The sequence below is a fragment of the Dreissena polymorpha genome, chromosome 3, assembly GCF_020536995.1.
Source record: "Dreissena polymorpha isolate Duluth1 chromosome 3, UMN_Dpol_1.0, whole genome shotgun sequence".
In the NCBI taxonomy this organism is placed as follows: domain Eukaryota; kingdom Metazoa; phylum Mollusca; class Bivalvia; order Myida; family Dreissenidae; genus Dreissena; species Dreissena polymorpha.
Window position 1 is genome coordinate 140,370,546 of NC_068357.1, and position 144,179 is coordinate 140,514,724.

Here is a 144,179-nt window from a genome sequence, read left to right on the forward strand (position 1 = left end):
ATCTAGTTTAAGCGAAAAGTGTCGTTTATTTTGCCTGTGCGGACTGCACAGGCTAATCTGGGATGACACTTTACGCACATGCATTATGCCCAGTTTTCTCACAACACGGCTCATATAATGACTTACTTGATTTAAATTAAGGATGATGTTTGTAAACAAATTGTTTGATATTATATATTTTTAAATTATATATAGATACTATTTATGAGCATTCAGAAGATTAGTGTGCGTTCTATTTCGGTATTTCGGACAATAAACAGCATAGTCATTCATCGAGCACGTAGAACAAAGTTTTATTTATTCTTTGTCTAAGGAGCCGTGGAATACGTCACGTTTGATACTCCGGATACTTCTCGTTTCGTTTCTTCGGAACCGTCCGAGGACTTCCGATAATAACCGAGCAATGCCGAGAGCCACGCTAATATCCACGAGACAATCGCCAGCACAAATCCGGATCCACACTCCTTACCCGAACGGTAAAGTGACTTTGATGTTGTCCTTGTACACGGCAAATGCAATCATGCAACATAAGCCTGAAATCAGATCAACATATATTTATACAATATCCCAACATGCCAATTACGTTCCTAATAGGATATTTTGGAAAAAAAATACGAAGTAAAAATCGGTTTAGTTTTTATTAAACAGGAAAGAAAGCCATATAAAATGCCTCTTCAACGCCATCTTTAATGCAAAAAATAATAACTTAATCCATAACAATTCAAAATAATAAATATCAACGTAGCTAATTTTCATGAATGGTTCAAACACGTTCGTACCTGCAATGAAAGGACCCATCGTCCCCACTTGGGTCAGCACGGCACTTGAACTTACGACCCGCCCAGCTACTACCTGAACCACCACACTGAGAGTCAAATCAAGAACCCCAAGAAGCATGAAGACGCGAACCACCAAAAGAAACTCTGAGGAACAAATATAAAATGAACAATTATTTAAAACTACTTCGGCTCCTTCTACTATTATTACTACAACTACTTATATTTCTACTACGACTACTATTGCTACAACAACTACTACTACCACTACTACTACTACTCTTACTTCTACTACTACTACTACAACTACTACTACTTATACTTACACTAATACTACTGCTGATACTACTACTTCTACGAGTTCTACTACTACTACTACTACTATTACTACTACTACTACTACTACTACTACTACTACTACTACTACTACTACTACTACTACTACTACTACTACTACTACTACTACTACTACTACTACTACTACTACTACTACTACTACTACTACTACTACTACTACTACTACCACTACTACTACTACTACTACTACTACCACTACTACTACTACTACTACTACTACTACTACTACCACTACTACTACTACTACTACTACTACTACTACTACTACTACTACTACTACTACAACAACTACTACTACTACTGATACTTATACTAATACTACTGTTGATACAACTACTACTGCATGAGTTCTACTACTACTACTACTACAACTACTACTACTACTACTACTACTACTACTACTATACTACTACTACTACTACTACTTCTACTACTACTACTACTACTACTACTACTACTACTATTACTACTACTACTACTACTAACACTACAACCACTACTACTACTACTACTAACACTACAACTACTACTTCCACTACTACTACTACTACTACTACTACTACTACTACTACTAACGAATCTACTAACTACTACTACTAACTACTACGACCTACTACTACTACTGTCGACTACTACTACTACTACTACTACTAATACTACTACGACTACGACTACTACTACTACCGGTACTGACTACTACTACTACTACTGACTACCTACTACGAACTACTACCTACTTACTACCCTACTTACACTACCTACAACAACTACCTACTACTACTTACTACTACTACTACACGACTACGACTTCTACTACTACTACTACTACTTACTTACTAATATTACTTCTACTACTACGTAGCTACGACTTCTACTACTACTACTATACTACTACGACTAACTACGACTACTACTACTACTACTACTACTACTACTACTACTACTAAATACTACTACTACGACTACTACTAGCTGCTACTACTACTACTACGACTACTACTACTACTACTACGACTACTACTACTACTACTACTACTACTACTACTACGACAACTACTACTACTACTACTACTACTACTACTACTACTACCACCACTACCACTACTACTACTACAACCACTACCACTACTACTACTACAACTACTACTACTTCTGCTACTACTACTACTACTACTACTACTTCTACCTACTTGCTACTTATACTTTATGTTACTTCTTAAAATACTAATATTACCTAAAGACAACCTTATAAGTGATACTACTGACTTGTGTCTGGCAGTCGGTCACAGATCTCGTTCTCGCATGCCCGCCACAAGCCCCGTCGGAAGTTCCCGGATTAAGGGATAGTGTTTGTGATTTTCCACGTATCTATTGACACCGACACAATGCTGGTCAACATCGCTGAAGCCGCGAAGTAAAGGGCCGAGGAGCTTAACTGTGCGGCGTTCACCATTGTGTACTGTCAACAAACAAATGACATTACATTTAAACTTCTACCATACGAGTGTGGTCGCAATATCAGTTAAAGGCGCACGTATGCAAGGTGTTGTAACATAACAATGTGGATGTCTTATGATTGAATGCGGGCGCGGTCTGTCACATATACAAGTATTTCACTTTGTGTAAATTTTAATTAATGTTGATTGAAAGTAATTATCACAAGAGTTTTCGTCATTTTTATGATCAAAACAACTATTTTCAGCGGTGTGTTCCTCTTCGGTAAAATTTCCCTCAGAGGATCAACATCATCGTTAAAGGTGTAATCACCATCAACACCGTCATAATATCCATCGTTGTCGTCGTTTTGTTTATCCTTAACATTGTAATAATTAACGTCATAATCAACGACAACAACAAACATATTCTTATCGTCGTAATGTGCATACTAATTATCCATTATATGTTTGCTCATAGTAACTATTACATTATATCATCAAATTATAGATAATTAGAAGAAAAGAACAAAAATGTCTAACTGAATTGTATATGAGGGCAGTAATATAACTTTCAATTTTCTCACAAGTGGCGGCCTGCCAGGTAATGGTAGTGCGTTGTTGTCGGCTTATTGTTCAATGAGCTTGACCACGTTTACTTGTTCATTAAATTGTATATTGTTATGTCGTAGTTTTGTTTTGTCAATCGAACAAGTCCTTCCTTGTCCAGTAAAGAAGCATTTGCTTGCAATTTGTTTTTACTTATTACATATGGGAAACAAAATGAAGCGTTACACAATTGCTTTTCTTCAAACTGAGTAGTTTTGACTGGGTCTGTGTCGTTGTTTACATGTAATAAGAAGAACAAATCGAATTGTCAGTGTTGCCATGTCAGTATGTCTGATTGTACAACCAAATATAAATGTTGATTGAATAATGTAAAAAATAAGATTTTTTAAATATTAGTAACGTTAACAGCTTCACTGCAAGGATTTTAATATAAATGCTGACAGCCTTTTCAAAAAATTCTTCAAGTTTTTTTGTTATTGGTGAATTGAGAAGGACATCCAATGGAAGATGTGGCAAAATGTTTAAGTTAATCTGAGGACTTAATCATGACAAGAGTAATCCGAATCATCGCCTTTATTTTCTCCCAACATTTTCACTACCATCTGAATATCCATGAATGCTACGATTTGATACTCGGCATTGTAAGGCAGGATATTGACTGTCATGCACGCGAAAGGGATTCAACCTCATAAAAAACATCATACAATTAATATGATATTGAATGCTTTGATAAGTTATTGTTGTGCGTTGATTTTTTATGACATATTTTTTGTAAACTTATTTGAATTAACTACCAGTTTTACGATGCTGCTATTGATTTTTACACAAAGACATTTTGCAAAACCGACACAATATTGTGAGGTCCTGTGTCGATATCGCAGTCATAAAATATGTAATTTAATACCTTGTGTAACATTAGTTCTCTGTTTACATAGGAACTGGAGCTTTAAAAAATGTGTTATCGGCCCTAACCTAATGGACATTTAAAAATTGCGTTTTTCTCAACAACGTCATTTGAGCAACAACCCCCAAAATCGCTGCGAACGTCACAATTATTATCCTCCTCCTCCTCACCCTCCTCCTCCTTCCCCTCCTCCTTCTCATTATTATCATCAGCATAATCAGCATCAGCATCATCAGCAGCAGCATCGCCATTCAAAAAATGCTTTTATTTTCAATATCATTAAATCATTTAAAGGCATATTATGTAACAATATAACTCATCCCCCTTTAACAAGTTGTATATATATCCGCAGATGGACTACAATACATTAAGCGTTAAGTACATCTAGATGGCGAAATGTGAATATATCGGATATACCACTTGTGATCTGATGGGCAATTCAGATAAGCGGAAGTCTTCTAAATTTGAATTCGGTTTTCATACACACGTCCATGTTATTATGTATTCTTCTTTAAAATATATGTCATGTTTTAATTTAAAGAAAAATCGTTAGCTTTTTTTCATTGTTTTCAGAGATAATGATTGGCAAAGGATAATATGTTTCCATTCTAACAAAAAGGATGTTCCGTTCGCACTTTTAAAATTACAGCCTAACGGCGAACGGAGCTTCAAAGATGCATTTTAGCATAACAGCTTACAAACATGGATTGTAAAAAAGTCACATATTCAACCTATTTTGACCTATATAGAAATTCAAGCAAAAACCTAAGATATGTAAGAAAGAACTCGACGCGAATCAATATTCACAGTTGTATGGCCATCTTTTTACCCAATCTCTTGCACGACGGTTACATTACATTCACCTCGGTGATGGGCTCAGAACGGACTATTTTCATGAAAGCGTCTCATTCATGTTATGATCATTCCAAGCGTTCATCGTGGAGGTTACAGTATACTAAACCATCTCTTGCACGACGGTTACATTACATTCACTGCATTAAAGAAAACCATCTCATACCATAATGTCTTATTTAAGTCTTAATTCATTATTATACAATGGATATGTTTTTTTTATGTTAACAAACCTATATACATACATACGTCGAAGCAATGCCTAACGTCACTCAATAAAAATTATGTTCAATTGTTTACATCTGTGAAGTGCGTGGAATGATTCCATCTGCGTAAATGGGCAATAAAATAGTTCCAAAGAGTTGCATTAAAACTCGCAAGTTTTTGCACGATGTATCGTTAATTTAAAATTCCTGTTTCATTATTTTACGCCTCTGATCCTAAAAAATCCAAATCAAATATACTTTGAATGCGTTTGTTCGGTTTTGCCCAGTTTCTGGGCAATATGGCATGCTGAGCCTTTCGCAGAGGTGTATTTGAGAGCAAGGAACGACAACTCTGCGTGGAGATTGCTTTTTACCGGCTCCTCCCAAGTTGAAGGTAAACCGCCAACTGTCAATGTCTTCTCATGAATTCTCAAACATTCAAGCGAAAAAGTGATGTGTAGTACAAATCAATGCTATTCCAACAACAAGTACAGATTAATATAAAAAAATGTCTTAAAATCGATTGTTTTGATTTGTTAAGAGAGTATAGCATTGCAAACCTGAAATATTCATTATATGGAAATCTTTGGGCTAAAAAGTAATATATAAACTATGGCTGTCGTTAAACAGCATGCGTGATATTTTAATAAACCTTTAATTGTTTTAAATTTCAGTGTCATCATACAAATGATTAAGCAATTTGGCGTTCGGCTATTTTTTATTTCTTCTTCAAATTCAGTTTTTGAAGACAAAGACAAATTGTATTCAGACTTATAATAATTTATTGCGAATGTTTAAATGCGTTTTAAATGTGATCGAAAGTATTACATGCGTCATTGCTGTTATCATTAACCCATTTATGCCAAGCGTCTAGAAAAAAGGCATTGGCAAACAGCGTAGACACAGATGAGACGCCGCATGATGCGTCTCATCAGGGTCTATGCTGTTTGCTTCAAGGAATTTCTGTAACAAATATTCTAAAAATTGAAATAAATATACCAGACATCCCTAATTTGGAGAATGAATTGATCAAATTTAGAAGGATGGGAGAGTCCATTTGGCATAAATGGGTTAATAGTACACGATTTAGAACAGTTCATTTTCAGAAAACTTCATTATTCACATCATACGCTTGTACAGAAAGTTTACTAAGAATTCATTATTTTTGCTTTTGCAAAGAATAAGAACACGCGGAAATGAAACTGATAACGTTTCCGAAAGCACGTGTGTTTGTTTTCCTTCACTTACACGTTAAATTTTAAGGGCTATGTACACGGTACAATGATTCAATTAATAAGCATGGATGTTAAGAATAATTAGTTTTAAGACTTAACGACTTTAAAGGCGTAAACATGTTTTTATATGCATATAAAGAAATTTAAACAACCGCTTTAAGTTGTCATTATAAGACACGTTTCGGGATTACGGGAAAAGTACTACTAGTTTGTCGATATGCACATGCATTTTATGCGACTTATTGTTGAAAATTGATAATATACTTTGTACCGGACGAACATTCAAAATACCGTGTACATTTATGTATGCATTTTTTTGATTGTTTTTGTTAAAGCAAAGCACACCATGATCCCTTAATTACTGATGCCCCTTTTATTTAAGGACCATCAGATCTAGATCTTCAAATGTGAACATTTGCTTTGTTTAAAATGTATGCGAAATGTGCGGATATTTTTCATCGTTAAAATTTATCTTTGTATATGGTTGTGCACCGATGTCACGTAATTGCACCATAACTCTTAATTCTACTTTAAGTGCCGATCACCGTCGGATATCTCCATAGTATATCCAATGTAATCGGGTTTTAAGGGTTTCATTAACAAATGTTTGTGTCTTTGTAAAAACCATGTTTAGATTCATCGAAAATAAAAACATAGTCAAGAAAAATTACCGCGTGATCAACACGACCAATTAGCATTTTTAACTATAAAGAGTATTTCTTTTATCACTAACAAGTGATAGACGTATTTTCCGCAGTGTCAATGGAAGAGTTCCAAATGATTAATTATTGTGTCCATTTCGATTGGTGTTTCTCTATATAAAGCGAAACGATGTATCAGCCATACTTTACAAACGCCAGCTTGATTTCAATTAGCTGAGATTTTTCATGTAATACATACCTTTTTTTGCAAAGCTTTGTTTATGTTTTATTTGTTTTTGTTATCAGAGGTTCCAAGTAGTCAATCTCATTTTTGGTCAAATTAATGAATATAATTTAATGCATACACGATCAAATATTTTAAGATGAAAGATTGTTTAAAAAAGGCATCATGCGGCGTGAATGAAAGGCGCGTGTGTGAATGGCAATGCTTCTTTAAAGAAAGCGATAACAATCGGTACGAAGAGCGTATCACTTGATAGGAAGTAATTGTTTTATAGGATTATATTCTTAGTAACTTTGCCAGCTGTGTCTTAAATGGACACAAAATTCCATGCCACAGTATTAGTCTAACTCAACAGACCACGTGATAAAGAACGGTGTTAAATTACTCAAAATCTTCTCATAGATTCATTTTACATTGAAAAAGTACACATGGCTTTATCAAAATGGCGGAGTATCCTTGTTTTGTCGCTGACGTTATTTACGTTATTGCTGGTAATTTTGGCAATGGCCATGAACCAATGGCAACACATGAGGGACGGAACAAACAACGGTAGCGTAGGCATATGGAGACTTTGCGCGGGAAACTCGTGTTATTATCTTCCTTATTCAGGTAAATTGATAATGCATTTAAATTACACTATCACCATAACTATACTATTTTGTGAAACATGGTTAAGAAATATAATTGTAGTTCATAGTTTGTTGACGAATAACCCACAGTCGGATATTTAGATGCGTATCGATAAAAGCACGAGTGCATAGCACGAGTTATTTGATAACACATTCCGCATGGCTGTCAGATTTCTATGGTACCAAACAATTGCATCAAGGCAAATTCAGCCGCCTCCTGCAATAATCGATATCATGCCATATACAACCTGCGTAGCTACAGACCAGATTGTGCATACGCGAAGTCTGTGCAGAAGCTCACCTGTTCGCTATTATGAACACGGTACCTTTATTTGAATTTATAGCGGACATGAGATCCCCTGACCAGACTGGGGTTGTGCACTGGCTGGTAGGAAGCTACCATGGACGCATATGACATAAGATCCTTTTCGCTCCTTTATTGTCTTTCTACAGACGACCTCGGTGCGGTTCGAGCAATGATGTTTCTGGGAATGTTTTCCATGCTGTCCACAATTGGCTTCCACGTATTGTCCACGTACGTTTACAAGGACTTGGTGCTGTTTTACATCGCGGCGGTGGTATCACCATTCATGGGAGGTAATTTAATTACTCTACACAATATTTTTCAAACTCCTTTCGGTAGTTGTCTCCCATTTCATTTAACCGATGGCATGTTTTTTCCTGCTTCGATGTCCACACAGCTCATATTATTGAGGAAAGAAAAACTTAAGACGCATTGTCAGATTCAAAGTCTAAAACGACAATGGTTGTCATCCGTTTTAATATTAAATGCCTATATTTACCCGTTCACAACTTTTATCCGATGCCATTATATAATTTAGCGTCGTAGCCACGCTGAGGCACACCGAGGCAGTTGCCTCGGCTAAAATTTGCAGAGCAATTTTTAGATTACAAGGAAAAAAGGAAAAATTATGTCAAAAAATAAAATCTTTACTCGAAATTGAGGCAATTTAATGAATTTTAGGCACTATGATCAAATATTATCATTGAGTACAATTGGTTCATGTTGAGGCAGATAATTATTTCAATTTAATAACTTCAGTTGAACAATTCAACAATGAGGCCAACTATGGTGCAGACCACACATATACAATATATAAAACAATTTTGCGAAGAAAAAAAAACATGACTCCAACCATACTTTTCCAAACCATCCTTACTTCAACTGATATGCCATAGTCTTTAAACACCTGCAAATATCACTGAGCATATAAGAGTGGAAGGAGAAGACAACATTATATGACAATTGATGGTCACAATCCTCCATGCAATGGCGTAGCAGATTTTTTGTTAACTTTATTGATACTAAACGGTCATATGTAGCGTCCACGATTCCGATAATTAAGGTATAAAATGTGGTTTAAATGGCTTTTAAAACGCACCAGAGACGTTCTAGGTATAAAAAAAATCCAGGGGGCATGCCTTGGAACCCCCTAGAAAGACCTAAGATACTGCCTCGGCTAAAATTTGGGTGTGGCTACGCCACTGTAATTACATAGTCTTCACACAACTAAGCACAAAACACAACACGTTTTGCATTGGGCAAGGCTTGCGATCAGTTTATTGACAACACACATCCACGAATATTACATATTCGTATCATATAGCAATCAAGTACAATCGTAGTACAACCTTAACAGGACAATTTTCGATCTATAAATTATATAACAAATTATAACTATAATGTGTATACATCACTTCTAGTATTGTGTCCTTAATTGGTGCTTTCAAGGCCAGGGTAAAAACCAGAGATAAAAATTCATCAGAAGCCCAATGTAAAATAACTCTGGAAAACTGTACCTGAAAACAACCAATATTAACATGTAACTTAACATTATGTCAAACAAACATAACATGTCATTTGAGCCAATTTACTACTAATGCGGTTCGAATTTTAAAAAAGTAAAAGTTTACTGATCGAAGTCTAGCGTAGAACTGACCAAACAATGAACACCCCGTGCAAATTCCCGCCTATGTCCACCTGAGTGACCATCACTCACGTGACAACCACACGCATGAACGAACCGCACATATACCTGTTTTGTGCGGTGCGTTATGTTTAGACATACGTTCTGTGCTATACTCCGTAACGCACAGAACTGAAAAATAAATAATGCAGAGCATAGTCTTAATTGAAAACAAATAATTGAAAAAAGAACAAAACTTTACCTAAATACAGCTCAACAAGAGTTATTGTTTTCTATCACATTTTGCCAATATTTATGTCAATACATTTCTTACACGTCCGCTATAATAATTTCTATCATGTTTGTAATTGTAGGCCTGTTTCTGATGATAGCGTTTGCAGTTTACGCAGACGACATTAAATTAACCGTTAATACAGCGTACGGCTCGAGTTTCGCATTGACTGTTATTTCGTGGCTGCTTGCCTGGATCATCACCGGTTTGACGGCGTATGAGCACATAAGGAACTACTTTTCTGCCCCGACCTACTCAGAGGAAAGACGCGGACTACTTCCGGAGCGTCAGGATCCCCAAACTCAGCCGTGACGTGCTATTAACACAATTTACTTATCTGGTGCGTATGTGCCTAACAATAAAAACTTGTACTTAAAAATGATTTTTATTTTTTTGTGATATTGTTGCTAGTCGGTCTTCGAGTATCAAATTATGCATAAGTGCAAATCATTGATGTTGCTCGATTGCATCGAATAATGATTGTAAATAATTTTAAAGAAAAAAAAAGGAATACTGTTCGAGGGAAATCTGAAAACACTTTAAAAGGAGTCGGAGCTGGCACCACAACTCGGGGTAGACACCATATCCAGAACACTACCTTTTATTACAGACCTTTACAGCTTACTTATTCAGAACGTACTGTATGGAACATACAAATAAACTACTGAATGAGACACGATGGTTCAACTTTGATATCTCTGTTTTCAAATATCTTTCTTTTCAAATAAAAGAAGATAAAGATTTTTTGGTTCAAAAGCACGTTGGAGAGAAAAGGAACATAGCGACTCAAACATAAACTATAAAGCTATGTCCAAAGTATACAGAGGGGGGAAATCACGTGACAAACAAGATGGCTACTTCCATGTTACCGTTTTATACCCTTTATTACTTTCATGTTAAGTCCCGCTGAATTTTCTTAAGTCTATATCTCCACCTATCTCGCTAAAAAAATGCTGGGCGGAATCACAAAATTACCGCTCCTGCTAAGAAAATTCGTAGCGAGTAAAGTCGAGATATAGAGCGAATATTAATACGAACTAAACGCTAATCTCTTTCTTGCTGATATGGCTGGAATGTTAGCGGTATTTAAACAAAAAATTTAAGTAATAAACGCTACACAACGGTGAATAATACTTATCTCGGCTTGGACGTCGCCATCTTGTTTGACACTTGATTTTTCCCCTCTGGTATACGATCGTTTTATATTAGCTTTTATATGTGGCTAATAATATAAGATTTTTATGTAAGATGAACCACATGAGTGAATCCCGTATATATATATATATATATATATATATATATATATATATATATATATATATATATATAATTAATCATCACATCAACGCTTAAGTCGGAAATCTGTTTGAAGTGTGAACATACATTTGCCGTATATATGTGTGTTTGTGTATAGTGTTGCTGCTCTTTTATTTTTTTCTTTAATATTATGTTTTTTATTGTATTCTATTTCGTGATGGGGGTGCTCAAAGTAAACCGAACAACTGATCATTTTATTGTGTCGTGTGAATGATGTGATTGGATCAATAATTAGTTCGCATATGGGAGTGGTGTGCTATCGCCATTTCCTGACTTTATAAACTCGTTTATAAAATCTAGAGTGTCCTAACTTCAGTGTAATTGCGGTCAAATCGTGATTTCTACTCATGCAATGATTGACACAAACTATATCGTATGTGAAGATACATAGTAGGCGTAAGTGCAGAAAAAAAACCGTTGTATATTTCAATGATGCTTTATTACACTCAGGTCTTTTTTACACTTGGGGATGCAGCTGTCAGCACGATTTGGTGTGGGAAAAAAATATTGTGAATGTATCCTTTTAGGGGAATAGGGGTTTAATAAAGATAATTTATGTAAGAAACAGTGTATGATTAAAGGATTGAAGACTGTTTCTCTCAATTAGGTGTATGAAAAGGTTTTATGCCATCGCTACTGATCATGGTTTGTTTTAAGTCTCGCTTAAGTAACGGAGAGAAAATAGAAATTCTGATTAAGACCCTCTATTCTTGTATTTAGGGCAACGTGCATATAACACAAACATTCAACATATGGCAATCATCAACACTGCCATCGAACGTTCAATGCAAAGCATTTAGGGCTTTAACCTGTTACAACGCTAAGATGTAATTGCAAATTGTAGGGATACAACATAGCACTACATTATATATTAATTTACACATTATTAATAGTTTATAACAACTATGAATTGGGCTTAATGTTTCGGTATCAATTTGCTGTCAGTACGCCTACACGTGTACAATGAGGCGTGTGAGCAGGCATTTATTATTAAAGGGATTTGTTCACAGTTTAGCAAATTAACAATAACAATTTGATAGACTAAAACAGAATGTATACATATCTTGAAATAAAAACAAAAAACTTGGAACGAAGAAAACAATATTTAAAAGAGCGGTTGATTGTTGGACTATAATTACTTAAAATCGGTAAAATAATAAGCCTCATGTGAAGGTTTTCATATAGAACATTTAAAATACACGCATTTTTCAGATTGTTCAAAGTAGCCTACGCAGGGCAGTGGACGTGCGTACGATTTTTCCTCTTATGGTCCCGGGTTCGAGTCTCGCGGTATGCAAACTTGTTTATAAATAATTTTGTGTTGTAAGCATGAACATTGACAACTATAGCAAATGGTATAGATGCATTTTTTAAAAGGAAATACTAGTTATGACATTTTTTATTAAAAAAATCTGTGAAATATTCCCATTAAGTATCTGGATATAATTGGGATAATGTTTTAAAGGGACTTGTTCGCATATTGTTTCTCTCTTTGTTTTAAATGTACTTGAAAGAAAGGTAACTAAAACAAAATATAAAGACATAACTGGTGTGTTCGCTGTGTCACATAAACATGTATTCGGTCGCTCCATATTTAACGATATCTAATCAAATGTTCGTTTCTTAGGATTTTATTCGATAAGTATCTCAACGTGATGAGGGCACATCAAAATAAATGTAAACTTAATTTGCCAACTTTAATGGTACATAATGTAGTTACAAAGGAATATAAACGATGATTGGAATAATGCAACTCTGGAAACATTTCTGAGCGAGAGTCTTGCTAATATCCGCTTGTATTTTAATTAAAACTGGTGGCCTGTTTCCGATACAAAAAGTAAAAATCACATACAAATATTAAGCATAAAAATGATTTAAGCTCTGGTCTTCGCCTTCGAGCCTGCATTGGTTTGGAGTTAGTTATTATGAGATCAACAACAATACGTACTTTGTCGATAATTTTGAGGGATAATTGTGTCTGCCACATAACTTAACTTACTATCTGAAAACAAAGCAAGCTATTCAGTAACCATATGTGAATATGCATTTGGTAGTAGTTGGTGTAGCCGCATATTTTCATGTAAAGATAACTAATGGGCAATCATGAAAGGTTTCTATTTGCCATATAATAACTGAATATGTGAGATTATTTCCGAAAATCTGAAGGGTTATGTGCTTGGAAAAAAGGTCACCAAACGAAGGATGACATCGAGCCCTAATACATTAACATTGTGTTATTTACGTCTGACGTCAACGCTAAACGCATTGGTCAACCAATACGTCGTGTAGTCAGTTTAAAGCGTGGGAGTCCTCTATATGTTGTGCACTGATAGACATTTAACTTTTGAGATTGCGTAATGGTTTATAATTTTCATCTCATATATCTGCAATATGGCGTAACTATTTAAGGCCAAACACTTTTTAAACAATAGTTTTTGTATAGAATGCACGTATCTTTCCATTGTAGTATTACGACTGGAGATCGTTTAAGACTAATATCGATTTCCAGTATGGAAAATGATTTAGTATACATATTTAGATTTAACAACAAAACTATGTTATAAGACGCTAAACGCAACTCTTTTTACTAATTCTTCTTGTGACACCTTTATTATTTGTATTTCTTTCTGGATTACTCGTGCGAAGTGGTTGGCCTTTAAACCGGTTTAAACCCCTATTGCTTTGTATTGACTGTTCCAAGTCGGTAACACCGTGCATACTAAGTTTTATGTCCAGAGTTCCGCTGTATGTAAAACACTTTCATAAACCAAAGACTGTTGGACGACATTTAAAATTTAAATTTCCAAATAATTGTGAACTTTTTCCTTATATAAGTAGTATTATCCGTTTATATGTATATAAGTATTTTATCATGTTCAAACCACGTACCTCGAAAATATAAACCAGTGAAATTCATAATAAAATGTGACCTTTATTGTCATTGATTAATGTTTAAAATGAAGACAATGACAAAATTACACATTTAGTGTTACATAAAAATAGATAAAAAAATTAGCCAACTAAAATGAAATTCTATTGGCCTTAGTTAGTTGTCACAGAAATCTCGACCTCTAGATATAAATATATAGGGTACGACACGATTTATTTTAGTATTCATTTCGGAGCAAGAGAAGGGATAGGATGCAAATAATCGCCTTTATAGCTGTTCTTCTGGGGGCAGTTTCTGCCCATCCGTACTATCGGGATTCCTTCCCTAATGGGTGAGTCTTTGTCCAACGATTTGTTTTTATTTGAAGGGGTGAACGTTGCGATAAATTATTTTTAAAAAATTGGTAATTTATCAATGCGCGCTGTGAGTTTTCTATGTTGTTATGTTATATAAACTTTAAAAATTACAGTTTGACTCGTCTTATAAACTAACTTCTTGTCTGCATATAAAACCTTGTTAAATATTTACTTGGATACTTGATAATACATATAATTATAACATTAAGTAATAAAAAGTATTCTATTTATAATAGAATATAAAATGTGTATTGACCATAAAAATATCATTAAAAATACTCTGTCTAAGCCTACACAACCGCTGTTGAAAGCGATGCACCCTGATTTCGGGTCATTTTAATTTCAATACCTTGTTATATATATAATATCATAGCCACAAGCTAACCACCTGTAAAAAAGGGTCTTTTGATTAAGAATATCGTATCTACATATGCTAGCAGCGGCATTTCTTTCATGTGCGAGCGACGTGTTGAATAAAGGCCATATGTGAATGCGAGTTTTAGAATCTACAATATAGTCATTATGAAAGTCCAAAAACATTATCAGAAGAGAAATTCTTATTTACATCGGAACGTCTTTCATTAAAAGCAAGTGACCTAAAAAGATCTCTAATACTCCTGTATCGGTCATTTAAAGACTGCACAACAATGTATGGGAATATCATATTTGATGACATATGTAATCTGACGATTCGAATACAATGTTGTGTGTTTCTGCTCACTAGGTACTCTGTGCCGAACCCCTGTGGAGGCGGTATATGGGAGGCTGTAGGTCACTATGACCCTCATCATCACACCATAAACAAGAACAGATTCGGACAGGTACGTACTGCTATGAATGCATTTTTGTATAATTGACGACGCGTTGTGCGAAATGCAGTATGCCTAATATGAAAAGTCTAGTGAACGTGTGAATATTTGAGGAATAAAACAACGTCAGTCTATTATAGTTTTTGACTCGCAAAAGAGTATGTGTACCTCTGAAGTTTGACTTCGCCAATTTAGGTTTGGGTCTGATTTATACAGAGTTCATGCTCTCCCGTTGACCTGTTAACCAAGTAATTAAAAAGTAACATTCCAGTTAAGCTATGTGTATATCTTTTACATTTTCTCTCAAACGTGACTTTGGCCTTTGGCCTATATATCTGATTAATAAGTAACACACCAGTTGACTTAAGTAAGAATTGTATGTGAGTTACTGCAATCAACATGTGTGATAACTGTATTGACATTGTTTTAATCGCTGCCATGTTTTAATCGCTGCCTCAATTGATGTTATTGACCGACATAAAGCAATTTGTGTTAATGTTTATGTAGTTGTCGAGCTAACAGTTAACATCAGTGTCTGGCATTTGTACCGGTTTGGATAAATTAAGACGTCCCGGTATGCGCATCTTTAAATAAAAGCGATCATGCGGAAGGTCGCTAGACTGTAGGTTCGTAAGTTCAATTCCCTGCCTGGCGATTGGTCATGAAAATTCGGTTAAGACACTTCACACCATACTTCTGATTGAAACAGGCAAGACAATGGTATTTATATGTGCCATATGTACTGCTATAGTGTCAGAAGGTTAAATGACCGCCTCAATGTGACTGAAGTACATACACTGTTATAGGTCGGAATTAAAAAAGCAAATAACCTCCATGCATAAAGTAATGTTGTTTAAAGGCATTCTCCGCCGCCGGTCACACTTGGACCAAGGCCCTGTGCATGGCGGACAGTGACGGCGACGGCAAAACTAACGGAGCTGAACTCGGGGACCCGACATGCGCCTGGGTGCAGGGTGGAGTGCCCGCCGGCCGTGCTACCGGACATCCGGGTAACTGTCTATACCGTTACGTTTTGTTCATTGAAACCAATAATTTGTCGACCATACAAGGGTGGTGATATCTCACATGCCGTACTTGTCCGTTATTGATATTTTTTGGGGGAAAAGCAATTTTATTATGTACCTACTTTCTTATATTATGAAAGCGTTTTCAACGATCAAAGCGGGAGCCCTCCATTTCCAAAACGTGCATAGTACATAGAATGACCTACAGGAACCAATTGAGTGTATGTTGTAAATATTATGCCGTACCAGATGGGTTAAAAGTAATAAGGTTTACCAACGGGTACAACGTACGTTAACAGACACAATGTTGTGCCTACACGCATAGTTTACAGGCACATCTACAAATGCACATGTGTACCTACAACTAACGCATGTCGTAGCAAATTCATACCTTCGCGTACATTATGATTAAATTGGTAAGAATTTGTTTTTATTTGTATCGTTTTAATTAATTATATTATTAAATACCTTTTTTATATGAGCTTATATATGACTACATGTACTTGCTAAAAAGACAGCGATCTCGTTTTTGACTTTGGGTTAAAAATAATTTTTCTAATCTATGCTGACATGCATCAATGTATGCCAATATTTAAAAAAGTATCCATATGATATGTAATATATATGGATTGCATTAATTAAATATATGTGATATTTGTCATTGTGTATGTATTCTTTCTAGTTTCTTGTCAGTTTCTTTGATAATAATTGGGTAAATACAATTGCATTAGAATATGCATGTACTTGTTTACTGGATATGCGTTTGTTTCTACCGTGATAACACGTTATATCACCCATCGAAAGGTAGACAAATCATTATGTCATGGACTTTTATTCGAATAAGAAAACATTATTGGGAAAATTGTCTCTTTTGACCATTGTGATATACGTTACAATTAATATAATTTAGCATCCGATGCAAGCTGTCTTTTCATAGTAAAATATATTCTTTTAATGTATTCCGAAGGTCTTCTGGTGAGCAATCCTGTCATCAAACATGTGTAACATAAAAATAAATTACAGATCTGTGTTATAACATTCTTTTAATAAACCAAGCACTTTTACTTTGCGAAAAAAGTGCTGACAAAACGTTTTCCGGCGTAAAAGAAAAAAGTTGTTTGTTTTCGTTAGCCCGAACCTCAACTATTTTATGGTCAGATTCTTAACTCTTTTTGTACAAATGTATTACAGCTTATGGTTGCGATCAATTTTCTACATTTCATAAGTATTCATTTTACTGCCAACATTAAATTTATAATACAAGAAAAGGTATGTTGCAAAGCGAGGGTGAAGATTTTTGCAATGTAACATCCTTAATACGGTGGCACATGTCTCGAGTATATTAAAGAAAGTTAAAGAGCGAATAAATTTGCCGACCTACGCTTTTTGGCTATGTCAATTATGTTTCAACCTTGCTGACATGGACATTTTACTTTGATAACTTAATTTATTCAACATTTCATGTTTAGTTCTGTCATTTAAATAACGGGAATCGAATTTAAACAATCGAATTGTTATTTCAAACATGTTTAATTAACAAACGAGAATATTCGATTTTTTTTTGTATTACGCGTGAAATAAGGAACAGCGTGCGATAAAATGCTGGTTTTTGTTTATTTTGCGATGTTTCGTGCAATAAGCATTACTATTTCCTGTTTATTAAATGGTTCACGTATATTTCTCCAGGAATCTGCGAGCCAGTGGGGTCTTGCGGAGATGGGTTCACTTGCAACTGCCATGGCGCCAATTGTGTTGGAAAATAAGCGTCCGCATAAAAAACTGCCTTGCCTGTTATGGAATTTTTGGATACATCTGTGATAAATGTGCTATAAACACTTTTAAAAACAGATGACATTCATTGGAAATGACTTCCCTTTACATCAAATACGGTATTCCACTATTAATAAGTGCATTTGCAACTCTTGCGGATTTTTTTCTCAGACATTCCTTTAAACATGTGTCTATTGATCGCGTAAATAAAGTTGAATTCAATTTGTAATAGCATAACCTCTTATTTAAGATTTTACATAATTTGACATGTGCTATAAGATGAACATATTTTGACTTGTGCTATAAAATGAAAATAAAAAAATACGTGTGATTGTTTACATGGCTTCGAAAAAATACATACAAAGGAAGTTACCTTGCAAGTCTCGTAACGGTCCTTTTTTAAAACATGTCGCTTTTTCACACAAAATTCATGATTTTTTTAGTTTATTGTCTTACCAAATCCGATGTTAAAAACCACAGGGTCTGTCAACATGCGTTTAGCAATACCGCTAATCTGTTTAATTGGAGCATAATTATTGATTATTATTCAATGTCTTTATGACTTGTTATGCTTCTGTGATAATGCGAGAATTTTTTAATTTAAAAAAATCTGCTTTGTTGTTCATACTACAATAAATTGCTCCGCGTCTAAGAACGTTATGAATAAGCCCAAGTGAAAGTTAGGATGTTAAGATATGCTTGCAGATGAATTATTTTTTTTATATAAGTAAACATAGAGATAATTAAATCATATTCCCAGATGTGTCCATTTATCTGCTCGAGGTTAAATACAAAATACCCACATTCTGTGTAAAAAACATATGAATTGTTTTGTTCAAAACTGGTTGATATATTCACAAGGAATAAGAGTGCACTTACATGCATTCATTTATAGTTTCATATACACACCTTGCATACTATTTTGGAGTATATGGGACTTAATTACTCTATAACATGAATGTGCATTATTGTTTTGTTTTGTTTTATATTTTGAAAAAAGATCGGTTGACAGATATTGTCGATAGGGGCCATGCTTTTTTTAAACTCCTGGATTTAATTTTGCAAAACGTTTGAGCTCTTAAACCGCTTGACATAGTGTGAATTTGGCGCGACGTCGTTCGACAGCGCCGCGAACAGAGTCACGTTCAGTAGACGTCATCATTACTGTTACTGTTGTTATTATGATTCATATATTTGAACGTAATTAAAAAATGTAAGGTTGACTATGGATTGTGCTTCTTTTCTTATTTACAGGCAAATTAAAGGGACGATTGAACTTTACCGGTACGCAACACTTAACATCAAACAGCGTACCCTAACCCTAACCCTAATCCTTAACACCTAACACATAACAACTAACGCAACACCTTATAATCCTTTTATCCTATATATTTCCTTAGTATCGGGGGCTACCGCCCCCAAACCCCCGCTTTGTCGATAGTGGTAAACAACTGCGTACCGGTAAAGTTCAATCTAGCCAAATTAAATATACAATATGAACGCCGATACACATACATGAATTTAAAACAACCACTGAAATATTTAATACAAATTTGGTTCATGGAGCAACACGATTGCTAGAGGGAAAATATTTTCGCTCACCTGAGCGACCTTTGTACGTTGTCGATTGGTTTGCAGTGTCCGATGAGTGCGTTGTCAACATTTAGGTCGTTACCATTTGAGAGGTAACATTTTCATCTAATGTTGATTAACACTATTTATTGTACAAGTGACTGGTAATCAATAATCATTAGGGCTTCTTTGCTCAATTATTGAATTACATCAACCAGTTGTCTTTTAGTCATGCTTAGGCCTTCTAGTTGTGTCTTATAGTCACACTGTAATTTTAACCTTCAAGTTGTGTCTTGTAGTCACACTTAGTCAGTCAATTTGTGACTTGTAGTCACGATAGTTCAAATAAGGTTTAAACCCAAAAGAAGTGTCCTTAAGTATGACAGGTGACCGGTAGCTGTGGGATCCGACAGCCAGAGTGCAGAAATATCCTTTAACGTATCCTTTTAGTTAATGAAAAACAGTGTCTTTATGTTGCCAAATATTTGCTCATATTACCATTATAATTATTGTCTTAACTCTAGTTATATCCATTTATTACATAATATTTTACTTTTACTGTGTTTTAATAGTGTAGCCGGTATTGTTTTATTGCTTAGGTTCCTTACAGCATTATTATTTACATCACAAATTTTTAGATCATTAATCCTTTAATTAATGCTGCATAATATTATCAATACCTCTTATTTTTTATCAATTTTATGTACATATATATGTTTTGTACAACGCCATTGAATATAATTATATAAATAGGCGTTTCATCAAATTAGCAAGTTTCAAGTTTACTGGTCGAAATGATAATCTTGAAAATAACTAGACCGAGTTCGAATAATTGTTAGACAAGTGACCGGGAGGTAACTTGTTCGATCCTTACTTTACAGCGTTCTTTTGATCTCTCCGAAAGACAACATGTACTGGTTCTACCCTGGAGACGGACACGAGGGTGTTTCAATAAGCCTTCGACCTTCGATGTAATCTAGCTTAAATAAATTGTTTAAAAAAACTCGTTATTATTTAAATGAAACTATTGTTGGTTGATAAAAAGGATACGTGCTGTTTTCACCTAAGGTGTAAATGGGCTTTTCCACTGTTGTAGAGTGACAGATAACAACTATTAAACAATAGTTAATGCACATTCTGTATGAAAAAGCAAAGGTCTTGTCGGCATTTTGCTCATTATAGGAATTGTTTCTACATTTTCTAACTCAATTTTCCACACTAATAAACATTATGTATAGACATAACACAAATTTACAACATCGCCCATGGAAGCTTAACAAATAATTTGACTTTTATAGACTTGTTCCTTAACGAGGCAATACTGCCAACAACGCCTTTCAACATCTCTTGTGAGATGGGGCTGTAGTACATTTTTCACTGTAAATATTTCTACAGTGGAACATATAATAACACACATCATCACATGTCATCCCAATTCCAAACCACATTTTGCAGGAGTTTAGTGAAAATAATCCAGGATGTAAGGTTTTTTTAAACCAGTAATTAGTAATAAGTAAAAAAAAATCCATTTTTACTACATATTTGCCGGTGTGCTACAAAAATATATTCTCGGTCCCCTGACAACAAATGCAATAAAAGCAGACGATAACCTATAAACATTTAGGCTTTACATTTGCTTGTTTATTGTAATCTAGACAATTATATAGATAAAAACACTTATCTATCAACCTTTCTCTGGTAATGCAAACTATATACGTTACTGTATGGAAAATCCTGTATACAATATTACATCCATCGAGTGTTCTTGGCATGAAAAGATTAAACATTTGAAAGTGAAAGCAATGAATTGATAAAGTATTGCCAACTTAAATAAATGAGCCCCTTGGAACTAGTCTGTCAACAGGCTGCTAATTTTCTTTTCTTTTTTAATTTCACAATTACTTCTTTAGATGTATTACAATACAATATCAAAGCTCATTTCTCTTCTGGCTGAATTTTCATTTTAAGCAGATAACAAAAACGTAACTCTGTTTAGTATAAGTACAGTACAAGAAGTAGGAGAGAGTTATCTCTATAAAAATGATAATGCAGGGCTGTTAACATTATACCTTGGAACCTAAGCCTCCTAAATACACGATATATGGCAGTTGAAAGACCATAACATTAGCATTCAATTTCGTGTTGTCAGATTTGTTATAAGTAATCAATTATCGCTATTTTATTCTAATTTTTGGCAAAAATCCCAAGGTTGTTTACGACCTATCGTAAACAAAATACATTTAGGAATTGTATCTTTGGAGATCACATCTAGAAGTCAAAGCGAAAATGCAGTGTAGTTAAGTTCTACTTAGAGCTTTTTCGCATTTAGGCGGTTAATGTTGAGATAATTAGTTATTGAGGAATTTATTTGCAAATGATAATAATGTTTGTTTTCGGAAAACTTCGAGAACAGATAATATAATGTAACTGTTGAAAAATAAGAAAACACTATTTATACAAGTATTCACTTAGACCTTTATCGCACTGAACTTCGGGTTTTTTTTATTTTTCTTAAATTATTTTTTTGTATATCATATCTGAATGTTGGTTGAATTCGGAATGATTTTCAAAGAGATGTGATCCGCGTTTCTACCTCTACCTTACAGCTCTGAATGTAAAACCGTTTTATTTATTAAAAAAATAAGAAGAATAAAGTCATAAAAGTGTGTTGTGATAAGAATGTTTAGTTGTGTAATGATTACATGGCAGATACCATTATATTTTTACATTTTGCTTCCTCATTGAAAGTGCGTTCGGAATAACTTAGTACCTAGTTTTTTGTATATGTAGACAGTGAAACATAGTATTTCTCAATAAAAAAAATAGCTTCAAACATGACTGTAATTTAGTTGTTATTATGGTATTTACAAACACTTATATGTTACTTATGTGAGATGTGAATATGTTGGTCAATCTATGAATAACATTTATGGGAATATATGAATTCGTAGAAAACTTATAAAACTGCTGCTATGATGTGACTAAGAAGATTACCATGCTGGTGAAATTGTGGTTGACTGTGGTCATGGTTAAGCGCATGGCGGGCTCGAAAATCAGCAGTGCATAATTATAAAATATTGACAGAAGAAGTTGATTTTGGACGTTGTAGTTGGTGTTTAATAGTGTATAAACATTTTGGGCATTATTATATGTCAACTGTAGTTGGTAAGAGTATGTTGTGAGGAAGCAATTTAATAAGTTGATAAACCCGGTCGAGGCGGATAATCTGCTCGGGTTAACTCCGTTTGGGACTCCGGTTGGAGCATTTTTGTCATACGATTTCGCGGCTGATATATTTGGTGAGAAAACTATATTTTTGTTGTGAAAACGATGGCGGAGAGTACTGCAGCTGATTTAATTGATGCTAGAGACTATGTTGACTCTGTAATGGGGAGATGTGGAATAGCGGTAGAGTGTTTAACACCAGGATCGACAAGGAAAAGGCATCGCAGTCATGGTAGTCTGGACAGTGTTGATCTAACTGCGAAGAAAAGTAAGTGTGAGTCAAATACCAATGATAGATCATTTATACACACAAGACGCGAATTAGATAGTCAGTTGAAAGGCAATAAGAATACCACACAAAGACAGCAAAGTGAGTCAAAATCATGCGCTGAGTCAGCTTTGAATAAACAATTGAGTAGTGGTAACATTAACGTTAATAATACACAGCCAGAGAGTGATATGGAACGAATGTCAAAACTGATCATGCAACTCTCAGAAGATGTAATTATGTTAAATGGGTGTATTAATGAGCGGATGGACAAATTGGAGAATACTCTCGAATCACGCATTTCACATAAGATTGCAAACATAATTGATAAGAGAATAAATGCAGAGCTAGGCAACATCAAGAAGGATATGAACGCAAGACTTCAATCGTTCAAGGAGGAGACACAAGCTAGCATTGACACCAAAATGGACACTGTGAAGAAAAACATTCGTGAAGAGATAAAGTCTGATCTGGATCTTGTGCACTCTAAGATCGACTCACTGGCTTCCATCAATCCTGTGAATAATCCAGCCGGGAATACCTCTGAAAATGACAAGCATCTGAACATTGTCATTCGAGATCTACCCGAGTCGGGTATGGAGGATGTGAAATCTAAGGTTGATAAGCTATTTAAAGATGGTTTGAAAATTAGAGATGTAGTTTGTGAGAAGGCCGAGAGGAAAATGTCGAGAAGTGAGTCTAGACCAGGTGTTATTATTGCCAAAATGAAATCATTTGAAGACAAGCGTAGAGTTATGTTTGCGAAAAACTCACTGAAGGGCCACAGCATATATTCTAATGTGTTTATTCAACATGACCAGGCTCAGGCAGATAGAGTGTTGGCTAACAATTTCAGAGCTGTTCTTGGTGCGATTAAGTCGCATGGTCTTACTGTCAGAGGTTCACGTATTGTTCCACGGGGCTCTAGTGAACGCGCTGATTCCCCACGTGATCGTGCTTCCGGATATGGCAACCACCATTCGGGTTTGCGGAATCGTGATCGTGCTTCCGGAGATGGCAACCACCATTCGGGTTTGCGGAATCGTGATAACCGGTATGACAGCCGTCAGCCCGGATCTAGAGACGGTTCACAGAGGCGAGATCAGGGGGGTGATATAGATAGGCGCGATTCCAGATATGACGATCGAGACGACAGTTTTAGAACTGTTCATCATGGTCGAAACCGGGGTCGTGGTGCTGGGCGTGGAGCTGGAGGCAGGGGTCGCAACGGGCGTTACAACGACAACGGAAGAAACCACAATTATTAGCTTCATATCGGGTTTTGGAATGTGAAGGGGTGGAATTATGATAGAAACTCTGACAATTTTAATTTAAGATCTCAATGTGTTTTAGACAATGATTTTGACATTTTAGGTATAGCGGAATCACATCTTTTAAATAATGATATTTTACAATTGGACGGTTACACATGGTTTGGGTTTAACCGTAATAATATACATATAAGAGCTAAATCTGGATCGGTTGGAATTGGTTTTTTCATAAGAAACTCTGTTTTAAACATGTTTGATATTTCCATTGAAGATAATACTGTTGAAGGGATTTTCTGGTTAAGGATGTGTAACAAGCAAGATAAATCGTTAATATTTCCCTGTGTATGTTACCTTCCTCCGCAAAATTCGTCCAGATATTATGATGTTAACAATTTTTATGATACATTATTGTCTAATGTGTATTTATTACAATCAGTTGGAAAAATTTTCATATGCGGAGACTTTAATAGTCGAATAGGCGATTTAGATGATCATATAGCTGGTATCGATTGTCTTCCTGCTAGAGATGTCAAAGATTTTAATACCAATGCTTATGGTGAGCTTTTAATAGATTTTTTAATAAATACAAATATGTGTGTCTTAAACGGACGAAATATGGTAAACAATGATTTCACATCTGTTTCAACAAAAGGTGTATCAGTTGTTGATTATTGTATTATACCACATGATGCCATTGAAAATTTTGTAGATTTTTCGGTTACATTGGCATCAAATGTTATAAATAAATGTGGTAATATTGCTGAACTTGCACCAACATGTATACCTGATCACTCACTTTTGTCCTGGAAAATGCAATGTTATAGCTCTATACCTATATATGAACATGTTGACAATAATGTCTCAAGTTCTTATGTCAAGTTTGATAGAACTTATTTTGATGGCTCATTTTTGAGCAATACTGATATTTTATATGATGTTAATAGAACTATAGATAATTTAAAACAAGGTTTTAGAACCCAATATGATATTGATAAAGCATATGACAGTTGGTGTGATATTTTAAAAATTTCTATGTACTCTAATATACCGTATAAAACTATACAGATTAAGTCGGATTCTTGTTCAAGAAAATACAAGCCAGGTAAACCTTGGTGGAATGACCAGTTAACAACTATGTGGGATAACTTGTCACAAGCTGAAAAGCGCTGGCTACGCTGTAACAGTAAAAGTGATAAAGTTTATTTTAAAGCAGAATTTGTTAAACTTCGCAAAATATTTGATACAGAGGTACAGAAGTCTAAGAGGCGTCATTGGTATAATATCCAGAATGATTTACTTAACGAGTGCAATGTGGATCAATCCAGGTTTTGGAAGTCAATTGGCAGGATCGGTATTGGACAGTCTAATACAAAGAAGATTCCTAACGAGGTTATACTAGATGACGGCTCTTTGTCTTCTGATGTAGATGTAGTCATGTCCAAATGGAAATTAGAGTTTAGCTCTTTGTTCAATAACCCTAAGTCTGATTGTAATACAGATCATAGTTTTGTTAATGTAGATGAGTCCAATCTTAGTTACAATAATGATATATCTGTTTTAGAAGTTAAGAAGGCTATTGATTGTGCTAAGAAGGGTAAAGCAAATGGTATAGATGAAATTCCTACAGAAGCGTTGCAAAATGATACATCGGTTATGTTTTTACACTCTCTGTTTAATATTTGCTTTCGTAATAGCACTGTGCCGTCTGTATGGGGAAAATGCATAATTAACCCTATTAAAAAGTCATCTTCTTTAGACCCTAGAGACCCTTTATCATATAGAGGTATATCCTTGTCCTGTTCTGCTTATAAACTGTATTGTTCTATTTTAAATGAAAGATTAAGAAAGTGGGCCGAAGATAACAATATTATTATTGATGAGCAAAATGGGTTTCGAAGAAAAAGAAGTACTATTGACCATGTTTCTACATTAACAAGTATAATTGATACTAGAAAGAAGAAAAGGCAATCTACTTTTTGTAGTTTTATTGATTTTAAAAAGGCTTATGATTATATAAATCGTGATATGCTCCGGAAGAAAATGTTTAATATTGGTGTAAAAGGAAAAATATTAACTGCTGTACAGTCCTTATATACATCCATATCTTCATCTGTTAGAGTTAATATGTTAAATACTGAATGGTTTCCTGTTAAATCTGGTTTAAGGCAGGGATGTATATTATCTCCTCTGTTATTTAACATGTATATCAATGATCTTGCTTTATATTTGAAAGCTTTAGATATGGGTGTAGAGTATGGGAATGAAAAACTTTGCATTCTATTGTACGCGGATGATATTGTGTTGATAGCAGAGAATGAACATGATTTACAGCTCTTGTTAAATGCATTGAATGACTGGTGTAATATTAATGATATGTACCTAAATTGTAACAAAAGTAAAATTGTGCATTTTCGACCTAAATCTGTTTGTAAAACTATAATACAGTTTACATGTGGCAATGATATACTTATGACTGTTGATCGATATCTGTATCTAGGTTTAGTTCTTCATGAACATTTGGATTATAATATTATGGCAAAGGTTGTAGCTCAGAGTGCAAGCCGTGCACTTGGTCTGTTGATTGCAAAATGCAAATCAGTTGGTGGACTTCCATTTAATGTTTTTACACACCTATACGATAGTTGCGTTTGGCCTATTATTAGTTATGGAGCTGCCATTTGGGGCTACCATTCTTATTCGTGCATCAATGCTGTTCAATATCGAGCGATGAGGTTCTTTTTGGGCGTCGGAAGATATACTCCCAACATTGCAGTCTCGGGTGATATGGGGTGGGTGCCTCCGGAAATTAGGCAATGGAAGTCCATTTCTTTGTATTGGGCACGTCTATCAACAATGCATGATTTTAGAATGAATAAGCGTGTTGCACTCTGGGCTAAGTCTTCAGCTGGAAGGTCTTGTAGAAATTGGTATTATATTGTCACTGATATGTTTAATACAAATGGATTACAACAATACATAAATATCGAGTCAGCTTTACCGAAACATGCCTTATTGAATGGAATAATGAATGTTTTATTTGATAAATTTAAGATAGACTGGTATCAATCTCTAAATAGTGTCACGGGTCCTTCCGGTCGAGGCAGAAATAAGTTGCGTACATATCGCCTATTTAAGGACGGTTTTAATACGGAATCTTATTGTCAGCTTATAATGTCTCCGTATCATCGGGCTGCATTTAGTAAATTCCGTTGTGGTGTAGCACCTCTGCGAATAGAAACCGGGCGATACGAGCGGCTGGACGTACTAGACCGGAAGTGCCCCTTTTGCGATAATGTTGAGGATGAGAGCCATGTTATTCTTGATTGTTACTTGTATCATGACTTAAGACATATGTTATTTGACAAAGCTGTAAGTGTAAATCCTAACTTTCTATCTATGTCTAAAAACGATCAGTTAGTTTTTCTCTTCACAACCCCATTAATGATAAGAAGTTGTGCCAAAACCTGTTATGATATTTTAAAACGTCGTCTTTTATATGCTTGTAAATAATGTCTTTTCGCTGTTTTTAAGTAACAATAATGTATTTTAGAGGCTTCTAAGAAGTTGTTACTAATCAGGTCATCTACGATCTGATCGGGGTGATACATGTACTCGATTTTCTAAACAATTTCTTTATTGCGCAGCAGTGCTCGTATTTGAACACATTTTTTTTTTTTTTTTTTTTTTTTTTTTTTTTTAATTATTTTTACGATGTTTAGGATTAGCAACAGCCTCTTAGGTTTATCATGTAATATAGAACTGTTTTGTACAGAGTTGGAACGCTGGTGATTTTATACATGTATATATATGGTTTTATATGATTAGAATGCAAAAGTCTCTGATATTTCTTATTTAGAAAGGTTACATACAATTGTCTATTGTATATATATAAGTGAATGTATGTATTGTTGTATTGTATGTAATTGAGACTATAATAAAGAATAAATCTTGGTAACCATTCTAAGTGATATGTAATTTTGTTGGTAAATAAGCTGGTAAATTGTGGATTAGTAGTTAACCGTTCTGGTGTAATGTGATTTGGTTGGTAAATGTGTTGTTGAAATGTGAATCGGAAGGTAACCATTATGGTGTGATGTGATTTGGCTGGTAGCTGATCTAGTGAAATGTGAATCAGAGAATCCGTACTGCAGTAGATAACTATTCTGGTATTAAGTGATTTGATTTGTTACTGGGTTGCCATGTTTAAATGTTAATCGGTAGTTCAACATTCTGATGTGGTGTGTTTTGGTTGGTAGCTGATCTGGTAAATTGAGAATCAGTAATTAATCACTCTGGTGTGATGTGATTTGGTTGTTTACTGAACTGGTGAAATGTGAAATTAAGAATATATCTGTGCTCACAATGGAAACGACTGCATAATTATTGTGCTCCTAAGGATCTTACGGCTTAAGCAAGTAAATTAACCACATGTCAAGATCAAATTATATAAAGACGTTCAACATCTGAGTAAGCGGCCTATGGTAGACTTTGAGTGAAATAGCACGGTGCTGCGGCCTTCTCAATTTGCCCCCACCCCTTTCTAATGGCGCTCTAAATAGTCTAATAAACTAGGTGTTTAATGCAAATAAAGTGATACTTTTGATATTTGTTAATTTTGTATCACCAATAATGTAACGAGCATACTATTTGCAAATGGTACAAATTTGTTTTTCTAGCCCTCAAGGTTTGTCAATGCATACATTTCGAAAATATGTTTATAATTAGTAAATATTTGCAAATATTCAAAAAGAAGTAAATGGACTTTTACAATATTACCCAAATGATTGAGACTGCCAAATTAATAAAATATTTATAAAATGTCACTAGAAAGGTTCAATTTTTTACACTGCCCCTTTTAAAGCAGCACCATGAAATGTACCTATTACATTATGTGATCTTTGATATTCAAGTAAAAAATATCAAATTATATAAACGACACGATTCTGAATTAAACTAAACAAGAGCTGTCACCATAGGATGACATATGCCCCCTATAAACGCTTTGATCGAAGTAATGAGCATTTTTCGAAACCATAACGCAGATTTCGAAACCTAAACGCAAACCCTAAGTTCAAGGTCAAGGTCACCGGGATCAGAATTTGTGTGCGTATGGAAAGGACTTGTCCATATACACATGCATGCCGAATATGAAGGTTATATGTCAAGGGACATAGAAGTTATGAGCATTTTTCGAAACTAAATGCAGATTTCAAAACCTAAAGCGGAGCCTAAGTTCAAGGTCAAGGTCACAGGGGTCAACATTTTTGTGCGTATTAAAAGGCCTTGTCCATATACACATGCATACCAAATATAAAGGTTTAATCTGGAGGGACATAGAAGTTATGAGCATTTTTCGAAACCTAAATGCAGATTTCGAAACCTAAATGCAGACCCTAAGTTCAAGGTCAAGGTCACAGGGGTCAACATTTGTGTGCGTATAGAAAGGCCTTGTCCACATACACACGCATACCAAATATGAAGGTTATATCTCAAGGGACATAGAAACATACACACATGGTAGCTATGAGCATATGTGCGACGGTGCACTATTTGGAATTTAGATCTGACCCCCGGGTCAAAATTTATGGGTAAATAAATGGGTAAAATGGGTAAAAAAAACAAACTCATTTTACTAACAACATGCGGCGCACATGATAATAACTTTTGACCCAGGGGTCAGATCGAAATTCCAAATAGTGCACCGTCGCAAATATGCTCATAGCTACCATGTATGTAAGTTTCAAGGTTCTAGTGCTAAAAGTGTAGGAGGAGATAGTGGCCGACCACGCCCACCCAAAATCTTGTTTTAACATAACTTCTTTATTTACTCACCAATTTACTTAAAATTAATACTGACATCTCTTTTGACAATACGGTCTATCTCGACCATTCTTGTCCACATTACACACCCCGGGGCCCCACCAACATATGCCTTGCCCACCCAAAATTGCATTTTATTATAACATCTATGCGGCGTGGGGATACGCGTCGGCCTATGCCACGCCACTTCTAGTCCAACCCCTCTTAAGCAGCCAGTCAAGGGAAACGGCCAAATTGGCTGCTTAAGCGGGGTGGCCTTTTAAGAGGGGGTTGGGTCATAGGGAGTCTAGAGTTGATGGCCAACTGTTCAATTTTTGTATAAACAAAATGGTAAATATGTGTACATGAACTAAACAATGTATAGACTTAAAATAATTTTATTTCTTGTCAGCTATAAAACAACATTTTCATTCAAAAAAATATTCCATTCATCTTTCTAATCATCATCAATATCATCCTCATCAGAAGCAAGTCAATGATAAAGAATCATTCTCATGATTCGTTGTTTACAGAATGCGCGTTGTATGGCCCAAATGCACTTAAGATGGGAACAGTTGTGAATCAGTTATGCGTGAATAACTCCCGTGTCACTATTAATCGATAATTTAATTGGTTAATTGCAGTTTTATGTATTTGTAATACCTACCGCACGAATTGGTCCCGACAGTGATCTCCTCCACGATAAAATCGTGGCCAGTTACTTAAGAGACTGATAATAGCAACCAGGTAAAATCCTACTGTTAATCGTGCTTTTCATGCATAATGTTATAAAAACGAGACGTTTACAAATCCTAGCATCAAAAAAGTCCTCATGTATTTCCTTTGTCCGGACAAAAGCGCGCGAAAATTATGCACCAATGTACAATGTCACGTCATACCCATGCAAGAGTGTATTGATTTTTGGATAAAAACTTTGTAGCACAGAGAACATGTAGAGCAGTTGATTTCGGTTAAAAGTTGCGTTTTTCTTTTTAACTTTTAATTAGCCGATAATTGTCATAAATATGTGCTTGAAATAGTATGATTCAACAGCTACAAATAATCAATTATAAATTAAGAATCTCTTTTCAAGTACTAATAGATGATATTCGCATGTGCGGAAACAAAAAGATCAAACGGTCGAATATTGCTTTTAACCCGATAATCAGTCGCTAATTAATTGCAATTTTGCAAACTGGCTGTAAAATGTTTATCACACGTTGCGTCGGTGTAATTTTGCCAGTGTACATGACTGACTTGCTCGCGCGTAACCACTCGTATGGGGGGAATTTAACATTTGGGATGCAAAATTGCTGGCCGCTGGCCGGAGAAACGGGGTTACCGCTAAAGAGGGGTGCATTATATAGCGTTTATCGCGGCACAGACCGGCCGCCTACACGGGGCGACCGGCGATGAGGGGTGACCGGAAGTAGGGGTTGGACTGTACATATTTAACTTAAAGTGGCGTGGCATAGGCCGACGCGTATCCCCACGCTGCATAGATCTTATAATAAAATGCAATTTTGGGTGGGCAAGGCATATGTTGGTGGGGCCCCGGGGTGGGTAATGAGGACATGGATGATCGAGATAGACCGTATTGTCATAAGAGATGTCAGTATTAATTTTAAGTCAATTGGTGAGTAAATAAATAAGTTATGTTAAAAAAATTGCGTGGGCGTGGTCGGCCACTATCTCCTCCTACACTTTTAGCACTAGAACCTTGAAACTTACACACATGGTAGCTATGAGCATATTTGCGACGGTGCACTATTTGGAATTTCGATCTGACCCCTGGGTTATTATCATGTGCGTCGCATGTTGTTAGTAAAATGAGTTTACTGACTATAACGCTTTCCACACAACGAACGAAAAAGCACAACATTATTTTTACTAAATTAAAGAAACACACTTACTCCAATCATCATTTCTGTTGAAAATCTTGACACTTCGGATAAGGAATATCTGCTGGAGATTAACCCACCATGAGGCGTTGAACGACTTCGTGAGTGTGCACAATTCTCTCAAATGCTGTGACGTGTTTCCGTCAACGGCAAGGTCCGCAGTCCGTCCTAAATAATCATCCGTCTGGTAGGAAGGCTTACCAAGGGCAACGTTAGCAGCGGCTGTTTAATAAACACAAGTGGGTGAACATAAATGTCGCCATATTTACTTCATAGACATTGAAATATCGCCTAAATCCTACATGTGCACCATTTACATCCGCCTTCTTGAAAATAAGACAAAGGTGAACAAACAAGCCAGCGAACTTAACTCATATATTGCTAGTAGTGTTTTTTTAAATCGCACGCTTAACGTCGTCCGTCCGCGCCTGTGTGGGTGCGCGCATCAATCGTCTATCAGTTATTTTTTAAAGGACTCCAGTCCTCTATCGAAAGGTTGATACTGCATAAATTATCTGGTGACCTTCTGGCAAGCAAGTCACTGAGTTTTCTTAATATATTTGGTGATTAGGATTTGCTCTACAAGTAACGATCACATTGAGGCAAACAAACATACCCATATAACATATTGGTGTGCGTGCTTTTTTGTCAGAATCGTCACAATTTGTTTACTGTTATTACATCTCCGTATACGTGTTTATGTATACACTTTAACATTAAATCATAACCAACATGGGGCCCATAAAGAAGGCACAGACCATTTGAAATGTTCACTTTTCGGGACGATAAACTTAAGGTCAAGTTTGTTTATCGTGTCATACACATACATGTATACACATACATGTATATAACTATATTGTTTAAGTTAAACACAATGGTATATGTACATATAAGATAAGTTTGGACACATAATGCGTTAACATAGTATCGTTAATTGAAAGTCTTTATTACGGCTCAAGCAAATTTATAATTGTTCGCATAATTGGAAATACTTCCACTGAATAAAATATTTTATATTTTTTTAATTAATTTAGATTATAATTTTAATTAAGCATGGATACAAGAAACCTTTATCTTACCTGACGTCTGAAAATGAACGAATACTTGAACAATAGAAAACATAACTAAAGGCCAGCCTTCCATTTTACGTCCTTACCACAGCAGCACAAATTACTATTTGCTCATGGTTTGCATGGGCTTCAAAGTAATTGTGTCTGATACAGCGTTGACGACGCTTTAGGATCCAACCAATCGTACACATCGATAATCTTTGGACTCCTCCTTAAGATAAATCTCGGGTATATTCAACCGTGACACATCGATAATCTCCGGAATCCTCCGTAAGATAGATCTCGTTTCCATTGGGAGCCATCTTGCCTTGATACAACCAACTCGTGATCCGTTTCTTTTTATCAGACTGAATACGAAGCGCATTAAACTCGCGCCAATCTTTCTACCACAAGTTTGATGAAAATGACCGTGTAAACGTCCTTTTGCTGTGCACTTTGATCTAATATACCTTTTTCAATATTATTTTACGATATCATCTACCACTTTTGAAAATGAATTTACGATTTTTACAAAATTATCCAAAACAAAAGTGAAACTGGATTCATCACATTTTGCAAGGTGAAACAGAAGAGATGTTTTCAGTTTGAGCAAAATAATAAAACAAAGACAATTATTGAGTATTCATACAATACAGACTATCATTGCTGTAATGGCTAAAACGACCCGAGATGACAGGTAATATAGTTCGATATCGCGACGGCATTCGCAAGATATAGGGAAGTTTCTGCTGAAGTAAACGTAAAAAGGACAGTTGACTGAATGAAAATATAAAAGGCTATAAAAAGAAAAAGTGTTTTTTAGAATAAGGCCAGTCCAAATTGATTTGTTGGTCGTCGGATTTGCCGCACCTATTTTCTCAAAATGGAATTATTATTTTTTTACCGCTCGCACTCATTTTTGTGTCCTTCTGTAACCATAGCGCATGTGGGTTTTTTTAATTTGTGAACAAAAGAAAAAAAGCATTCTCGCAGAAACGATTTTGACGCTGAATATGAATGCCAAATATAGTGTTTCGTAACCTTTTTAATCGATAACTGTTGTCGCTCGAAATTTCGATAGAGACGACCAGAAAAATGGTTTCCTGCGTGACCGTTTTAACAAATTGCGGTGAAAAGTTGCTGCAGCCAACCCTTATAAATATAAACACATCTGCTTCGTTCTGTGACTCATTTGAATGTGTTAGTTCACGTTCGAACATGCAACTATCAGCAGATACCGTTGAAGCATGTTCAATTTAACAACATCGGAAAACATGACGTAAGTTTTGTATGCATTTTCTTCATTAAATGGGCATATGGACGGTATTTCCCTATATGTAGGCAAATTTTTCCTATAACACAATTTTAAGTGAACAAAAAATAAACATAAAATCATTAAAGGCTGGTTCTAAAAAAGTCACAGGGGCAATGTTTTAATTTTACATGGTTGACGGAACATGTTTTACAGCTAGGTCCGTGTATTTTAGAAACATCAAAAAAGTTCTTTGTAATGATACATTTATTTCAGAAAAATACAATACCGTACTAGCCATCGACGTGCCCCTTTTAAAATAAGGTATCGACAATGGATTATATGCATGGCCTTTGTCCGACTGTCTGTCATTATCATTTTGATGATTGTCCCTATTCAAGTGCTATTGCAACATGGTATACCTTTTCACAGCTTGCAACATGGTATACCTTTTCACAGCTTTCACTATTGAAAACTTCGAACAAATATAAGCAGCAGTAGGTAGACATGTGTCCCTCACTTCAATGATATGGTTATATTTCTTGGTCAAAGGTCATATGCAACTTACTCCTAAAAATATGAGGTCGATATACATCGACCTCATATCGTTTAACGTCAACTTGCTGTAGCATCGTTCCGACATGAAATCATATCGGAAGCTTTAACGGCTGCAAATTCATATAACAGCGCAGAATTAAAATAAAACATTATTTTACTAATTGCATTAGAAGAGGTTTAATTAAAACTTACATGTAATGCTTTTCCTGACATGAAAACAATAGCTTTAGACTTGTGTTCTACATTTTAAAGTTTAAGTGCTGAAACCTAATTTTAGTGCATTTTTATTTGAAAAGTATGTAACTCATAGATATTTTATTGCTTGTTTGTACAAAGATTCTTTTCTTTGTATAAGAATTGATTTGAATGTAAACTATAGCTGCTTAAACCTGTATCTCTTGTTAATGCAATATTTTTTTATCGAAATGTGATTTTTTTTTATTCTTCGATCTTCGCTCGCTCGAAAATTTCCTTTCGCTCGCCTCTTCAACTTTTTTTCAAAAAAAATCCGTAGACCAACTAATCAATTTGGAGTGGCCTAAATACACATACATGAAACACGAAGCGGTGAAATATTGCAAAACACCCAATATAAATCGGAAAGTCGGAAATATGTATCAAGGGAGCTTGATATTTTGCGAGCAAGTAAATGCCCGGATGTCAATGTTATTTCTGATTGGCTAGACGTTTATTTATGTTTTTGCTTGAATTAATGTTATCATTGCATCATTAGTATTTACGTGACTGAACGACCTTTTCATTCTGAAACTAAGGTCAAAATTAGATCTTTGTTTTTCTTTTTTTTTTTGTTACTATTCTTTATACTGTTACGATCGCTTCATTTTCATTCAAGCAGAAAGGAACAATTAGCTGTTGCTGTTGTGTTGTTTACCGACTTCGTTACATACGCAAAATATTACATGCACGCTATATTTTGGAGCACATGCTCTGAATTTTTAAATCCTTATTCAAAATAAAAATTTTTAAATGAAACAATATACTAAATAATTTGCAGATTCATATCAAAATACTGTTATTTGACCCCTTCTCTTACCACCCAAAATCGCAAAGTAAATATTTGCCGTCACAAAGTTTAACGATATTACAGCCCTGAAAAAAAACTCGACAGTCTTCTGCAAGTAACATGACAATAATTATCCGTTTAAAATATTTAAAGTAACATGCCCCATTAATAAATACATTGAACAAGTATATTATCTCCAAGTCAAATACGACGAGTTTCACGTTGTAAACAAACCCGTAACTGAGTATGCACAAAAATAGCAAACAAATGTTAGGATCATATTTATTAAAATTTATTGGAATGATGACATGTATGAAAAGGTGGAACTACGAAAATTTAATCAAAATTTCGTTCCCATCCACGTTTTAAGGGAATTGTTCACAGATTTTTGGATTTTTTTTCAAAAGTCATTAAATATGATTTCTTAAAAAATCGCTAATGTTTGTAATTGACGTAACTAATTGTTATACTAGGAAAGAAGAAACACACACAAAAACTGACGTCGCCTGTATTTGAGCGAGTGTCGCGTATGCGCTACAATTGCGCCACTCTAACTTTCATAACCTGTTGCGAAAGATATTACCTATTGTAAATGTTATCTAGCTTTTGCCAATAACATTATTATTAAATCTATTTTGTAAGAAAACAATTTCACTAAACAATTATCAGAAGACAATCTTCGAAAAAAAGTTTTTCAAGTGAATTAAAAAATTGTATGTTAAATATCTGTTCTATTTCGTCTACCAACATCCTACTACATCCTGGCATTTTTGCCCCTTGCTAAACACGCATCCGACTACGAGACGTATGTCTTATATTATATATATATATATATTTATCTTATATTTATTATAAATTTGGTGCATTTATTTGTAAACACCGCGAACATTTTCAATAGTAACGGCCACTGGAAAAACTTTGGGAAACCGAAATTTCGCAAACTCAAGTACCCTTTTTCTTGAAGATTTGCTTCTTTGAGATAAAGCATGCTATAAAAGTATTCTTTTTGATTAATAATTGATTATTTTCTAACAACATTGCTAACAACAGCGTTTATTGTTCACTATGAAATTTATAAGCAAAGTTGGTCTTCCGACGGGATTTTTGCATTTTCCCATGGGATGTTTTTCCAATGGGAATTTTTTCCCATAATTTAAAGTTAAGAAAAGAAATCCCAAGTTTTTTTTTGGCATTTTAAAACACGTGTTTTCTTCGCGTATTTAAGTATTTCAATGTTATTTATGGATTTTTTAAAGCATTTTATGCGGACAAAACCTTATATTTTTTAGTAATAAAAATTTTTGAAATGGGAAAAAAATCTTATGGAGTTTTTTTTATTTCGAGGCATGTATTCACGTAACTTCCAGAAACACTATATTTATATCAAATGATCAACAATCTACGCGATTTGTATCCGTTTACTCGTGTTTGAAAAAAGTAAAATAGTAGTAGTAGTAGAAATAATAATAATTATGTTATTATTATTTTTATTTTTATTGGTATTATATTTTTATTTTTATAATTATTACTATTATTTTATAATTATTATTTCTACTACTACTACTAATAATAATAATAATAAGTGGTTATTACATAAAAATATCATTATCTTTTTTAATGCCGACACTTTAAAAGTTAATTGTTTATTCAGATTTGTTTTATTTTAGTTACAATCATATCTATTTAAATTGTACATTTCATTTATGTTGTAAAATCAATTAATTATGTTACTATTTTACTGAACCGTATTATTAAATTCTATACTCTGTATTTTGTACGTCCGACTCTAAAATTGTGTATGGGACGGTTGCACTAACAACATTATGTAAAATTATACGTTTTAACTGTTTACTTCCAATCGTCACACATTTTGATTTTTCGGATTAAAAATCGATATATGAAAATACAGGTAGGTTGGTTGCACTGGGCAAAAATCCTACTACATTTACATTTTACGTGCTGTCAACTTTCTACGCTACATAGTAAAGTCGGTCTCGATCGAAAATGGGTTAATCTCGGAGTTTTTCTCTCATTTTTTTCGTGTATTTATTAACCTACCAAACAAAATAAAGTGCTATTCAATAAATATTTTATTTTGCTTCTGTCCCATTGAATTAAATATAGACACTCTTTATTTACATATTATATTTCATAACCAACAGATTTAATACAAATATGTTAAAAATTCAGACAATCTCAGGCAAGTGTTTTCCTTCTCTCATAGTTGCCCGTGACGGACAGCACACGTAAAATATATAGATCTACGGTCATCTCGTTTGCTTTAACCTGTAATCGAAAGGACATATGTTAAAATAAATATGATTGAAAACCTCTATTAAATATTTATATTTCGCTCCTATGCATCAATCGTTCACGTAATTAGTTCTCTGCGTTGTTTATGTTCTTTAAACCTCCCCTCTAAATAAAGATTCTGATACGTTCATTCTAAAGGCAAAATCACAAAATTGCATCATCACCATCATCGTCGTCCTCGTCAACGTCGTCGTCGTCGTCGCCGTCGTCGTCATCATCATAATCACCATCATCGTCGTCGTCGTAATCATCCTCCTCCTCCTCCTCCTCTTCCTCCTCCTCATCATCATCAACATCATCACCATCATAATCATCACCAGCATAATCATCATCATCATCATCATCATCATCATCATCACAACCACCATAATCATCATCACAACCACCATTATCATCATCATCACCATCATTACTATCTTTCCCCACCATTAACAGAATCATCATAAGCTGCCGCCGCCACTACTACTACTACTACTACTACTACTGCTACTACTACTACTACTAATACTGCTACTACTACTACTACTACTACTACTACTACTACTACTACTACTACTACTACTACTACTACTACTACTACTGCTACTACTACTATTACTTCTATTACTACTACTACTGCAACTACAACTACTACTACTTCTTCTTCTACTATTACTACTACTACTTCTACTACTATCACTAGTACTATACTACTACTACTACTACTACTACTACTACTACTACTACTACTACTACTGCTACTACTACTTCTACTATTACTACTACTATTAATACTACTACTACTACTACTACTACTACTACTGCTACTACTTCTTCTACTATTACTACTACTACTAATACTACTACTTCTACTACTACTATTACTACTACTACTACTACTACTACTACTACTACTACTACTACTACTACTACTACTACTACTACTACTACTACTACTTATAATAATAATTATAACAATAATAATAACCGCAGTGAAATTATCCTAATTGATATTAAATAATAATTTCTACTGTTAATACTTATACTTGTACTGCAGCTGTCATCGGAAGTTAAAAACCGGTAGAAGAGGAAAAGGCCTTTATGTTAAGATACGCTATTTGTTTGAAATTACCTGAAATTACAATAAAAACAACGCAAGGTTTGTTTGAACTGAAATAAAGACAATTTATCTCGTACTTTTATAATTGTTCATCTAAATACTAGTTCACGGCGCAGCGACGTGATTGGATTTTGCTTTATGTTCTCTTACGTTTACGCACTGCGTAACAATTTGTTCCAACTTTTATTATGCATGTAATTATTATCATTTACAAAAGTCCGACGTCATAATAATATTCATGGTTTTTTAATTATAATTTTCACAGTCCATCTACAACAAGAAAATCGAATGCTCATGGTTGTGATTTCGCTCACGTTTCGAGGTCGTACTATCAAATAGGAAAGGCACAAGTATTCGTTTCGTTTCGTTTATTTCAAAATGTACATTTCACAATATTTGAATAGAATGAGCAAATAAAGTTATATAACATAATTATAGTCACGTCATTTACAAGAAACAACGGTCAATTACAACGTTTTGGAGGAAATGTTAAAACATAAAACATGCAGAATAATAGATGGACTAAATTGTGTTATTTGTAATAGTTATTTGAACCAAATTTACGATTAATAAGTTGTTTACTTATTAAGAATGCTATTGTTAAGCATAGTTCACCACTCGATTATATGTTTACATGTTATGCCAACCAACGTATATGTTTAGGTGTCGTCGGACGCCTATATCACAAATAAACAGAACAGAATCATAATCATAATTGTAAGAAATCATAATTTAGTTTAACTCAGATTACTGCGTTCTTGTTAATCTAGTGCAATGTAACCCTTTTTCATCGATCTACCAATGTAGTGTATTTGAACCATTGTTCTTAATAAGAGGTCTAAAATTGACACAGCGTAGACATTACCTGAAACGCAAAATAAACTTTAATTGTACATCGAAGGATGGTCGAGCGAGTATGGCACTAGTTTTGAACATGAGCATTTCTTGATTTAATCATTTTTTTATGTTTTGCTTTGTATAGTTATGCGTATAATAATATTGAAAAGGCACTTTCCTTAAATAAAAGTAATTCAGATGGCGACGAGAGGCGCACTCTGAGGTATTCAATAAAACATAACGAACACAATGCAATTACATGCAGAAATTTAAAATACTCGATTTGGAAAAACAGGGCTTATTGCGTGTGTAAAGTGTTGTCTTAGATAAGCCTGTGCAGTCCGCACAGGCAAATTAAGGACGACACTTTCCGTCTCAACTGGATTTTCGAGTAGAAGTTACTTACTTCAAACGAAATATTCCATAAATAAGGGAAGTATCGTCACTTATTAAACCGTGCGGACTACACGGGCTAATCTGTTATTTGTATACGATAAACTGTAATCGGGCATCAACTTTACGGAGAACAAAGTAGATTGTTAAAAATAAGCTTGTTCAAACTTATTTTTTATTATACTAAGAAACATTTCCAGATTGAGAAGCCCGTTAGTGTACGATCGTGACTCATTAGCAAACATGAGATATGTTAATATGTTCATAATTCAAGAGTGTTTTTATTATTTCTATAAATGAAGTTCACTTTGCAATATCTTTACTATTCACTGTAACTGTGCTAACGGTGTCAACCTTATTGTTTTAGATAGATAAACATAGATAAATATTTATCTCCGTAGAAATAGTGTAAATTAATTTATTATTCCTCTTTGATCTATCCCCTCTGTGAATATTTATTTTAAAAGCCATTCGATTTGCGGATAACGTTGATTTATATTTAATTAAATTTGCAAACCAACGATCACACAAGTCCCATGTTGTCGTTATGATGTCTGAAATAAGGATACAATTAATACAAAGTCACGATGTCCATTACTCAATCAGAAAGTTTGTTAACCTTTGGGTTATATATGTATAAAAACATTATTTAACGAAAAAGTAGCAGCAGCAGCAGCAGCATACATAATAGTAGAGGTCGTGGTGGCAACGATGGTAGTGGTAGAAGTAGTAGTAGTAGAAGTAGCAGTAGTAGAAGTAGTGGTAGTAGTAGCCGTAGAAATAGTTGTAAAATGCTACTGGACACGGATAAATATAAATAAGCACACAACAATGTTTGTTGTTTTAGTAGACGTCGTAGTTTAGGCACTGATAGCAGTCTAAGTAGCAGTAGTGACTGTAGTAATTGTTGTTATGTAAAAGTTATAGTAGCAGTAACGGCAACAGCAGCAGACGAGGTAGCATTAGTTATAGTAGCTTTTCTTTTGAAGTTTCATCAGTTTAATATACACAGATAAACGAACAACACTTAAACAATTATTTTTTTAATTATAGTTATCTTCTTTCATACGACATTTCAATATCCAATATCTTTTTTTTTTCTTGAAGCAATTGTCTTGAGTCATTGATCTGAGTTGTGGGATTCGGCTTCGCTATATAACTGCGCGATAACGTTAATGATGTTTCTTCTTTTTATTTCGATAATTCAATTTAACAAACGGCGATAACCTGCACACTTTCAGTACCTTTATAAAGCTGAGATATTATGAGGCAAGTGATTTTATGAAGCGGCGATTCAAAAAGCAGTGGTACAATAAAGCCAAAATTGTATATGTCGTAATTGTAAGGTACAGTGATTTACTGACATCTGACATTAAAAAGAAAAAAATCGCAGTCGAATGGCAGGTATGCCACTTATGTTCGATATCGTGTCAAAAGTCGCAAGTGATATTCATGGTTGATATATTTCGCACACAATTATATGTATATGATTTTGGCTAGAAAACGAAAGAAAATCTTTGTTATAGAAAATGCAGAATTCTTGTTGCGCTGGATATTTGGAAGATATGTTAGACTCTTTTGATAAAAAACACATTTTGAAGAACATTCCTTTTGTGATTCTTCTCTTAGTATCATGCTGCATTGGACTTATAAACAATACCTTATCATTTAACTTTTACAAGCAAATAATGCACAAATCGACGGCAAATCAGCTACTGGTTTATCTCTCAGTCACAGATTGGATAGCGTCTTTGGTGAGCGCCACAACTATTACGTATGATCTTTATCAAGTAAGATTCACCAGCGACGTCGCTTGCAAACTTATGATTTTTTGTAATGTTTGTGCCATCTCCTGCTCCCTTGCGATGGTGTTTATCGTTACAATAGATCGATTTCTTACGGTGTATGAACCATTTCCAACATGGAAGTTCACACCATTTCACTGCAAGTTGTTCACAGCTGGATTGTTTGCATTCACGTGTGGGTCTTCAATTCCCGATTTCCTTGTGGCTGGAGTAGAAGAAGTTAATGTGCAAATCATTGAGGCAAATGTCACGTTAAAAGGACATAATTGTGGTATACCGGATACGGGAGAGTTTTTCTGGCTTTCAAAAGTCTTCTACATAGTCAAGATTGTTGATTTTGCTTTGATTTTCACATGCTTCGTCGTGATGTACTATCTGATTGCTCGAAAAGTTTACAAGTCTAAACAAAACATGTTGAAACACCATATCAATGAACATTCGAACAAGGCACTGAATATAAATACACGAAATAAAACCCTTGACGACTCTCATAAATCAGTAAATGGTACAAATGCCAGTTTCGAATCTAATCAAATGCAAAATCTTGCAACACCAGAAGCCACACTAAAGGATATCCGACAAGAAACAGCAGTGAAGCAGCGTAAACGCAACACCATCAATGACATAAATCTTAACATCACACTGATGATATTTCTCATGGCAATCACGTCCATCGTGAGCATGATGCCTTACTGTCTGATAAATTATGTATCTAGACTAAAGAGATACGAAAGTCCTTGGTGGATTATACTGTTTAGTAATACGAGCGCCATAAACAGCAGCGTCAACCCGTTTATCATTGGCTTCTGTAACAGTGAGTTTCGCATATATGTGAAAAACGTCCTGCGGTGTAGAAGTGTAAAATAAACGACATTTGGACATGCTCCACGTTTACGTGAAGAACATCCTCCGGTGTAGAAATGAACAATGGCAGACCTGTGGGCGTGCAGTTGGCGATTACGTTTGTGCACTAGTTTGCACGCATGATGAAAGACTGAACATTGCACTGTTTCGCCATGTGTATGTTATGTGTTTTTCTTTTAAGTTTGTTTCTATGTATTTGTCATGCTTTCTTCAATAATGTATTTCTATATTGCATTAGATCTGAGGTCGGCAATTTTTTACTACACTGCAAATGTATGCCATTTCATAAAAACGTCCTTTAACGTGATGAGGAGGCGATATGTAAAAGCTAATGGAACGACTATAGCTATAAACCACGTCTTCAAGTTATGATTATTAACAATAGTCTAAATTAAACTCGTTAATGTACAAAATGAAATCGTAACAAAATAGCATGTGCACTTTATGTAAACAACATCTCTTTGGGAACTCTCAGAAAGTAAGGTGCATAATTAGAAAAATTCATGAAACTTAAACGTAATACAAATTTTGTCGGAAGTGCTATTTTTTAATGTAACACGTATCATTAAACATTATATATTCCATTTCATGATGATGTCATTATAACTGTATAAATGAAATGATCTGATGCAGTTGCAGAGGTATTTGAAGAATTTCTTTCGATCCGAGTTCAAAATATAAACATGCTTGTGAATATACTCTTTATAACATTCAAAATGTTGTTTTTTTATAATACAAAACTCTTACTTTAGAAGTGTTCCATGTTGGTTGCCAAATACAGTAGAATAAAATAACAGTTTTCAACATATTAGATATCATTTTACGTTGAAATACATGTAAATATATTGAATTTCTATGTGTTTGTAATTTTGCAGTTTCAGATTTTATATTCCTTGTGTGTGTCATTCTAGTTTAAAATAAAAATTTATTTAATAAAAAATATACATAAATATCCAAGTTCATATTGTATTCTTTTTGTATAAATCATCCTACGTTGAAATAAAATATTTGCACATTGATTTTCTTTTAAGTTTGCTGTTCTATATTGCATTTTCCCATTATATATATATATTATTTCCATAAGTTAAAAAACAAAATGAAGTGTCATAGTTTTTTTCCCTTTATATCTTATTTTACGTCCAAATAAAAGTTTATATATTGTATATTGTTTAATTGTGCGGTTCCATATAGTTTTCTCCTAGTATATATGTCAAAAAGTTGTTGTTTTTAAAATGCAGTTTCATATTGCTTTTTCTTTGCATATGCCATTTTAGTTTGGTATAAAAGTTTACATTTTTTTATATTGTCAATTTCATATTGTGTTCTCCTTATATATGTCATTCTACGTTGAAGTACATATTTAAACATTAAACCGTTAAAACGTGCTGTTTTTATATTGTATTCTCCTGGAATAGCTCTTACATAATAATATAAAAAACTGTGTAGTTCATATTGTTTTATCATTTTTTTATGTTATTCTATGCTGAAATAAAAGCGTATACATTGAAACAAAAAAGCGGTTTCATATTATATTATCATTGCATCCGTTATAGTACGTTGAACTAAAATTGTATACATTACAAAAAATAATTGCAGTTTCATATTAAATTGTCCTTGTACACTTGGAGACTTTTCTAACGCAACACGTATTTAAATCAATATAGCTCCATTTTTGTGTACGAATTTTATAGAAATTTGGACTCAGACTAATTCAACACTACCTTATACTTCATGTAAATTTTATTGAAATTAATCAACATGAAAATATTAAACATAACAAATAAAAAAAATCACTGCAAAAGATAAATTATCAAAATCGTACAACGTAAAATACTAATGTGAAAAGTAAAACGCATAAAATTGCACGTCTTAATCACCGACAGGCATGCAACATTGCGATCCTGAATATTTATACGAGCCATATTGTTTTGTTTTTTTAATTACTGTTATGTATTCCTGGTGGAAAAACCCACTTAGAATGATGACATTGAAATTAAATTGGAATTATATAGCGCTGTACTACAATTGATGACTTTTCTAACGGCAGCGTTATACATAATTTTTGACCCATGGGGGTAAATACCCCCACTTTTCAAAGCATGGGGGTAAATTGACAAATTTTGCCTTGCTTGAAGGGTAATTTGCTAAACGTAAAACAAAAATATAGCTGGGGTACAGACACACTACTTTAATCATCTTAAACACAATAAACCATTAACTATGTGTATTCCTTCATTGTAGCAGGTTTCTTAAAGTGTGTTTTTTTAATGTGCTTGGTTTATAGGTTTCAACCACCGAGAGCCACGGAAAACTTTTTGGCCAACTTTCAACAGTTGGTTTATTAGTGTTTAAGTTTTTTTATTTGAAAACAGAGGCAATTAAATCATTCAGTATTGGCAGTACAATGTTTTTACTCGATACAACTTTTGCCGTATAAAAATAATCAATTTTACTTTAAGAAGTAATTTGTTTTGGCTTCGAAGAAGCCATGCTGACCTCTTCATGCGTCTAGATGATACAGAGTATACATACCGACTAGCTAACTATTTCTACAATCCAGCACACAAATTATCTCTAATTTTTACTACAACCAGTCTCATATTTTGGCAAAAGACTATCAGCTGTTTATATGTTTTTGTTAAAGTTGTACGCAGTGAATTTACATCATTTGCGTAAGTCCAGATCGGCTTGCTTAAATGTACGCACGGAAATGATAAATTGAGCGTATCTTGATTGTTCTAAGGCGTATATTGCGCTGATACGCAGCTTATCTGTAGGTGGATGGTCCACGGCCGTCCACAAGCTCAAATGACCATATATGGAGAAAAAGGCGGGACCAAAGCAAATAGGCTTGCAATGCGCATGCCTAAGCAAAACCGATTGTAAGCCATCTTGAATTGTTAGCGTGAAAAGAAATATACTACATTTATTGGATGTTTTAATATGATGAATATTCTAGGTAGAGAATATGGATAGTATCATTATTAGTATAACGTCAACATTAACTCAACAATTGTATTGTTGACATGAAGAAAAAGCTATTTCGAGGTTGTTTTGACCATTGATTGCTAAGTAGGTCAAACTCAAAGTTTCAACTATTATTGATATTTTATTTAGTTAAGGAATCTTCGAGTAATAGTTAAAAAAATATTTCGCATTCTATAGCTAAATCATGTGTTGTTGCTATATTATAAACGTTCGTGCATGAGCCATTTAAATCCGTTTGCATTACTTTTTTAGTTGTTTCCCCTGGAAAATTCTCTTCTTGCTAGCCTTCGCTGAGTTATTCAACAACATCGCTATATTGCTGATGTTTGTTGTTTTTTTGGTTAAAGCTGCATGCTTTTGTTGGATAATGTTTAATTTATCATTCACGTTTGACATATGATTCTGTTTAAACCATATTTAATCGATGTTTTGGTGAATTTCGCGCATGCTTAACTTGCCTGATTTCGGACGGTATTTACTTTCGGATACATGCTCCTCTTGTGTTTTTTTTCGATGTTTTCTTATGTATGCAGATTTAAAAAAACAGCTCATGCTTAAATGTGTTATTGAGCAAGTGACTTCTTAATACTATGGCAGGAATAAAAAAAAACTGTTATAAAATTAAAAAGGAAGTTTAGTTACATGTATAAACTCACAGTCACAAGTGTGTAAGTATTACTGTTACATTTATTTGTATTTACTAAAAGTAGATATATGCTCACATATCAGTAAGTATTGTACAGCCCTAAATTATATTTAATACACCCATATAGGCAGTAAATTCATATATGTGCTGGTTTTAATTTACATTCATGTTATTATCACCCTGCAATAGACCGTTTGCAATAATAGGAGATTTTTACGTACGCACCGGTTCGGCCGCCATATTGGAGGTATACCAGCGAAGCGTAAACATCGATCAAAATTAAGAGAGCGTAAAACTGTGACTCATGGCGTCTAAATCACTGAACCAAAAAGGGCCGTACAAAGATAGACTGGAGCCTGCAACAAAAGCAAGATACATTGAAAAACTTGCATTGATTGGTGGTATTGACCCATATGATTTGAAAAAGCTTTGTGATGATGTGAATCAACTGCCATCGTTGACCTACCCTGACATCGTTAATTATTTGTTGTTTACACCTAGTATTTACACGATGGAAGATCTGAAAAACTTCAAAAGCTTAGAAGCAGTGAATCAAGTTGAGTGTGGCTGGGTTTCTGGCGTGACTTCTGCTGTGTTGAGTAACAGACTGTTGGTGAAAGGAAGGGTAAGTTATTGCTTTTTTCTTGAAATTCATTGTTCTGGATATTAAGCTTTTTTTTAAATTTTCTCTCATTACTACATCAGCCCTGTTCACAGATTTGTACTGGTATATATTTATCGAGGTAAACGGCAGTTGTACTACCACCCCTCGAAGCTAGCTTTTTTTAGCAAGTACTTTTGCCAGACGCGGTAGAATGTCTGTGTATGGCTCGAGAGGTCCTGGGTTTGATTCCCAGTCGAGGCGTGTTACTGTATGTTTCAGCCAGTAACACATAATATACACTACTAAGTACAATGTTATTCTCATGTATACCAAGAATTGAACTGAATTTTACCTATGCTGACCTATGATATCGGATTTATAAGATCCAGTTATGATGTTCTTAACGACAAAACGCATGGTTGGAAACAATTATTTTAGATTTTGGTTTCACTTTAAACAGCATATGCGACATGCTTACAACTTAGGTATTTTTTAGCTTATATGCTGACTTTTTTATGTGTTTCATATGTCAAGATGCTTAATATCTTGTAAATGTAGTTTACTATTGCTTTTTTATACTTACAGGTTCTTCACTCTCAAAGAATGCATGAAAAACCACTGTCCCCATGGTTCATCTCGACGAAGGATGGTCAAGTTTTGGCCAGTCACTGTGACTGTATGGCAGGATGTGGAGAAACTTGCACACATGTTGCTGCCTTAATGTTTTGGGTTATGAGAACTGTTAAAGTAAGAGACGAAAGGACTGTAACACAGGAACCAGCATATTGGACCATCCCCCCATCCGTGAAGAATGTTGAGTATAGAGAAATTTCTAACATTAACTTTCAAAGTGCGAAGTCCCTCAAGAGAAAATTTGAAGAGTGTTTAAGCAGCTCAACTATTCAAATTTCTAAAAATGTTCATCCTGTAAGAAAGACTAGGAAAATCCCTTCCCCTACAGAAAATGAATTAGACTCTTTCTTCTCTGATCTAGTTTCCACCAAACGCAAGCCTGCAATCTTATCAATTGTGCCTGATTATCTTGAGAGCTACAAACCTAAGTCAGCAGTGCTCAAGTTGCCTAAACCACTAACTGAACTCAAGAACAAACAATCGATGAATTTAGATTATGACCAGCTAATCAAATCATGTGAGGGCATTGAAATTACGGTCACTGACGAGGAAATTGAAAATGTAGAGAAAATCACCCGAAAACAGGCAAGTGAGGGTAAGTGGTTCAATTACCGCGCTGGGCGTATCACAGCCTCAAAAATGAAGAGTGTTTACACTGCGAACATTGATAATCCGTCAAGTGCGTTAGTAAAATCTATTGTTTATCCCAATGTAAACTTTAGAAATGAAGCCACCAAATGGGGGATTGACAGTGAGAAAAAAGCTGCCACTTTGTGTTGTGAAGCCCTTGCTACTGACCACGACAATGTTGAGTTGATAGAAACAGGACTTTTTATCTCAAAGGACAGACCATTTATAGGTGCTTCCCCAGATGGGATCATCAAATGTGATTGCTGTGGGTCCTGTTTATTGGAAGTTAAGTGTCCATTCAATCACAAAGGAAAAGTGATTGATGAATCAGTGCCTTATTTGATTAAAGGGGAAGATGGAGAGCTATGTTTGGACAGAAATCATCCATACTTCTTCCAAATTCAAACTCAACTTGGGGGTAACAGAGTTGGAATCGTGTTACTTTGTTGTGTGGAGTGACATCAGTGTTCACATTGAACAAATAAATTTCAACCCGGAATTTTATGAACAAATCTGTGCTAAGGCAGAAGTTTTTTTTCGTAGGGCTTTGTTACCAGAGCTTGTTGGAAAGTACTTTACCCGTCTGTCTAACATCAATCAAACTGATATGAACTCAGTGCATATTCTTAAGGAAATAACATCCAGCCAAAAAGATGATGGTAATGTGGGAGAAAGGTTTTGCTATTGTAGAGGACTTGAGGAGCCACCCATGGTTGGTTGCGATGGAGAAAATTGCAAAATTGTGTGGTTTCATTTTAGCTGTGTAAATATCACCAAGTCGCCTGAGGAAATTGAAACAGTGAAATGGTATTGTCCAGATTGTGCTATGTAAATGATAACTTACTTGAAATGGAAGTGACAACTTGATCGCAACAATTAAATTGAAACAGTGAAATGGTATTGTCCTGATTGTGATATGTAATTGTTAACTTATTTGAAATGAAAGTGACAACTTGATGGCAACAATTTCAGAGAAATGTGTATCTGTTTAATTAATAATTTTTCTCCTGAGAAAATATTGTACCATTTTTATATTGACAGATATTTGTTTTGAATGAGTGATGCATTTTGGCTAATTATGTGACTAATATGGTTAATGGAGTTGTGTTGCTTGATCATTTGAGCCTTGGTTCTTAGAAAACTGGGCTTAATGCATGTGCGTAAAGTGTCATGCCAGATTGGCCTGTGCAGTCCGGACAGGCTAATCAGGGACGACACTTTCCGCCTAAATTGGTTTTTTGCTAAGAAGAGACTTCATTTAAACAAATGTCAAAAAAGCGGTGTCGTCCCTGATTAGCCTGTGCAGACTGCCCAGGCTAATCTGGGATGACACTTTATACATATGCATTATGCCCATTTTTCTCAGAACGCGACTTAATTTGGTCATAAAAAAGTCTTATTTGTTAAGTCTTCTGAGTAAAAGAATGGTATTTTTGTTTTTTTAGGAAATCTTCTTGATTTTGCAAAATTGAGAATTGAATAAAGACGTCATAATGATAATGCAATTCCATGTGTACTGTTTTGCTTATCTTTATTTCTTACATATAAGTCAAGGAGTCGAATGACAAAAAGTCCTTTAACAAAGTTATTCAACTGTTTATCACACTTAAGTAAATATTGAAGTATTTAAATGGAAAATCAATTCACAGAATTTTTTTTTTTAACTATGTGTACTAAATTCATAATACAAGTTGAATTATTTTTTTTAGGACTTTTTGTTCAAAATAATAATCCTTTATCAACAGCTCTTTAATCATAGTATTTGAGAAGTAACATCATTTAGAGAGTTAAATTTAATCAATAAAATATGATTTACAGAATGAATTATGAAACTATATAATGCTATATACTATATATACTAAACACAGAGAGCACGGATAAGACAATACAATAGACAGTCTATTTATCAAAGTCGACCACTGATTCACATAAGTTAACCAGCGCACAACACACATGAGCTATTTTGTCAATTGTAGTAAAGCCATCCTCATCTTTGGTAATCACTAGGTCCAATGGTAGTGTCCCATTTAAGAATGTGTACTTTTGGCGCACAAGCCCAATAACTCTCTCAACATGTATCCGTACATTGGCTATTTTTCTTGTTGTTTCTACATCCAATGGAGAGAGTTGGTCTTTACCTTTTGTGAAAGCTGGAATTTTCAATGACCCACAAACAGAACCAACACTATCCGCAATGTCAAATCCTCTATCTGCCAACACTAAATCCCCCGGCAAAATGTTATCTAAAAAATTGCAATGTTCAGTGACATATTTGTCACTTGCACGACCGCCCCAACCTTTGGAAATAAACGACACTACTCCCTGTGGTGTGATTCCAATAAGGAACTTCACAGTGTTGTGATGTTTGTATGACGACCATGTCTCTGCCCTCGCTATAAGATTTGATGGACGCTCTATAAAGATCTCGAAGCAATCAATGATTACTGCACACTTATTACCAAACTGTCTTTGGAACTGTACTGGCATTGTTGCTCTCAATGAGGCTCTGTCAGGCCATCGCACAATTGGTTTTAGTCTTACATACATGATGTCAATAGTATTCACAAAAGTTCGAGAAATGGTTGCACATGAAACATTCAGTTGGTAGGCAAGGTGATTGACAGTCAAATTTAGGCGAAGTCTACTTAAAGTCATCACAAGGCACTCAAACTTTCCAAGTGTTACACTATGTTTGCTTGTTAAATAAGGATATAGATACTTGTACAATGACATCAGTATAGCAAAACAAGAAAGTCCTGTAAAGTACCTCACTCTTTCATCATTGTCTTTAAGAGTCTCCTGAGAAAACATAGACGCATTCCGGATAGATGTTTTTAGATTTTCATTTTCTAGTTTCAAACGTTTATTTTCCTGTTCCAATGATTCTACATCTGAAGTAAGCATATCAGTCTGAACATTCTTTGCACTATCTAAATTTACATCAGGTGGTAACTCTGGAGTGTTGTTGTCTGAAAGATCTTGGACCAATGATCTTGCAGTCTCAGCACGTTTCTTCCGTCTCTCAAAGCGCTCAGCAGCAACTTTAGGGGCAGGCGTACTCGGAGCTTGACATCCCATGTTCACTGATGGCGCCCAATCAGGACTGTCTCGGTCAAAAAGTTCTGCCTTTTGCTCTGAAAATATAAAGTGACATAAAGTATGACTTGTGTGGTATGACAATTTTCTTTCCACTTTCCTGGTCTTAACTATGAGACTCAAACCACCAATTTTTAGTCTGAGCTCCAGCTTTGATCTTCTGGTGAATAGACAAAGAATTTCATAATTTGATTCTTTTCAATATCAAAGTGTATTCTTTATGTGGATGTAGACTTGATCAATGATCAATGCTTAAAATTGTGTACCAGTACCGTAGACTGTTCAACTTGTACATGTACATTGTATAAAATTATGATCACTACATTCAAGTTATTTATTCATAAATATTTGCACATTAACTTACTAGATACAAAATGGTCAGAACACACTCGAATATTCTTCAAATTCTTTCCACTGAAGTCTTGTTGTAGCCTTGCTAACCATAATCGCCGCCTCTCTGTTGACAACTCACTGGTTTTCTTGCACTGATTAGTAATTATCTCAGGTAATCTATAAAAATGTCTGTCCTTCTCCCTTGTAGAATTGTTATGACAGCCGATAACTCGGCAATAATTGACCATTTTGACATGTAAAGAGAAATTAAGCGGCGAATTGTAAATAGCTGTCAATGATGCGTAATGGTTAATCGAGCGTGTCCCTCCAATATGGCCGCCGGATATTCGAACAGACACCTGCAAACGGTCTATAGGCGGAGGGATATTGTTTTGGCCTTGTCCGCCCGTCTTTCCGTCCATCCGGCACTTTTGTGTTGGGAGCCATATCTTGGAAGTGCTTTGGCGGATTTCATTGAAACTTGGTATGAGTATATGTATAGATAAGAGGATGATGCATGCCAAATGGCATTGTACACTATCTGTTAATAACGGAGTTATGGCCCTTCGAACCTAAAAAAATGCTTTTTTACCTGAGTGTCAAATATAACACTTTTGTGTCCAGAAGCTAATTAGCTGGGGATATCAATTCAATGAATTTGCTTGTTATTAATTGAAGGGAAATAAACCTGTTATTTTGTCTGTCATTATGGTGTTTAAAGTCACATTTAATGGCATCCAACCTACTTTATTTCAAATACAGTAACACCTGGCGCCGTGACCGGGATGCAGATTCTAAGCAGATGGGCCAAAATGGGGGCAGCTAGAGAGACTTGCCTAGAACTGACAAGCCTGGAGGGAGCTGGTTGACTGTTGGCGAGATGGGACAACAGACGAAGAATAAACGAACCTACTTGATTTGATAAACATTTGTGTAAGTCATTCAAGAATCGAGCAAACTTTTTGTTTCCAATAAGCAGTCCTGTATATATCCGAAATAAAATAAAATGTTTCACTCAGGTTCCTTGATACTCATCTTGGTATTTAAGGGACCTTATAACAGATTATGGCATGTATTGAAGTTTGTCATTAAATGCTTTATATTTATAAATGTAAACATTAAATCTAAAAAGCTCAATTAAAAAACAAGAACAAATTAAAAGAAAAAGTAATCCTCACCTGGGCTCGAACCACTGACCTCGGGAGTAAAAGTCTAACGCTAAGACGGCCATCCATGCTCATACAATATTTTATACTTTCAGTTTCTATAAGCAAAGCTCGTAGTGTCACAAAAAACGACAACAGAACTCCAAATTATTCAATTGTTTTGCTTTGCAACGATTTATCATTTTCAGGTTGTTAATGTTAAGTATAACTGTTTTCTCACAAATATCATAACTGCAACAAAAATGTGCAAGTCTGAAACTATTTTTATACCCCCTTTTGAAGAAAAGGGGGCATATAGTTATCAGACTGTCCGTCTGTCGGTCCATATTTCCGTCACACTTTGCGTTTAGGTTTCGAAAAATGCTCATAACTTCTATTTCCCTTGAGATATAACCTTCATATTTGGTATGCATGTGCATATGGGCAAAGTCTTCCATACGAACACAAATTTTTACCCCTGTGACCTTGAACTTAAGGTCCGCGTTAAGGTTTCAAAATCTGCGTTTAGGTTTTGAAAAATGCTCATAACTTCTATGTCCCTTGAGATATAACCTTCATATTTGGTATGCATGTGTATATGGACAGGGCCTTTCCATACGCACAAAAATTGTTACCCCTGTGACCTTGAACTTAGGGTCCGCGTTTAGGTTTCGAAATCTGCGTTTAGGTTTTGAAAAATGCTCATAACTTCTATGTCCCTTGAGATATAACCTTCATATTTGGTATGCATGTGTATATGAACAAGGCCTTTCCATACGCACAAAAATTTTTACCCCTGTGACCTTGACCTTGAAGTTAGGGTCCGTGTTTAGGTTTCTAAATCTGCGTTTAGATATTGAAAAATGCTCATAACTTCTATGTCCCTTGAGATATAACCTTTCATATTTGGTATGCATGTGTATATGGACAAGGCCTTTCCATACGCACACAAATTTTGACCCCTGTGACCTTGAACTTAGGGTCCGCGTTTAGGTTTCGAAATCTGTGTTTAGGTTTCGAAAAAAGCTCATAACTTCTATCAAGCATTTATAGGGGGCATAAGTCATCCTATGGTGACAGCTCTTGTTTTATTTTGTCAATTTACCAAAACATGCAAAGGCCCCTTAAAATACATGAAGTAATGTTTACAGTTTTCCATAACCACATATTGAAAAAGAATGTGCAAGCTCTATCTATTGGCATACAAACAAAGCCAATCTGTTGGATTATTACTCATGGCAAGCAATATGATCTTAGGTATACCTTCTATAATCAGGTGTTTGCACTTTAATCACATTAAAATTTGAAATACTATAGAAGTACAAAAAGGTCAGAATCAGGGCTCGAAATTAACACTCGCACACTCGCAAAATGCGAGTGAAAAATACCGATTACGAGTTAAGTTTTAAGCCACTAGTAATTTTTTGCGAGTAACGAAATAGTGAAAAAAAAAACAGTAATATTGCTAAATGCGTTCGACATCCTGAACGCTAAACCATATGTCATAGAATGTCCTAATACCCGTATGCGGAAGAGCGCACCTTGTATATAGACTAGTATACTTATAGTACAAATACGAGGATGGTATTGGTACAAAGAACGTTAAACAGTCGACTTATTCACACGTGTTCATTGAACTTGAACAGACATGGCGTCGAAGCGAAAACTAACTAGTTTCTTTTTGCCCACAGATGGAAATAACAATACGAAAGATAAAGCAAAGTTAACTGTTGAATAAAAAAACGAAATTAAATTATGTTTCCAGCAAAATTTGCGAGAATGTTTTTGATTTTGCGAGTTGGTATTAAAGCTGCTCGCAATGTTTTGCAAGTAGAAAAAAAAGTTGAATTCGAGCCCTGAGAATGATAACAAACAGGTTTGTAATGGACATCATCTTGCAATTGCTATTTATGTGAGTGTGATGGTACAAAAATTCTGAATTTGTTATATGTAGGACATTTAGTAACTTAGCAACCCATGCATGTTGCAAGGGTGTTAATTGTCCGGATTATTTGGAAATCCGGATTTGAGCCATTCAGGATTGAATTTTAGATCAGTGTAAATCCGATGATTTGTTTTAAGGGGGTGTAAACAAATATTGTAATTGCTTCATTGGCATGCCGGGCATGTGCGCTTAGTACGGATTTTTCCTGGTCTTTTTAACACGTTTTCCAAAGAAAAAACGGGTTATTAGATTGGCAAATGTCGGCTGACGGGCGGACGGAACAAGCTTGTCCGGGCCATAACGTTGTGGTTCTTGGTGAGAATTTAAAATCATTTGGCACATTTGTTCACCATCATTAGACATTGTGTCGCTCAAAAGAATACCGTCAATATATCCAAGGTCAAGGTCACACTTTGAGTTCAAAGGTCAAAAATGGCCATAAAAGAGCTTGTCCGGGCCAAAACTATGTCATTCATTGTGAGACTTAAAAATGATTTGGCATATTTGTTCACCATCGTGGGACGTTGTATCACACTTTAGAATTACGTCAATATCTCCAAGGTCAAGGTCACCACAACTAAAAATATATTTATTTTGAAACAAAGGGAGTTAATTATAAACAATCAGTTCAGTTTGAGTTGTCTCCCTCTATCAGACTTTTTTCTAAATTGAAAACCTGGTTTTGTGACAATTTTGTCTCTTGTTTTACTATTGTCTGATTGGTTATCCGCTGACACGGACATAAAAGGTAACTGACCTAACCTCTTGGCTACTTTCCAGAAATCTTACATACTACAAAATGTAGCATATGTCCCCCATCATTAAATTTCCATTTTCTGCTGTCAAACTAAGTGCATATATTATTTCATTTGCCAAAGACATATCTGGATATATTTTTGGACAGTTGTTTTACTGTATGGTTAGTGGATTAACATTTATTATGCCCCCCTTCAAATAAGAGGGGGTATATTGCTTTGCACATGTCGGTTGGTCGGTCTGTCGGTCCGTCCACCAGGTGGTTTCCGGATGATAACTCAAGAACGCTTAGGCCTAGGATCATGAAACTTCATAGGAAGATAGATCATGACTCGCAGATGATCCCTATTGATTTAGAGGTCACTAGGTCAAAGCTCTAGGTCATGGTGACCCGAAATAGTAAAATGGTTTCTGGATGATAACTCAAGAACGCATATGCCTAGGATCATGAAACTTCATAGGTAGATTGATCATGACTTGCAGATGACCCCTATTGATTTTGAGGTCACTAGGTCAAGGTCACGGTGACCCGAAATAGTAAAATGGTTTCCGGTTGATAACTCAAAAACGCATACGCCTAGGATCATGAAACTTCATAGGTAGATAGATCATGACTCGCAGATGACCCCCTATTGATTTTGAGGTCAGTAGGTCAAAGGTTAAGGTCACGGTGACCCGAAATAGTAAAATGGTTTCCGGATGATAACTCAAGAACACATATGCCTAGGATCATGAAACTTTATGGGTAGATTGATCATGACTCGCAGATGACCCGTATTAATTTTGAGGTCACTATGTCAAAGGTCAAATTCACGGTGACCCGAAATAGTTAAATGGTTTCCGATGATAACTCAAGAACGCTTACGCCTAGGATCATGAAACTGCAGGGGTAAATTTATCATGACTTGCAGATGACCCATATTGATTTTCAGGTTACTAGGTCAAAGGTCAAGGTCACGGTGACCCGAAACAGTAAAAAAAATTCCGGATGATATCTCAAGAATGCTTTTGCCTAGGATCATGACACTTCATAGGTACATTGATCATGACTCGCAGATGACCCCTATTGATTTTCAGGTCACAAGGTCAAAGGTCAAGGTCACAGTGACAAAAAACGTATTCACATAATGGCTGCCACTACAACGGACAGCCCATATGGGGGGCATGCATGTTTTACAAACAGCCCTTGTTATCGATGTTCTTTATAACATTTATATAAAATGACAATTACACATCGAGTGTTACTGGTGGTCTGGCTTATAATATTTTGCATTTTACTCACCAGAAATAGCAACTAAGACTATAAAAAGAACAATGAACTATGGCTTTGGGGGGCTCTACCTGTAAGGGACCTACAGCCTCAGACTCCAGACTTTATCATTAGGATTTCAAATTTGGGACATTTGACACCCCTGATGTTGTGCCATGTATCAAAACCGTCTATATATAAAAATTAATTTTATTAATTGGATATGTTGAAGATTTGGTGATGCAATCATTGGATTTCATTTTGTGTTTTGTTGACCTACTTTTAATTTTTAGGCTCAGCAGAACTATGGCTGTCAAAACACAATTGTATTAAAATGAATAGTGCTTCAAATTATACAAGAAGTCACTTTCTTTTTGTTTCAGATGTTTTTGCAGTTTCGTCGGAAGACGTTTCCCACCAACCATCCTGTCTTGAAAGAAATAACTTTTGAACCTGATTATCTGGTAATACTATTTTTTTACATACAGTTATTAGTGAATTATGAACATTTCATAAGGATCTCAAGGGTCACAACAGGTATATATATATAATATATATAATCAAGATTTTCCATAGGCAGTTAGAGCACAGCCGGCACGAATAGCATGGACAAGTTAACAATTTTTTTTTTAATATCTAGTGTGTAAAAATTACTTTGCATTGCAGAGAACTTTAAGATCATTTTATTTCTGTAAAAAATGTTCAAAGTTATATCCTGAATGATTTTAGGGCCTTAAATTATATATGGAAACAAGCATATTTAATAATAAAAAAGGCCTGTTGAGTTTTTAATTTGTTCTCTTAAAGATTTACAGAAAGACCCTTTTTAGCTCGACTATTATATATGAAATCTATATAGTGGAGCAATTCTACTCACCCGGCGTTGGCGTTAGCCTTAGCATTGGCGTTAGTGTGAGCATGCAAATGTTAAAAGTTTGCATACTACCCCAAATATTTTCAATGTCCCCTGGCATATTTCTTTCATATTTTGCATACTTCTTAACAAACATGACCCCAACCTATAAACAAGGGCAGACAACTCTATCAAGCATTTTGTAATAATTATGGCCCCTTTTCCACTTAGAAAATGCAGCAAATGTTTAAGTTTGTTTACTACCCCAAATATTTTCAATGTCCCTTGACATATTGCTTTCATATTTTGCATTTTTCTTTACCAACATGACCCCAACCTATAAACAAGAGCAGACAACTCTATCAAGCATTTTGTTATAATTATGGCCCCTTTACCATTTTGAATATTCATATTATTGATAAATCTATGTTAAAGTTGGCGTACCACCTAAAATATTTTCAATGTCCCTTGACATATTGCTTTCATATTTTGCAAACTTATTTACCAACATGACCCCAATCTATAAAGAAGAGCAGACAACTGTATCAAGCATTTTGTAAAAATAATGGCCCTTTTTCCATTATTATATGCATATTACTTAAGATTCGACCCAATAATATCTTTGACAAGTTTTAAAATGACGCCGGTTGGTTGAAAAACATGGCATTTATGAGGTGGGGCATTTTCCTTATATGGCTATAGTAAATCTTGTTATCACTCTAGAGGCCACATTTATTGTCAGATTTTCATGAAACTTGGTCAGAACATTTTTCCAATGATATCTTGGATGAGTTTGAAAATGGTTATGTTTGCTTGAAAAACATGGCTGCCAAGGGGCGGGGCATTTTTACTAATATGGCTATAAATGGCTATAGTAAAATCTTGTTAACACCCTAGAGGCCACATTTATTGTAGGATCTTCATGAAACATGGTCAGAAGATTCATCCCAATAATATCTTGGACGAGTTTAAAAATGATGCTGATTGGTTGAAAAACATGGCTGCCAGGGGGCAGAGCATTTTTCCTTCTATGGCTATAGTAAAACCGTGTTAACATTCTAGAGGCCACATTTATTGTCTGATCTTTATGAAACTTGGTCAGAAGATTTGTCCCAATGATGTCTTGAATGAGTTCGAAAATGGGTATGGTTGCCATAAAAACATGGCCACCAGGGGGCGGGGCATTTTTCCTTATAGGGCTTTAGTAAAACCTTGTTAACACTTTAGAGGCCACATTTATTGTCAAAGCTTCATGAAATTTGGTCAGAAGATTGGTCTCAATGATATCTTGAAAGAGTTTGAAAATGGGTACATTTGCTTGGAAAACGCGACTTCCAGGGGGCGGGACATTTTTTTCATTATATGGATATAGTAAAGTCTTGTTAACACTTTAAAGGCCACTTTTATTTCCGATGTTCATGAAAAATGGTCAGAAGATTCATCCCAATAATATCTTGGACGAGTTCAAACATGATGCTGATTGGTTGAAAAACATGGCTGCCAGTGGGCTCTGCATTTTTTCTTTTATGGCTATATAGTAAAACCTTGTTAACACTCTAGAGGCCACATTTATTGTCTGATCATCATGAAACTTTGTCCGAAGATTTGTCCCAATGATATCTTGGATGAGGTCAAAAATGGTACAAATACGTACAGACTTTAATGATAAACACTAGTCTGGCCAATGTCTTTTTACAAGCTGGTATATACACTCACTGCTAGAGCAGAATCATTTGTCATCTGTTGCAGACAGGCAGTGGTGATCGTTCTTAGCAAATTGAGTTGCGGTTCTTTCCGTAGCTAAGGCTTCTAAGCACACACTGATTTGCAAAATATGCTCTGTAAATTCTAAAATGCGACCAACTAAAAACAAACCCTTTGCCAACTTCTAGGTCAAAGGTTAAGTTTGAACATCATGATTCCTTTTAAATGGCAAATGATATTCGCGTACGATCTTACAACTGTAACTCCCTATTAATTGTTCCCAACTCGGCATTTTCATCAAAGGGCATGAAGGGTGTCCAAGGTTGACAGGTTGGAATCTTTGAATGGCAGGGTGCTGCGCCCTTCCATTCATGCCAAGCTGGAGCACTGGTTTTGATGGTGTTTCACTTGTAACACACCAAGCAGTATGACCCATTATATTTATCAACATGGCTAAAATGAGGCCAAAATAATTGTTAAATGCCCTTTGTTTATTTCCAAAGACATGGATGGATCATCTTTGTCTCTGAATATATTATAAATACTCGTGTTGTTGATTTTGTCCTGTTTGCTTATTGCAGGAAAACTGTTAACGCATTATGTTGTGAAGACTCCTCTGTAATCAGACAGCTAGCAGTATTATGATTATCAAATATTAAAATTTGACTTAACAATATAGCGCTTCAAATTATATAAGACTTTATTTTTGTTTCAGATATTTTCCAGTTTCCCCTCACAACAATTTGCATCAAACCTCTTGTCTGGTAAGAAATTTCCATTGAAACCAACTGCTGGTAATACTATCTTTTTATACCCCCATTACAATTGGTAATGGGGGCTATAGGAACCACTTTGTCGGTCCGTCAGTCTGTCCCGAAATTTCATCAGATCTTCACCCAAACTTGGTCACAAATTGTATCTAGATGATGTATAGGTCAACTTTGAATATGGATCATGCCGGGTCAGAAACTAGGTCATGGGGTCACTTATTGTGTTTTAAACCTGAAGTTTGTCTGGGCCATAACTTTGTCATTTATTTCATACAGTATTTTAAATGATGGAACAGTTCATAATGATTTCAAGACATCTTCTGATCCCTGGAAGATAAACTAGGGATTGATCTGTCTGTATATAACAGTTCAGAGCCTTCCAATCTAGCGTGAGAAGATGTAATGATAATGTTAAATGGAAATTACATATAACCATACATGCCATAATTTTTCAGACCAATTCCGGGACATTGTGTTAAATTGTCCGGGACTTTTGCCGATTTTCCGGGACATGTATAAAATGTAGCGATATTTATAGACATATGCATTTTTGGTATGTTTTGTTTTGTTTCGCATCGTTAATTGCAAAAGTTCGAAAGCCTATCCGAAATACACTTGAACTATTAACGTCAAATTAAACATTACTAGTTCCGTTACTAGATACAGGCCATGTGTTTTCAGTGTAAGCGTTCTAAACATAGATGGTGACGTCACTGCGTTATTGTTATTAAGACCGGTGTGTAACGCGTAGTTGTTGATACGCCTTTATTCATTTATAACATTTATGTAATAAAAAATACAACAATACAGTACCGTTAGATCGTCAACTCAAATCAATTCACAATACATACAACCAATCACATAAAACAAATACAACAAAACAGTACCGGTAGATCGTCAACTTAAAATCCGGACAGTTACACTCTTGTTTCGCTCTAGATATAAGTCAATTAACAACCAAAACAATGCCGCCTTTTCGGTTTGACAGCGAACGTGAGACAATCAATATGATAACAGGACCCCTGTTAATTGATCAATTTTGACACGTAGCGTAGTCTGCCTATTCGGGTAGGCATTGTCATGGAGACGCTGCATATATACACAGATTCGAGGTGCAGTTAAGCCTAAGGTAAGGTACATGTATATATGGATTTTGTAAATTCGGGGACATTTGACAGATTTCCGGGACAGCGGGTCAAGTTGTTCATTTCCGGGACTGTCCCGGACAATCCGGGACGTATGGCATGTATGATATAACAGTTCATACAGTTTAAGAAATACAATACATTTTATACAATGTCGTTTTTATGCCCCCGAACCAGGGATTTTGAGGGCATATTAAAATCGCTCCGTCCTTTAGTTTGTTAGTCCATCCGTCCGTCTGTAAGTTAGTAAGTCCGTCTGTCAGTCCGTCCGGATTATTTTCCGTTCAATAAGTCAAGCAATTGTCATCAGATCTTCACCAAACTTCATGAAAATGTGTAAGGCAATTACATCTAGGTCAAGTTAGATAATGGGCCAAATAGACCCAGACACCCCTGAGTTATGGCCCTTGAATCATAGTAAAATAGGGTTTTTAGCTCAACTATTATATATGAAATATATATAGTGGAGCTTTCCTACTCTCCCCGGGGTTCCAGTGTCCGTGAGCGTTGGAATGAACTATAGTGGGGGACATATTGTTTTTGCCCTGTCTGTTGGTCTGTCTGTTGGTTTGTTTGCTCCAACTTTAATATTTTGCCATAACTTTTGCAATATTGAAGAAAGCAACTTCATATTTGGCATGCATGTGTATCTCATGGAGCTGCACATTTTTAGTGGTGAAAGGTCAAGGTCATCCTTCAAGGTCAAAATATACCTAGAAAGGTGCAGATTTGCTTCAGTTTTGTGTTTAGGTTCATTTTATTCCTAAAATATCACAGCTATTACACTATGCCTCCAAACAATATACGAAAGCTTGACCCAAACCAAGACACTCTTGATGTTAGTAATGGTAGGTGAACGTAAGAATTAAATGCTGACAATTCACATGAAATTGACATGAGGGTTTATTAATTATCCATGGTCCTGACCCCTTTAATATCTGAAATCCCTGTTTGTGCATATAACATAATGAGAACACCCTTTGGGCGACCTAACTTTGTATTTCAATCAGTTTCTTGTTTTGACCATTATTTTTACATTATTATCAAAACTTGTTAGTTTCCTACCCTTAAAAAAGGAGAGGGACTTATGGTTTGCGCTCTGTGTCTGTCAGTCTGACACTTTTCTGGATCCTTCGATAACTTTAGAAGTTCTTCACCCATTTACTTCAAATTAATACTGAACCTCTCTTATGACAATAAGGTCAATCTCAACTATGTATGGCCCCATTACCAACCCTGGGGTGCCCCTCCCACATAGGCCACGCCCACCCAAAATTGCCTTTTACTATAATTTCTTCATTTCTACACCGATTCACTTCTAATTGATACTGAACTTCTCTTATGACAATAATTTGATTGTTTTGGAAAATTGTCATTTTGCCAAAATGTGAACAAGTCCAAATTTAATTAACCCTGCTTTGTAGTATCTTGTTTTCCTTATATGTATAAAGTGGAAAATTATCTATGAATCTGACTGCATAGATATTTGGTATTCAGAATAGCATCGTGTAAATGTAGTAAAACTAAACACAATTGTGTTAGCATAAAACTGGCCATGCCATGGGGGTCAAATGGTTAATACAGACTTGTAGGAAAAAGACTTCTAAAAATTTTATCCGTTAAATATATTTTGTGTACATAATGATTAGCTTTTTCCTTCAACTTATCGCTTTCATGGTGTAAAGAAAACATGCCGACTTACTAAGTAAGTCGGAGATCTGGGTTTGATTCCCAGTGAAAGTCAAGTCACAAGGAAAAATGCTTATTGTTGGAAGGATTTATTAGTTATTCAAAACGTAAGATTTTTTTCTTTGCTCGTTCAGTTACAAATAACAGCAAATGATCTGAAAGTATTTGTTTATAACATAGAAGTTAGTGTCATGAATAGCAAATTGGAATAATGCACTTAATAGAAACTATACATATTGTATATAAGACTAAAATACGCAGAAATGAAATACCAGTAGCATTATTAATACATTTTTATACCCCCACAAACAAAGTTTGTCGGTCCGTCTGCCTGTCTTGTCTGTCGGTCCGTATTAAGTGTCCGCTCTCTAATTCAAGTTGTTTTTACCCGATCTTCACCAAACTTTGTCAGATGTTGTATCTAGATGATGTCTAGGTCAAGTTCGAATATGGGTAATGCCGGGTCAAAATCTAGGCCAAGGGGTCACTTAGTGCGTTTTAAACTTTGAGCATGGTGTCCGCTCTCTAATTATGCACCCCTTCGAAGAAGAGGGGGTATATTGTTTTCCACATGTCGGTCGGTCCATCAGATGGTTTCCGGTTGATAACTTGAGAACGCTTAGGCCTAGGATCATGAAACTTCATTGGTACATTGATCATGACTGGCAGATGACCCATCTTGATTTTCAGGTTACTAGGTCAAGGTCACAGTTATTCCAAATAATAAAATGGTTTCAAGATGGTAACTCAAGAATGCTTAGGCCTAGGATCATGAAACTAAGGATCATGAAACTTCATAGGAACATTGATCATGACTGGCAGATGACCCCTATTGATTTTCAGGTCACTAGGTCAAAGGTCACAGTGACAAAAACGTATTCCCACAATGGCTGCCACTACAACTGACAGCCCATATGGGGGGCATGCATGTTTTACAAACAGCCATTGTATATACTACTACCCCATGCTCGTATATAAGTAATGCCGTATCAAGCCAGTACTATACTAGCGAGTCATGTATCGGATATATCCTACTACCCATGCCCGTATATAAGTAATGCCGTATCAAGCCAGTACTATACTAGCGAGTTATAAAGCGAGTATATCCTACTACCCCATGCTCGTATATAAGTAATGCCGTATCAAGCCAGTACTATACTAGCGAGTCATATACCGGATATATCCTACTACCCCATGCTCGTACATTAGTAATGCCGTATCAAGCCGGTACTATACTAGCGAGTCATAGCGGGTATATACTACTACCCCATGCTTATATATAAGTAATGCCGTACCAAGCCAGTACTATACTAGCGAGTCATATACCGGGTATACCCTACTACCCCATGTTCGTATATAAGTAATGCCGTATCAAGCCAGTACTATACTAGCGAGTAATATAGCGGGTATATCCTACTACCCCATGCTGGTATATTAGTAATGCCGTATCAAACCAGTACTATACTAGCGAGTTATGTACCGGGTATATCCTACTACCCCATGCTGGTATATAAGTAATGCCGTATCAAGCCAGTACTATATAAGCGAGTTATGTTCCGGGTATATCCTACTACCCCATGCTGGTAAACGAGTCTTATACCGGGTATATCCAACTACCCCATGCTCGTATAAGTAATGCCGTATCAAGCCAGTACTATACTAACGAGTCATATACCGGGTATATCCTACTACCCCATGCTCGTATAAAAGTAATGCCGTATCAAGCCAGTACTATACTAGCGAGCCATAGCGGGTATATACTACTACCCCATGCTCGTATGTAAGTAATGCCGTACCAACCCAGGACTATACTAGCGAGTCATATACCGTGTATATCCTACTACCCCATGCCTTTATATAAGTAATGCCGTATCAAGCCAGTACCATACTAGCGAGTTGTATACCGGGTATATTCTACAACCCCATGCTGGTATATAAGTAATGCCGTATCAAGCCGGTACATGCTGGTATATTAGTAATGCCGTATCAAGCCAGTACTATACTAGCGAGTTATGTACCGGGTATATCCCACTACCCCATGCTGGTATATAAGTAATGCCGTATCAAGCCAGTACTATATTAGCGAGTTATGTTCCGGGTATATCCTACTACCCCATGCTGGTAAACGAGTCTTATACCGGGTATATCCAACTACCCCATGCTCGTATAAGTAATGCCGTATCAAGCCAGTACTATACTAACGAGTCATATACCGGGTATATCCTACTACCCCATGCTCGTATAAAAGTAATTCCGTATCAAGCCAGTACTATACTAGCGAGCCATAGCGGGTATATACTACTACCCCATGCCTTTATATAAGTAATGCCGTATCAAGCCAGTACCATACTAGCGAGTTGTATACCGGGTATATTCTACAACCCCATGCTGGTATATAAGTAATGCCGTATCAAACCGGTACTATACAAGCGAGTTATATAGCGGGTATATCCTACTACCCCATGCTCATATATAAGTAATGCCGTATCAAGCCAGTACTATATTAGCGAGTTATATAGCGGGTATATCCTACTACCCAATGCTCGTATATAAGTAATGCCGTATCAAACCGGTACTATACTAGAGAGTCATAGCGGGTATATACTACTACCCCATGCTCTTATATAAGTAATGCCGTATCCAGCCGGTACTATACTAGCAAGGTATATACCGGATATATCCTACTACCCAATGCTGGTATATAAGTAATGCCGTATCAAGCCGGTACTATACTAACGAGTCATATACCGGGTATATCCTACTACCCCATGCTCGTATATAAGTAATGCCGTATCAAGCCAGTACTATACTAGCGAGTTATATACCGGGTATATCCTACTACCCCATGCTCGTATATAAGTAATGCCGTTTCAAGCCAGTACTATACTAGCGAGTTATATACCGGGTATATCCTACTACCCATGCTCGTATATAAGTAATGCCGTATCAAGCCAGTACAATACTAGCGAGTCATGTACCGGATATATCCTACTACCCCATGCTCGTATATAAGTAATGCCGTACCAAGCCAGTACTATACTAGCGAGTTATATAGCGGGTATATCCTACTACCCCATGCTCGTATATAAGTAATGCCGTATCAAGCCAGTACTATACTAGCGAGCTATATACCGGATATATCCTACTACCCAATGCTCGTATATAAGTAATGCCGTATCAAGCCTGTACTATACTAGCGAGTTATATAGCGGTATATACTACTACCCCATGCTGTTATAAGTAATACCGTATTAGTTACACTGTTTGTAACTGATGGTGTATGAGAGCGAAGCTCGAGAAGGGAACTGATTGTGTATATCCTATACACAATCAGTTACTAACTGTGTATCTATTATATCTCAACCGATTACTCGGGGTGTATGGAAATTTCTCAAGGTGTATGGAAAATACACAATGGGCACATGGCCTCTCAAAGCAAATCGAATCAGGTCATTTTTGTAGGAGGCGAGTTATACCTTACTACCCTATGCTCGTATACGTAATGCCGTATCACATCAGTTGTATTTTTGACGTCATTTAGTTATATACAGGATAGTCATATAGCGGGTATTTCCTATAACCCCCAAGTACGTACTGTTAATGCTATATCAAACCTGTTATATTCCTAATTTCACAAAGCGGGTATAACCGACTATCCCAGGCTCAAGTTTGCCAAGCGGTATCTACCCAGTAATATTCTATATGTCATTATGCGGGGATACATGACTATCGTATGTTTGTATTTAAGTGATGCTGTAGCACATTAGTTCAACACTCACAAGTCATACCAAGGGTATATAGGGTTAGGGCAACTAAACCTAATCATATTGTTCACTGCTCGCCTGCATGGTCTGTTCTTTTAAAAGCCATGTAAGAAACACAATCATTCTGCTGTGAGCATATTTTGATCAAATTAATGAATGCTAGTTCGGTTGTTCGGCGTAGCTGTCTTACCAAGCTTTTCATATTAAATACCCTTTATCAACAAACAATTAAATGATGGGGAAATTTCACGCCTGTAGACCCGAATGAATGAATCAGAATATTTTAATTATTTATTTCAGAGAAATCACCCACAGCATTGGCCAAATCACTGCGGAAATCCGGACTTCTTCATGCACGTTTTTGACCTAACAACAATCACTGCGAAATAGCGGAGACCGTGTTTGACTTACGCTGGCCGCATACGCATTAAGACCTATTTTCGCAAGACGCGACTATAAGTGTGATTTGGTTGTGTTGAAAGAACACTGTGCATGTATGAACTATTTACATCTCATTGCGATGGCGATATAATAAATTCATAATAAGCCTTGTGAGGCCACATATGATCACATGTAGTATATTTTTATCTAAGGACAAAATTGTTCGGTTTGAATATACGTGCACTTTATAAGAAACACATCATGCGGTGGATATGCGACAATTAAACCTTTATTTTCTATTTAAATATTTATAAACGTGAATATACGACTTGCTTTAACGATACAAGCGTTAATGCGTTACTGATAGGATCATGCGGCAGCAATGAATAGGACACTCCTCGTGTAAGTAATCATCATAGTCTAGGGACCCTTCAGATTTTGCATCGTAAAAAATGTGACCCAGTAATATTGCTTAAAATGGTTGAGCTAACTTAATTTTCATCTTTTCTCGTGCTCTTTAATTACCCACATATTTAGGTCTGGTTGATAGTACTTTTACTTCCCACAGAGCAATTCGGTTCAAATTACTTATAACAACAATACACATTTTTAGCTTTATTTCAAATGTGAACATATTTATTTAACGCAGACGTGTACATAATTTTAACACAGAACAAGGGCTGTTTGTAAAACATGCATGCCCCCCATATGGGCTGTCAGTTGTAGTGGCAGCCATTGTGAAAACGTTTTTGTCACTGTGAACTTGACTTTTGACCTAGTGACCTGAAAATCAATAGGGGTCATCTGCCAGTCATGATCAATGTACTTGAGAAGTTTCATGATCATAGACCTAAGTATTCTTGAGCTATCAACAGGAAACCATTAAACTGTTTTGAGTCACTATGACCTTAATCTTTGACCTAGTGACCTGAAAATCAATAGGGGTCTTCTACCAGTCATTATCAATGTACCTATGAAGGGGGTCATCTGCCAGTCATTATCAATGTACCTATGAAGTTTCATGGTCCTAGGCGTAATCATTCTTGAGTTATCATCATGAAACCATTTTACTGTTTCGAGTAACTGTGACATTGACCTTTGACCTAGTGACCGGAAAATCAATAGGAGTCATCTCCCAGTCATGATCAATGTTCCTATAAAGTTTCATGATCCTAGGCGTAAGCATTCTTGAGTTATCATCCATAAATCATTTTACTGTTTTGAGTCACTGTGACCTTTGACCTAGTGACCTGAGAATCAATAGGGGTCATCTGCCAGTAATGATCAATGTACCCATGAAGTTTCATGATGCTAGGCCTAAGCATTCTTGAGTTATCATCAGGAAACCATTTTACTATTTTGAGTCACTGTGACTTTGACCTTTGACCTAGTGACCTGAAAATCAATAGAGGTCATCTGCCAGTTATGATCAATGTTCCTATGAAGTTCATGATCTTAGGCGTGAGCATTGTTGAGTTATCTTCCAGAAACCATTTTAGTATTTTGATTCACTGTGACCTTGACCTTTGACCAAGTGACCTGAAAATCAATAGGGACCATTCGCCAGTCATGATCAATATACCTATGATTTTTTTATTTTATGATCCTAGGCGTAAGCATTTATGAGTTATCATCCGGAAACCATTTTTCTATTTCGAGTCACTGTGACCTTGACCTTTGACTTAGTGACCTGAAAATCAATAGAGGTCATCTGCGAGTCATCATCAATGTACCTATGAAGTTTCATGATCCTAGGCGTAAGCGTTCTAGAGTTATCATCCGGAAACCATTTTACTATTTCGAGATCAATAAACCTATGAAGTTTCATGATCCTAGGCCAAAGCGTTCTTGAGTTATCATCAGGAAACCATCTGGTGGACGGACGGACCAACCAACTGACATGTGCAAAACAATATACCCCTCTTCTTCCAAGGGGGGCATAAATATAATATTAATTTTTAGTAATCTAAATTAACTAACAAGAGTTCCGCGGTCGGAGATGACCGCATTGAAGCCGGATTTTTGATTTAAATGACAGGAAAGTACCTTTCGTGTTTTTGTCAATGCAATACTTAAATTACTGAAATATTGTTCAAAGGTCAAAATGAAATGTAAGTACTTTTCAAGGCATGAGCAAACCTATGTTTAACATTTTAACATTGAAGGTCACAGTGACCTTGACCTTCAAATGAATGACATTGAAATGAGCAGTGGTGATCTTCTAGTACTGGCCAACCTTTATGTCAAGTTTGAAGACTCTAGGTACAAGCATACCAAAGTTATAACATGGAATAAGAACTTTAACATTTTTACCTACCAAAGTTATAAGAACTTTAACATTTTTACATTCAAGGTCACAGTGACCTTGACCTTAGAATGAATGACCTTGAAATGACCAGTGGTCATCTAAGTGTGCTTGCAAACCTTCATGTCAAGTTTGAGACTCTATGTCCAAGCATACCAAAGTTATAACAATTTTAACATTTTAACATTTAAGGTCACAGTGACCTTGACCTTCAAATGAATGACATTGAAATGACCAGTGGTCATCTTCTAGTACTGGCCAATCTTTATTTCAAGTTTGAAGACTCTAGGTACAAGCATACCAAAGTTATAACATGAAATAAGAACTTTAACATTTTTACATTCAAGGTCACAGTGACCTTGACCTTCAAATGAATGACCTTGAAATGTCCAGTGGTTACTTACTAGTTCTGGCCAACCTTCATGTCAAGTTTCAAGACTCTAGGTCCAAGCATACCAAAGTTATAACAACTTTAACATTTTTACATTCAAGGTCACAGTGACCTTGACCTTCAAATGAATGACCTTGAAATGTCCAGTGGTTACTTACTAGTTCTGGCCAACCTTCATGTCAAGTTTCAAGACTCTAGGTCCAAGCATACCAAAGTTATAACAACTTTAACATTTTTATATTGAAGGTCACAGTGACCTTCACCTTCAAATGAATGACCTTGAAATGACCAGTGGTCATCTGTTAATCCTGGCCAACCTTCATGTCAAGTTTGAAGACTCTAGGTCCAAGCATACCAAAGTTATACCATGAAATAAGAACTTTAACATTTTTACATTCAAGGTCACAGTGACCTTGACCTTCAAATGAATGACCTTGAAATGACCAGTGGTTACTAACTAGTTATGGCCAACCTTCATGTCAAGTTTCAAGACTCTAGGTCAAAGCATACCAAAGTTATAACAACTTTAACATTTTTTATATTGAAGGTCACAGTGACCTTGACCTTCAAATGAATGACCTTGAAATGACCAGTGGTCATCTGTTAATCCTGGCCAACCTTCATGTCAAGTTTGAAGACTCTAGGTCCAAGCATACCAAAGTTATACCATGAAATAAGAACTTTAACATTTTAACATTTTTACATTCAAGGTCACAGTGACCTTGACCTTCAAATGAATGACCTTGAAATGACCAGTGGTTACTAACTAGTTATGGCCAACCTTCATGTCAAGTTTCAAGACTCTAGGTCCAAGCATACCAAAGTTATAACAACTTTAACATTTTTTATATTGAAGGTCACAGTGACCTTGACCTTCAAATGAATGACCTTGAAATGACCAGTGGTCATCTGTTAATCCTGGCCAACCTTCATGTCAAGTTTGAAGACTCTAGGTCCAAGCATACCAAAGTTATACCACCATGAAATAAGAACTTTAACATTTTCGAGCACGCCGCCACCCCGCCCGCCCGCCCGACAACATCAATCTATAAGCCGAGATTTTTTCGAAAAAAATCCGGCTAAAAATTGCTAGATTGTATTTTCCGAGAAATTATCGGAAAACATCGTTAAAGTTAAAGGGTATCTGCCAGCTTATGCCATTATAACACAAATGTTAAATGACAAAAGCTGTTGCCCGGTTCACGGCACGCGGAGCCTACCCTATTGTGAACCAAAATCTTTTTGTGTATTTCATCCTAGTAGTTACCTTGACATAGAACAGACACATTGGTTACTTTTATGAAACAATTCTTATAAAACTTGGTATACAAATTGCGACATTGTTGCCCATTTGTCCGTCAGTCCATGTCCGAATAGTAGCTTAAATTGAGAAAACTCAGTAAGATTTCATGAAACTTAATATTCACATAATTTTTAAATACACAAAATAATACATTGACCATTTTAATTTTGTGATAAAACTTGGTTTACAAATGAACTCAGAAGAGCAATGTGATATTTATTTTGTCCCTACCGTTTTCACATTAAGGGATTTACGGTTGACCCACTGTCCATCGGTCTGTCAGTCAAATAAACCTGGATCTGGTTACAATGTTTTCCTAAGATTTCACCAGGTTACCTACTTTTTGGACACACTTAACCCAGGCTTACTCAACCAAGATGAGCATGTCGATCAGGTTTCATCAACATTGAGTCGAAAAAAGCCTGGTTTCTTCCGTCACCTGATGATCCTCTAACACAGCAAGTCAATCCTCGAATGTCCGAAATATGTTCTGGTTCTTATAATGGCAGACAAAAACAAGACCTATGATTTTAAGTAAATTTGTTATGTTCATATATACATTAATTATTCCAACTATTTTTTTAGCTCGTATATGTTGTTATACAATTGTATTAAACATGGCCATTTAAGTCTTTCATAAGATTCTAACTAAAAAAATGAGTTTTAATTTCTTTTAAAACTCTTGATGCAAGCAAACGATGAACGGCAGTATTGGGGGAAAAAAACTGGCAGACAATATGTATTTGACCATCAACACTAGAGAAGACTGAGATAAAGATATGCAGAAAATGAAGTAACACCAGTTCATACACAGTACTAAACTCACATCATAGAGATGTTTAAGTGCATGGATTTCAAGACTATTAAAGCTCAGGACTTTGGTACAGTCTCCCCATCTACAGCATTTCTCTTGAACCACATGAGAGATGATATGTGCATCTTGCTGTCCTATGGAGTGGAAGTCTTCCTTGCAGGATATCCATTTGCACGAATACTCCTATAACAAGCAACTTTGTAAACTGCAGATTGGAAGCCAAAGTCAATTAACTTACAGTGTACACATATTTAACTTTAGTTATAATCATTGACTAAGTTTTTCACAAATGTTATTTTTGATTGAAAATGTTAATGAAAAGGCCAAAAAAAAGAGATTTACTGTGAAATAAGTCAATGTAGATAAGCCTACTAATAGCTCTTGGTGTGTATTGTGGATTTCACCATGATTTGTTTAACTCTATTTTTGTTTTATTTATCTATATATTGATATTTTCTATGAGTACTTTACGCAGATACACATCTAATCAGAGCCTCTGTTAATGTAATAAAAGTATGTTACTGTTCTGTTCTTCTGTTAATAACTAATCTAAAAAGAAAGAAAAAAAGTAAATTTGCACTATTGTATGAATATGGCATACACTTATTTTTCCATGTTGAAATCTTATTAAATTCATGATATGAAGCCCTAAAATGTTTGTAACAAACAGATGGATGGACTGACAGACTGACCGATGGAAAACGCCAACACTATATCTCTCTGGCTTTGGCAAGGATAATGATTCAACAGAAAGTAGAAATCATCAATAAAAACTTGATGCATCTAAGTTAACTTAGCAATTAGTGAGTTCAATATGTCCTTTAACTGAACAAAAAACAGATGTTTCAAAAACTTAACATGATTTGTCATTTGTTGCAAATATTAAGAAGCACTTACAGGTCCTGGGTTTCAATCACCAACATGCACCCTGTGAACTAGTTTTTGACCCAGCATGACCCATATTTGAACTTGAACTAGATATTGTCTAGATACAACTTCTGACCACATTTGTTGAAGATCAGATGAAAACTACTTCAATAAGAGAGTGGACACCGTGCTAAATGCTTGAAATGCACTAAGTAACCTCGTGACCTAGTTTTTGACCTGGCGTGACCCATATTTGAACTTGACCTAGATAACATTTTGACACAATTTCTGACCAAATTTGGTGAAGATCGGATGATAACTACTTCAATTTGAGAGCGGACACCATGCTTAATCCTTGAAATGTACTAAGTGAACCCCTGACCTTGTTTTTGACCCGGCATGACCCATAATTGAACTTGACTTATATATTGTCTAGATAAAACTTCTGACCAAAGTTTGTGAAGTTTGGATGAAAACTATTTCAATTAGAGAGCAGACACCATGCGAAATGCATGAAATGCTCTAAGTGACCTCGCGACCTAGTTTTTGACCCGGCATAACCCATATTTGAACTTGACCTATATATCATTTACACACAACTTATGACCAAATTTGGTAAAGATTAGATGAAAACTACTCCAATTAGAGAGCCACCACTGCTAAATCCTTCAAATGCACTAAGTGACCCCGTGACCTAGTTTTTGACCTGGCATGACCCATATTCGAACTTGACCTAGATATTGTCTAGATACAACTTCTGACCAAGTTTGGTGAAGATCGGATGAAAACTATTTGAATTAGAGAGTGGACACTGTTATGGACGCCGCCGCCCGCCAAGGGTGAAACTATAATACGTCCCGTTTTTTCAAAACCGGCGTATAAAAATAAGTAATATCCCTTACAGGGTTCAGGTCACACAATTAACTTATAGACAATAGGCAATACTTAATTCATTCGCTTTAAACTGTTTCTCTTGACAGATAACAAATGTTCAATCAAATTTTCATTCAAGATCTTGTCACTTCATTTGGTAACAAATTTGAAATATACTAAAATTTGCCTTCATAATGGAAACTTCTATTTTCCAAGCATGCCTTCCACTTCCTTGAGCTGACTTCGTTGAGTTCATGATAAGCAGATGCAATCTGTAAGATTTACTTATAAATAACTCTAAAATAAGTGATTGTTACCCAAAAAATAAAAAAAATATATGTTCTTTTGTCTAATTACACACTTTCACATACATAAATGTGACACACGCATAAAGGCCCATAACCATCCAATCAAAATATTCAGAAATAGAGGTGCTCATTATACTAACAGTAATGACTAAGTTTGTATACATGTATGTTTTTTCAACTATGTTTTGCAAAATATTCTCATGCAAACCAGGGTTTCCAATTTAATAAGCCACATGTACATTGCATGTAACAGGGGTAAGACAATGCTAACAAGAAATGTGGTTGTCAGAAACACAATGCCCCCTAATGCGCCACTTTGATTTTTTTTTTTTACCTTTGACCTTGAAGGATGACCTTGATCTTTCACCACTCAAAATGTGCAGCTGCATGAGATACACATGCATGCCAAATATCAAGTTGCTACGTTCAATATTGCAAAAGTTATGAAGAAGGTTAAAGTTTTGGTTAAAGTTTTTGAATTATATTTTTTGACCTTTGACCTTGAAGGATGACCTTGACTTTGACCTTTCACCACTCAAAATGTGCAGCTCCATGAGATACACATGCATGCCAAAAATCAAGTTGCTATGTTCAATATTGCAAAGGTTATGATGAAGGTTAAAGTTTTGGTTAAAGTTTTGGGACACACACACACACACACACACACGGACACATACAATGACAGACAGGCCAAAAACAATATACCCCCGATCTTTCGATCCGGGGGCATAAAAATAATCCTGGTTGTGTTTTTCAAGCAATCTAGCTAAAACAAACAGGTTTAATTAAAATATAAAGATTAACTAAAATGAACATACCAGTTATATAGGGCTATAACTACCATATTGAGTATGTCAACACAAAATCGTGTCATTAGTTGCTAAAAGATACAGAAAGCATTATATGGGAAAGTGCATGTGTTGACCTCCTTTTTTTGTTACTTTATTTGTACATAAAATGCTTGTCAAGCATACACAAGTTAGTGATTTAAAGTCATACCATTGGTGAGCCTATCAGCTTAATTTTACTCTCTTTTCCAGTCTCTGGTTGCTTGATGTGGCGACTGCAAAAGTGGCTCAGCAAAGCGTCTTCGTTGGAGCAAACAACCCTGCATTCTGGACACCGATTGTGCGCCTCCTTTAAATATAAAATTTTGTGAAACATAAAAATATATTTAACATTTATTTTTCATCATTTTAACCAATAAATACCTACTAAACAAGAACTTTGACATTAACTTAGATAAGAAAACATATATATTATTTTCAATTAAATTGTTAAACAAGAGCTGTCTCCATAGGATGACGTATGCCCCCAATAAATGCTTTGATAGAAATTATGAGCATTTTTCGAACCCTAAACGCGGACCCTAAGGTCAAGGTCATGGGGTAAAAGTTTGTGTGGGTAAGGAAAGGCCTTGTCCATATACACATGCATATCAAATATGAATGTTACATCTGAAGCGACAAAAGAAGTTATGAGCATTTTTCGAAACCTAAACACAAAGTGTGACGGACAGACAGACATCAGACAAACAGACAGGACAGTGCGATCACTATATGCCCTCCTTCGGCGGCATAAAAAAAGTTAATCCAGAAATGCAAAATAAGTCCCAAACTAGAGAGCGGACACCATACATAAATCCTTGAAATGCACGTAATGTAAGCAAGTTAGTTCAAATAACAATGTACACAATTTCAATACTTTCTTAAAGTTAGTTCAAATAACAATGAACACAATTTCAATATTTTCTTATCACTTAATCAATAATTATTATTTAAAAAAAAACATCCTGACAGTCCCCTCACATTTATGTGACTGAACTATCAGTCAAAAAAACGTTTGTTAGCTAACAGGGAGATATCTGTTATGGGAGAAGGTTCAAAATATTTTTGCCATTTCTTATATCACACTGCAAGTGTCAGTGCTACTGGCTCTGGGCATTTTCTATTTTTATCAAACCACTAAATTCAATGTATTTTATTCAGAAAACTTTGCAAAAGACAACCTCAGTGTCTGGACTGACCTGATGCACCAAATCGCACAAGTCAGCTACATCTCTGAAATTATTTCAATACAATCATTTTCATTAATAAAAATAGATAACAAGAGCTGTCAGAGGACAGCGCGCTCGACTATTCGAGTGCTTGACAGTATAACGTAAGCCATCATGGGGAAATTGTTCATATTCAATAATTTATTAGATGATCTTTCAAAAATAAAAAAAGGAAAAAAAAAAAATAATTTGGGGAGGGGGTAGGGGGGTTGAGAGGGGGGTATAACGTGGGGTGTGGTCATTTATTAGATGATCTGATCATCTTTCAAAAATAAAAAAAGGAAAACAAAAAATTTGGGGGGGGGGGCAGGGATTCTGGGTTGGGGCGTGGGGTATTGCAGTGCTGAAGCTAGGATTTGAAAAGGGCAGGGGGATTTTTTGTCAAAAGGGCACTTTGGACGTGCAGTATTTTGTCAAAAGGGCACTTTCGAGCGCGCGGGCATTTCTAGAATGCTTCCTCATGCATGTTAATTTATTTGTTATCAATAATTGTAAGAATAAATTATTCCCATTGTCATTAAACAATTCAAATTTAATTACTACAATGAGGAATAAATTAATTACAATGTATTTTAATAAGAGATTTATTAATCATCATATGTAAAAAAAAAAAAAAATTTTTTTTTTTTTTTTTTTTTAAGGGCAGGGGGGGCCCTAGGAAGGTCAGGGCGGAGGTTCGGGAGGGCAGGGCGGGGCGCCCTTCGATTTAGGCCTAGCTGGAGCACTGGTATTGCACGGGTGGAATCCATTGTGGTATTCAGGTAAGTGTTGTTTTGTCAAAGTATTAATAAAATCTTATCATAAATAAAGAAGTTATGTGAATTAAAGCAAAATGTCCAATTCTCAAAGTAAAAAAGGGGCCATAGTTCTATCAAAATGCTTGATTCAGTGGTCTAATCTTGTTTATAGGTTGGGGTCATGTTGGTAAACAAGTATGCAAAATATAATAGCAATATGTCAAAGGACATAGGAAATATTTGGGGTAGTACGCAAACTTTAACATAGATTTATCAATAATATGCATATTCTGAGTATAAAAGGGGCCGTAATTCTATCAAAATGCTTGATTAAGTGGTCTGCTCTTGTTTGTAGGTTAAAGGTCATGTTGGTAAACAAGTATGCAATATATAAAAGCAATATGTTAAAGGACATAGGAAATATTTGGGGTAGTACGCACAATTTAACATAGATTTATCAATAATATGCATATTCTAAGTATAAAAGGGGCAATAATTCTGTCAAAATGCTTGATACAGTGGTCTGCTCTTGTTTATAGGTTGGGATCATGTTGGTAAACAAGTATGCAAAATATGAAAGCAATATGTCAATGGACATTGAAAATATTTGAAGTAGTACGCAAACTTTAACATATGCACGTTCACGGAAACGCCGGGGTGAGTAGGATAGCTCCACTATATATATTTCATATATAATAGTCCAGCTAAAATACAGTCAACAATTAAAGAGTTGTTGTCACTGGGAATGTGATCTTGCATATATACACTTCATGTTGACAACATATTATTTTTAATTAAATTGTTAAACAAGATCTGTCTCCATAGGATGACGTATGCCCCCAATAAATGCTTTGATAGAAATTATGAGCATTTTTCGAAATCTAAATGCATTTTTTGAACCCTAAACACGGACCCTAAGGTCAAGGTCATGGGGTAAAAATTTGTGTGCGTATGGAAAGGCCTTGTCCATGTACACATGCCTATCAAATATGAATGTTACATCTGAAGCGACAAAAGAAGTTATAAGCATTTTTCGAAACCTAAACACAAAGTGTGACGGACGGACAGACAGACAGACATCAGACAAACAGACAGAAGGACAGTGCGATCACTATATGCCCTCCTTCGGCGGCATAAAAAAAGTTAATCCAGAAATGCAAAATAAGTCCCAAACTAGAGAGCAGACACCATACTTAATCCTTGAAATGCACTAAGTGACCCTGTGACCTAGTTTTTGACCCGGCATGACCCATATTCGAACATGACCTAGATGTTGTCTTGATTCAACTTCTGACCAAGTTTGGTAAAGATCAGATGAAAACTACTTCAATTAGAGAGCAGACACCATGCTTAAACCTTAAAATGCACTAAGTGACCCCATGGTCTAGTTTTTGACCCGGCATGGCCCATATTCGAGCTTGACCTAGATATTGCCTAGATACAACTTCTGACCAAGTTTGGTAAAGATCAGATGAAAACTATTTGAATTAGAGAGCGGACAAGAAAAGTGTGACAGACAGACAGACAGTGCGAAAACTATATACCCACTTTTCTTCGAAAGGGGGCATAAAAAATGTGGAGTAAAATATATACAAATGTGTTCTTTTTCTTTGCAGACTGACTTACCTATCAAAATAGTTACAAAAACAAATATGTTCAATTATATTGTTAATATTATGCGCATAAATAAAACATTTGCTATTTCATGTAAAATTAATTGTAGACAGCAAATAATGAAACAAGAAACCATTTGAGACGGGTGATGCTCCACAAAGGTTTTTTTGTCACAATATTGCACTATATATTCAGATAAAAGGAAACGTCTTGAGGGGCATAACTTTGGACAAAATAATACAATGGATGGTTTAGTAACTTAAAAATTTCAAAGGGCCATAACTCTGTAAATAAATCATCTAACCAGAACCCACTAATAACATGCGCATCTCCTCAAGGTACAATGTAGTTAAGCTTCCCATAAAGCTTCATTGTATTCCAGTCAGTAGTTGGGGAGAAATAGCCCGGACAAGAATTGCACTATATGTACAGTTTATAGAAAATTTCAAAGGACCATAACTCTGTGAAAAATCATCCGACCATAACCGGCTTATAATATGCACATCTCCTGTTGGTAGTGAAGCTTCCCATAAAATTTCATTGAATTCATGTAATAAGTTGCTGAGAAATAGCTCGGACAAGAATTGCACTATATGTACAATGGAAAATTTCAAATGGCCATAACTCTGTGGAAAATCATCTGACGAGAACCGGCTGATAATATGCACATCTCCTGTTGGTAGTGAAGCTTCCCATAAAGTTTCATTGAATTCCCGTAATAAGTTGCTGAGAAATTGCTCGGACAAGAATTGCTCAATATGTACAATGGAAAATTTCAAAGGGCCATAACTCTGTGAAAAATCATCCGACCAGAACCCGCTGATAATATGCACATCTCCTCTTGGTAGTGATGCTTCCCATAAAGTTTCATTGAATTCCAGTCATTAGTTGCTGAGAAATAGCCCGGACAAGAATTGCACTATATGTACAGTAAATGGAAAATTTCAAAGGGCCATAACTCTGTGAAAAATCATCCGACCAGAACCCGCTGATAATATGCACATCTCCTCTTGGTAGTCAATCTTCCCATAAAGTTTCATTGAATTCCAGTCATTAATTGCTGAGAAATAGCCCTGACAAGAATTGCACTATATGTACAGTTAATAGAAAATTTAAAAGGGCCATAACTCTGTGACAAATCATCCGACCAGAACCCGCTGATAATATGCACATTTCCTCTTAATAGTGAAGCTTCCCATTAAGTTTCATTGAATTCCGGTCTTTAGTTGCTGAGAAATACAAAAATTGTTCACGGACGGACAGACGGACTGACGAAGCGGCGACTATATGCTCCCCCTCAAATTTTTTGGGGGAGCATAAAATGTCAAATTAACATGGATAATAGAAAATATTGTGAAATGCTTTATTTATAAATTAGAAACTAGATAACACTTCTAAAATGATTGCAAGTTTCAATGACTCATTGAGGAATAAACCATGTAAAATGTTAGTTTTGCAAATTTATATAGTTATGGGAAACAACTACATTAAATTTAAATATCAAAGCTTTTTTTTATAATTGTATATGTACCGGTAAAACACCGCTTCATTCGTAAGAATGTCATTTGAGCCTAGATGAAGATACAGCTGTTGAACATCCATCTTCCGCAAGTCTCTCAACAATGCATGGCGAAAACGATCACAAGAAAATTTGGCACATTTGAAAACAGAGTTGGCGAATGTCTGTGTAAATAAATCACAAATATACATGAATGAATACACAAGGAAAATGCATGCTTTTGCCTCAAGATTAAAATGAAAAGTTTGCAATTACAATTCCCTACAATCTGTAAAATATTCCACACGCTTAAATAAAATATATAACCATGCAAATTAGTTAGAAAACGCAATGATGCCAATCATTTCACATCAGCATAATAAGTTTAACTTTACATTGATGACAAATACTGTAATCATACGGAGCTTAGGACTTGACATTTGAACTGTTTAAGTATAAAGAAATGAAAAAATATACATTTATAGAAACTTTGAGTATCACGTTTAAATGGTGGCGTTTCGTGTTTTCTCAAAAATGTTTACAAAAACAGTAAACATTTAAACGACTGTTGATATCAACATAATCCATTTTAGTTCATTACGTTACAATGTTGCAAAACTTATTAAAAGCTGTTAAAAAAAGACTGGTATACATTTGTATCATGTGTGCCAGATGGCCCTTATTCACAACAGCGTAAACATAACAAAACACCATGTACGACCTAGACGTCTTGAATATTTGACACACGTCGGCACAAAGTGCTCGGGAAAATTTTCCAGCTATTTGTTGCATGATCATTCCCCGAATTGTCTTGAACATTTGACGTGCGTCAGCACAACGTGCATGAGGAAATTTTCCCGACATTTATTCATCCGCATTCATTTTTAATTTAATAAACAGATACTCGTTTTTATGTACATCTTGTTAGGTAGAAAACAATAAAAATTTTACACAGGTGTAGTCTTATTGAAGAAATGTGGGATCAATATTTATTTGTCTTTGTTATAAAATACTACGGCATGTAAGTAGAAAATGTGTACCCAATGACTCAACAACGGCAAGAACAGTTGGTTTTAATATGACGTCATTGCCCAAATGGGTTATGATCTGAATATAACTTCTGGAAATAATCATTACTTTCAGTTTGGAAATGCGATGTCAATGACGCTTTTATAACTGACATATGGATACCGTTTAAACGGTAACCTTTTGTTTATTTCATTAATCATTTCGTTTTAACGTTTAGAAAAATGTGTACATGTGATACCATTAATAGAAACAAACCTGAAACTGTAATTACTGTTCTATACCATTGTCATTACATATTCTCATCAGAGATTGGCAGGCATTTGACAGCTATATCGTCAGGAAGAATATCCTTAATCCGATGAGCATTGGAGTCCCCAGCAATACGGTTCACTTTTCTCCTGTCTTGGGCACCTAAAAAAATAAAAGGAAAATGATTCCTGACACAACGCTGCATCCTGTTCAAAGAGCCTGCGTAATAAATCTACTAATTATAAAAAGACAAGTCTTAACAACCCAAATACTACCTTAACGATACTATTGCAACAAGACTAATAAGGACGACTAAACTTGTCTTATGTGTATCTAACTACACAAAAAGAATATGTACAAAACAGATCAATCACGCTTTAATAAAAATAAAGGTCACACAAGTTAAAAAGCACTAGTTTTCAATAATCAATAAGTGTCAAAATTGCAATACACTGGTCAGTGTTCAGTGCAAATATCACTATGAACATGTCAAAAGTGTCAATTATTGCACTAGTGTGTAACACACTGAATGTGTCCAAATGCGCGAAGCACCTGTTTTTTAATAATTAGTATTAAAGTGTCACTCAAAATTGCAATCCACTGGTAAGTGTTCAATCTAGTCAATATAAATTGCCGCCTAAGAGTCTTTTGATGATTTTTGCTTTGGCAGACTCTTGGCGTCAATAGTCCACTCTATCTTTTTAATAGCGAGAGTTTTCCTTCTTTGTCTATATTGATGCGCAAGGAATTTGGTGCGCAACATTCAAGCACCGATATCAGACAGTTAATATCAACGGATTGCAATAATATTTACATACCTGTGTAGATAATTCATTTCTCAATAATGTTCCGTAAGAATTATGTAATGACTCTTTCAATTTTGCACGCCTGACCAATTTAAATCAACACACTACTCACATTTTCAATTCCAATCGCTGTGCCCGCTGTATACGGCAGGTAGATTTTAATCGATAACGCAGCGTATTACACCGTAATGCCTTCTTCTGATTGGTTGATATTTAAATATTTCATAACATGGCGAGAGGTCAGTGATTGTATTGCGATTTAAGCAGAAGTTTAACTGAAACAAATTATGCCTTTTAACTTTAAATCGACGCTATTTGAGGTAAAATGGACTAATTAACTAAAACTTTATGAGTTGGTAATGTTATTTTGCAATTTTAAGCATATTGATATAATAGTATTGTATTTATTTTTCGTTATGGTTTTTGCAGACCGGAGTTTCAGCGTTCAGATTTATTCTGAACGCGAATTATTTCAGCTAGTGTTCAATCAATGCAAATACAATGTATCACACAGTCACTATAAACACATCAAAAGCGTCAATTATTGCACTAGTGTAAAACACACTGTAAGTGTCCAAATGCGCGAAGCACGTGTTTTTAATAGATCACAAAATGGGTAATAAAACACACAGTTGAACTTAAGGTGAAAAGTAAACACAAATCCTTCGTTCACTCACACCGAGTTACTAGGACTAGGTCGCGAAAATGAATGCCACTTTGAATTATACACTTTACAACGTCGAAATACACCAAATCACAATTAAAAGATAGCTATTGCAAGTTAAAAAACAAAACTGAAATATATAAGCGCCGAAATGACTTCTTGATCTCAAAACAATGTCACTAACGTATACAATACCGGATCACAACCGTTTGAAAGCTCGTGGGCAATCAAAAGGGGAGGTTATTCCAACGATGTTTTTTCTTGTTTCTCCATTCGGTACCCCTCGCACGTTATTTGATTACGCTTTCTTCATATATGGTCATATTACACTCATTCATAACGTTTATTTATAGATGTTTGTGTTGTGACATATATGGTTATGATTACCATATAAGGTAAAGACGGCCAGGGACCAGAGTCGCTCTGTTATCTAGAACGCTGTAACGCAACATTTTTCAAACTTAAACATATCAGTTATAAGTGTATATTTTAATTTAAAATTGTACATGTAATTTTTTTGACTACAGTTTGTGCAAGCAAACGATAAAATCAATCATCCGTGACGATCGGATGCTTGAGCAATTGGGCAAGGTAACCTGCAACATGCTGATTGCACGGTTGCGCTCCTGAATTTTTATACAAGACATATTGATTTTTAAATTAATGTTATGTTTTCCTGGCCCCGTGTTCACAAAACCATTTTGCAATCAAAAATCGATTTTAACTGACATCGATATGCATTTTTGCCTATCAACTACAATGGAAATTCATTTTCAATGACAAGCAAAATTGATTTTCGATTTCAAAAATGTTTTGTGAACACGGGGCCTGGTGTATCAACCCACCTAAAATGAAGAAATTGAAATAACATTAGAATGATATCGCGTTTCACCATTTCCACGTGCACAAAGATGAAACCGCACCTACCCGACGTTCAAAAGCGCCCGATTGTCACGGATGAATGATTTTATCGTAATCTCGCATAGAATATAGTCAAATGATCACATGTGCGATGTTAAATACAAATCTTAACTCATTGCTGAGATATTCAAGTTTGATCAGTGTTGCGTTAGAAAAGTCTCCAAGTGTGTATATGCCATTCAACGTTGAGATAACATTTTACATTGAAAACAAAATACTTACCGGATTTGTACACGTGAACATTTGATATCGTGTAGATGCTTTAAACTAAATTCCCTGTATACAAACTTGCGGTTTTTTGGTTTAAAATTGTATTATGAAATTTATAGTGTCTATTGTGAAACCATTACATTTTTTTTTAATTAATTAGAAAAGTGTTAATAAAATTAAGTCAATTATATTGTGAGATTGACTAAAATGTATGATGATGGAAAAATACATAAATGTCTTTACAAGCTCAATTACGTTATATTTCCATCCTAAGTTTGTAACTTTTATATAAATATTAAATAACAATCAATGTATATGCTTTATATTACATGTTACTTTTATAATTCAACGTCAATAGCACTTAATACTGTTCACTTATCGTTTACAACTTAGACCACGTAAATTAATAATTGATTATAATGAGCTTTGCTCTGATAAAACTAAGTGAAATGCTTATGCGTAAAGTATCATCGCATGTTACCTAGCGTCTGTAGTAGTCACGATAAGTATGCTGAGTGTCCCGATCGGCTCGGCCAACTCGACCATCATTACTGTAGCGGTGTCGTCTGTGGTCGTCGTTCGTCTCTCGGTTGTCTATGCGGCGTGTTTTAGTCTGACAAATCGACCAAAAATCGCCTTCCGTCATAACTGACATTTGGACGTCGAGAATAAACCTCTTCGATTTACTCACAATGAAATAGTGAGCAGTGCTCCAGCTAGGCCTAAATTTGAGGGCGCCCCGCCCTGCCATCCCGAACCTCCGCTCTGCCCTTCATAGGGCCCCCCTGCCCTTCCTAGGGCCCCCTAGCCCTTAAATTTTTTTTATTTTTTTTTAACATATAATTCATAAATCTCGTATTACATTACAAGTAATTAATTAATTTCTCATTGTACACATTATATTTAAATGGTTCAATAATAATGGGAATAATATATTCTAGCAATTATTAATAACATATAAATAAACATGCAACAGGAAGCATTTCGGAAAAGCCCCGTGCTCGAAAGTGTCCTTTTGACAAAATACTGCGCGTCGAAAGTGCCCTTTTGACAAAAAAGCCGCCCTGTCCTTTTTAAATCCTAGCTGGAGCACTGGTGAGTAATACATAATCTTGAGGTCAAAGGTCCTATGTAATTAATAACATCGACGATGTGCAAAAGCTTGACCTTATTCCCTTGTTGTTGTTTTTTTATATAAATCATTTTAAGTCCTGTATACATTATTAAGATTCAATGACCCGCGTTATGCGAAAATGTGTCTTATGTCATATACGCCCAGCGTAACTCCGTCATTGCTCTTCGGGAGCAACATTGTCCGCTATTACGTCACGCCATGTTTTCTGGTTTCATGATCGGACCTGACCAGACTGTGCGAATGTACAAGCTGGGCCGAAGCTACGCTGGTATCATATGACATATGTATAATTTTCAACTTTGTCTATTAATATTGTTTTACAATTGTATTAACAATTCTTTTACATTACCTTCCAGTAAGTAAAATGGATTTTTCGAAACACGTGTTTCTGTTTGTGTGAATATGTAGCTAGGGTTCACACCAGGAAACCCGATACCTTGTGAGCAGTGTAATACCATTGGAGCAGTGCTCGTTATTTTAGCATGAACTAACATAGGGTAGGTAAATTAGAAAAATTAAAAATTTCAAAGTCCAATTTGAAACAACTGTGTATTAACATTGATATCAAAGGTATTGGGCTATATGTAGAAAAAAACCTGACAAATTTTCTTTAAAAAATGAGCGAAATGTGGCTCCCTGAAGTAGAAGTACAGTGAAACATCCACTAACAGTCACTGTCAACAACAGTCATTTCCAAACAAGTTCACTAATGGCTTCCTCTTAGTTTGGTTTAACTCCCCTTATCTTATCAGATATACGCTAAGCACGAGTCCATGTAATACAAGGCTTGCTACCTCTCCCCTTTTCAACATTTCAAAAAATGAATTTAAAACGGGTATCTATAAATTGTTGACTTTAGTGTATCCCATTTTCATATACAACTCGCTCACAGTGTCTATCAACTGTTTAACTTATTGCTATCTGTATCCCTAGGTCATGACTTTTGTCAATTGAGATACTATATATATATATATATATATATATATATATATATATATATATATATATATATATATATATATATATATATATATATATATAGTTATATATCTATATATATATATATATCTATATATATATATATATATATATATATATATATATATAACTATAACTATATATATATATATATACCAATATATAGTGCCAGTTACGCGGTCTCGGTAGTTTTCAGACTGTACTTACGAGGTCAATATAAAAAACGGGGTCTATATACAACCCCGCATTCTAGGCTCCTTTAATTACTATGAGGGGGTGTAGGGGAGGTAATGCAATCAAATCTCACAATAAGGTCTTAAATCGAAAACCACAATCAGGTCTGAAATTGAAATTGTATATACCTCGCAAATAAGTTCGCTATATATTTCCTTGTATAAGACGTTAAATAAATGACGTATTTATATACAATAATAATAGTAGGTACCCCTATATACCTTAATTCGTGTTTATATCGGATAAAAAAGGGTATGGAGATACATGTATTTAAAGTGGGAACCCCATAACCTATTTCTAAATCAGAGACCCCGTAACTGGCCATATGTGTGAATATATATATATATATATATATATATATATATATATATATATATAATATATATATAGATATATATATATATATATATATATATATATATAGTTATATATAGTTATATATATATATATATATATATATATATCTATATATATATCTCTATATAGTTATATATATCGTTATATATATAGTTATATATATATATCTATATATATATCTATATATAGTTATATATAGTTATATAAGTAAAATGTAATAATCCAGATTGTGAATATTATATAATAAAAGTAAAAACACGTGTCTGGGATTTTAAATATATATTGATTTAGCCAACGCGTTTCGCATAGCTCATCAGGGCATAATACAATATATTACAACGTCAAAATGTCATGGAGATAACGTCATATCAATTATGACGTCATAAACGTCAATAAATATTAAATGAAATTTAATTTGGGTTTAAATACATGTATAAAATGTTGTTCTTTTGCTAACCTAGCTGAAATATTGTTCGAAAATAGCTTATAAAATGGAAATATTTTAAATTTTGGTTCATTATGTGAACATTCATCTAAATGTTTACTTAAAGGCATCTGTCTTGTTGAGGGGTCTCGCATTTGTTGTTCATGGACAGATCGCCTATTTCTAAGTTTATCGCCAGTTTGGCCTATATAATAGTGTTTGCATCCATTGCATACTAATACATAAATCACATTTTGTATATCACATGACATATTAGTTTTATTTTGAACATTTTGCCATTAAAATCAAAAGAATTCCCTTCAATAATATAACCACACAGGGCGCATCTAGGGTCATTACATTTGGATACTCTTGGTTCTTGAGATGAAAAGTAAGATTTGGTTAACAGACGTTTTAAATTAGGTGGCTGTCGTTTACATTTTATTATCTTCTGATTTGAAATTATTTTATTCATAACCGGGTCTGATATGTCTGATATGTCAAAAAAGAAACCAATTTAACGTGTTGCAAGGTTGTTTAATTTAAAAAAAACTTCACTTAGAATCTTGTTTACCCAGTTTTCGTTTCAGTTTGTACGTACCGTCGTAACTATATGCAAATGCTACTGGTAGACCAGCAGACCGTGATAACCTGATGCAGGTAGACAGGTTACTGCTTTTTGCAATAAAAGCCGACTTACTACCTTTTGTAAAGCAATACCGTTCATATTAAATACGCAATTCACTTGGAAGATAACCTCCGGCGAAACTTGATTCCGCAATCCACGGCTTATGAGGCCGGTGCCTTATCCATTAGGCCACAAAGGCGATACTTTGTTTGAATAGTCTAAGACTTGAAACTGAAATATATATGTCCTTTTGGTTTATTAAGGCTGAAGCACAATCGTTGACTTCTCTAGTACACGACCTCTACATGTTACTGTCTACTATGAAAGGTCAAACATAAACACATCTTATCTCCCGATTCTTAAATTGAACCCCAATTGAAACGAAAGTTATAAAAGCGTGTCATGAAACGCTGTAGCCGGAAACCTGCTTCATAATCGGTAATGAAAGCGCTTCTTGCACAATCGACTGATATATTTTTATCAATAATGTCTCACCATTATATAATGATGTTAAGATTCAGTAGGGACTTTCTTAAATAATTCTACTAAATTCATACACTTGTTAATTATACCCCCATTACCATTGGTAATGGGGCTATACAAGAGTCACTGTGTCGGTCTGACGGTCTGTCTGTCCCGAAAATGTCATCCGATCTTCACCAAACTTGGTCAGAAGTTGTGTCTAGATGATGTCTCGGTTAAGTTTGAATATGGGTCATGCCGGGTCAAAAACTAGGTCACGGGATCACTCAGTGCGTTTTAAACAGAAAGTTTCCCTGCCCATAACTATGCCATTTATCGTTAGATTGTGAGATTTTAAAATCATTTAGTTCATTTGTTCACCATCATTGGATGGTTTGTCATGCGAAAGTATTACGTCGATATCTCAAGTGTCAAGGTCAAAGTCACACGTTGAGTTCAAAGGTCATAAATGGCCATAAATGAGCTTGTCCGGGCTATAACTATGTCGTTCATAGTGAGATTTTAAAATAATTGGGCACATTTGTTCACCATCATTGGTTGGTGTGTCAAGCGAAAGAATAACTTCGATATATGCAACGTCAAGGTCACACTTTGAGTTCAAAGGTCAAAAATGGCCATAAATGATAATGGCATAATAATTCTTAAAAATCGCCATAAATTAGCTTCTCTTGTTTTGGGAAGACAGCATGCAAAATATTCTGTGTCAATGCAGCATGTGGGGGTATACGTCACGTTTGTAACAAAGCCATAGTCAATATCTGTTTAATGTTTGATTGGTCGTCACAATGAAAAAAGCTTAAGCGTAACGCGTCGAAGCTGCAATAAAAAATGGCTAGACGCTTTAAATCATTTAGCAATTTATTGCTCTAAGATACGACCAATACTATTCAAAGGCTTATTACGAGTAGATTCCGTGAAACTCGTGTAAAGATTGATCATGACATTCGCCCATTGTATGTCATTCTTTCTGTATGTCCGCCAGCACGCCTGATTCATGTTCGTCTGTCTATTCAATTCTACGTTTGTCTGCACAAAGAAAGTCTATTGTGTATGTCAGCCTGGTACGTTTAATTTAATTAACACAAACGCACATTTTACCAAAACCTAAGGAAACGTGTGAACGTATCATTATATTTGTAAAAATGTCTTAATGAAACCTCCGGCGGGACTCGAACCCGCAATCCCCGGCTTAGGAGGCCGGTGCCATATCCATTAGGCCACGGAGGCGGTACGTCGTTAAAATCGATTGTATTAGTTCACACTCAAATATGTGCGTCTTTTTGGTCTTTTCATGACGAAGAACAATACAATCGTGGACTACTCTCATATCCGACCTTTACATGTTTCTATACATTTACTACACATTTAATTGAAACGTGTCTCTAGGTGTGGAAATCGGACGCTCGATCACTATGGTGCCATGTTTGTGTATGGCCTATACTGCATTCCATATCGTCGCTGTCGTTCTCAAACTTCGTAGCTCCAAAATTTTCCAAAAACAAAAGTCGTCTTTTCCGAATATATGAAGTATGGCGCGTGTTTTGTGCTATATCTCGTTGCTCTATGCCAATCAGAGCCCTTTAAAAGCCACGTGACGAAATGTTGTAGCTTGATTGTTGGCTTTTTTTCCGGCGAAAAGTCGTAGTGACGTCATTTTACCTATAGGTACGTCATTTCGTTTGGACAAGTTTGACAAAAACGTTTTTATATTTGCAGCTACGAGGTTTCCTATCAGGACGAATTGTCGTACCTCATAAAGATGACAAAACTGTGGTGACAAAATATTGTAGCTAACATTTCTGAATACCAGTATGACTTATCAGTATGACTTACGTGTCTACTGCTTATACCGTATTTTGCAGCTTCATTTGTTTGGTATTTCACAGAATTTCAATTTCTAAAACATCGTTATAAAAAATCTTACGGTTTTGTCTCTCTCCAAAAAAGTTGGCATTTTGTAGCTACGAGGTTTGAGAACAACAGCGACGATATGTGTTTATTCAAAAGTGCATGCGTTGATTCGACAAATAAAACAATTTACGTTTTTCAAGGGTATTTAATTCTATAAAAAAAAATCACTGAGAATCATTTTACTCAACTTCAGTTTCCGATTGTACTTACTGGCATAGCGATATGCAATTGCTATTGGTAGACCAGCCGACCGTGATAACATGATGCAGGTAGACGAGTTACTGCGATTTGTAATCAAAAGCCGACTAACGACCGTTTGTAGAGCAAGACCGTAAAAGGACCCGAAAGAAATGCGAAATCGAGAGCCAGAAAGTTCTGTCGCAATAATTATCGATGCATTGTATCCTCAATTGACTAAAGTCATAAAATTGTCTGATACTGACGCCATTAAAGAGGGGTTGGAATGCTGAATGGTTATTTGAGAAGCCACCCATAGTTCTTGTTGTCAAAAGGCATGGATCACCGGCAGACGATATGGTGTCGGTGCAATAGGCATGATACACCGGCAGACGATATGGTATCGGTGGGAAAGGCATGAGACACCGGCAGACGATATGGTATCGGTGGGAAAGGCATGAGACATCGGCAGACGATATGGTTACGGTGGGAAAGGCATGAGACACCGGCAGATTATATGGTTTCGCTTGAAAGGCATAAAACAACAGCAGACAATATTGTGTGGGTGGGAAAGGCATTCTCGGTCAGCAGCTGGAGCGTGCTCGTCGCGACCGAGGCCAGGAGCCGCCTGCAGAAGATTGATTCTCGCGGCTTGATCTTCTGCGGATGGCTCAGCAAATCCAGCTGATTCCGTCACCCTCGAGCCGGACGTCTTCCGCACTGCTGGGATTGCTGTCTTCTCCAAGATGCAGCGGACTTGTCACCCGCTGTCTATCGTCGAGAGCTCGCTGACCCGGACCTGCCAGAGGTCCCGTCTGTAGAGGGACGGGGATAGTGGGACAGCAAGACCACCAGTGTGGAGGAAATACGGAGCGGAACAGAACAGGCTTCTTTCCTGGGGAGGTAATGAAGCATGCCTGGAACTTCGAGGGGGTGGCCTTATAGAGGGATCCCGGGACAGCGGTACTCAGTACGCTCAACGCACTGGGGGAACTGTCTCGGGGATGAAGACGACGGCCGGTGACAGCGAGAGGGGCCATAAAGGCAGAGCTGCTTGCTTGCACTCCTTTGGTGGAGCTGCGTACAGACAAGAATTTGTCTTTGAATTGTCAACTACCAGTGCACATTAAGGTCTCATTGGCCACCGTGCACTGGTACATTTGGATCTAAATTATATCTTTGGCGAATACCCGGGAAGCCGGGGTAAATTTGATCTACTTTGGCTCAAAATTAATCTTTTTCCCCCGGTAGGACCTGCAAATAAACTCAAATTAAAAAAAAGGGAAAGGCAATAGATATCGGCAGACGAAATGGTTTTGCTTGAAAGGCATGAGACACCGGCAGACGATATGGTGTTGGTGCAAAAGGCATCAGACACCGGCAGACAATATCGTGTCGGTACGTACACGTGCTATTGTATATAATGAAGACGCTTAAGATAATCCAGGAGTTCGGATTAACGATAATGAAATAAGTTCCCATTAAAGACACTTGCAATGTTAAACAATTATTTACATTAGCATAAAATATATACCCTTGGAACATAACCTCCGGCGGGACTCGAACCCGCAATCCCCGGCTTAGGAGGCCGGTGCCTTATCCATTAGGCCACGGAGGCGTTACTTTGTCTGACTAGTCTTAGATTTGAAACTAAAATATGTATGTCCTCTTGGTTTATTTATGCTGACGCACAATCGTTGACTTCTCTAGTACACGACCTCTTTAAGTTACTGTCTATTATGAAAGGTCATACAACAACAGATCTAATCTCCTTCCGGATCTGAAATTGAACCACAATCGAAACGAAAGTGATGAAAGCGTTTGTCAGTAAACGCACTAGCCGGAAAATTGCCATGAGTGAAAACGCTTCTTGTACAATCGACTGATATATTCTTATAAAAAATGTCTCACCATTATATAATCATATTAAGATCCTGTAGGGACTTTCTTAAATGCAATTCTACTCTCCTCTTAAGTCGTACACTTGTTATATTTCATACTGTTTGATTGGTCGTCACGAAGTAAAATAGCTTTATCGTGAGGTTTCGAAGCTGCAACAAAAACAACGGCTAGTCGTTTAAAATCATTGAGCAATGTAAAGCTCTAACATACGATCAGTACTAATCAAAGACTTATAACGAGTAGATTCCGAGCAGCTCGCGTAAAGTTTTTTCATTACATACGCCCATTGTATGTTTTTCTTTCTGTAAGTCCGCCATCACGCCCGATGCCTGTTCGTCCATTGTACTTTTGTCTGCACAGAGTAAGTCTATTGTCAGCCACGTACGTTGAATTGAATTTGCTGCCACGCAAATTTTAGTCAAAACTAATGAAACGTGTGAACGTATGATTATATATGTAAAAGTGTTGTTACTAGTATTTAACCTCCGGCGGGACTCGAACCCGTAATTCCCGGCTTAGGAGGCCGGTGCCTTATCCATTGGGCCACGGAGGCGGTACGCATTTAAAACCGAGCATATAAGTTTACAGTCATTTTGGGACCCGACCTTTACATTTTACCATAAATTTACTACATATTTTATTGAAACATGTTTATAGGCGTGGAAATCGGACGTTCGATCACTATGGCACCGTGTTCGTGGCTTATACTACATGCCATACGTATTTATTTTTAAGTCCATGGGTTGATTCGACAAAGAAACCAATTAACGTTTTGCAAGGGTGTTGAATTCTAAAAAAAACTACACTGAGAATCATTTTACTCAATTTCCGAATATTCTATATTCAGAGTGCATGGTCATTAGGCGAGTTAACTAAAATTGTATCAATATCAGAAATCTTCTCGTACACCATTCGGAAATAAAATTCTTCGTCCTCCGAATCTCTTGTCTAGGCGGTGGCCCGAACAACTACGCCGACTAATGTGAGAATGTCGCCCGGGGCCACTAAGTCATCTATTATAAAGGAAATAGAATCACACAAACAGTTGTTAAAAAATGGAATAAGCAACACTACAAATGTAGTTATATTTTACGGAGGGTGTTATTCTTGTCGTTGACAAAACTGTTAATAAATGTATTTTAACAGAGCTCAAATACTCAGGGACGTGGCATTGAACCCCAATTGCAACAAAATATATATGAATCAGCAAACGCTTTAGCCAAAACGTCTGCTTGCTTGAAATAATTGAGAAAAAATCAGTAATGCTCTAAGATAAGATTAGTGTAAATCAAAGGCTTTGTGACCTCACGCCTAGATTTCGAGCAGCTCACAAAAAGATTTATCGAAGCCTGACTCGGTTCATCGAAATTAAAGAGTGAGTTAAAAAAAATTATTCATCGGCCTTAAATAAAATATCCACATCTTGCAACCTTAAGTCTGTCCATTGTTAAATCTTTTCGTCTGTATTGTAACAATAATAATTATTAATGATGCGTACAAAAGGAATATAAAACCTTCGTGTGTGCTCAGTTTATAAATATGTGAACAAATAATGTTCAAATGAGCATTCTGTTAGTATGACAATACCGTTTGTCACGAGAATCAGAATTGTCTCCACAGATGACTCGAGTCATACAATTGTCTGATAGGAACGCTATGGAAAAGTGTTCGTCTGCTAAGCGGTTATTGGAGGAGCCGTCTAGATAATATATATTATATTGTTGTGGAAAGACACCGCCATACGACACTGTTTCGGTGCGTAGCGCCTTTTTGTGATATTGAAGACAATGGAGACGCTTGAGATTATAGGAAAGTTAATATGTACGAGCAAAAAATACACTGTAAAATAAGATATGTTCTTTGTTAGTACTCGATGCTTGGAATTATTGTTAGATACATCATGCAATCGGCCAATTTCAGTGGACTTATAAAATAAATCCATGCTGATATTATGCGAATCTAGTCAACCGTGTAAAAGTAGGATTTGGGAAGTAAAAAGTAAGCATTACAAAATATCAATTCACTTTTGAACGTTACCTCTGGTCGGTCTCGAACCATCATTCACCGGCTTAGGAGACCGGTACCTTATCAATTAGGCAATGCAGACATGCGTCATAGGCATCGCGTTAATTTCTGTAAATTTCTAAAGTAATTCATTTAAATTAGATTTAATTATACCACTTCGGCCAATTAGCCTACTTACAATGTTTCTGGTTGATCTGATTTAACTGTTTATGTATTCTGACAACTGCCATTTTAATTAGAGGTAATGGCTTAATTGCTATAAGAATAATTTCCATGCAAGTCCCCACTGAAGTTGTTTGTACGGTCTGGAATATTACCACATTATTCTCGAATTCGTAGTCTAGCGATCTTCAAACTGAGCTAGACGATCCCTAACTTGATATCGTGCACGGACCCAAAACATTCTCTGAGATTTTAGTTTCTCGGATTTACAACGAATATAAACCTGTTAAATTAATATTCGAGGAAGACTTCGCATTTATAAGTAAGATACATTAAATACCTGATGCACGCATTGGTTAACAGAGACGTTTGGGAACAACCTATTACCGGTAAGTATCGATAATATGAACGTATTCGATAATCTTCGTCAAAGTAAAATCACGAAGCTCTAGCAGTCTAGGCTTTACACTTTATAACAGAGTTTCCCCAATAAATGTAACTCATATCACCAAATGCCACTATTATGTCATTAGCAACTACTGTAATAGTTATACAATAAACAAATTACGCATTATTATATTCGTAGAAAGTAATTGTAGTCACCCGACAGGCTACCTCAGTAAGTAGAGCACTGGACTACAAATCCGAGGACCATTCTCCCCATACCTCTTATACACGTAGGGGCAGTTGTCACTTACTACCTCAGTACGTAGAGCACTGGACTACAAATCCGAGGACCATGCTCTCCATACCTCTTATACACGTAGGGGCAGTTGTCACTTACTACCTCAGTACGTAGAGCACTGGACTACAAATCCGAGGACCAGTCTCCCCATACCTCTTATACATGTAGGGCAGTTGTCACTTACTACCACAGTACGTAGAGCACTGGACTACAAATCCGAGGACCATTCTCCCCATACCTCTTATACATGTAGGGCAGTTGTCACTTACTACCACAGTAAGTAGAGCACTGGACTACAAATCCGAGGACCATTCTCCCCATACCTCTTATACACGTAGGGCCGTTGTCACTTACTACCTAAGTACGTAGAGCACTGGACTACAAATCCGAGGACCATTCTCCCCATACCTCTTATACATGTAGGGCCGTTGTCACTTACTACCACAGTAAGTAGAGCACTGGACTACAAATCCGAGGACCATTCTCCCCATACCTCTTATACACGTAGGGCCGTTGTCTCTTACTACCTCAGTACGTAGAGCATTGGACTACAAATCCGAGGACCATTCTCCCCATACCTCTTATACATGTAGGGCAGTTGTCACTTACTACCTAAGTACGTAGAGCACTGGACTACAAATCCGAGGACCATTCTCTCCATACCTCTTATACACGTAGGGCCGTTGTCTCTTACTACCTCAGTACGTAGAGCACTGGACTACAAATCCGAGGACCATTCTCTCCATACCTCTTATACACGTAGGGCCGTTGTCTCTTACTACCTCAGTACGTAGAGCACTGGACTACAAATCTAGTAGACCAGCTTACCCAGGAAAGTTGTAGCTGGTTCACCGACCGTCGTTCTTTGAATGAAGTACTGTTAAAAGCAGGAGAAAAAAACACTAAGCAATCCATTTTATATTAGTTTTAAAAGTATCGTAATTCAGTTTTATAACACCATGCAATTAATCTTTGTTGGTCGAAATTCGTGAATTTATTCATGTTATAACCTATATCGTTTGGTGTGCTTTTGGTTTGTTTGTTTTTAATAAGTATTTTTTAAGTTTGCGTAAGTATTGGGGGATATATTAAAAACTGTTTTAATATGCAATAAACCATATTTAATTGCATTCCGCAATGGAGCGGCAGACGTCACACATAAGTATGAGTACTCAGTACGGAAGACCAACATGTTCAACTGATCATCGTAGTATAATTGAAGTACCGCTGTAAATGGGGGGGGGGGGGGGGAATCCTTCATAATAGTGTGTTATCTTCATGCAGTTCTATCAGTGCCTCTATACACTTGAGCATATATTATGGTAAAGTTCATGACTTAATTCATATTGTATTATTAATCTTTTGGTTGTGTGTGTGTGTGTTTTTTTCTTAAATTTGCATTCAAAAATTGTATTGAAATGCTCTTCTAAGTGTCTAAAACCACATTGTTAATTGTCCTAGGAATTCCACAATGAAGGCGTGCGTCACACTAAATCGTAAACCGAAGATTGCGACTCGTAAACTCGATTATCTCCCTTGCCATGTGTTGGCGTATTACGGTAGCATAATGATACGTTATTTTTACTAGCGTGCTTCTGGCTATCTTATTTGATTATTTAAATATTTCATACCTGTATAGCTGTTATATGTATACAAACAACATTTAATCCATGTTGCGTATACAATAACGAAGTTAGTTTTGAATTGAAGATTTGTAATTGACATTGTGGGACGAAGACCAATTCACTGTTTCTTTTAAAGATTTTTTTCACAGATGTTCGTGTGCTTTTTATAAACCCGGGACATAAAAATATTAGACCATGGACCATTTATGCTTTTAAATATCGCGTATTTAACTCTATATTGAAATGTCAGAAGTAGGCGTTGTTTTACATAATATCGTTTAAAGGCGTTTGAACCCCCTTTTATTTTGCCAATGTCGATTTATTTTCATCGTGCATTATAATATCTACAATTATTCTCAGTTTGATTGCTTGAATAAAATTAAAAAGTATTTTTGTTTCGTGTGACTTTTGTGTTTTCTAATATGTTATTTTGCCAAACCATAAACAAGTCCTCCAAAATGAGACAACGTAAAAATAGTATAGCTAAAATACATTAAATACAATCATGGCCATATTGGGCTAAAGGTTGTCTGTTTGCAAATTGCTTCCTCTGTTAGTCTGTCTGCCCGTGTGAATAAAAACATAAAAATAAACAATAGGTACACCAGTACACAAGATGATATAAACACGAATCTTGTAATACACATTGTGTCAACAATAGGTTAAGTTCAACGTTCTTTAAACACAGGTCAAAAGTCTCGTTTATGTTAGATCATCTTTATAATGCTGTGACGGCATTCGACATTGAATAATTATGATGATATTGTATAACGTTTACAAATTAAGTGTAATGTGAAGGAAATTCGCGAGTGTTATTCAGTTAGTGGTTTTCGCCGGTAGAGAATTTCCTGACATAATTTATAAGCCTTGTTTTCAATAAAATTCTGAGTATTACCTAATAAACGATAACACATTAAAAGATCAACGTTTCTTAAAGCGTTGGGATAGCGTAATAAATCAACCTTGATGCAATAGCTGCATTGATTATAATCAGCGACGCTATTTCTCGACTGTTAACGTAATATGTACGATGATAAACGTCTTATAAGACGTGGCGATAACATATTAGATCAATCTGCATGCTTTAAAATCAGGCTTGTTCTCGACGGAAAACACAATATTTACGTTCTGATTGGAACACTATTGGAAAGTGTTCGACTGCCGAGAGGTTATTAGACGGCTTTTCGACTGTCAAAAGTCGAACGTCTCCGGTTGATAATCAACAGCAAAAAAGTGGTGTCAGGGCGTAGCCTCGCCACTTGGTATTTTAGACACAAATGATTGATGAGTTGAATTTACGAACAAAAAACTATTTTTTGTTGTAGACGGCTGCGATGAGAAACGATCGATTACATAAGTATGATATGTATTGCTGAACCAATTAACAAGCTTGTATACTGATCATATCGAGGTATCCCTGCTATCTTAGCGATGTACTCAGAAAATTGGCGATTTTAGAAACGTTAGAAATTTGGTCAGGCTAACATATACAAGCAGCTTTTATATAGATCATTCCGATGTATCTTAGCGATGTACGCAGAAAATTGGCAATCTGAGATATGTTACAAATTTGGTAAGGCTAACATACAAGCAGGCGATTGCAGAAAAAAATTGTATATGTATACATGTATTACATATGTATATGCAAACTTTAAACATGATTTTTAACAGCATAGCAAGTGTTAGGCCTACAGTATGGAATTATTAAAAAAAAATGTAACTGGTATTTGACCTATTGGTACCATGTAAATACAAATGAAAAACAACAGCCCGATAATACGCATTGAAAGGTGAAATTTATGCTGAATGTTGTTCGTAAATAAATGCTATCATTTGCAATATTTTTCAAAAATTTTCGCCCACTAATTCCTGACTGATAAAATGGTTTCCTGTCAGTTTGGTCGATACGTTTACTTAACTGATGAGCGAGGTAATTATATGCCAATGTCAACAATGACATGCAATAACACGATATAAATCTAGACTTGAGTGATTTCATTAGTGCAATTAATGTGCGAGCCTTTTCACCATGCTTACATTTAATATACATTTAATGTTATTCCACGTGTATTACTAGCATTATCATTACTAATCTTTTCCCATGCAGGATTTTGTTGAGGCACAGGGCGTAGACCCACAGTTTCAAATATAATTTCTTTCTTAATTCTATTGGCTTTACATTAATTTCTACATAACTCATCAGCTAATTTAAGGACTCATAGATAAACATCGTGAATTGAAAATTTAGGCCTATGATTGCCCTTTGTGAAAATCCGTGCTCACTAGTTCCGCTGATGTGGGAATTTAGGCCAGGTTCAACACTGTACTGAAAGGCCGAACGACTTATCAGAGTATCCACCGAGTATCAATTGCATTATGTAGGTACAAGACTTAACATGTATTACACTATTAAAATGCCTATTTAGCCATCGGCTGAAGCTCTATAGTAGAGAAGCATATGGTGCATCACCTCTTTTAACTCTTTCAGTGCTGGAACCGAATTTTTAAGGCCTTTGCAAACAGTTTGGATCCAGATGAGACGCCACAGAACGTGGTGTCTCATAAGGATCCAAACTGTTTGCTATTCTGATAGTATTCTTTGGAAAAAAAAAAATCGAAAAAAAGCTAATTTTATAAATCAGCAGACGACATTTAAGCAGACAGCAAACTTCCCAGCATGCAAAGGGTTAACTGTCCTGTAACAAAAGAAACATAAGAGCCGCCATTATATGTGTCCATATCACGTGTCGTATGCTACCTCTAAAATGTAAGCAACCAATTTCGCACTTTTCTCACTTTTTAATTTTACTTAAAGGCTAGTCAATTAATAATGGTATGATGAAGAATTCTATTTAAATTATGAAAGCGCTGTATGTACGCCCCTGTCGCACGTTTAATCTTAGTGCACCAACGCGTCTGTATAGCACAAAACAATTGCGACAGTGTTACACATTTATTACAATATTCAAATAAATATTCGTATTTACATAAAATCGTATCACAGACATATCTATAAAACATTGACATTTACAAATACCCATTAAGCGGTCATTTTGTCGTCTGCTCTGACCGACTTAGTGTCACCAATGCCGCTACTTAAACCAGTATTCGCCATTCGTTTACAGACAACAAATCGTGATTTCAAACAAAACACAATCAATCAAAACGAGGGCAAATTCAATATATTGTATAAATAACCTTTAACAAAAAAACACATGTAAACAAAACACGATCAGAAAAAAACAAAACTGTAATCACGTGCAAAGTTCTAAAAACAAACATCCGTGTTGTTGTTTTATATATGATTTGCCATTGTTAATTTTATTAAAATCTACAGTTTGAATTAAGTCCTGTTGATACAAAATTGCAACTCGTTTATTCATTGAAAAGATAAAAAATGAAGTATTGTTTATGTTTCGGATGCGAATGAAACAAAGTGCACTTAATAAGAAAGACACTATAACGTAGGTCGTTGATTCCATTACTACAGTGATGTTTCCTAAATAATTAACAAGAACAAACATACTTTGGAGCAATAATCAACACAGTTAGAGTAATTTTTATGCCCATCAATTGACTAGACGACATGTTGTCTGACTGTATTAATACGCTGACAAACATTCACGGACTATGTTTGTTATAAGTGTAGCCACTTATATACAACCAACACCTATAATATAAATATAGATGTGCCTCCGAGACTTGCCGTCTGCTTTTGTCTTTAACAAAACTAAATAAAGTTGTACGTTTGGGAAACAAGGTAATGGAAAGTTAAAAAGTGTATGTTAGCATTATAAACATACAAAATATCAACTAGTTTATTATATACCTAGAAAAAATGGAGGTTAACAACTGAATCAGTAGGAGAGCATTGTTTCTTGACATTTAGCTGTGTAGCTTTTCAAAACTAACATAACATCAAGTGCTAAACAAATATTTAACATTTGGTTCAATAAATAGGTCGCCATCGATAAAAGCAATTGAAAGTTTGATTGAAAGTTCGCAATGAAATAAACTTCGCCACGTGATTACATTCCGACAAACTCATTAGACGTTTGTTCTCAAAGAGCATCGCTGTTATTGTAACACTTTTTTCTTCACAGATACTCGACATAAACAACACCCATTGATACCGCAGACAATGTGTCTAAAAGCGGCGAGCTTGTTGTCTAACAGTTAAGCTATCTTGTCTGACTGTTCAAACCCATCGACGGCTGCCAAGTGGAATACTGAATGAAGACCGTTAAACAGCTTGAAGCAGACTTCGAGGTGAAACCCGCGCCGTTTTTGTGCCTCACAAGTTTGCACGTTTTACGACAAAATAGTACTTGAACCACTCTAGTTCCCGAGAATAAAACACGATGAAGTCGACAAAAGTGCGAGACTGCTTGATTTACGAGCCACGCGCTTTAGAACGATGGCACCGGTTTGGTCGGATGTGCTTAAAAATCTTCCACCGATTATTTCAACGTCATGTGGGGTAACGTCAATAATACTTGTAAATTCCATTGATACTCGCATATTAAGTCGGTAAAAATGCCATTCGAACAGAGATAGCATCGCCAAAAAGGCGATGAAAACTTTGGTCCGATTGATCATCGAAAGAAGCGCATCAATTCCTGGTTTCCTAAAGCGCTGCTTTTACAACTAACGTATTTTTTAGGAACAATGATATTTCATTTACAGGTATTCCGAGCCCAGACCGTCTGACGAACTACGCAACAGACAAAATCCCTTTGAACGTACGTCGATCACATTAATTGGTCAATGGTGTTATATTCAAATAGGAAAAATCTTTAAAATAAGCACCGTTTATATTAGCTGTACAGTTAATACCCGTGTTGTCCTTCAAAACAAAAATAAAATGTATGATCCCACAGAACAGTTGTCAGTGTACTCTTAACATCCGGTCCACACAAAGGCGGGCAATTCACTGGCACTAAAATTTGATATTGCACAAGATCCCATGGAAAACGGGATATTAAATTCATCTTTCTTGGCATTGACACTCTTTGATTTGCTTCACTTTCACGTGCTTAAAGCCCTTTTTCTTCCCGGGGCATTTAAGTGTCACTGTTATTGTATTGGTTCTTTTCGGCTTACACACTCCGCAGGATTTAAAAACTTTTCGCTTCGTACGAGTCCGGAGCGTTTTCGGGATATAAAACGAATTACACTGGCCGTAACAAAATCTGTTTAGCACTTTTCGACTGATACACCCTTCCTCTTTGATAAGTTGCGAGAACGGCTCCGTTTTACACCACGTGCTTTTGAATTTCTCGAGCATGGCGAGCGTCAGTGGTGAATTGTTGTTCCCAATCAGTGGCGGCTCGCCGTTGCTTTCACCTTGAATCGTGATGGTTCGCTCCTTCCTTTCAAGAGATTCGTCGGTTTGTGTGGGAAAATCTATTTCCTGTTCGCTAGCTGCGTGATTCCCGTCGGCTTTGAACTCTCCGTTGGGACTCGAGGACAGCATTTTGAACATAAGTCTATGTCGGCGCCTGCCATTTTTATCGTCAGCGGCCAACGTCCCCCGCTGTATATTCACAGAGAATACTGCTAAGGCGAGGCAGAGGGAACAAATAGGCTGATAGTCAAACTTCATTCTCATGTCTGGAGATTCTGAAATTAAATAAGACTCCATTTACAAGTCGGTTGGTTATATTAAGCGTACATATTAATTGACATTTGTAAGTGACGCCATGCACTTAAGTTTTCATTTATTGTCTGACGATTTTAGCGACGTTCGGTCGGATTCAGATTGGTGCGTTGTATTGTACGTCAATCAAGGCCGCGCGCGCACCATGACACGCGACAAGGGGGAGCGCGCCAAACTATAAACACATATTCACGACTATTGTTAACGTCCGACAGTCTCCTAAGTCTCTGTCGATAATTATATACGAGGTGTGTATCTATTTGGAAGCAGTCGACACTTTGGCGCCAAAAATGTCAGTGATAAGTAGCCAAATGAAGACAGGCTAAAGATCTCTTGCCATCGGTCACTTTTACTTAAGCGAAAAAAAAAACACGCAAACACACGGTGACCAGTGTTTCATCTGGTCATTTTAATACATTACACATCTTTAAGTTATTTCCTCTGTGCTTTTATATGTATGTCAACGTATAATTAATATGTGAATTATATGTACTGCGATGCAATGTCGTTTAAAAACGATGCAGTGCAAATATAATATCATTTTGTATACAATTCGCATCAATTGCGTTTCCAAGTTGACATAGTACTCCCAACAACACAACACCGGGTGGTGACTTTTATATAGACAAGCTGTTTCAAATGGTACATCTAAAATGCAGCAATAATTTTGTCTTACGACTCTAAGTAACGTTTACTGGTTGATCGATGAGGATAATTATCAAAGAGCGACGCTAATTAATGATGCCCCATTCGCGCCACTACGCGCCAAGTTGCGCCCCGCACGATTTCTGATCTTTAACTCCAAGCGGAGATATCAAAGTAGACAGGCAATCCACTCTAAGACTGCTATCGTATTCCTACCTTAAGTAATATCCAGTTAGTGCTTCGAGGCTCTGCACATGATCTTGATACAACAAATTCTGGTAGATAAAATGATTAAGTTATTACTGCAAAAATGTTTGCGTTGTTATTTTTCACACGTCTGGAAAGCCATTGATGCTCAGTTCGCCCCCTGGCGGGCTTCATCAATCAAGTGATCACAAACTAGACACCAAACCGCGAAGTCGCGACGAGGCAGACAGATTTGAGCAATAGTGATCACCGTGATTGGTTCGCAGATACTATCATTGCGTGATTAGACACTGATTTCATTCTCCTGAAATGACGTGGAAATTCAGAGAGGTTCGCGCGCGACTAATGAGTCGTTTAACCGATTCACACTGGTTTTGTAGGTAATAATCCGCTCAAAAAAAGTTTTTACGACAATATAATTATCCATAATTCCATTTAATAGCAAACGTCATTTCGATAAAAAGAATAAGATGCCAAATTGCAATCATTCTCTCAACCATTTCCGTAACCCTACTCTTAACTTGCATCGTATGTCATTTGAAGAGTATTGAATTTGTATTGGATATACATTATGATTTGATAGAAGTATGGATTGCCATGATGTTGCACTCGAATTTTCTGTATGAGCGCTCTGTCGTTTCCACCAAAAAAATTTTTCATTAAAAGTAAAACCGCCAGCTATCTGATATTTTCAATCCTGTTCTTTCAAGACGGAATTTACAATTTTATTTAAAAATGAAGTTTAATTAATCCAGAGAAGAATTTAACTCACGGTCAAAGACCATATCATTTCTTACATGAAATACGCCCGTATGAAAGATAAGGCCAATGAAGCTGATGGTTTTATACCTCATTATCATCAGGAAACTTAATTGACCGAAAACCAGTCCCTAATACCTTGATATGTTCCGAAGTTTTAAAATAGTTTAGATGATAAAACTATTCTTAGACATACATATAATTTGGTTTTCGCGCACAATGCCTAAGACATTTTACAGTAGATAGCAAACTCTTTTAAGTGTATATAATCTTTTATATGTAATCTTTGACTTGTTACAATAATGGGCGAATTTATATCAAAGCTGCGAGATTCTTTTCGCGAAAAACCGAATGCGTTCGTAAATAAAATTAATTTGCGATTCTTACGAATATATTAAATTGCAACAATAACACCTTTTTATAACGGAAGCGCGTTAAAACCTCGTTAATCCACCATCCGTGAGAATATGCGAGAAAATAAGAATTGATGAACATTCATTAAAGTTTATAAATACTTTCTTATCTGATAACTGCTTAATCGACGCCTATATTAATTAACGTGAACAGGCAGGATCTTTACCGTAAGAAGTCCCAATGGCATATTACATTCCATAGCATTATACCAAACACCCTACATTATGAATATGCACAAAGTTATACTGGGGTACGTGGAAATAATGTATGGACAGTCATCGTCGCAAAATGTTCACTGGAATAAGCTGTTATATTATTTTTATCTCCTTAAAGGGGGTGACCGCCTTCAAGGCAGAAGCTGCAATACCGTTGAAGGGATTTTTTTTAGAGATTTCGACTAGTTTATCGGGATCAGAAATCGTACTAAAATTAATGCAGACATTTCGTTTTATAATAGCAAGTGACAATCCTACGAAAACATTTGAACATAGTAATTAATGTTTACTTATGTTATCTCAACTTCAAAGTGTTTAGCTCGGAGCTCAAAAAACGATAAGTACGTCATGTTTCCAAAGGACGCCAGACGCCAGAGTGGGTGATGTCAAACAACAGTCAAACAGAGTCGAACGCAGATTGTCGTCGGCCCTCGTTTTCAATTAACTGATAGTGATATATTATAAAGATATGCTCAGTATTTGTGTCTTCGATGCAAATGTGTGCACGCAATTTGACAAATAGATCTATACAGTTTATCGGTGAATCTTCTGGCACGTCATTACCGCTTAGAATGATAGATTAATAAACGTAATCGTGAACAAAACAACGATCCCAATTTATTAAATATTTTTAATGTTCTTCTTTCGAAGCCGCTCGATGCTGTTCTGGAAGTCCATTGCCACGAATAATTATTATAAGTTATAGATGCACGGGTTAAAGTTTATCGATATGAGGTGTACGTTAATATCTATCATAAGCGAACATTTGTTCCAAAATCCCCACGAACTTATATCAAACTGAGACTGACAATATGTTCTGATGACTAAGTGCCAACATACAAAATCTGCAATACATGTATATGCATCACTACTCGTCCTCACTCACGACGAGACATTTCTTTTGTTACCGATTTTGATGTACAAAGATGTACCTTAATCCGAAAACGACTAAATTATTCGTGAATTGAAAGTGAGCAAACGATATGCACTCTTTCAGGCAATTGCTGCAAGGTGACAGGAACAAATGTATATATTTTAACCATAAATGTCAATGAATATTTAAAAATATAGCGTATAAATATGCATCGTTCTTACTCGAAATAACAATGTGTGTTTCCCATGGGATCGGACAATTAGTTTAAATTAACCGAGTTATAATTTCTCAATTATAATTTTTTATAACTTGTAATTTAAAACACTCTCACTCTCCAGTGATAAGTGATGATGTATGTAATTTGAACATTGTAATTATTTATATTCAGCACGCATGTATGTTAAATTATCATGCATTTGTATATGACGATAAGCTTGTTATGCTTAAGTCAAAATAAATATTCGGTTCTGTTATGTTCTGTTATCATTTTTCAAGAATGCAACTTGAAAATGAGCTAAACTGCCGGGTTATTTACCATGAACAGTTAAATTGGGGAAAATCTCTATTTTATCGACGATGATTTTTACAACAATACATCATGGGATTTTCATGAATGTGTGGTTTTGTATGGAATTAATTGATGTCAGTGATAGATCTTTGATTGGGACAAACTTTAATGGAATATCTGAATAACAGATGTACTAAAGCACAACAGAGATAAATGTTCAAATGTGAATTTTTGCAGAAGCGTAAGCTTTATTATTAAATAAATTTCATTGCGATGTATCAATATATAACTAATGACGATAAAGTTTGAGTACACGGTAAATATCACCATTTTAATAACATAAATATAAAATGCATGGATAAAAAATTTAGCATGTTATTACATACCTGTATATCAACTAATATCCATGTTTATCAATTGGAATGATGCTAACTAGCGCGTTTTAATTTCCAGTTAAACTCCAAGACGGTTAGCGTATCGCTCCGTTCAACGTTATGTCAAGTAGGGAGGTAACACTCTACTAAATATTCACTAACTGCGACAGACCCTCAGGCGACTAGGGTACGAATTTATAAACTCGCCTGCGTGCTTGATTGCTAGTATTGTACGCGAGTGATCATTTAATCGATCTGTTTTATCTCCTCATGTCAGAACGGTGACGGCAGCGGCGCAAGGGGTATTGTTGTGAGCGCCCGAACTTCTCTCGCGGTATTAGCGCGCTCAGCGGGATGCTGGGTATCATATAGACAGTGCCGAGCCTCAGCGGCGCCTCGCGTGCGAAATCTTCGAAACAGGTTGGCGAGCGGCCAGCCAGCGGAAGTTACCGCCGGCTAACAGGTTGTTGTACACGCTGATGGTTGAACAGAACGCTCAGTTTGTATACTTCCTATGTTTGTTTTAACGCGAAACTGGTTTCACTAGTAATTTAATAATACATGTTTACATGTTTACATCGGTATGCTATATCATCATCATCATCATCATCATCATCATCATCATCATCATCATCATCATCATCATCATCATCATCATCATCAGCAGCAGCAGCAGCAGCAGCAGCAGCATCATCATCAGCATCGTCATCGTCGTCATCATCATCATCATCAGCAGCAGCAGCAGCAGCAGCAGCAGCAGCAGCATTATCAACGTCATCATCATCATCATCATCATCATCATCATCATCATCATCATCATCATCATCATCATCATCATCACCACCACCACTATCATCATCATCATCATCATCATCATCATCATCATCATCATCATCATCATCATCATCATCATCATCATCATCATCATCATCATCATCATCATCATCATCATCATCATCATCATCATCATCATCATCATCATCATCATCATCATCATCATCATCATCATCATCATCATCATCATCATCATCATCATCATCTTTCTCACTACGACTGTGAGAAATACGGAATGTTAAGTATCTTCTCTTTTCATTGAGTAAAACACATAATTATTTATCAATATTGACCTTACGATAGGCAAACATTCGTCACGTGTTCGTACGTCACTGCTAGACCTTGCCATTCCAGTACTCACATTTTAAACGTATCGCTACGAGCACGTTTTGTTATAAATGAACGTAGCTGGCGCCTGTGTCATTGTCATTCTTTTTATTTTTCACAACCGAGAGTTGTTCATTCATCTCATGATTATTTCATTATAAATGAGTTACGACTCCGCTTGTTTATCAATTTAACAATGGTTAAACACATATCCCCCAGGGGGTGCATATCTTAATTTTCAAAGGCGCCTTTGGTCTTTCCTTGATCACGGAACGAATCGGGGTTTTTTGCATTGAAAAAAATAAGTAAAATTTCGGTTTGTTGTACTGCTGTTAATCCGTTGACCAACAAGAATTCGTATAAGAGCAGAAGTGCGGCTACTTCCATGTGTGGTTGGATGACGGATGTTTTTTCTCTCTTGTTCTTACACTGTAAATATTAAGATTGCCACGATGTTTAAAGGAACACTTTCATTTATTCACGGTTTTGAAGAATTTAAACTTGTGTGTATTCTTTGTCTACGGTATTTTCTGCAATATTGACATTATTGGTATACAAAATAATCCGATAATAGTTATTTAATTGTAATAAAGTTATGGTAACTCGTATAGCATGTTTACTGTATTTCTATCTGAAAACAATATAATAATGATTGTTTTGTTTGTTTTATGTTGAGATTGTTATATTAGTATCTAATTTCTAATAGTGTTATTTAGAGAAAACTAGCTCGATATTTTATTTTTTTTAAAGTTATATCATCAATTGTCAATGCAGCGAGTGAATAAACGGACTAAACAGAAACGATACACGCTATAATATAACAGGAAACACCAACATCAGTGAAATCATTTAATAGATTCAGAGACAATTTATCTATAATAAAATGTTTCAGTGACCATAAAAAAGACGGATATAAAAAGTGTCACAACCCCGGTTGCATGTGTCACAACCCCGGTTGCATGTGTCACAACCCCGGTTGCATGTGTCACAACCCCGGTTGCATGTGTCACAACCCCGGTTGCATGTGTCACAACCCCGGTTGCATGTGTCACAACCCCGGTTGCATGTGTCACAACCCCGGTTGCATGTGTCTAACGATCGAGATTTGTTTAACAAGTTTGTGGCGGGCGATCCTCTGTCTAACGTCACACGATAGACTTTGTGGGCAGCAGACGCATTAGCAGACATCGAAACTGTCATATCTATGAGAGGACACAATCTTAACCCTTTCAATGCGGGAACCGAATTTTAAAGGCCTTTGCAAACAGTTTGGATCCAGATGAGACGCCACAGAACGTGGCGTCTCATCAGGATCCAAACTGTTTGCTATTTTGATAGTATTCTTTGAAAAAAATCGAAGAAAATGCTAATTTTAGAAATTCAGCAGACGACATTTTTGCAGACGACAAATTTCCCAGCATGCAAAGGATTAACAAACCTTACAACATTATAACAGTGTGAGTAAATAGCGTTCTTACTATGTAGACAAGACTAATATCGGACCTGTGAAAATTAGGGTCAATTAAATTCAGATTTATGTATAATCGGACAACTCGATCGCGGGCCGGTAGCGACCGTTTGGCTAGAGTGCATTAATTTCTCAAGTTATCGCCATGGAGGTGCTAGAGAGTAGATTAATTATGTTAAACCGAGTTAATTGGAACCATGGAGTTTACGTGACGCGTCGTTGAAACCGACCGTTACAAATCGTCATATAAATACAACGTACATAGTATCTAAGATCTTTGAATAAATATATTAGTTAATACGCAATAGCCATTTGATCGCATGACCACGCTATTATTTTGCTTCTTTGCTAAACACTTTTTCCTGCTTGCGAAGTTTTCGCTCTCCGGTTTAAATTGTTAGTGTGGGTATGCTTTCACGTACGCATATATTTGCTTTAGTTTTGCTTGTAGTACAGGTATTGGAAAGGAAATTTTAGTAAATTCATATACTGAATCATTTATATTAACTACCATATTTTAACATATAACAAGTTTCAAGTTCACGATAAAATTCGCTTTTTAAAAAAAACTCAAGTTCAAAATGAATATGCAAATCTTAAAATTAAGCGATAACACTTAAGATCACTCACATAAATGTCGGAAGCCAACTTGCCGTATTATATAATAGGCGGCGCATATTCGGACTGGAGCCCAGGTTGCGATAAAACCAGAGCCAGCGGGCTTAGCTAGCTATATTGGCGAGTTTTAAGGCTGCGTGTCTACGCGATTGTCTTCCACGCTATCTTAAGCCTCGATAAAAATGTTAACTACGTTAAGCTATAGACAGAGAGGAAACAATATTTATGAGTTAAAGCCCAATAAACGCAATTTGAACTATGTTAAAGGGATATCACGTTTTTTTGTTTAAAGTGATATTATGGGCATTTTGCACTGTTGAATTGAGCTGAAAAGAATTAACTGGTCAAAAGAGTTAGTTAAAATGTGGTTACTGATCAATTATCTGCAACTCATCTTGCTACCAGTCGTTTATAAAAATATATTTTACATTCGATATTCTTAAGTGACCCACCCAGTCCTGTAAGCCGAAATGATCCGTTAAACAAAATTCTGTCCTTAAGTCGTATGAACGAATCTGCACTAAAACTAAATTTAGGTTCAAATCATACATGCATGATCAGTTGTCAAACGAAAATACGGTTGATATTCAAATGCATTATTTCTCTCTTTCCGGGATATTGTTTAGTATGTTGATGCTGCATTAACAAATATAAGTGTATATGAAGTGAAAACACCAAAAATAAACAACGGTTGCGATAGACACCTATAAACTGTTAGATGCCCATAATATCACTTTAAAAATGTCTTAATCTTACATAATACATTTATTGCGCCTTCTTAAAAGGGCCAAATACATACGTTTTAATAATGGATTTATTTTGCACATTGTATAACCATTACTACCATGTATATACGATTTTTATATGTGCTGAATTGTAAAATATTGATACAAATATGTTATAATAACACACAATATGCAAGAAAAATGACACATTTAAGACGAATTTCATAAAATACAGCAAATACAAATTAGCACCCCGAGCCGATTGTGACGAAGATAATTCGTAATTATTTTCCTACAATAACCGATGCATTCGTCTTTTTAGTAAGTGTTCGTGTGTCGTATGAATCGATATCGCTGCAGGAATTTCAAATGAACCGTTAAACTAAATTTAGATTCACATCGTACATGCATGATATACATGCTGGCGATTTCGGCTGTACAGCCTTTTTCGATTTCAGAATTAAATATCTGGCTTATTCAGCATTTTTCGACACATGTTCTTCTTAACTTTTATTTTAGTTTATATTGAAAAATATGTATAATAAGTTTTTTACACATTTTATATTAATTAATAAATATTTGACAAGATCGTATATACCCGCTTTAAGGTACAAGTTCAAAATTTTGTTTTTATTAATGTCTTGAATTTGCAAGTCAAAGTGGCACACGTTAAAGATACATAGTCAAGAGCGTTCTTTATTTAAAATGATTCAAATCTACAAAAATAGCACTATAGACTTCTTGATCCGGTTGTCAGAGCTTAGTCTCGGGATAATCTGTCGATGAGCTTTTGCATTACCACTTATGTGGACAAACAGGCTGATGCTCTTTTGCATTACCACTTATGTGGACAAACAGGCTGATGCTATTTTGCATTACCGCTTATGTGGACAAACAGGCTGATGCTCTTTTGCATTACCACTTTTGTGGACAAACAGGCTGATGCTCTTTTGCATTACCACTTATATGGACAAACAGGCTGATGGTCTTTTGCATTACCACTTATGTGGACAAACAGGCTGATGCTCTTTTGCATTACCACTTATGTGGACAAACAGGCTGATGCGGTGGTGGCATTCCTGGTTTTACGTCACGCATCCAAAGGGGCTTGCAGTCGGGGTAAGGGCGGAGCGCTCTCCGCAGGCTTCTCTGTTGAGCTACATACTTGGTTATGTTTGCTTCAGCTACCTCAATGCCATTTTGTATCGCCTGTCGCCAGGCGGACCGATATTTGTCCAGTCTCCCATGTATCTGTAGCAATGTCGTGGGCTTTCAGGTCTCTCTTTTTCATCTTTTTGGTGTTTTCTTGATAACCTATCAGACATTATAAACAACGATAAAAACGTATACAATTGAAGTTGTAATTTCCTTATTTATAGTTGCGCCGTGAAAACATTAATATTTTCTTAGGGACGAATGTTTGTATTTTGAAGTTAATGAGGTCCTTCCATGACTAAGGCTGAATTATTGATGATCTGGAATATATTCCAGCACTCCTTCCTAATTAACTAATTAATTTTCAGAAATTTAATCACAATAACTACTTACCTGTAGTTGCAACGATTGATTAAATCGAAACGAACAAGGGTCCTTGTTCAATGTTTATTTAGATGAGTGTCATAGAACTTAACTAAATTTATTCAACTGATTTTGTTTTGCATGTACAATTCTCATTTAGAATATTTTTTCAAGAGAGTATGGCTAATTTAAACTGCAGATGGGGCTATGCACAGCGTGAAAACGTATGCGCAATCAAAGCTCCAGCAATTGTTTTTACGAACTACTGCGTGTCGTCTTTTATTCCGATCTGCTAGTTAACCTGTTTGTAAGTTGGGAAATGTGTCGTCTTTTATTCCGATCTGCTAGTTAATCTGTTTGTCATTTGTGGTAAATCTAAGGCTTACTTAAAAGTGAAATAGTTTATCGGAAAAAAATTCTCGGTACTCACAAAAAACTTTAGTTAAACCATGTGTCTGAGTGAAATTTAGCACGAGAACGTCGTAAGAGATAAGACCTTGAATCAATGAACATGAAACAATTATACACAACCCTGATATACGTAACTGCGTTATCCTTTTTTCGTTATCGCCACACACTGGGCATGCACCTCGAATTTTCACTTTCGTACTCACTAAATCAGCAAATGGCCGCCAATAAACCTCTTGGGTTTCATATAGGAGCGCTCAGAGGCGCCTGGGTGTCCAAGTCTCCCTCAACAGCAACACCCGCATGTGCCAATATCCACACCCAAAACCTCCCAGTTGTCTTAGAAAACCGCGAAGGCAGGTCGGAACACTCTAATCATCTCTGATAAATTATGAGGTGTTTGTATTGACGGCTTAATTAGTGGATTGCTTATTTACCTGTACGCGAGGTTGATGAAAGTAATGCCTCGGGATCTGGAAGGTAATTTGTGTGGATGTAATTTGTTACTTACTGTAATATATAACTATTCATACGGGACTATCTATTAATATCGACAATTATGATAGTATTTTCCGCGCTTGGTATTAAGGTATTTTTTCTACAAAGTCGGAGATTAACTATAAAATGTTCATGGTAAAATATATTCAAAGAGAAAATTAAGAACACGATAATTTTAACTAGCTATTTACATCTATAAATGTGCATCGAATATGGTTAGTCTTCAGTTTACCAGGGCGGTTTTAATGTTTTCAGTCATTTTTTTAAATAAAATCAACAATCGATTACAGTTGTATGTAATAGCATCGCAATTAAAAACTTCAAATTTAAAACTTCCAGACAATGCCAACGACACCGATTAAAGTACAATACGAAAATTCGGAAAGTTTGCACCGTGTAGTTTACCTGTTTACAGGCATAATAAAACTGTGAACACAATTGTTAAATGGAAACTTCACGTCCGTGTATTCCATATTTCACTCCTTATCAACATGCATCTTATAAACCCAGTTGCCTTATTGTTTATGTTATTTTTTGTAATTTATTATTCAATGGACTTTATATTATAACAACATAGAACTGATTACGTGCGTGCTAGGTTCTGCAAGTCTTAAACACTTCCTGATTTTTCGATCGGACGCGACGAGAGTGTGGCGAATAGACAAAATAGCCGTCGATATACAGTATGAGCAATGCCCATTGTATAGTCGTTCAACGTTCGAGAGCTACATATAAATGCAAGGCTGCAAGACTGTTAGGCCGATTTTCTGCTTGGTCCCTAATTGTTAGCCCGCTGATTGCTAGGTCGCAGATCTAACTCTGCCGAGCTGCTTGGACTTGGACCTCACGCCGCGAGGCTGCTGGGTAGCTGACTTTAAAAACATGTATGCCTAGTGGACTCTCCCATCATTCTAAATTGGATCAATTCCTTTCCAAAATTAGGTATGTCTAGTATATTTATTTTTATATTTAGAATATTTCTTAAAGAAATTCCTTTAAGCAACGCTGTTTGCCAGTGCCTTTTTCTATACGCTAGGAATAAATGGGTTAAAAGTAAAGCATTCACCGGCCTAGGAATCAGCGACCTAGAAGTCAGCAGCCTGGCAACGTGAAGTCCGGGCCTAGCAATCAAGCAGCCTAGTAGTCTAGCAGCCTAGCAATAGACAGGCATAGCAGAGTATCAGCCTGGCGGCGTGAATTCACTAGACCTAAACAGTCGACGGCATAACATGCAGAAGCCTTGTGGCGTAAATTCACCAAACTTGAAGTCTATGTTGGCGTGAAAACACCGGCCTAGCGGTCAGCGACAGATCAGTAATCAGCCTGGCGGCGGGATTTCACCAGATTAGAAGTCTTTAAGCGATGCGGCGTGAATTCAACACCGTAATAGTCTAAAAGCCTGTCGGCGTGAATTCTACACCGTAGCAGTCTAAAAGCCTGTCGGCGTGCATTCACCAGACAAGCAGTCTAAAAGCCTGTCGGCATGAATTCTACACCGTAGCAGTCTAAAAGCCTGTCGGCGTGAATTCTACACCGCAGCGGATGAAGCCTGTCGGCGTGAATTCATCAGCACAGCGGTTAGAGGCCTAGCAGTCAGCAGCTTGGCGGCGTGCATTCACCAGACAAGCAGTCTAGAACCCTTTCGGCTCGAATTCTCCGGCACAGCAGTCAGCAGGGTAGGTACGTATATCGTAGTGTACTGCCTCCCTTCTCGGCTCACAAAGTTAGGGCCACTAGGACTTCTATAAGGTTTCATACTTTTTCATACTTTTTTTCCAATAAACTGTAATGTTATTTATATTTTTAGTGAATGATCGCGAGAATAGCTCCAGTTTAAGAATTTTCGACTTTGACTGAGAAAACTCTAAATCGCGCGAATCTGAAACTCTGTGAATTTCGTTACTTTCTCTTTTATTTCCAACAGATATACTAATTTCATCGCTCAAAAAGCTCAACTGCTTATTTAAAAAGTTTCAATTTATATGATTTTTTTATATAATTTTCTCCATGTTCGTGTTGTTTTTTTCAACATCGACTTTGTAGTTTTTCGATATGAAAATCAAGGAGTACAATATACAGCATTTGATAAACACAATATCATGCAAACGCGAAACTTCATGTGTATCCTCATTTGTTTATCCATCAAAACATACATTTTACTAATTTTATAAAGGTAAATGTTTTTGAAGAGCCATATAGAACTTTCGCCGGTTGAATGTCGCCGGCGTTGCTCACGGGGCTGGGTATGCTTGGGTCGCTGGGTCTGCTGCAATGCCTAAAATGAAAATATCTATAGAAAATTTGTGAATTTTCATACTTTTTCTTACCGTTATTTAAAAATGTTTTATTTTGATTACGCTTTATAGAGATTATTTGTGTTTTTGTAAAAATTGATCCCGTTTTAGAATTTCCTTTTTGAACTATGTTAATTCTCTGGTTTAAATTTATTAAGCAATAATACAAATGTTAAAGTTGTTGCTTGGCTAGAGTTCTGAATACGCAATTTTTACACTGATGTTCTGTTAACAACGTACTGCCAGACGGTGGGACAGTCGCATTCGCAATGACAGACTGCTGCACTATCACATTCCCGCTGCAAGACCGCTAGCCTACTTGGTCGCCAGGTTGCCTGGCTTCTTGTCTATTAACTTCATGTCGCCAACCTGCTAAGTTGCTGGTCTTCTGACCTCATGCCGACAGAAACTGCTAGACTGGTACGCCTCTGACTTAACGAATATCCATATAACGTACTTACGACGCATGCAAGTATGTTCGCGTTATGTCAAATCGACTCCTACCTAGAAACTGCCACGTCAACAACGAATCAAGGAGTCTCATTACGTGTCAAACGTTGCAAAATTCAATGTTTCCATGTCTTTTTTGTATATTTGATTATATGTTCTGTATTTCCATGTTTGTATGGTTTAGTTGTAAATATGTTGTGTAATGTCACGAATACATGGTAAAATCCTATATATGTATGAGATAACAAATAATATAATTATGTTGTATAATTTCATATATATGTCCGATATGATCATATATATGTTCTAAAAGTTCATATATGTATGTTATATATTGATACATATGTGGTATAATTCTGAAATTGGTGTTGTATCATTTTCAAACTATTTGTGGGATCTTAACTTTCATATTTGTGTGAAATAATTCCTTATGCTTGTTGTAAAAGTTGAATATATATGTTAAATAATTTCCATGATGAGAAATATTGTAAACGGGTTTGCTAATATGCGGTGATGGCTACTTCCCGCGTAAAGAGCTTTAAGTGAAAGGAAAGGGCCTCATAAATATTAAAGCTAAAATTTCTATCATATTTCAAGAGATAGTTATTGAGATATTTATTCTACTACTGTTGCACATCTTCGAAAATAATAAAATGAAACAAATAAAGCATTGTTTGATTGCTGAGTGCCCTGATCGCGCAAAGGCGCCATTTCCGCTATTAAGTCATAACAATTTGAAACGAAGGAAATAATTGGTCGGAATGTATGGCGTGTCAATTGTTAAAAAATTAAATCATTCGTCTTCACTATTCTTATTAGTTTATCCGATTGAAGAAGTTCCATCCCTCTCCATGTCTCACATCAGCTTGCACTTGTTGGTAGCAAAAGGCTTCATACTTAGTTTTCAACTCTTACACGAGCACATGGTCTCGGTCACTATAAAATATGCTTTTAAATATATTATTCCAGGCACTTTCTTTTTCTAGAAGTAAGTACCGGTAGAAGGACTTATAGCGAAGAACTCAATGCGTCATTATGATGTTAACATTACGTTAACGCAGCGACGGCTACAGTTCCGATAGGTAGAGACAGCGTCTTTGCATCGTACACGTCCTTGCTACGTAGATTTGGTGTACTTCTGTTTAGCCATACAATTACGCAGGTATAAATCAGAGTAATGAAAATATATGGTTAAAGCAGTCAAGTTTTAACAGGCCTTCACGTTTTCATGACATAAACTTTTGCCAAAGAGCAAAACAAATTGCAGAATAAGAATGTCAGCCTGTGACATTTTTGCATCAAATATACTCGGTAGTTATTTTGATTATATTTTACAAATTTCACTCTTTAAAGTAAAACTGCATAACGTCAAGATCTTGAATGCAACGTTTATTTGAATACTCCGACATTTTGTCGGAAAAAAATGGCGGCGATAAGGCGCTACCAAAGGGTGTGTCGTAAATCAATATCTGATTCGTTGAATGCTGGCTGATTGGTTCCTTTGAGTGACAGCTTGCCGAATGCCAATTACCTTCTGGTTGAATATGTTCCACATTTTTTGGAAATGGTTTACAAATCTTTTATAAGTTGTATTCCAAATTGTAACAATATTGACTCGATTAAATTAACAAACATTCGGATACCGTTCCATCTTATGTTTGTAAAAGTACCATTATCGTTGGCGCAGCCATGCAATTATTTTTATTCTGGTCTTCATGAATTCAATTAGTCATAATCAATTAAGATTTTATTTAACTATTGCTCTCTATTATTGTTTTTCTTAAAGCGACGAACATGTTTCCATCCATATCTATTGTTGGCACCTTCGACGCGGCATCTTGTAGTCTACCGAGAATATCAAATATAGCCTTTACCACGCGATAATAATGTTGTTACAAAATTGTTTGGATTCCAACATTGCCTTTTTATCAATGAAATCTACCAAGGATGTCTTTTGAGACGATTTATCACTTCTTTATGTCATGCTATGCAAATGTATCGAGGGCTATCTTATAAACCACTAAAACAGTATCCTCAACGGTGAGACAAGTTTGCAGCAGGGTTGTCGTACTTAACCACTTGCTAGTGTTTTCTCTTCAAATTAAGCTTTAACTGATAGCACATATCTCATGTTGCCACGTAAGATTATCATAACTTAAGGATTTACATGGTACGTTTAAAAAATCAGATGCTTTCTGGGAAAATAAACAGGTTGATCAAAAAAGACAATTTCCATCTATGCTAGGCTTTCGTTTAGAATATGCTTCCTTTAAACGAAAACATTCATAAAAGCGACGGTGTCGTCCCTCCATAGCCTTTGCTGACTGCTCATGCGAATATGCGACGACATATTGTTTCATAGGAAGCGGCACACATATGTATGTAATACTTCAAAAATTACGCAGGGATATTGCAAACAAACTTTTATGAGTGCAGTTTGGCTTGCTACAAAATGCTAAAGTTTATTTTTGACATGTTTTAAGATTATATAAATGTATACATGTTTTAGCAGTGTGTTAATGTTTAATTAATAAGCAACATTTGAGGATCATTGAAGGAGAAAAAAAAGATGTTTATTGTCCATCTTGTACTTTCACTTTTGTATTGTCTGCTTTAAAGTCTGATGCATAAACTTCGATTTCATGACGGTGGGCTTTTAGAACCTATGTGATGAAAATTCCCGGTAACACTTCATTAATACCAAAATATGTGATTAAAATATTGGACCTAAAGGATATCAACAAATATTTCAAAATAGACATGGTCAGTGTATAATTGCAAATGTTTGATGGAATTGTGTAGTCTTTTAACTTGTTATGAACATCTAATCAAAACTGCATGAATGTTATTGTTTGATCATCATACAGCGGACATGGGTAAACAATGTGGACTCTTTTTAAATAAATGTCCTATATGTTGAACAAGAACACCACTCAGGCTATGAAATGAATTCACAGGTCACGTCGAAGGAGTTGTAAATCAATTAAAACAAAGATAAAGTTGGCTCCTGCTCTTATTTTAAATCTTTAATCAGAAACATCCCGCGTAAATCTCGATTGTCTATCAACTAAGTCATTATGATATTCCTACTTCGATATGGTGTTCAAGTTTGTTTTTCTGCGAACAATAATCTGCACTCATTCATTAAAAACATTTTGGTCAAATACATAGAAGCATAGATCAGAATTTATAAGCTTATTATCAATTAGTTATACACCTTGTATCAAATGTTTAAGATATATGTTTCAATTGTCATTTGTTTATAAGATAATCCAGAACAGTGATGATGTTTGAGTGTCATTATTCCTATATTATTCTGTATATCACATTTTGTACAATTGAAATATTCTTTCAGGAAACCATGTAATTCTGAATGCTTAGGTGAGCAATATGATGAAGCAATATGAACTATTTTGCTCCTGGTTGATTGCGTAAACAAATAACATGTTATTAATACTTTTAATCGGTTAATGATAGTTCTATTTAAATACGATGTTTTATCTAAGGATGCACCATCTAAACTTCTCAACTGCAGCATGGTTGTTATTAACGTCTAATCAAAAGGAGCAGTGGTCTAATGGTAGGACGCTGGCTTAGGGATCAAGAGGTCCAGGGTTCGAATCCCGCCCTGACCACTGTAGTTTCCTTGAGCAAGAAATTTGTCCCACATCTGCTCCTCTCCACCCAGGTGTATAAATGGGTACCTGTGAGGGAAATAAGCCAATGTGCCGTGGCTGCCTGGTGCGCCATAGGTAAACGGACGACTTAGATCCCAGTGATCGGGGGGTTGATTGTGAAGTCGGCTTAATATGTATATAGAAGCAGACTAAAATCCGAACCTTCTACCTTTAACCATGGTTAAGGCATATTAATTTGTTTAAACGTGGTTGCCATTGCATGTGAAGCTGGGCCTTAAAAATGTGTGCTGTGAAACGAAAATTTATTTTTTAAAATAACTTTTAACTGGACATTGTTTCCGCTTTTTATTGGGGATAACAACAATTGTGTGCTTATATTTTCGTTATTCTACATTTGGCTTCTCATGTTTCAACATAAATGTGTATTTAATACACTAATGGAATAATACATACCAAAGAAAGATTGCTTGATAAATATCATAAGAGCGAACTTGTTATTAGATGGTTATGAAAAAATGGACAAAAAAATTAATTGAATGATTGCAAATTGGAATATCTGAGATTGTTCAGTAAATTTTCTTAATCGTACATTGTGTATGCAGAATACCATGGCAATACAAATATGCGAAAAAGTACATAAAATCAAAATATCGTATTACTATTCAATTTTGTAGAGAAAACGTTGTTAAGTAATTATGTGAAAGAACTTTTTTCTGATTTTGCTAGACGTGTGTTTGGCATCAGGGAATTTCGTTAAACATTGGTAAAATTAGGGATATACATTAGTCGCATATATCCACAAAATTTAAATACGAGTGCATGATATAAACATTAATATATCAATAACCCAAACAATAATATAGTGACAACAAAGAAGGGACTGGGATTTAAATTTAATTATTATAATTTACTCCATACAACACCATTAAAACTTAGTCTTAACCTTTATATAGATAACATGCGCTTTACAAGGTTTACAAAGCAATTACTTAAGGACGAATTTGTGATTACATATAGTGCATTTATATTATACCTGTTTAAATTCACAAGTATAAAAGTTTTTTTATCCGATATGCACTCGACATGTGAAGCTGAAATTGATCACAAATTCACTAGATTTTTTGTAATTCTATTTTTAAACGTTTATTTTACGTGAAAAGTACTATACGTTTAGGTTATATGAATAGTAAATATAATGATGTTTCTACATCATTATTCTGTTTCATGTCCTCTACAAATCTTTTTGACAACATTGATTTTTGTCCAACAAATTAAATAATAAAAACAAGCACTCTGTTATCAAAAGAAATGCGTACCTCAAACTATTGAAACTAGTTTTTGAAGAAATAGTAAGACAAAATATTGCAGTATGTTTTAAAATGTTAACTCAGTCTTACTAATACGATGGACATAAAAACATTTGCCGATTTGCAGACGTTCCTAGCAGAGGAATTCTCTGAAATGACGTTCTGGGTTATACAAACATCGTTAACGTTGCTGGATCTAACACTTAGTGCTCGAAGTATCATGTTCATACTATATTCGAAAGGTTGGATTATCGGCATTATAATTATCGAAGGTGGCGGAAGACGACAGGATTAATGGATTCCAGAAATTCCACGACATTGTGGCTAGCATCGCGATTTGAACCGGAATACTTAATGGGCGCTTGAAACTTGATGATGCATTATATTACACACGATATTTTAAGTATTTATAATGATGTTTTTAGTTCTGCTATAAATAAACGTTACTGAGGTTTGAGAATCTGTATCAATTTATTTGCAATATTCATGTCACATGTGTTTTGGAGATTATTGGCATTAAACTGTATTGTCTCTTGTATATTAAATGTCAATAGCTCCTTCGGAAATTATTTTGTTTTCTAGGTGCTATGAATTGTGAATTTAATGACTGGAACGATCGATCGTATGCGTTTCTTCAGTACAATGTGTACATGTATTAAATACATGTTTCATATCAGCACCCTATCATGTTGCAATATATAAAAAAATACAGTAACATTCTTTTACATATTGCACAAGAGATAATTTTTACTCACCAGTGGGCAATTTAACTAATTGAATATGTAAACATAGTTCTTATCCGTTAGGACGTATCAATAGATCATCGAGCTGTCTTCGTCTCGTAAACCAGTAAAGATTGTCGCAACATATCATTTTGCTTTTCAACATACAACCGTGCATCTGGTTAACGACGGTTTATTGATGTCCGAATAATTGGTAACTAAAATAACGCATCTAATCCACAGGTACAAACAATGCTGACCCGTCTTATAAACCAATTGTTGTTTCATTAATTAATTAACGTTGATACGGTAACTTGAAAGAAATAGGAGCCACAACTAAGGAGCTGTTATCATCGACTCATGAGACTAAAAGGTGCGGAAGTTGGCACGCGGCATTGTCTTATAGACACAACAACATCATTACGGAGACCATCATCGCTTTATTGCCGACTGGTCGGACTTTCTGGCGCCAGTAACACGTGGTTTGGAATTTCTGATGCTGATTAATTACCTGAAAAAATGAGTTGTCTAACTGCAAACATAGAAATTAAGATCAAAAGGAATTCGAATGTAGGACTGTACTTATTAAACCTAATTCATTTTTATTTTTAAAAAAGCTACGATTCGGACAATGTTTATTTATTGCTGAAGATGTCTAATAAATATATATTGAGTAGAAACGTACGTTAGATATTGCAAAAAACATGCAATAAAAATACGATGGTGAGCATGTTTTGTAGTGCTAAATACAGTAAATGAAAATAATGCAATCGGTCTCAACAATCATCATCTTAATATTCTTACATAATGTATATATTGTCAATTCATGTAAAACGTTTTGGCGATAACACAATTGGCAATTGGTTGGTAACACAATTAATGTATCAGCCCAATCGCCAGTGGTCGTTAGCATGAAGGATTAACATATTGAACCCAATTTGCTGCCGCCAACGCGGAATCTGATCGCGTCATTAGAGGCAAGAGGCAGCTGAACGTGCAGACATAGTTTCAAAGTGGAACCACAGTTTTTATTATGTCTGTGTCTAAACAGCCTAGCAATCTTAACTCTTAGTTATCGGCTCATGTTATGCCCTCTTAAAATCACATTGAACTGTGTCTGGTCGCGTTAACTAATGGGTATGGGATATCCATTGATCAGCTAATCTTGTATTTAAGGTAAATGACCGTTGGCCTTGACAATACGATACAAGCAACAAAACATACAACAATAAAATGATAAAGACTGGCATCATCGCCTTGGGCGGCCAATGCCAACCATTTTGGAAACTTAACCCTTTGCATGCTGGGAAATTTGTCGTCTGCTAAAATGTCGTCTGCTGAATTTCTAAAATTAGCATTTTCTTCGATTTTTTTTTCAAAGAATACTATCAGAATAGCAAACAGTTTAGATCCTGATGAGACGCCACGTTTTGTGGCGTCTTATCTGGATCCAAACTGTTTGCAAAGGCCTTCAAAATTCGGTTCCAGCACTGAAAGAGTTAAACCTGTTGAATGACGAATGTAACATCACACTTAGTCGAGAATTAATCACTAAAATTCAAGCGCAAATAAACATAAACCTCTTAGCATCGTTATTCAAATTCATAGCTAAAATTATGGACATGTTATACTTCTTATAGCTCCATGATTTGAATTCAGTTGTCATATATTCGTCGTTTTATTTATCGATAATAGTTGGATATTCTCAGCCGGGTTAAATCCTAAACTCATCCTAGGAATTTGAGGCTTTTATACAAACATTGCTCCTAATTTGCAGGGGGGTAGTTTTGCTTGATTAAATATTTATATGCAATTAAGACTGTTAAGTGATTTTTAATTGAAGATATACGCCTGTGCTTTAAGCGATTGTTAAGATAAACACAAGTTTGGTAGAAAATATGTCTTTCGCTATTATTTCGTGTATTTACAATTAAATTTTGTAAATACACGTCTTTAATATTGACAGAATTGATGGTTACAAAGAATATTTGAAAACATAATGCATTATACTAAATGTAACACACGCAGACAATACTTGTATTTGTATGACACGCTTGGTATATAAGAATTGATTGCATAGTCCTGCGCAATGCATTAAATAACTGTTAACCGATACATTTGATATATTTCTTGTTATTTATTTCAGATATTAATATCAATCTAGTTTTCAGAATTGAAACGTCTAGCAATAGCACAATCTCAATAATCTTTCATGCTTGTATTTATTTTTCAACACGTATTGGCAGTTGTATTTCTTTTTTTGTTCATGCCTGCATAATGTTGTAAAGCAGACGTATGTGTAACAGTGTTTAAAGGGGCCTTTTCACAGATTTTGGCATATTTTGAAGTTTGTCATTAAATGCTTTATATTGATAAATGTTAACACTGGATCTAAAAATCTCCAGATAAAAACAAGAATACAAATAAAGGATTTAAAAAAAAACAGTTACCCTCAACGGGGCTCGAATCACTGACGCCCTGTAGCCATGGAGCAAAAGTCCACCGCTCTTTCCACTAGACGTTCCGCTCTCATAACATGACCAATTTATTTTTTACACTTTATATATGCAATCCTCGTAGTATCAAACAATACAACGACAACAACATAATTCTCCAAATTATTCAATCGTTTCGCGTTGCAACGCTTTATAATTTTCAGGTTTTTAAATCGTCAAAAGATGCACATAATGGATATTTAGAGTATGGTAAATGTTCAGTATTACTGTTTCCTCACAAATATCATTACTTCAAGGAAAATTTGCGAATCTGAAACATTTTTTTTTCAATTTTGTCAATTTATCAAAGCGTGAAAAGGCCCCTTTAAACATGCAACGTACTGAAATATGTCGCAAAGGTTTAATATCGAATATGTTACATTATGCACATTTATAAATAGACACTACACTTGCGCAATACAAAACTAATCACATCAGCATAACCCGAGGAACCTTCAAATATACCGTTATGCAGTAGACGGAGAAACATTATTGCTCTCTTGGTTTGAAAAAAATATGTAAAACGAAATACAACTTTGCATGAAAGATGATATATGTAGATCCTTAAGGAATTAAGAAATACCATTGGCCAACGCGTCGATCTGTGTTTTAAATAATATATATACCCTACCAAACACATGGGTGATGTCATGTCAACGGAACTTGCGATGTCTTCAACAACATGTGGATATGATCACAGGCTGTCGAATACTAAAAAATCGGTTACTGTATATATCTGCTTGCATGAAAAGAAACCGTAATCTTAATAAAATTATGGTTAAAGTATATATGGTTCAATTATATATGTTAAAATCTATACACGTACTTATGTAAACTGATACCGCGTCCGATCATAATTTTATTTGCGAGCAAACTCAGCAAGTGTTTGGGCTTCGATTGGGACGCCGTGTATATTCGCAGAACATAAGACAAGAACCCTGTGTGACGTTCACCATATTTGTCAATTGAAAACCATCACAATTTACCTACTTTTATCAGAATGAAACTTAGTTGTAATTGTTAAAGTATCATTCATGACTTGATAAGATTCATTATGGTTCCGAGTGCTTTTGGTAATGCAATGCACAGTTATTTATAAAACTTGTCTTGTTTGATAGCTATAACCAGTTGATGTCATAAATACCATATTATTATGTGATTTCATTCATGGGCGCAATGCTTTGTTATTCATACTTGACCGTTTTATACCCTTACATTAAAACTGTAAGAACTGGGCGACATTTACGTTCACTATATTATTAAATCATTGTCAATACACATCTTGGTTTTCAGCTATAAGCGTTCCTATGCGCCTGCGTGTCAGAGTCCCCTACAACACGAACACCTAATTGTGTTTATATACACTCCCAACACCTCTCAGTTGTCATTGAACGCCGCGAAGGCAAGTCGGAGTATTCTAATCATCCTTCATAATTAACGAGGTGCTTGTTTTGACGGCTCAATTAGTAGACTGCTTATTTACCTGTATGACAGGGCGATGAAAGTAAAGCGTCGGGAATCTGAAAGCTATTGATGTAGATGTAATTTGTAACTTACTGTCATGCAGCTATTTACACAGGACTAGCTATTAATAGCGACAATTATGATGGTATTTTTCGCGCTTGGATATTAAGATTTTTGCATCATAGTACAAGATAAAATATAAAATAAGCCAGGTTAAAGGTTTTCTAAGAAACTATTAAAACATGCTCTTTTTTAAACTAGATAGTTATAATGTAAAACTGCATAGCACCACAGGAAACCCGATACCTTGTGAGCAGTGTAATACCATTGGAGCAATGCTCGTTATTTTAGCATGAACTAACATAGGGTAAGTAAATTGTAAAAAATAAAAACTTTAAAGTCCAATTTGAAACTGTGTATTAACATTGATAACAAAGGTATTGGCTTAGATGTAGAAAAAAAATCCTGACAAATTTTCTTAAAAAATTAGCGAAATGAGGCTCGCTGAAGTAGACGATCGGGCAAAATGGGCCATTTTCAGGCATTTAGGAGAGCAAAACTGCTTTAATTTGCAAGCCACTACAATAATTAAAGAACTTATACAAACTAACACATGTCTGTCATAACCTCTCAGCAGGGTTTCTCCAGAAAACTATTTTTTTGTGGAGAAATTTGCGTTTTTACTTGGGAAAACATCGATACCATCTGGAGAAGACCAGGAAATCTTATATGAGCAGTGAATTTATAATTCTCTTTGGTGACAAAAAAGTAATTTCCATCCATTTTGTTGCAATTTCTTTGTTTTGTATGTGGGCACAGATGCATACAATTGTACTTTTAAATGCCTCATGTATTATCAATAGTGCCTTTTCAACAATCTCGTGTTTTATTTCTTTTTACCAACACTATTTTGGAAAATTCAAAGAAAGACTTGACTGCTTTATTACATTAATTAATTGGTTAGGTATATGAAATGATGTCTTAATAAGTTTATATGGGGTTGTATATATAATATTTAATTAGTCACAGTTTCAAAGTAGGTGTAGGACAAGCTGTCAGTATTGTGTTTAAAGTTCATGTGGAATCGTTTGGTAAATAAACATGTATTACGCGTTCGAAGAGAAAAATATATTGATGTTGGCCTCATCAAGTTGGTCTGGTTAATGTTCTTTGAGCAATCTTTAGTAGGCCAAAAATATCACATGGACTAAACAGTAAACAGCGTGAACTGCATCCCATAGTATCGACACGCGAAAGTAAGAATGCCCCCGCACTTTCCCCCTTCCGCACTGCCTTGCCGCTGTGCCTGAACAAACTCCTGGGAAAATGCCGTCATACGTACACACATTTATGCAAATGAAAAACTCCATTTGTTGTACCTTTTTCTTGAAGTATTTGAAAGCCACAATTTGGGACAGAATGACGATGAAGATTATGTTATGGTATGCTGTTTGGCTTGCGATAAACAATATGCTTTCAGGAATGCACGATTTTCAAACGTCAATTAAACCTGATCGCCACTTTCCGATTAATATACATTATTAAACTAGGATCTATAGAGCTATAAAGGGACCACCTGTTTGTTCACTTTGAGGAAACTATTAGATAATCAGTAAAATCGTATCGCTTCATAAATATGTGTGGTAATAATTCCCCACCAAAATTTGAGTGTGTTATTACGCACTGTTTTAATCAGATGAACACGTTTTTAGACACGGTTTTTAGTGTAAACATGTTCATTAATGTGTTTGTATAGTCCATTGTTTCTCGAATGTCAACGTCTGAATAATGTCACGGTGGGTGAATACGTAATTTTTAGAATTTTATACTTCCTGGTAACGGTGTCTTATTATCAGTTATGACATGATAGTTGACTGTAACATGACTCGTCCGTTAGAAAGACAGAGTGAATAAAATAGGAAACAGGACGGCTTTTATTAAATGTTATTTATTTAAAGGCAAAATACGAGTAAAAAAAGAAAGCCATTATATAATTTTATGACGCGTTTTTGCTGCAATTCCTTGGAACATCTGGTTTTTCTATTGTGGCCTGAAATCAATGTTGCCATTTGTTTTTGTTTTTATGAAAATGTTGGCACAGAACCTGAACATTCTCGTGAAACTAGCGAGGACCCACATTCTTATTTTGCTGGTACATCTAGTGGTTTCTAGTAAATTATAGTAAATGCGCAGTAATGTTTAATATAAATTTAATATGACATTCAATGTCAATCTGACTAAGATTACATATTTTGGTCAAATCCGGTATCTCTTATATCCTTCAAAGGGGCCTTTTCACAGATTTTGGCATTTTTTTAACTTATTCATTAAATGCTTTATATTGATAAATGTAAACATTGGATCATAAAAGCTCCAGTAAAAAATCAAGAAAAAAATTAAAAAAAGGAAAAGAACATTGCCCGGAGCAGGTTTCGAACCAGTGACCCCTGGAGTCCTGCCAGAGTCCTGAAGTACGCTTTAGCCTACTGAGCTATTCCGCCGAGTACACATTCTTGACGTATTTTATACCTTATATAAGCAATCTTCGTAGTTTCACAAAATTTAACGACAAAAACAGAACTCTCCAAATTATTCAATCGTTTCGCGTTGCAACGCTTTATAATTTTTAGGTTTTAAAATCGTCAAAAGATGCATATAATGGCTATATTAGAGCATGGTTAATGTTCAGTATTACTGTTTCCTCACAAATATCATAACTAAAACGAAAACTTACGAATCTGAAACAACTTTTTTCAATTTTGTCAATTTACCAAAGCGTGAAAAGATCCCTTTAACTGGAAAGTGTTCATTATGATCAATACTCAACTTTCGTAATGAAATACAACAGAAAACATCAGTTTCAAAGATAATTTTTATCATATATTAGAGAGTCCAAAACGTCTTTCAAGCATAGCATCAACGATAGCTTTTTTTATTTATGATAAGCGCAGATTTATCTCGTGAGTTTTATTCCAATATGCAGCTATGGTAACTCAGAACAACTAAAAAACATTTCAACACCCTATCTTCTTATGCTTAAATAAGTACTTTTTGAAATGTCGGACTATTGCATTCTGACTTGAATAGGTATAATAAGCCATATTTAAATTAAGATTCTATTAAACTATTGCTTTTAATTATTGTATTGCTTATACCTGCGAAAATGTTTATAGCCTACATCAGAGGCGCCATATCTTGTGATAGATTAGTAATTTCCAATGTATGCAAATATATAAAAGAAGCTCTAGTTATAAGAAATACAATCCTAAATAATACTGTTGAATAGATTTCACCACCCATCGTTAGAACTTATGTGTTCTTACCATATATTATGTTTATTTGTATTGATTTTATGTTATATAATGTTATGTTATTATTCGCATTCGCGTGACAGAATATGATGTGTATTTTTAGTATTAAAACGATGTACTATTGTATAAGTGTGAATAAACTATGTCTGTCTGTCTTATTTGAAACCTTTGACACAGCATCCTGATGTCTACAAAAATATCAAGTATAATCTTAGCCACGAGATTATAATTTTGTTACAGATTGTTTGGATTCCAACATGACCTTTTTATCAATGAAATCTATAAAGGATGTCTTTTGAGACAATTTATCACTTCTTTATGTCATGCTATGCAACTGTATCGAAGGCTATCTATTAAACCACTAAATCAGTATCCACAATGGATAGACAAACGTGAATCAAAGTTTTCGTACGTATCCACTGGTTAGTGTTTGTCTGTGAGTTAAAAATCAGCCGAAAGCAGATATATTATTTGGCCAACCTGAAAGTGTTATAACTAAAGAAACTAACAGATACGTTTTGAAAAAGCCGCTCTCTGGAAAATCTGATAACATATCCAAAAAGGATCCTTTCCGATTAGAATGTGCATTTCAAGACATTATATTCTTTCAAAAGAGACTCCCTTTAAGCGGTAATTGTCGTCTCTGATGAGCCTGTGCTGACTGCACATGCTAAACTGGGACGACATATACCGCAAATGCATTAAGCCGGATTTCATAGAGAGCGGCACAAATACGTATTTCAAAGTGGCCTATGGATATCGTTAACATTTGGGTGTTAATTGGTTGCGACAGTATGCTACCAACAATTCATTTTTGGAATCTTGTAAGATAATCTTAAGTTCATGTATAACCGGTGTGTTATGGTGAAATTAAATAGAATTTTTTTGCCATACCATTACTTTCACTGTATTGTGTATTGTCAGCATCGTTATCTGATGTAATGACGAAAGAGTCATACTTCTATCAGAAACTATATGATGAAAACTGTCGGTAACATTAACCCAAATAAATGTATCTAAAACACCAAATCAGGAAATCAAAAATATTTCAAAATTGACATTGCAGGCATATATTTCCATATATATGTATATAATGTAGTATTTTTAACACAAAACAGTTATGATAGCACTAACACTATAGTTTCAGTGATTTACAATATATAAAGGTACAAGAAACTTCAGAAACATCATAAAATAAAGTAATGATTCGCCCCAAAACACATTTTAACTAAAGCTGTCACGTGGTTCCGGAGGCACGCGTTCGTTTATACGAATACGATCGCTGGGTTAACTAATGTCTATGAAATGTATGCAGCGGTAACATAATTATTAAATACATTAGTTCGTTAAGTTTTTCTCCTTTTTATAAACATCCAATTAAAACCAAATGCAAGTTTATTATGATTATTTTTGAAGAATGACACTTTTCTGTTAAAAGATGGATGATGTATGATAAAACTGTGACTGCATGTCCTCGATATAATCCAATCGTCGGCATATGATTTCAAATCGATGCAATGAAAATCCTTGTATATCGCAATGATATTGAAAGATAATCAGATTTTATACACATATAATGGCATACAGATGTTTACAGATTTTGCTTACTTTTTAAGCATGTCCTTTACTATATTCGACATTTACCGTTCTATTAATTTGTGTTGTTGATTATAATACGTAACACGTTTTGTATATATACACGTTTATAAGAAAAACATTCGTCTACTTACAATGAAATCTTAAACCACGAACTTCAATGGGACTATTATCCAGTACTGGCATTTTCCTCTTAATCTAAAATCTTTAAATAATATACTGCTTAAATGAAATATACGATTAATTAAAGCCTCTTTATCAGACGAGCAATGAGAAGAATATTTATCAAAGTTGATGAACTACTATCTTATTTTTAGACTTATATTTTTGTAAGTATTTTCCTATATCTGTTGAACAAAAACAGCAGTCTTGTTAATAAATTAATTCTCTGGCCACCTCGAAATGGTTGTAAATCAATTAAAACACCGATAAAATTGGCATCTGATCTTATTCTAAATCATTTATCAGAAAATTCAAATATGTATCTCGACAATATATCTCGATAATATATCAAGCTTATTCAAATGATAGTTCTTCTTCAATATGATGCGCATGTTTGATTCTCCGCAAACAGGAAATTTTACTCATACACAAAAGTCGTGGTCAAATACATTACAGCATATATCAGAACTATAAGCTAAATACTAATTAGGTGTACACTTTTTGTAAATTGTACAAATAAAATAACTCAATGCAGATTTAGTCTACAGTTGCCATGTGCTAATAAAACTAATAATACGAAAAATTAACGTTTAATAAGTAAACGTCTTTTGGATGGAAACTCGAAAGTTTCTCCTGTGATATTATTGGATTTTTATAATAAAGATTATTGTCAATTTGAGAATTTACAAATTTACTCAGTCTGGGATAATTTGATCAGGATATCAGTATTTATTAAGCTTGTTCGGGTATTTCGGCACTGCTTCTGTGTTAAACAAAGACCCTCTGTTTATTGCATTTGTTCGACGTTTGTAATACTGAAATTAATGGAGGCGTTAAATGAATGTTTAAAATATGTTTAAATATTCAATAATGCCATGATATGTGTCTTTGAGAAGACAACATACAATTTAATTTAAATTGTACATGAATTTGAAGTGTTATTTTGAAGTTTTAAAACTGGTTTACTTCCCAAAGATAATTTGAAGCAACGGTTTCAATGCATTGGTATCCATTCTATCTGATTGTAGTTTATTTCTGTTTTATATATATGTTGTATAAAAGTGTATGAAAATGGGTTCCTTGGCATTTAATGGACCACATTCTATTATAAGGGTTCTCTCCTGCTGGTTAAGCTGAAGTTTCACTACGTTTGTCTTTTCATGAACAATAAGTGGCGAAACTACGCCGTCAATAGAAAATCAAAAAAGTATAATCAGTAAATGTTTACCTTTTTATGTTAAAATCGGTAATGGGGAGCGTTTTAACTTCTGCCATAAGCTTTTTGTTCTGAATAGGTACATCGAGAATATGACTTCTTCAGACTAATTTGAACAACCAAACTATGTAATATGATATTTATCACAACTAATTACGGTTATTTCCTTACACTTGTTTGTTATGTACTTTATTATGGGGAAAATGTGAGGTGAGGCTCGCTTCCAACCGGTTTAAACCTCCAATTCTTTGGTTTGACCGCGCCAAAGAAAACCCAAGCTTTACATTTTTCTGTTAAGTGTTGTATGCACACTAACCTCAGTCTTATTCATGGAAGTTGTACATAGGCCACTCGCTTTCAAGTTTCTTACCTGTAGTTCAAACACGAATATTACTTAAACTGATGAAAGAACCCCGATTACGCGCCTTACAAATGTATGAGTTAATTGTATTAAGATAATATTACTGCATATACACACACACACACATATATATATATATATATATATATATATATATATATATATATATATATATATATATATATATATATATATATATATATATATATATATATTCAATATATAAATACATTGAATTAGGATCATTAGTCAATGTGTCATCGGACAATGTAATATTATTTATCAAAGAGCATTACTGCCTGATATGGGAGCGGAGCAAGTTGAACATGTGTGCATGTTCAGTATATTGCCCACCTAATATAGGGACGCGGCATATGAAGTTTCATGCAATTCTTATAATTAATGGCCAAGAACACACGCAGGAGGGAATTATTATTCAAATGGTAATTACTCCTTGGAAAATTAACGGAGCGGAACGACCCGAACATACCCGCACGCCCAACCGTCAAGAAAAGTGATATAAAACGTTCCTCGAATTATGATCATTATTTTCTGACCAAGCGATAAGAACATGAAATAATTACATCAGTGCCTTGAAAAATCATTGGACCGGAACGATCTGACACCGATGCGCATGTATAATCTAAACGTTTGCCGCATATTAAGTAAAATTAACTGGCAAAGTAACATATTAATAAAAACACGGCAATAATATATTGATGGCGCGGCCGCTTCGATTGGACAAGCAATCACACAAACTATTGATTACTTGGGCTTGCGAGAAAAGTTCAAGGTTCTGTGCTTTGATACAACTGAACAAATAGGTGACAGTTGTATTCGTTTGGAAAACGAGCTTGGTGGACAATTAATCAAATTGGCCTGTCGTCAGCACATCGCAGAAATTATTCTTGAAAAGGTTTTCAGTTTTCATGACATCTCAAGGTCTCCTAGCATGGAGTTGTTTTGCTACTTCAAAGATTATTGGCCTGGAAACTGACCAGAACTCATTTTGTACAGCAGTTGAAGATAACACTTTATAAAGTATGATCGCTCTTTGGAAGGATGATGTCATCAAGTTTGCACAGCATCAGCTTAACACATTTTAACCTCGTGATGACTACTGCGATTTGCTTGAATTTTCTATCATTTTTTGGGTGGCAATTCTGAACGTGGAATACGGTTTCGGTACCCTGGTGCTTTAGACAGGGCTTGTTGGATGTCGAGGGCCATTTATTATATGAAGACGTGGCTATTTCGCAAGTAATAAGATCCACAAAAACCATGCACCATAAGTCGACAGTTTCGAGGTCTTTCCTATGGTCAGAATATATAGCGTCACCTGCAATAAGTATGTATTTTCATTACTAAAGAATATCTGAAATACTGGTTTGAATGTCCAGCAGCCAACTGTGCAGCACGACAAGATCTTGCACTGTTGTGTGCTTTGTCTGAAAATCCAAACACTGAAATACCAAGGCTGCCACAATAACATTTGAGCGCCACCTTTGGTATCTCTCTGAAACTATGTTTGCCTTTGGCTTCTTTGAGGATGCTGTCACTATAGATGAGAAGCGCTCAATGGTAGTGGCACTCCAAGAAGTTAAAGGCTCAGATGAGCCTCTACAGCGAATACAGACATTTCAACATACCACTACCAACAAACTAAACAACTTTGTTACAAATTACACTAACTGTTGTTTCACTATTCTTGGCATATTGCAGGATTTCTTGAAGGTCGATCCCAGTGAACGGGCCAAACAACCAAAGTATCAAGAAAGCAAACATCTTGTGTCATCTGTGAAAGTTGACAATGACTTGGTTGAACGTGGGGTGGCATTAATTATAGAGTCCAATTCGAGTTTGACAAGCAATAAAGAACAGAAGCAATATCTACTTCAAGTTATCGAGGACCATAGACAACAATTTTCGGGCCCACCTAAGTCTTCTGCAGTTTATGTCAAAGTACAGTTTGTTGCCGAAAGAACATAAACAATAGGACCAGGATACTTGAATATTCATAATGATCATTTTGACTTTTTTCTATGAACAACGTTTCAGATAAATATATATCTACAAATGTCATAGTTGTGATCTGCAGGAGTATTTTACACGCGATTACAGGTTTCGAAACATTTATTAAAAACTTTGAAAGTGTTGAGCAAGTCCTTAATATTGTTATTTTAAGCCCAAACAAATTGTATACAGCTTCTCTCTTACTAGTATTATATAATGGAGGGTTGGAAAACACTTTTCTAATACTTTCATTTTTTTGGAGCACCCTAGTATGTATGTGATCTTATAGAACATGAAAATAAATAATACATGCTATTATTGCTACGCAACTGTAACAAAAGCCATGTCACGTTTAAAGTGACTAATTCACAGTTTCATGCCCGAAATATCTAACTGAATGCATAATGCTTCAATCAGAAAAAAGAGTTAGCGTTATTCAGTAACCATATGAAAGAACGTTGTATGTTTTAAGACATGTCATCGGACATGTATCATCAGGAATATCTTTACGCATAACATTTTTATACGAGTGCGTGAAGTTCAAGTTGAAATATCAATAAACTAATTATATCATATTGACAAAAATAAGGAACTATCATTTTTTAACTAATCATTATACTTTGTTCTATATGCTACCTCTGATTGCATAGTATTGTACTATATGTCATACTATATATGTATGTATATAAAGTATTGAAATAAAACATGTTGGCATTGTCCAAACATTGCGAAAGATAGCAGGCGTCAATATCTGTGAATGAGCTTTACACGAGTAAAATTGCATTTTAATGGGGAATAATTTGTTGTCAACAGATTAAAAATCAAACAAAAGTTCTCAGTTACCAATAGACATTCATACAAAATAAATCCAACAGCAATTAAGTAAGAAATTATATTCCAGTGTGTTTAAAAATGTATCAGACTTCCAAATCAGATAGGAATTAAACATTTTGTGAAAGTCTGGACGTTCCTGGCAGAGGGATTTCTTTGAAAGGGTATTCTGCATTATAACAATAACGTAAACGTTGCTGGTTTTAACATTAAATGTTCAAAGTATTGTCAAAGGAATATTCACGATAGGTTGGTTTATCGGCATAATCATTACCATTACCGAAGGTGGAATACGACGTCAGCATGAAGGGTTCCGAAAGTTCCACCACACTGGATGTCAAACGTTCTAATTAATGGGCGCGTGGTCCTCGATTCGCTATAAATCAGGCGAAATCCTTGTAATTTGTATTTTTTTAAAGATATTTCAGCTACATCTAAACTTATTGTAGATTATGTTTTGATTTATTTGTCATTTAATAGTCACGTCACGTATGTGTTTTTTAGAATCTTTTTTTAAGTCTCTTGTATAATAACTGATAAAAATTCTACCGGAAATTATTTTTTTAGATTATATGACTTGTGAATTTAACATATTTACTAGAATGAAAATGATCGACAATATACGTTGTTAAAATACCATTTTTAAATGCGGTGATATGTTTCCTATCAGTTCCATAGCATTCCTTTGGCAATACATAAACATGCTTGACATTAAAATTCATTTTATATAGGAATTTTCCTAAACATGAGTTATCAACGAACACCTTATTTTTTCTGGGCCATTTGACAATGCAACTCAATAGGTTCACCGTTAAACCTGAAATGATATTTGTATTTCGGTAGGACGTATTAATAAAACCTCTAGCTACATAAGACTCATAATCAATGCTGACCCGTTTTAAAAACCAACAAATATATAGTTTCATGAAATAATTAACGTGGATACGTAAATTGAAAGAAATAGGAGCCACAACTAAGGAGCGTTAATCTTCGGCCCATGAGACTACGAGGTGTGGAAGTTGGCACGCGGCATTGCCTTATAGCCACAACAAGATTATTACGGAGACTATCACCGCTTCATTGCAGACTGTTCGCACTTTCTGGCGCCAGTGTGTACGCGGTATTGAATTGTTGGGGCTGAGTAATTACCTGAAAAAAGATGTCTAACTGCAAATATAGAAATGTGTGTCGAATGGATTCGAGTGTAGGATAGTACTCAATAAACCAAATTCATTTTTATTTTAAACATTTAGAGCTACGTTTCGGACAATGTTTAATTAATCGTTCAGGGCGCCAATTACAATGAATTTAGTAGAAAGTTACATGAGGTATTACAAAAAACGCAGTGTAATAAATAGTTTATGGCAAACATATTTTGAATAGCTTAATACAATATGTGGTAATATCAATAACGGTCCCAATTATCATAATCTTAATATCATGATGCGATTGGTATGAATTGTACTCGCAATTCATGTAATTAGTTGTGTCGATGAGATGGAGATCACAATTTATGTGACGGCCCGATCGACATCGGTATTTGAAATTTGTGATTAACCTATTGAACCCAATTAGCTGGCGCCTACTCGGAATCTGATCGCGTAATTATAGGCAACAGGCCGCTGAATGTGTAGCCGACATTGTTGAAAAGTGAAACCAAAGTTATTTTTATGTCTGCGAGTGAACAGCCTAGAAATCTCAAACGTTAGCTATCGGTTCTTGCAATGCCCTGCCAAACTCACATTTAGTAAGTGTCTTGTCGCGTAAACTTGTGGGACATTACATATGCATTTACTAGCGAAACACCTTTAACATGACCTATTCAGTCAAATTCGGAACTCCATTGAGATCTTGCCTGTGACAACAAAGGAAAAATGATGCGTCACAACTATTATGAGAAGAGAACTTCTTCATCCAAGCTAGTCTTTACTGATTGCCTATATAATACAGATACATGTACGTTCAATACTTGATAAAGCTTGAAGCTGATTAATGCTGTTGTCACCGCCTTGGAAAGGTAAATGACAAGCACGGGGGATTTAATATGAGCATTCTTTTAGCATCACTATTTAAATGTGTTTGCTGGAAAAAATTATATTTATGGATAATTATTTTATTTTCTAAGCTGAACGATGTCTATAAATGAGATACTTTTATACCTTTATCCAAGAATATATTATAACGTTTTTTTTGGAGGATGAGAGTATCCATTAACCCTTTGGTGCGATTATAAACACAGTAAATGCTTGTGGTATGACTTAAATTACATGTGTTCTTAATTAGAAGTTAGAAGTGAAACAAGTATAAATTACTATTATTACTATCACCATTATTGCTTTAGATACATATTGTATCTACACATCTCTTTACGATTTAGAGCTTTGAAGGTCACGGAGTACAGTATTTTTTTTACTGTACTGAATTATTATAAATGCCACCAACGCAGACAAAACGTCTATGTGTAAGACAAGCCAGTATGATGTTATTTAATATTGCATAGTCTTGCACATAGAATGTATGAAAGTTACAGAAAACCTGACTTTTGGGCGAACGAGTAATTCTTTTTTGTGACGAGAAATACTTGCGATTGATATGCATTGCGTGATTACTTAATGGAGTTAAATTTAGTCATTTCGAAATCCTACGGCTCACTGAAACACTTCGGTTTCCTTGGTGTGTGTGTTTATTTGTTGTTGTTTTTGTTGTTGTTGTTGCTTTTTTTATCTTTTTTTTTGGGGGGGGGGGTCTAAAGAGAGCTCTCACCGTGGGAATTGATCCCATGACACCCCAGTCGCTAGGCCGACATTAAATGTGTTTGTACCGAAAGGATTAACACTGTTTTATGCATTCCACGAGTCAGTGCTATGTTTGATACTAATTAATTCATTGGTGTCTTATCAAATTACCCGTAAACCTCACCACTCACTTAGTTGTGTGTAACTTCATAAGAACTAGCTCATTTGTTTGGAAATAAATACGAGTGTTTTTATTAATTGTTCACAATAACACGTATTAAATCGGTGTCATTATATGTTCCTTGAATGACATTAGAGATACTTTATCTAGTGTCCTCTGTTCAGACAGAACTGAAATAGCAAATACCATTCATACAGGAAAGCGATATTAAATGTATATTGCAATGATGTGCACTGATACATTATATATTCCTATCATTTATTTCATTCATAACATAAAAACATACTAATCCTGTTTGAAGAATAGAAACTTTACGAAACTGAAAATTATATATAAGTATTCTTAATTGAATACGCCTTGTCAGTTGTGTTTCTTTATTTTTCATACACGAATACTGTTTTTGGGCAGACGTTTAGTGAAAAATTGTTAAAACATGCTTCTTACTGAATATACAAAATTATTTCAAAATCAAATATGTTCATATGTTAGAGACATGTATGAGAAAAACTATAATTGATAAAAAGTATAACACGAGCACACAACCGTTGCACTTTCGCATATACCGAATATTTAAAACTGAAAACGCACATAGAGTTATAGTTTTAATACTCGCGAAATTATTAAATGACCACTAAGAGACCTCATGTATGTCATCAAGAGGTTACTAAGCGCCTACGTGTCTAAGTCTCTTACAACAACACCACCACCCTGTGCTATTATATACACCCAACACCTCCCAGTGGTCTTTGAACACCGCGAAGGCAGGTCGGAACATTCTTATCATCCTTGATAATTAACGAGGTGATTGTTTTGACGGCTCAATTAGTTGACTGCCTATTTGCCTGAATGGCAGGGCGATGAAAGCACAGCGTCAGTGTGCTGAAGGTTATTGGTGAATATGTAATTTGTTACCTACACTAATGCAGCTATATACAAGGGGTAATTATTAATATTGATGATCTGGACCCCATTCTCGCGCTTCTGTAATTATCATCAAGACTTGGATGTCGTGCTCTAGTGAAATACAATGACGTCCAACTTATTGAACATGGTAGCTGTCTAATGTTGCAAATGTAAATGTAAAAGAAATGTATGATTAACAATTTAATTTAAAAAGTGCTGATATATTGGTTGACAAACTTATTCATTTTACTTACTTCATCAGTGGTGTTTAGACGCTGTCATATGAAATGCAAGGAAAATGAATATTTTCTTACGTAAAATAACGTTACACAAACAGAACAAAATATAAATACAAAATTTGCACCCTCTCGAAATGTGTATATTAAATTTGCTCCATGACATAATCAAATAAACTACATTTCGTGAACTACCAGTATTATTGCTGTTTGTGTATAGAAGTTGGACACAACAACTAACATTATCGAATTTTGATTGCATTCATTGACAAATACGATTAGCTCAATCGGTGTCATTGATCTATATGGTTTACAACTGTCCTTCAGTAAATAATTGTATAACAACGGCGAACAAATTCTTATTTGTTACTTTCTAAATAGACCAGAGCCATGGCTAGTTTTGGCATATCGACACGGCATCCAAATGGTGTTTCAGTAAGACCCATACAATAAGTATGTTGTTACAGCAAAGTTAAGATTCAAACATTACCATTTTAATGTGCCCATCCCAAACTCTTCAAAGAAGCGGCATATATCAGTTGTACTGTCTATGTCCGTCACCCTTTCCGGATGTCCGTCTGAAAAATCTTTTCCATGCAATAACTTTTCCATATACTAATGGATTATAAAATAACTTGGCACAATCGAAACTATCATACGACGCTTTATCGAATGTTTCAGCAAACCTCAAATGTCAAGGTCACACTAAGATGGAAATATAAAGAAGTGAAACTCCAGCTGCTGGAACAGTATTGCATTCTCATTATTAACAATTAGTTGGTCCTTTATTGAAGGCAAGTGACCAATTGCCAAAACGATACGAAACAGCACAATTCGATACAACATACACACATAGAAGAATAAAGCTGGGGCCACCGCCTTGGAACGGTCAATGCAACGTATTGTGGGTTTAAACCGGTTTTAGAGCGCTCAACCTCACGCTTGGCCCGACAATATTCATGACACATATAAGTGTTAATAAAATTTAACCTCATAGCATTGCAACTCAAATTAAACAATAATAAAAGGAAATAAAACGCATTTAATTTAATTACCATTTGATTACTCAATGGTAGGAAGGAGACCAGAGCAACAGAGTTACACCTTTTTTAGGAACAATGAAATGAAATTACGAACAAGTGTCAACTATATCCCTTCTTTTTAGAAAACGATTAAAGAATATAGCATCATATAGTTAATATTTCAGATCATCATCGTGCAAATACAGGAAGAAGCAACAATAATGGGTGTAAAAGATCCATATTACATTGATTGGTTGTTTATGTGACTGCTAAAAAAAAATCAAACAAGAAACGCCCGTCAGATAGAAAATATTAATAAAGTTTAACGATATAAACCCGATGACCTATGCATGTAGCCCAAAACAGTGAAAGTGTTTCGGACAAAGTAATTTTGAAGCGATGACACGATGACGTAAAAAAAATCCAATATAATTAAAGGGGCAGTACTGTCAAATAAAAATATATATTAAAGGGGCAGTACTGTTAAATCGAATTACCAATAAAACCAGCTATGTTTATTGAATATTTAAGAATCAAACATATAAAAATCGTCATTCAATTAATAATTCCAAATTTTAAGAGAAGAAAGATATAGTACATCGAAAACCAACAAGCATGTGTTTTTAAGTACGTCAACATTATATTCGTTTGATAACAAGAAACCGTCGGGGACGGTAGATGCTCCCCAAAGGTTTTTTGTCACAATATTGCACTATATATTCAGATAAAAGGAAACGTCTTGAGGGGCATACCTTTGGACAAAATAATACGATGGGTGGTTTGGCAACTTAAAAATTGCAAAGGGCCATAACTCTCTAAATAAATCATGTAACCAGAACCAACAAATAACATGCGCATCTCCTCAAGGTAGTTAAGCTTCCCATAAAGCTTAATTTTATTCCAGTCAGTAGTTGGGGAGAAATAGCCCGGACAAGAATTGCACTATATGTACAGTTTATAGAAAATTTCAAAGGGCCATAACTCTCTGAAAAATCATCCGACCAGAACCGGCTGATAATATGCACATCTTCTCTTGGTAGTGAAGCTTCCCATAAAGTTTCATTGAATTCCCGTAATAAGTTGCTGAGAAATAGCTCGGACAAGAATTGCACTATATGTACAATGGAAAATTTTAAAGGGCCATAACTCTGTGAAAAAATCATCGGACGAGAACCGGCTGAAAATATGCACATCTCCTCATGGTAGTGAAGCTTCCCATAAAGTTCATTGAATTCCGGTCATTAGTTGCTGAGAAATAGCCCGGACAAGAATTGCACTATATGTACAGTTAATGGAAAATTTCAAAGGGCCATAACTCTGTGATAAATCATCCGACCAGAACCCGCTGATAATATGCACATCTCCTCTTGGTAGTGAAACTTCCCATAAAGTTTAATTGAATTCCGGTCATTAGTTGCTGAAAAATAGCCCGGACAAGAATTGCACTATATGTACAGTTAATGGAAAATTTCAAAGGGCCATAACTCTGTGAAAAAAATCATCCGACCAGAACCCGCTGATAATATGCACATCTCCTCTTGGTAGTGAAGCTTCCCATAAGGTTTCATTGAATTCCGGTCATCAGTTGCTTAGAAATAGCCCGGACAAGAATTGCACTATATGTACAGTTAATGGAAAATTTCAAAGGGCCATAACTCTGTGAAAAATCATCCGACCAGAACCCGCTGAAAATATGCACATCTCCTCTCGGTAGTGAAGCTTCCCATAAAGTTTCATTGAATTCCGGCCATTAGTTGCTGAGAAATAGCCCGGACAAAAATGTGCACGGACAGAAACACGGACGGACCAAGCGTCGACTATATGCTCCCCCCAAAAAAAAATTGGGGGGGGGGGAGCATAAAAATGCGTTAATTAAATTGAAAAGTTTAATATAAACATTTTCTTTGAGATATTTTAATTTGCGAACACGCTTCAAAACTTCTCCATAAAATTATGGGTGGGAAATTCCATTAGTTAAATGCCATTTTAAAGAAACATTATATTTTGAAATTAAATCACCATACTTTGAGTGAAATTTAGCGAATTAAGGTTAAATTTGGCAAAAAAATCAGATTTCCGGATCATAAAATCTTTCATTACATAAAAGGTAAATGGCTTATAAAAAATGACCACTACGCGTAGATGGCGTTTCTCGTGTATCACTCGCTGCATTACCTCGATGGTGGAAATAACAAGTGTAGTTTTGAGACAAAATTGGAATGTGGGTGTATCTTTGTCGTAACGCACGTCATTGTATGACTGCAACATCTCAGTGATGTATTAAGAGACATGTCATACTAAATAAACATATCCAAGGCTAGAATGCGCACTTTAAAATACATTATGAGTTAATAAACAGATTACCGCCAAGATTCTCTCATCATTTATAACAATTTATTTTATGATTTTTATCCACGTTATATTTGTAAATACTTTAAACATAACATGAAAAAATATCAAAGAACTCAAGTTTAAGAGAAAAACAAAGTTACTATTGCATCAAAAATGCGTTAAATGTAACATTATGCTAAGTCTTGCTGAGTAAGATAAATTACATCACCGAAACAAACTAATATGATTTCACACCCATGAAAAAAAAAAACTTGTTTTGTAAGTTCCAATAATCATTGTATCTGATAATTTCGCATAGAAAATGCGTCTTTTATTTAATGAAACCGCCAAGGATAAAATAAATCACTAATTGATTAGACATCTATGAAATACAAGGTCGACTCCAATTGTCTGACTTGTTCGAAACGGATAAATTCACACTAAACATATTTCAGAGTCGAGACAGCTTGTTGTGCATTCGAAGTAGGGAAAAGCTGAGCCTAGATTTATATTCGGTGTAATGGGAGTACATTGCCAGTTTAAAACACAGGGTCATGATTTGTATAATCTTTATTAAGGGCCATAATCTGTTATCCCGTAACCTTTAATAAAAATGTGTGCTTTATTTCGGAATTACGCCATTTAAAGTCATTATGCTATATAACTTAATATAAAACACTTTAACCCGACCCTAAAGGTAGAGCTTATTTTGAGGTTTCTAAAAAAGTTATCAGCTGATCGCTACATGATGTTACTTGCAAAATATAACACGTACAGGCCTTGTTGTTATAGAGAAGTTACTACACTATTTAATTCTGTATACAATGTGGTCAGTTTGCATAGTAAAGGAAAAGAAAATATTTAAACTCATTATTTCTATAGAAAAATATATTGTAATTTTTTAACCTCATGTGACCCCAGGGACTTAGACAGTTTTTATCCCGCTGATATGATTTAAAGTTAAACAAACGTTGCCCAAGTCCACTATATGCGTTACATACCAAATATTGAAACTATGTTTTCGAGAAGACGATTGAAGTTTTAACCTCAGAAGCATCATTCAAATAAATTTGATCACTATACGATTTCTAATATAATATTAAATATCGGACCTTAACGGTTTCAGAGTATAAAATAATGTAATCACTATGTACGTTTAAATGAATGAGACCACTTTGGCGCGGCCAGTTTTGATCCTAAGGACATGATCAAACTTTTTACAGGACCTATACCTGCTCTTGCATGCTAAATATCAAAGATCTAGTATTTGTCGTTTTGTCGAAAAACAGGGAGGGGGGGGGGGATCTTGACCACAGGGGAATGTTCGTAACGACCACCATACGATGCTACACACCAAATATTGAATTCCTGACCCTTGCCGTTTCAAAAACTAAGTCTTTTAAACTTTTATACTTTATAAGTCTATATTGTCGACATGATTTGAATACAATAAGTAGAAAACAAAAATGTTCGACGCCAAAATTGTATCTATTACCCTAAAAGTTTTAGAGGAGAGGATTTTCCAAGTTATAATGTTTACAAATATATATATATATATATATATATATATATATATATATATATATATATATATATATATATATATATATATATATATATATATATATATATATATATACTTTTTTTAGCTCCGATGAACTACCTATGAAGCAGACTGAAACATCATAAAAAGA

General features: G+C 35.4%; 4 protein-coding genes, 3 long non-coding RNA genes and 3 other non-coding genes across 15 annotated transcripts; 3 read left to right on the plus strand and 7 right to left on the minus strand.

Moving 5' to 3' along the window:
* Nucleotides 1-222: 222 nt before the first annotated feature.
* Nucleotides 223-5,036, minus strand: LOC127871687 (uncharacterized). Of its 2 annotated transcripts, XR_008045508.1 has the most exons (4): nt 4,870-5,036; nt 2,400-2,592; nt 780-923; nt 223-533 (listed from the first exon to the last, which is right to left on the minus strand). It is a non-coding gene; the product is annotated as an uncharacterized LOC127871687 (long non-coding RNA). The 2 variants fall into 2 exon arrangements; XR_008045507.1 differs by lacking the exon at nt 4,870-5,036 and having other exon boundaries at nt 2,400-2,680.
* Nucleotides 5,037-7,429: 2,393 nt separating this feature from the next.
* LOC127871681 (lens fiber membrane intrinsic protein-like) lies at nt 7,430-12,674 on the plus strand. 2 transcript variants are annotated; one of them, XM_052414814.1, is made up of 4 exons: nt 7,430-7,827; nt 8,301-8,444; nt 10,150-10,407; nt 12,597-12,674. In XM_052414814.1, the coding sequence occupies exons 1-3, from the start codon at nt 7,647-7,649 to the stop codon at nt 10,377-10,379; spliced, it is 555 nt and encodes a 184-aa protein (XP_052270774.1). In that variant the 5' UTR covers nt 7,430-7,646; the 3' UTR covers nt 10,380-10,407; nt 12,597-12,674. The 2 variants fall into 2 exon arrangements, with proteins under 2 accessions (XP_052270774.1, XP_052270772.1); XM_052414812.1 differs by lacking the exon at nt 12,597-12,674 and having other exon boundaries at nt 7,431-7,827; nt 10,150-10,449.
* Nucleotides 12,675-14,438: 1,764 nt separating this feature from the next.
* Nucleotides 14,439-19,457, plus strand: LOC127871683 (temptin-like). The gene is made up of 4 exons (XM_052414816.1): nt 14,439-14,605; nt 15,355-15,451; nt 16,299-16,449; nt 18,151-19,457. Exons 1-4 carry the CDS (start codon nt 14,526-14,528, stop codon nt 18,225-18,227), a joined length of 405 nt encoding a protein of 134 aa, XP_052270776.1. The 5' UTR covers nt 14,439-14,525; the 3' UTR covers nt 18,228-19,457.
* A 26,904-nt stretch (nt 19,458-46,361) lies between these two features.
* On the plus strand, nt 46,362-61,703 carry LOC127871692 (uncharacterized). The gene is made up of 4 exons (XR_008045513.1): nt 46,362-46,536; nt 53,157-53,327; nt 57,873-57,953; nt 60,762-61,703. It is a non-coding gene; the product is annotated as an uncharacterized LOC127871692 (long non-coding RNA).
* Nucleotides 50,850-52,764, minus strand: LOC127871688 (uncharacterized). The gene is made up of 2 exons (XM_052414817.1): nt 52,426-52,764; nt 50,850-52,099 (listed from the first exon to the last, which is right to left on the minus strand). Exons 1-2 carry the CDS (start codon nt 52,640-52,642, stop codon nt 50,865-50,867), a joined length of 1,452 nt encoding a protein of 483 aa, XP_052270777.1. The 5' UTR covers nt 52,643-52,764; the 3' UTR covers nt 50,850-50,864.
* Nucleotides 61,704-68,397: 6,694 nt separating the features above from the next.
* On the minus strand, nt 68,398-71,461 carry LOC127871691 (uncharacterized). 2 transcript variants are annotated; one of them, XR_008045512.1, is made up of 2 exons: nt 70,964-71,461; nt 68,398-70,518 (listed from the first exon to the last, which is right to left on the minus strand). It is a non-coding gene; the product is annotated as an uncharacterized LOC127871691 (long non-coding RNA). The 2 variants fall into 2 exon arrangements; XR_008045511.1 differs by having other exon boundaries at nt 68,398-70,663.
* Nucleotides 71,462-71,584: 123 nt separating this feature from the next.
* LOC127871690 (uncharacterized) lies at nt 71,585-83,539 on the minus strand. 3 transcript variants are annotated; one of them, XM_052414818.1, is made up of 6 exons: nt 82,758-83,496; nt 81,872-82,001; nt 80,595-80,746; nt 76,683-76,716; nt 75,656-75,793; nt 71,585-74,620 (listed from the first exon to the last, which is right to left on the minus strand). In XM_052414818.1, the coding sequence occupies exons 2-6, from the start codon at nt 81,878-81,880 to the stop codon at nt 74,525-74,527; spliced, it is 429 nt and encodes a 142-aa protein (XP_052270778.1). In that variant the 5' UTR covers nt 81,881-82,001; nt 82,758-83,496; the 3' UTR covers nt 71,585-74,524. The 3 variants fall into 3 exon arrangements, 1 of the variants encoding a protein (XP_052270778.1); XR_008045510.1 differs by lacking the exon at nt 71,585-74,620 and having other exon boundaries at nt 75,103-75,793; nt 81,846-82,001; XR_008045509.1 differs by lacking the exons at nt 71,585-74,620; nt 82,758-83,496 and adding an exon at nt 83,505-83,539 and having other exon boundaries at nt 75,109-75,793; nt 80,595-82,001.
* Nucleotides 83,540-89,833: 6,294 nt separating this feature from the next.
* Nucleotides 89,834-89,906, minus strand: Trnar-ccu (transfer RNA arginine (anticodon CCU)). Its single transcript has one exon. It is a non-coding gene; the product is annotated as a tRNA-Arg (tRNA).
* A 2,406-nt stretch (nt 89,907-92,312) lies between these two features.
* On the minus strand, nt 92,313-92,385 carry Trnar-ccu (transfer RNA arginine (anticodon CCU)). Its single transcript has one exon. It is a non-coding gene; the product is annotated as a tRNA-Arg (tRNA).
* A 764-nt stretch (nt 92,386-93,149) lies between these two features.
* Trnar-ccu (transfer RNA arginine (anticodon CCU)) lies at nt 93,150-93,222 on the minus strand. The gene has a single exon. It is a non-coding gene; the product is annotated as a tRNA-Arg (tRNA).
* Nucleotides 93,223-144,179: the final 50,957 nt, after the last annotated feature.

Coding starts and splice junctions, on each gene's coding strand:
- LOC127871690 (XM_052414818.1), bottom strand. Junction 75,794..76,682: donor TGTGCGATTTGGTGCATCAG/GTCAGTCCAGAC, acceptor TTATATTTAAAG/GAGGCGCACAATCGGTGTCC. Junction 74,621..75,655: donor AGCTGATAGGCTCACCAATG/GTATGACTTTAA, acceptor TAAATCTTACAG/ATTGCATCTGCTTATCATGA.
- LOC127871688 (XM_052414817.1), bottom strand. CDS start 52,642: ATGGTCAATTATTGCCGAGTTATCGGCTGTCATAACAATTCTACAAGG. Junction 52,100..52,425: donor TTCTGACCATTTTGTATCTA/GTAAGTTAATGT, acceptor TTATATTTTCAG/AGCAAAAGGCAGAACTTTTT.
- LOC127871681 (XM_052414814.1), top strand. CDS start 7,647: ATGGCTTTATCAAAATGGCGGAGTATCCTTGTTTTGTCGCTGACGTTA. Junction 7,828..8,300: donor TTATTATCTTCCTTATTCAG/GTAAATTGATAA, acceptor GTCTTTCTACAG/ACGACCTCGGTGCGGTTCGA. Junction 8,445..10,149: donor GGTATCACCATTCATGGGAG/GTAATTTAATTA, acceptor TTGTAATTGTAG/GCCTGTTTCTGATGATAGCG.
- LOC127871683 (XM_052414816.1), top strand. CDS start 14,526: ATGCAAATAATCGCCTTTATAGCTGTTCTTCTGGGGGCAGTTTCTGCC. Junction 14,606..15,354: donor CGGGATTCCTTCCCTAATGG/GTGAGTCTTTGT, acceptor TCTGCTCACTAG/GTACTCTGTGCCGAACCCCT. Junction 16,450..18,150: donor CCGTGCTACCGGACATCCGG/GTAACTGTCTAT, acceptor ATATTTCTCCAG/GAATCTGCGAGCCAGTGGGG.